Genomic DNA, 144,179 nt, shown 5'->3' on the forward strand with positions numbered 1-144,179 from the left:
ATGGTGATTCAAAAAATATAAGTGAAAATAAACAACAAATTATAAGTGCAGTGTCTACACACATGAATCATCTAATTAGAATAATATATATCACCCTACATCACAGCAGTGTATAGTGGTATATAAAGGAATAAGGTCCATACATAAAAAACTCTAGCGATAACGCTGTGCAAACTGTGGCACTGATGAGATCCCCGTAGTGATTGTTACATCTGGTGGGCAATCTTCCTGCATACAGATTTCATATAGAAATAGTAAGGTGGATGCGCTTACCAGAAGGGATGGACACTCTCACCGTACGGCGGGGTGTCATAAGGGCTTGTGGATCCAGATGATCCTATGGGTGTTCACTGGAAACTCGGTGAGGCGTGCCAATGGACAGTACCGGAAATTGCATACACAGCGACTTCAGAGACAAGGTAGACTGTAGGTCATCGGATGGATGGATGGATGGATTCACCTCTCCCAATACGCTGGTTGCCGAAAGGATGTAGCTCTCACAATGTCATCCACATAGGGAAAAAAAGGGAACCTCCACATGGTGCATGAAACGATAAAAGCAAGTTTATTTGAAATCATCAGCGGTACAGCAGACGTTTCACAAGCATCAGATAAAAAAGTTGAACAAGTGATCACAAGCTGAATAAAAATAGGATTGGAAATTAGCGTGGTAACAGAGTAACAGCAGTCAGCAACCCGACATGTTTCGGACAATTGTCCATCTAGAGGGGCATATAGCTGGATATCTGAAACCACGCTGTACATATAGCCATAATAATACATCTAATAGTAGTCAGCTGTGTGACTCTTGTCTCATGGCCGCTACTCGGCCAATCAGAGACAGGCAACCGTGTCTACCATAACACAGACCATCTGTGTAAAGCACTCCCCAAGCTTCCTCTCAGCCAATCAAAGACCGGCATCAGGTACCTGTCATCTCACAGGACACATGACCACCACGGGTCACGTGACACCTCCGACCAATCACCACTTCTCGGGCGATAGGCAATGTGCAATAGGACACAGTTGGCAAGAAAAAAAAAAAAATCTGACGGGTTCTGACCCTTCCTTACTCTATCCAAAATGAAAAAAAAAGGTTTTGCCTACTTTAAAGCTTTATGATTCAAGCTTGTTGTCTTCTAGGGCAGTTTAGAGTACCATGCCATTGTTTCTAATGGTAACAATAGCAGAGCAGCTATATGGCACAGCTGTTGTCTGTACTATTTAGTCAGATATCCAATCAGAATCCATTTGGTCCATCCCGGAAGTGCAGAGAGAGAAGAATGGGGATTTCAAATCCACAGACCCCTGGAGCGGCTGTGGGGGTGCTGATAGTTTGGCAACCCTAGAGGCAAGTACAGTGTTAGAAATTCTGTATACAGACCTACAGAACACACAGACAGTGCACAGTTCCCATGGGCTTTGCTGCTTACCTGTAGACAGGAAAAAGGACATTTTTATTCAGGAAAAGACATACAGGGATTGATTTACTAAAACTCGAGAGTGCAAAATCAGGTGCAGCTCTGCATAGAAACCAATCAGTTTCCAGGTATTTTGTCAAAGCTTCAGGCTCCATTCACACCTAGGTGATATGAATTGCGGGTGGAATCGCTGCGATTCTGCCCGCGATTGCAAATCGCGGAAAAATGCGGGACACGTTTGCGATGCCATTACTTCTTAATGGTACCCCAATCGCAGTGTGATTTTTACGCAATAAAAGCTTGTTGTTTAAAAAGGACCAGGAGGTTCTTTTGGGAGACAGCGTTGCGATGTGCTGCGATTGTAATTATATTAGCTGGGGAAAGCCAAGGGTCCCTGCTAGTCTACGGGTCACACTATGTTTAGATTTCCGGCCCTCACATGGGGATATTATAATACACTCATTCCAGCCATGACACTCACAATGGCTGACAAGTCTTTGTCCTGACTATAGGGAAGCTGTCTATGTGAGAGCTGATTGTATTATGAGAGGATACAGCAGTGTGGGATGTTATCCCCAGTGAATCTCCATCCATAAGAAATAACTGAGCTCATCACAAGGCAGCCCCCTCAGACCTGTCACCCTCCACACATGCTCCAAGAAGGAGTCATTTCCTGCTGGTCTGGCCGGCGGACACATTACAGTCACAGTACACCCTCCACACAGCTCTCTGGTGTCTGCACAACACATGGTCAGCACACAGACACTGCGCATGCGCCAGCTGGAATCCCCTTTAGTTGATGAACGGAGGAAAAGGAAAAGGGAGGGAGAGAGGGGGATCACTGATTGGCTGCCCCCTATCGAATCAGATGACGTATCCGGCGGGTTTCCGGAGATGGAGGTTACTGTCGGTCATTTACCTGAATAATCGGCACTGAGAGACTGGAGAGATCCGGAGTGTGAGCGCCGCTTTGTATCGGTGAGTGATGTCTTCTGTCCGGACACCTTCCCCTATGTGCCGGCCATGGGCTGCGCTCTGTGTACTATATAATAATATAGTGCGTCATGAGGAGGAACGGGTTGTTATGGTGTGATAGCCGGGAGAAGGATGCTGGGAGAGGCGCTCCTCCGATACTCTGCCTGCTCCAAGCACTGCCAACCGGGACAATGAAATCCGAGGACAGGGCGACGTGACCCGGCACTCTGCCCGCTCCAAGCACTGCCAACCGGGACAATGAAATCCGAGGACAGGGCGACGTGACCCGGCACTCTGCCCGCTCCAAGCACTGCCAACCGGGACAATGATATCCGAGGACAGGGCGACGTGACCCGGCACTGTGCTCAGGGGGTGTGAGATCTATATTGGGGGGTAGAGTGGTGTGAGATATGGGGGGGGGGGGGGGCTGTAATAGGGGGTGTGAGAGGGGTGGGGATAAATAGAAGAGCAGGAGAATGGGGGGTGGTGTGAGAAGTATATGGGGGGGTGAGATGTAGAGTGATGTGATATTGGGGGGGGGGGGGGTGACAAACTGTCACTTAATTTATGGGTGGATGAAATGATATCAGTTAAATACTCCAGGGACACGATGACCCTGAGATAGTGAAGATAGTGTTTGTCATACCGGTGCTGTGTAGTCTCACTCCTCTGGAGATTTTATATATATATATATATATATATATATATATATATATATATATATAATTTTAGTGTGATTAGAAATGAAGTGAGATCTATGAGCAGAAGGGGGGATTGTGTTGATCCAGGCAGAGAATTTTCCTCTGGAAGTCTGGATGGTTACAGTAAGCTGATGTCTGATTCAGTCTATGAGCCACTTTCCTGCATTGATGGGGGATGGGGGGGGGTAGACTGACCCTTTGTACTTGCATTTATGCCACTTGTAAGCTCCAAGTCCTCCTGATGATGTCACATGACCTATTGAAGAGAAGGAAGGTAATAACTCTGCGATCTGACCAATCAGACCTGACCTTTTGTAATGGATATCCTCATTGACAAAGCTTTACATTTTGAATTAAAAAACGAAATGGAAAACATTGAATAGTGAATTATCTGCTCTAAGATCTTAGGCTAGATGTAAGGTCTGTGTATCTACCACTGATGAATCACCATTCCACACAGTATGTAGAAGAGATGTGCACCTACTAACTAGTGCAGTACAGGGTATTGAAGGTTACATCACAGAAGATAACAGTTTCCAGCAAGAATGTTACATTTGGCCACTGTGCAGCACTTACTCAGCTTCCTATCAGCAGTCTTTAAGTAGTAAGTGACTCATTCATTTTAAACAGAGAAGACAAACGCCATCAATGAATGAGCTGTAGCTGGTAATTATCATCAGTCACACAAAGCCATTACTATTTGATGGAGTCTGTCTGTGATATCCCAGATGGTGGTTGTATCAGGTGATTCCTCCCAGGTGGAATGCACATAGGATGGAAGCTCTGATAGGTGATTGTAATAAAGTGGATGTAAACCCAATGTCATCCTTTCTAAACTACTGCCATAGAGGTTATCTATGAGGATATACATGCCTCCTGCATGTATCTTTACCTGTCAAATGTCTCCCCTCTGTCTGTTATTAGACCCGAAAAACTGCAGATTCTGTGGGTGGGTCTGTTGTCTGGAGCTCGGTGGGTGGAGTCGTGATGTCAGTAGACTCCCCGCCCACCTCTACACTCCCCTTGTCAATATGCATTTTCTCCTGTGTATTTCTAACACTGAACTTCTGCTATGATCTCTAACATCCAGTGAAAAGACAAGAAAGTAACCACATGACTTCAGCATGCCAAATCATGCTGAGGTGTGGAACAGCCAATCCCTGCAGAGCTGCTGAAGAAAGGAGTGGGGGTGGGAATTTAAAAATACTGCATGTCTCTTAGGCTAGTACACGAGATGTAAATTACCTGTCACTCACAGCAAGGGGGAGGATTTGACAAAGTTTTTCTCAGTTTGTCAAGAATTGTCTCACTGAACAATAAAAGAGGATTGTTCAGAGATGGATTAACTCTGTTTGGCAAGACTGGGCTCAAATGATAGCAAATCTTATACTCTACAGTATGATATAAAAAAACGGATGGTAAACAGATGTTCAGAGGCAGTTGGATGCTTTTTTCAGCGGCCCCTGATCTCATCCAATGTTCTTGTGTACATGTACGTAGGTTCCTTTTAATGTTGTTTAGAGGCCTTTCTTTGAAGACAAAAAAATGAATTCAGATGCTAAACACGGTACCGGCGTTTAGCTGCGTTTTTAAAGGTGCCCTTTTTTTTTTTTAACATTAGAAAACCTAAAAATGATAACCAATGATGAAAAACCACAAAATTTTTTTTTTTTTTTTTTAAACTTGTACAGTAATTGCTTGCAACGCTTCATAGACCATTTATATACCCCTAATGAGCCCATGATCCAATCCAATACACCACTAGCATTGCTGTTAGCCAAAGTAGAATTGGAATTTGACCTATATGTTGTTAGATTTGAACCAGATGATCCCACCATTGAGCTTGACCCCCGACTTGATCAAACATAGTTGCATGGAATTTAATATCTGGCTTTTTTAATTTCCTCACATATGCTCATTATGGTATCCATAGTAAAAGCATCGAAATTGAGGTAGATATAAGTACACTGCTGCTCTCTCAGCTGCTTACTACTCACTCTGGTCTCACAGAATAGCTGAAATAGTTAAAAAATACTGTTTTTAGTGCTTTGAGAGGGTCTTATGTTATCTCAAAGAAACAATCCTAGAGGCAAACGCAGCGAAACGGGTGACACCGCTTTCAAAAAAATTGTTCAGAAGAGGTTGCCTCAGCGTCCCATGTACATTAGGCCTAAATGTAAGAGGTGTGGGGTAAGTGACTATAGAAAAGATGTAGGCACAACTGGAATAGCTGTGAAAAGGGAAGCTGTTTTTGCAGATTGTTCTATGTATTAGAGTGATGTATTTAACTAAAGCATGTCATTGTAAATTACAATATTTTCTAATGTTTCAAAATCTATACAGAAATCGGCTGATAAAAGGGTGTATTTTAAAACACTTTTTTTCAGAAGCTCTTTAAGGTAAAAATTTTCACCTTGATAGCAGAACTCTAGTCAACAAAGCAATCACCCTCCATTCCCCCACTGCCTCTTTCCAATGTACATTCTTATTTTTTTATCATTGGAAATGTCTTTATATGAACATTTTTCTATTAAGGTAAAGTTATGGTTGTGACGTCCCCATCCCTACCCTTCTCTCTGTGGTCGAGTGGTGGGCATGGAGCAGAAGTGCTCAATGTCCTCATCTTGGTAAGGTGTGCACCTGCATAAGGACCGCATGTCCCTGTATATAGGGTGGAGCCCCAAAATGGAGCTAAAAGTGTGGATAGCAGAAGCACCCATGCTGGGGGGAAAAAAGTAAAACCCAAATGGTAGCTTTATAAAAATAGGTATTGATTGTAAAATGTGTCAATGCGTTTCATGGTTCTCTGGCCACTTCATTAGAAGATAGATGTACTGCACACTTGAAAGGCTAAGTTCACCTTAAAAATAAATAAATGCACATGTTTTTGCAGGTAAAAAAGTGTGGAGTTTTTTTTTTCCCTTGGGAGCCTGCAGAGCATTGCGCCCACGATCAGTGGATCATGGGTGCAACAGCAGGCTCCTGCACACTCTCCCTCCAGTTTTCTTTCCTGTACGTCTGTATGGGTTTTCTGTTAGAAAGCTGGAGGAAGAGTAATGAATTACAAGGACGCTCATTGGCGCCCTCAGGTCATTGAGGACTACAAGCTGTCTGTCACAGACAGGACTTGTATTTTATTAATTCACCAGATGCAGCTGTGCTGGCTGTACTGCTGCTGAGGGCATGAGTGCTGTATTTGAGCATTTCTAAAATCAAAACAAGTGCCGCGCTAAATACAAAGCATCCCGCTGAGATGTATAGTGCGTTCAATAAACAATATATAAATTGCCATATGCAAAGTGTGTTCTTGTATAAATCAAACAATATGATAAATATTAAAGTGCAATGTACAGATATTGTCCATATAGTGTCCTTGTAAAAATCAATTATTGTGCCAATCAATTATATATGTAGAAGTGCTGTGCACAGATGGGCAAAGTAAATAATATAGATAAAAACCAAGACAAAATCCAAAGAAAGTGACAAGGGTGTAGCCAGTGAAAGTCCGAATTACATTACAGAAAACAGTCCCAAACACAATGGGGGTTATTTAAGAAAGGCAAATCCACTTTGCACTACAAGTGCACTTGGACGTGCAGTCACTGTAGATCTGACGGGGACATGCAAGGAAAATAAAAAACAGCATTTTAGCTTGTACGTGATTGGATGATAAAAACAGCAGAGCTTCCCCTTATTTCAGATCTACAGCGTCTGCACTTACAAGTGCACTTGTAGTGAAAAGTGGATTTGCCTTTGGTAAATAACCCCCAATATTTCTTCAAAAGTGCTGATGTGCAATCAATGTTCCAAAGTGCTGTGGTGCTCAAATTTCACACAAGTGATTCGTGCTTCACACACCCCCCTAAGGCGGGACCTGAGAGGCTGACAATCGTGGAACCAGGAAGCACCATTTTGAGTGTAACAGACGCAAGGAACGCTGACGGCTGGGGCTGCAGAGTCAGTTAAGACGTGACGTATTAGTCTTAGCACTGGTGGTATAAGCATATTACACACAGGCTTGTTTTAAGTTTTTGAAATGTGAGTGCACATTTGTTATGACCTCTTTGAATATAATAACATTTTAAAAAGGATAAAGCACTATTGCCAGATCTGATTGCTTTGCATGTGGCCGATGTGATTGGCGTTCACAAGCAGCAGCAAGGAGTCTTAACTGTTTAATTGATCGATGTGACTGGAGTTTACGGGCAGCTTATAAGAAGGAATACTATGAGAAGTATTTCAAAGGATTAATCATTTCCAGAGGCACATTTAAAAAGCCTAGAAATCTTCAACGCATGGAAGATTCGTTTTTGAAGTGGCATCTCATCACTCTGCTCACCAACCTAAGCCTGATTGACCCACATGCTGTACTGCTAAGGGGTCAATTGGATCTGGTGAGTCTAACCACTTGGGGGGTGTGTGAAGCACGAATCACTTGTGTGAAATTTGAGCACCATAGCACTTTGGAGCATTGATTGCACATCAGCACTTTTGAAGAAATATTGTGTTTGGGACTGTTTTTGGTAATCTAATTTGGACTTTCACTGGCTACATGCTTGTCACATTTTTTTGGGATGGTGCTATGTTTTTTTTTTTTTTTTTTTTTTTTTTTTATCCGCTATTATTTACTTTGCCCATCTGTGCACAGCACTTGCACATATAATTGATTGCCACGATTTTTTTCACCATCCTTCCTTTTTATAAAAAAAAAAAAAGACACTTTATGGATAACATCTGCACATTGCACTTTAACATTTATCATATTGTTTGATTTATATAAGAACACATTTTGCATATTGCACTTTATAGATCGTTTATTGAATGGAATTCACTATATATCCCTCAGGGGATACTTTGTATTTAGCGCTGCACTTATTTTTATTTTAGTTTGATTATTCACATGTTTAGGAAGTGTGTTTAGTGCTGGCAGCTTTAATTAGATTAACACAGTAGCTCACAAGGTTTCACATATTTATTTTGTATTTTTTGAGCATGGTAGTCAGCTTCTTACCAAGAAGATCTAGGCAAACAAATACAGATGAAATGCATACAAAGGATTGGTATTTATGTCCATCTAGTGCTGAGTTTTCCACATCTTTGTCTAGGGAGGGGAACCTGATCATTCTCTGCTGCAGTTTCACTTTCACTTAAAGTGATTGTAAAGGCTCATTTAAAAAAAATAAAACATAACAAACATGTTATAACTTACCTCTGTACAGTTGGTTTTGCACAGAGCAGCCTGGATCCTCCTCTTCCGGGGCCCTCTTTGCTGCTCCTAGCCCCTCCCTCCTTTGAGTTCCCCTCAGCCAGCAGCTTGCTACAGGGGGCACCCAAGCCAAGTCAGAGCTCCGTGTATCCATTTAGACACGGAGCCCTGGCCCCACCCCCTCTCTCCCTTGTTTGGCTGGCTGGCTGGCTGACTGATTCTGACAGCCATGGGAGCCAGTGGTGCTGCTGCTCTGTCTCAGCCAATCAGGGGGAGTTTCCTGAATGGCTGAGGGGATCGTGGACATCGCTAGAGAGAGAGAATGGGCTCAGGTAGGTAATTAGGGGGTGCTGGGGCGACACACACACACACACACACACACACTTTATCTTAATGCATTAAGATAAAAAAAACCTTCTGCCTTTACAACTCCTTTTTAAGGCCTCCAGCCTGACTGCATAGATGAGCACACCTCTTTATCATTCTGCTCTTTCTTTCTATCATAGTGCTCCTTGCACTAGAGCACAATTGATTGGCTTCTTCTGGTAATCCACCGTCCCACTTTCTCAGTCTCTTGCAGTATACTGTACAGTCTATGCAGAGGAGCATGTATGCTGCTTGCATTGCAAAAAAAAGTATTTAATGATAATTGGATTAGTGACTACAGAGCTGCATTATAGTGATGGTAAAACCCTAAGCATTTTCTTTCTTCTCTTAAAGCATTCCCTGCATTACGGTAAATGTTTCAGGATGTGTATCGCCCCCTTAAACTTACCCGAGTCCTGTATTGATCGAGCACTGAGCCCATCTTCAGCATCTTTCTCCCCTTCTCCCTGCTCACAGGCCTTGCTGACGCAGTGGGAGCCATTGGCCCCGCTGTTATCAGTGAAGTCCTGTGACAAGGGAGCAGGGCTAAGCCACACTGCCTATAGACACAGTAAATTGTGTGGTCAGCGATCAATGCTAAAGTTAACAAAAATATGGCACCAACATCCCGTTTTTAGATAAAAGAAGGCACATAAAGAGGATATGGGACTTTCAAGGTGCAAAGATACACAAAACGACAATATGTAAAAAGAAAATATATACAATATATACAATTTTTTTTTAAACGAATTACATCAATAAAAACAGTACATTCAGTATACTCATAGCCAAGGATGAATGCTTACAAATTGGTTTCAGCACTAAGGGATCTCTCTCTCTCTCGAAGGTGTTCAGCATTTTAGTAAGATGCTGTTGCTCTCATTTCAGGAAAAAGTTTTAGGGAAAACGAAACATTTGAACCCACCAAGTCAAAGGAAATGCCCTTCATGCAAGAATCCTCTCAGAGACTCGTGGCAAAAGGCCATGTGCAGATCCTGCATTAAGGATCTTGTCGAAGAGGAAACATTTCAGCAATATAAAGACTTGTTTTCCTCAGTATGTGAACTCACAAATTCACTGAGTTCAGTCAAATCATTGCTGGTCCAGCCAGCAAGCCAAGTTGCAACCCAGCATCCACCACCTAGTCCTAGGGCATCTTCCTCTAGGCCTGTAGAGTTTGTAGACTCAGAGGTCGAGGGGGCAAGTACTCTTCCCTCCCTCAGGGATTCGGGTGAGGAAGATGACAGCCGAGGCTCTAGGTACAAATTTGTCTTTAGAGGGAGTGGACGACCTTTTGAAAGCGATTTTACACGACCCTCGACATTCAGGAGAAAGTACAATTGCCGGTTCACGATAGAATGTACCAGGGTCTGGATGACACCAAACGCAGGGTGTTCCCAGTCCACAGAATTCTATTGGATGCGGTCAAGAAGTAATGGAAGGACCCTGAAAGAGGCCCCTTCCTTTCCAAAACCCTCAAGAGACGGTTTCCCTTTGAAGACAAAGAGTCTGAAGTGTGGAATAAAAAAAATGCGGGTGGATGCCGCTTTTTCACAAGTGTCCCGTCGCACAGACCTAGCCTTTGAGGACATGGGGGTGCTGAAGGATGCGATGGATAAAAGGTCAAACTGCCTCTTGAAAAAGGCGTGGGATTCCACGTCGGCCAGCCTCAAACCAGCTATGGCTTCCACGGTGGTGGCAAGAAACCTAGAATGCTGGGTGGAAAAACTGAAGAGTCATGTAGAGGCGGGGACGCCACGAAAAGAGCTTTTGGAATCCTTTCCGTTAATTCTCAAAGCAGTAAAATACATGGCCGACGCATCTGTTGAATCAATAAAGATGGCATCAAGATCATCAGCTCTGGTGAATTCAGCCAGACGTGCTGTCTGGCTAAAAACTTGGTCGGGCGACACAGCTTCCAAGGTTAAATTGTGTGGCCTACCCTTCTCGGGGCATCTTCTTTTTGGTCCAGACCTGGAAACAATCTTGGACAGGACAACTGACAAGAAAAAAGCTTTCCCTGCCAAAAAGAAACAAACAGCTAAAAAGAATTTTCGTGCTGTTCAACAGCCCCGTAAGAGTAGAGAAGATAACAAGAACCGTTGGGCCCCCCAAAAGGGTAAGGGTAGAGGAGGAGTTCTCTTTTAGATCTCCCCTAGACAAGCCTCCCAAAAACAAGTGACAGTCTTGTCCCAGTATCGGGAAGATTGTCTGTCTGCCTTTCTCCTACAATGGAACAGAACATCTTCATTCCTGTTCATAAGGAATGTTATCTCTCAGGGGTACAGTCTGGAGTCTTCGGAGCCCCCCCAAAGCAGGCTTTACGTTACGGCTCTTCCAAAGGATCGGGACAAAGCTTCAGCAATGACTAACCTATTACAGGATCTGATCCAACAAGAAGTAATCGTCCAGGTCCCGAAACATCAGGAGGGCCGAGGCTTCTATTCCCACATCTTTCTGGTGAAAAAGCCTTCTGGGAAGTATCGATTGATCCTGAACCTAAAAATCTTAAACAGATCAATTAGTTACAAACATTTCCGGATGGACACAATCCATTCAATAACAACTGTTGACTCCAGACTGCTTCATGGCTTCCCTAGATTTGAGGGATGCTTACCTACAAGTCCCGATTGCTCAGGCTTCCCAACGTTTCCTCCGATTGGCCATCAACCTGGGGTCATTGGTTTGGCATCTTCAGTTCAAAGCTCTGCCTTTCGGACTCTCATCTTCCCCCAGGATTTACACAAAAATAATGGGGGAAGCCCTGGAGCCTCTGAAGTTAAGGGGAATTTCCGTCATTCCATACCTGGATGACCTGTTGTTCTTCGCGGACTCCCAGGGAACAAGTGGTGACAAATCTCCAGATATCACAGACACACCTCAGGGACCTAGGGTGGCTCCTCAAACTGGGAAAATCAAATCTAGAACTAAGTCAAGAAATTATGTTTCTGGGTTATACATTAAATTCGGTGCTCCAGAAAGTTTTCTTACCACAGGCGAAGTTGAAGATTTTTTTTTTTTTTTTTTCTGCAGTAAAACAATTTCAAATGAATATCTCAATCTCAGTCCGATCGGCCATGGCAGTATTAGGACTTCTCACGGCATCGATCCCAGCCGTACAGTGGGCCAGATTTAATTCCAGACCACTTCAGTTGAACATCTTACAGACATGGTCGCATCAGGTTTCACTGGAAAAGCAGATCAGACTTACTTCAAAGGTAAAATGAGCACGATTGTGGTGGAGGGACTTGGCCAACCTGACGAAAGGTCTTTTCTGGGTCTTTCCACTAGACAAGCATCTAACAGAGGCGAGTTCCTGGGGTTGGGCAGCCCACATGGGCGGCCTAACGTCTCAAGGGATTTGGTCCAAGACAGAAGCCCGAAGATCGTCAAACTGGCGGGAACTAAAAGCCATCTTTCTCAGTCTTCTTCAAAAAGCAATGAAGGGACATCACGTTCAGGTCCTTTCAGTCAATATGACCGCTGTAGCATAAGTGCTCAAGCAGGGAGGAACCAGGAGCAGAGGACTTATGGAACTAGCCAGTCAACTACTTTCCTGGGCAGAACAGAATGTCGCCTCTGTTGGCAATTCACCTAAAGGGTTCTCAGAATCTGCTAGCAGACCTACTCAGCAGGAGGAGGGTGATGGAAGCAGAGTGGTGTCTGAATCAAGAAGTCTTCTTGATGATCTCCAGAACATGGGGGCAACTCCAAGTAGACCTGTTCGCCGGCCAACAGAACTCAAAGGTTCAGAACTTCTTTTCTCTTCACCGAGAAGACCAAGCCATAGGCATAGATGCTCTCGCACATCCATGGCATTACCAACTGAGCTATGGCTCCCCCCCCCCCCCCCCCCCCTCCCTCTGATACCGATGGTCTTAAGGAAATTCAGAGAAGAGAGAACCAACATGATCCTGGTCACTCCCTTTTGGCCAAAAAGACCTTAGCTTTGCCACACTACTAAATTTGGGCACAGAGCCTCCGTGGAGGCTGCCGCTCAGGGAGGACCTTCTAACACAGGGCTCTGTGATTCATCCGGAAGCAGACTGGTTACATCTAACTGCTTGGCTTCTGAGGAAGATCTCCTAAAATCCAAGGGTTTATCCAATAAACTAGTAAAGACCCTACTTTCCAGGCAGAAAAGAGGTAACTCGGGCCATATACCTGAAGGTATGGAAGAAGTTTAATTCCTATTGTACCTCTAAAAGCCTTCAAGTAAAAAGTGTTGTATCAGTCCTTGAATTTCTCCATGATGGAATGGAAAAGGGACTGGCAGCACCCTAAAAACCCAGGTGGCGGCTCTTTCAGTTTATTTCGAAAAGACTCTATCCAGAGAAGTTTTAATTTTGAGATTCTTCAGGGCACTAGCACGAAATAGGCCGGTGGACCTCCAAAAATTTTCCCAGCTGGGAATTATCTATTGTTTTACAGGGTCTCACGGGGGCTCCGTTTGAACCCTTACAGGAAGCATCCTTAAAAAATGTAGTTCTGAAAACAATCTTCTTAGTGGCCATTACCTCGGCAAGAAGAGTCGGTGAGCTCCAGGCCCTGGCAGTCATGGAACCTTTTCTTAAAGTTTTTCCAGACGGAGTGGTTCTTCAGACAGACCCAGCTTTCCTGCCCAAAGTTTCTTCAAATTTTCATTGCTCACAGGAAATAGTTTTGCCCACTTTCTCATCAGCTCCTGCCAATACAAAAGAAGAAGCTTTCCACACTTTGGACCTAAGGAGATGCCTGCTTCACTTCTTATCAATATCTAAGGAATTCAGAAAAAATGCCCTCTTTGTGGTTTTCTCAGGCTCATGTAAAGGGGAGAAAGCTTCCAAGAGCACGCTGGGCAGATGGCTTAGATGGAGGCCTATGAAGCAAAGGAAAAATACCCCCCTCAGGTATTGCTGCTCATTCCACAAGATCAACAGCAGTTTCCTGGGCCGGTGCTACACGTGATCAAATTTGCAAGGCGGCTACTTGGTCCAACTACTCAACATCTCTCCAACATTATAGGTTGGACTTGCTGTCCGCCGCAGATCAAGCCTTCGGCAGGAAGGTACTGCAGGCAGTAGTCCCACCCTAGGGTAAGATTCTTGGTTTATCCTCTCCAAGGTTGTCCTGAAAGGCGCTTGGAGACAGGCCTAGTTAGACTTACCGGTGATGGTATTTCTAAGAGCCTTTCAGGACAACTGCTATTTCCCTCCCTTTATATCTTTAGAAGTGGTTTAAGTGTATCGTGGTTGTTTTCTGTGCTTTGTTTTCCAGTATGTCGGAGACCACAATAACTGAGGCCATGGTGGAAGAGGAGGGATTTAAAAGCTGCATGTGTTTCCTGGAAAATGGGCGGAGTTGCGCTCCTCTCCAAGGTTGTTCTGAAAGGCTCTTAGAAATACCGTCACCGGTAAGTCTAACTAGGTCTTTCATAATCCTGATTTTTTTTTTTCCCCAGTCTTGCATAAATCAAATTTCTTAATATGGTAAGCCAATGATGACACTCGAACACTTAAGACTCTCCAAAGTCACAAGCTACACTCTGACAGACCTGCTCACCCTTGTTTTTAATTAAAATCTTGCCTGGTATAAACATCTTCAACTCTTCTACTATTCCTTTTACCAGACCTCATACCGCCTCTTCTAACTCAAGGCTCTAAACCAGGGGTCTCCAAACTTTTTAGCCTTAGGGCCACAGTGTAAATTTTACAAATATTCGCGGGCCATTTTATTTATTTTTTTTTTCATTATAAGTATAATCTCACCAGAGCCTTTCCGAACATCTGTGTCCCCATCAGAGCCTTTGCACACCTCTGTGTCCCCATCAGTCTCCCCCATATCTGTGTCCATCATCAGTGTCCCCATCAGAGTGTCCTGTACATGTACATCTTCAGCACATTTGCCTCTTGCCTCAGTGCGAGCTGACTTCAGCTCTTCTGCACCTCCCGACTCCCGCCCGCTGACACACACACACACACACACACCTTTAATACAAACAGCGGGGCGGGTAGCCGCGAGGTGCCGCACTGATGACATCACTGGTTGGTAGGACATTGGCAGTCCCAGCAGCCAATCCTAAAGCACAGCGTGGTAGCATGGGAAGGTGTGGGGTGAGCGGCTTTGTTTGGGACCTGCCAGGCGTACTGCTAACAGCAGCTGCTGTTGGCAAAGTCTGGGTGAGCTGCAGGCCGGATAAGACACAAGCGGCCCGGGGTTTGGAGACCCCTGCTCTAAACCGACATATGTCCTTTTGCTCCACTAAAAGCTTATTTTTGAAACCCAGCAGGGCATAAATTGGGTTCGCCAAAATTCAGTATAAGGGCCATATCCTATATTTTACAGATAATCAAGGGCAGAATAAATGAGTCCGTTCCCCCCCCCCCCCCTTCCTTGCCTCACACACATACAGTGTGGCTGGGAGCCTGTAGAGCCCAGGAGCATGGCTGTAGAAGCAGGTCTGCATGGAGTAAATGCTGGGCCAAGCATGTGATTGGTTGTCAGAATGCAGAGGGTCCTAGCAACCAACTATGCTACACTACCAGGGAAACCTGCCTGGAGAGTGGAGGGGTTTGACCTAAAGACTTGTGTGAGAGGAAACTGACCTTGGTGTGGGCCAGATAAAATCTTGCAGCAGGCCAGTTTGGAAAATGGACCACAGTTTGGGGACATCTGTACTAGAAAATGGGAATACGAGCTACAGAAGTCTATAGATCCTTCGGGTTGGGACAGGGCCTTCACCTACCTTCTGCCATATCTCTAGTAGATTACAGGAGCATAATTATAAACTTATCTTGTGCTGGTATCGCTGTCTTTATATTTACCTCTGATCAGTTTCAGATAACCGCAGGTGATGCCTTAAAGACAGGGGAACTATAACCTTTGTCTGGCATGCATGCCACTTGATCAAACCTTTCTGGGAAAAGAGCTTGACTATTTACAAACCCATTACTGATTTTGACAATAATAACAAGAAATGGTAATAAGGAAAAAATGCAAACAAAACTTTTATTGGAGCGCAAATACTGAACAGGATGGATACCCCCAGACCAAGAATTCCTACTGTGTAATTAAAATAATGACAATGTTGCCAACCCCTTTTAAGGCTTGGTTCACACTGCCAAGACATGGGATCCGACTTGTGAGACCCCAAGTAACACGACATGTGAAATCCCATGTTAGTCAATGAGAGCTGTCTTAATTGGCACTATTGAAGTCGCTCCGACTTTAGAAAAGGTTCCTGTATTACTTCAAGGCGACTTCTATCAGACTTGTGCCTCAAAGTAGTACTCAAGTCGTCAATGAAGTCTCCTGGCAAAGTCTGCGTGACTTTCAGGTTGTGGCAGTGTGAGCCAAGCCTAAATGTCACAGATGAATCCAAATACATTTGTAGAAACAGAACAGCACACAATTAGGCTGGGTTCACACACATGTGAATTGGATGCTGGTTTCCCACTGACAGGAGAGTGTGATCGGCTCTCAATAGAGCCGGTTCACGCAGCTCCTGGGCGGCCGTGGTCCGCATTGAAGAAGGGTCTAGTGTATCTTCTGTTCCAATTAAAGTGCAAATTCGGACCGGATTTGCACCTGAACAGGTGAACGGGGACGCACCAGACTCCATGCTGTGAACTGCTGCCGCAACGTAAGTGAACGGAGTCTTGAACACTGTCATAGAATGGTATATTGACAAAGCATGTCATCATGAAACATCCTGAAAGATGTAGTAAATATAAACCATGTAAGCAGCTATGGATCAGAAGAGACTAGAACCAGCAGCTTAACGTCTGTATGTAAAGGCAAACTAAACTGATAGAGACGGCAAGTTGATACTATGTTGCTTCAATGCTGAATCAATACCAGTGCAGCCTGCAAGACTCACAGGTCACAAATGTATCCAATGCTGTGCAGTATCTGTCTTTACAAGCAACCTGTCAACAAAGTAGCTCACTTGGTTGTAGCTGTGCATGGTAGCCAATCCGCTTCTAACTTCAGCTTGTTCAATTAAGTTTTGACAAGAAAATGCCTGGAAGCTCATTGGTGTCTATGCAGAGCTGCACCAGACTGTGCACTCTACAGTTTTGATAAATCAACCCCTGTGTGTTATGCTGTTGCTTCTGCTGAATATGAAGGGCCGAATACCATGGTGGGGGTCTCTTAAACTGTGGAACGGAACCCTGCCAGGTTGTGGGACCCATGTGCACTCAGGAACACGAACACGCCTGTGATCTCTACAGACTTTGAAGATTAACGCAACCCCACCCTACTATGGCTAAATGGGTGTGTGAAGTTTATACCATCTGTCAGTATCCTGGAGGGAGGGCCATTGTAACCTCCACTACATAACACTTGCCCAATGGCCCAACTTCTAGAGCCATTACACCATTTTCACTGCTTCCCCCATCTAGTCTTCAACCCCCCCCCCCCCCCGTGATTGCCCCACCCCCACCTTAACCAGCTACCCCAGTTGGTAAACTTGCCCTTTCTACCTGGCTAATTTTTTATTTTTTTTTTGACCGGATAGAAATAGGTTCCCTCTCACAACACTATTGCCACGTCTACTGAATAAAGTTATAGTGACCTACAACTTCAACCCTTTCAAACTCTACTATGTCTATTGCCACATTCAGTATATAATTTATTGTTGTACTGACTGAAGAAGAACTTTGATGGGACCCATGTATTACTCTTAACTTTGTTTAATGTTTACCACTCTCAGTTTTTCTTGATAAAAATAAAACCTGATCATATTAAAAATGTATACTTTAAAACCTGCTGATCTGTGGTAGTGTATTATAATGGTTTTGATGGCAATTTCATGGATCATTTGTCCCAGCAGAATCTGTAGCTACTAATAACGTGAGTGTACATGGGTGTTCTGTTTTTGAGTTTGGGTGGAACCAAGAACAATAACAGTACTGCCCATATTCCTTGTATCGCCCATATACTCATAGGGCAGAGGTTTTAATGAGTGTGACAAAAGGCTTAAATATGGCCATAGGAGACCTTGTGATAACTGTAGGGTCTGACTGGCTACAAATTATATAGATTGCAGTAGTGTTTGGAAAATAGATTTGAATTAGATTTGTGTGTTGGAAAGGTGGGGCATTTTAATGGTTTTACTCTGGAAATCCATGGCTCATAGTTACAGTGGTACAGTGTTTATGGATCCACCTACTAGAAGTGTGATGCATGATTTCCACAGACAGCTGGGGTGGAGGATCATATGTCAGAACAGTTCTATCACTACAATAATAGAAACCAGTACCAAATTTATTAGATGAGTTACATACTTTTAAACATTGGACTTGCACTTTAAATTTCTGGGTTTTCACATTTTTCCTGGGCTTCAGTTTAAACTTTTAGTTCCTGTGAGAATGTTCCACGAAAATTGTTTACACTTCGCTAAGATCTTTTAGTTTCCTGTATGCATATACTTGGTACCTGTTTATTGGGTTCTTTGTAGATAATTTGTTTTTAAGGTTATATCTGCAAGTACAGATTGAGTCCTGACTATATTTTACTACATACTTTCTATTAACATCTGGTCTTTATTAAGTACAAATAGCAGAGCATCTTAAACAGTTGAAACCACCTGCTCTTCCCTAAGGCTCCATTCACACTTTAAGTTTGTCCTGCAACTTTGGACATCAAAGTCGCATGACAAGTCATTCCTCATGATTTTCAATGATAGCCATTCATATATGTGCGACTTAAAGTTGCAGCGATGTCAAAAGTAAGAATATATATATATATAATTCGCGCTGTCTTCTATAAATAAAATAGGTGAGCAGCTGACACAACAAGTGATCAAATCTTGCAAAGAACATAAAAATATAAAGAGGCGCAGCGCTAATAGACAATTAGATGGTCCATAGGACCGCTTGATGTGAATCTGCTGGTAATATCACAACCAGTGAACAAAGTCAGTGAACACAATCTGTGAAAAAAGTGATACCATATATAAAATACATATAGTGAAGTAAGTATGAGTATTAATCTTTCTTATAATAACTCAGTCCATATGGTGGTGACACCAAAAAATAAATAAAATTGTGAAGAAGTTGATAGAAGATCCACCACCACTCCTAGTAAAGGCTTACCAGAGAGATTGAACACAGATGGGCATTTACCCACTGGGTCAATCTAGCTTGTAAAGTGGGGATCCTTGGTAACGGCTACTGCAGAGGACACAATTCCTGGTGGCCCGGGTGCTTGCAATGGTGTGTTTGTTAAGGATAGGTCCAATCAGGCATCAATGGTATATGTTAAGGAAATATGAGAGCACATAGCGTGATACTGTATAAAACTCACAATATATTTATTGAGGGTAAAAACTCTCACATTTTTGACGATATAAAAAGCGCTTATAAATGTCAGCAGTGCCAGTGGGGGCCCAGATGACGTCTTAGAGGATGAAACGTGTCGGGATGGACTATTGATACCACTGGCACTGCCGACATTTTATTTACAAGCGCTTTTTATATCGTCAAAAATGTGAGTTTTTACCCTCCATAAATATATTGTGAGTTTTATACAGTATCACGCTATGTGCTCTCATATTTCCTTAACATATACCATTGATGCCTGATTGGACCTATCCTTAACAAACACACCATTGCAAGCACCCCGGCCACCAGGAATTGTGTCCTCTGCGGTAGCTGTTACCGAGGAGCCCCACTTTACAAGCTAGATTGACCCAGTGGGTATATGCCCATCTGTGTCCAAGCTCTCTGGTAAGCCTTTACTAGGAGTGGTGGCTGATCTTCTATCAACTTCTTCACAATTTTCACTTTTTATATTATTTATTTTTTGGTGTCACCACCAAATGGACTGACTTAATATAACGAAGATTAATACTCATGCTTATTTCACTATATGTATTTTATATATGGTATCCCTTTTTTCACAGATTGTGTTCACTGACTTTGTTCACTGGTTGTGATATTACCAGCAGATGTCAAAAGTAAGTTCATGCACTACTACTTTGGTCTGACTTTCATGCAACTTGAGGGCCATAGACTTCAATGTTAACCCTCAAAAATTGCATGAAAGTTATACAATGCAACAGTTGCCCATTATCACTGGTCAAAGCCAGTTGTATCCAAAGTTGGCGCAACTTTGGAGTCGTACAAGTGTGAAAGGAGCCTAACGATTAACCAGTTGCCGCCCGCCCACCGTCATATGACGCCGGGGCGGCTCTAGTCCTGGGCCGATATCAGCCCATTCAAACAGGGCATGTGCGTGCAGCCCTGCACAATCGGTGGCGTGTCCCTGAAACAGAGCGTGTCACCGTCAGGGGTGAACAGCCATTGGGCATGGCTGTTTAGCATGTGATCAGCCGTGATTACGATCGGGAGCACGATGTGCGGTCATGTCGGCGTGTTCCCAGGAACACTGCTCGTCACAGACAATGGTAAACAGCCAATGGCTGGCGGCTGTTTACCATGTGATTGGCTGTCATTCATTCACAGCCGATCACAAAATGTAAACCCAGACTGGTAACTAGTTGTTACCGGCTCTTCCCTCCTCGCACAATGTTTCCAGTGTGAGGAGAGAAAGGAGCAGTGAGTTACCGATCTGTGTAGTGTCAGTGACTTCACCAACACCCCCCCCCCCCCCCCCCCACCCCCATTGCAGCTGTCGCCCTACAGTCACCACATTGGTGCCCATAAAGACAGACTGCCATCAGCGGTGCACCTGTCACCCATTAGTGACCCTCACCTATCAGTCCCATAAAGTGCACTGGTCACCATCAGAGACTGCTATCAGTGACCGTTGCCTGTCTGCCATCAGTGACCATTGCCTGCCACCCGTTGCGCAGCCCATCAGAAAAATGTCCAAGAAAGTTTTTACCAGTGAGGAGGTGTTCCAGAGCCTCTCCATGACTGATGAGCAGCGGGGAGTTCTCATCAGCTTCAAATGCCAATTCTGAATCAAATTCAGCATTCAAATCGATCGATAGTAGTGGATCATCAAATGAATAGGAGGAAGAATGGATCCCTCCTAAAAGGTCACGGCGCTCTGGAAACCAAGCAGCTGCCAGCAATAGACCCCAAGATCAAATTCTCAGGCCCAGTACCAGCGCTGCCACCAGCGATGGACCCCATGAACAAATGCCCAAGTACCAGCACAAGAACTTCAAATCCCCCAACTACCAGCACTTGAGTGCCACATCCCCCAAGTGCCAGGGCTGCTACATATCTCCCAGATAGTCTTGCCAACCCAACATGGCTGCCTTCCGACTTGGGATCAGCAGGGGGAGGCATTTATGATGGAGACCCCTAGAGTCTCTCCAGTTATTAAAAAACGAAAAACCCTGTCTTTCAGCGAATTTGAGTTCAAGACAGCTTTGTCACCTTAACAAGCCTGAGAGGCATGTGTCTGCCCTTATTTGCCCACCTACTGTCTGAGCTGAACATTTTCTGTTGTGCTTATTCTACAAATATAATTGCCTGCAAGCATGCAGGGAAAAATTAAAGTGAAAACTGCACGCTTTGCTACGTAATTTGGGTTTATAGTGTAATTAGAGAGGTAAGGGAATTCAATGCTAAATAAATAAATAAATATAAATATATATATATATATATATATATATATATATATATATATATATATATATATATATATATATATATATATATATATATATTAATATATAAATAATTTTTTTTTTTTTTATTCTATTTATAATTATGCACATTGTGATGGACCTTGCTAAATTTTGCATATCGCATTCTCACCGCCATTCTTGCCGCTGGTGTGAACAAGCCCTTCCGAACTCATGTCTGATTTTTTTTTTTTTTTTTCCCACCATTTTTAAGAAATTTAATTCCAGGTGTTTACTAAATTTTATAATGCTGCTATTTCTCCACAGGTCCTTTTTTAAAGTCTACTTGACCTGAAATATTTTTATCGTAATAACTGTGGTGAATTGTAGGTACCTTGTCATGCCAGCAAGCCCCTTTGCTAGTTGATCCCTGTGGAGCCCATTTGTATATGGGCTTGTATGAGTGTTTCTACCAAGACGCCTGCACTGTTTACTTTACTTACTGGAAACCTTTTCAGCCAGGTCAGGCTTCCTTTAATATGCACTGCAATGGTGGTGTAATGATATCATCTTTCTCTATTTTACAATGAATACTTGCCCAAGGATGATCTGTGGCCTAGATGTGGCACTTTTTTCCCTGGGACCAGCAAGTGCAGTTTTCTTTTATGTGTCACAATGGGGTTGATTTACTAAAATGGGAGAGTGCAAACTTTGGTGCAGCTGTGCATGGTAGCCAATCGGCTTCTAACGTCTGCTTGTTCACTTAAGCTTTGACAAAAAAACATGGAAGCTGATAGGTTTCTATGCAGAGCTACACCAACTTTTGCACTGTCCAGTTTTAGTAAATTAACCCCAATATGTCCTCTGGCTGCAGGAGGGACATGGAGCACCATGTAGTCAATAAAAGCACAAAAGTCAAACATCACCATGGACTTGAATTTTTTTTTTTTTTTTTTTTTCATAGTCTGCAGCAGATTTACAACCACTTAGACAAAACAATTGAACCTGCTGTGCTCTCTGCCGAACACATCTGGGTTAGATAGTGTATATGGCAAAAATGAGAAGTAATAAACAAGAACGTATAGTATTAAATAAGTGTACAACTGTACAAGGTAGTACAGTACAAGGAACCGGAGACCAGGTCTCGCTTTGTGTCTAGGCAAAATATCTTCATTGTAAATGTATGGCTGCTTGAGAATTGGGCACCAATTGTTAAACCTAAAAAAATGGTTTCCTTGGCATTTATAAGTATATTGAAATCTGCAATCTGCACTCAGGCTTTCACACTCGGGCCGCATGGGAGGCAGTTTTCAGGGGCTTTACAGGCGCTATTTCTAGCGCTAAAACACCTGAAAATTGCCTCAGTGTGAAAAGGGTCTTAATGCCTGTGGAAGTTGAAAAGGGGATGGGGGTGTCCGACAACTTCTGGCAATAGTTTTATCTTAAATTATATGTAAACACAAAAATCTATTTAATATGTTTGGCATGCCTCCTTTATTTCCAGTTTCTTGGAGCAAATATTAATCTTTTGTGAATCTGTTGCAAAGTTTCTTACCTGAACATCCTGCCTGTAACAGCACTAAAGCGTGCTGATTCCAATTTTTTTTTTCTTTCCTTCCACCACAGGTGGAAGAAAGAGAAAATAAAATCGGTCGCTTCCCACATTGGGATTGGGGAATGCCTCTCACAACGGGGGGGTTTGAGTCTTCCTTGCCGACAGAACACGTTGGATTGACTTGGGTACAATCGGCCTGCCCATAGATGGATCGAATCTCGGCCGGTCCCTGCTGAACTGGCCAAATTTCAATCCATGTATGGCCAGCTTTAGTTGCTGGCTGACAACATTCATTGTCTGGCAATTACAATGAACAAACATACATAAGGGTAGTATAAAGGTGCTTTTTATTGTATTAAAGCAGGGATCCTCAAACTACGGCCCTCCAGCTGTTGCAGAACTACACGTCCCATGAGGCATTGTAAAACTCTGACATTCACAGACATGCCTAGGCATGATGGGAATTGTAGTTCCTGAACAACTGGAGGGCCGTAGTTTGAAGACCCCTGTATTAAAGGATAATAAAAATTAGCCACTCACAAATGGGAAGAAATATGGCCCATATTAAAGACCAGATGCTTTTTCATTGTACTGGGACCCAAGGCTACATTTCTTTTTATTTGTTCAGATGGAAGATTTTGTTCTAGTTCTCCTCTGTAGTGTTGGGATTCCCATAAAAGGCTTGGCGATGTCTGGTGATTCTAGGTCTGTCTTTTGATCTTCACACGCTGATTTGCTTTTCACTTTAATGAAAATAGGATTGTATAGGAAAGATTGCATCCGTCCTGTCTGCTTACTCTGAAGGGTTATTGCAGGTCATTTTTTATGTAATGTGCTGACAGGCTAAATTGAAATTAGTCATGTTAGACCAAATTTTCAGCAAAGTAAGATAACATACATATATCTAAGTGGTAAACTCTCTCTTGGATTAAGTCGTAGACACGGGTGAATGGTCATATGGTGACTTTTTCCATTATTGCAATTTATCACTGCATTGACTGTATGTTCTGACTGAGTTGGCAGGAAATGCGATTCTGCCACACATACAGGAACGTTTGTGAGAAGATCTCTCGACTGACCAGGATCATAGGTTGAGGAGGGTCCTTCTGTACCTCAACCAGAAACAAGTTTCAAAACCAAGCACAATCTTAGTTGGGAGTTGTTCCCTACAAGCAGCCCATCAGGTTCCAGCTTTTTATTTTTATTTTTTTTTTAAGACCGGATACAATATCAAATCTGACAAAATTATTTTATTATGTAAAACAGCATAGTACCAGATAAAGATTTGTGGCATTTTTATTAGTTTACATCCTAAAACCTGGCAGTGTTTTTTCCCTTCAAGAATCCCAGAGATGTAAAAAGCTGTTCTCCGCATTCTAGCTTTAAGACCCCTTTCACACTAGGGCATTTTTCAGGCTAAAAATAGCGCCTGAAAAACGCCTCCCCTGCAGCCCCAGTGTGAGAGCCCGAGTGCTTTCACACTGGAGCCATGCGCTGGCAGGAGGTTAGAAAAAGTCCTGCAAGCAGCATCTTTGGGGAGGTGGAGGAGCGGTGTATTCACCACTCCTCCACCACCCCTGCTCATTGAAATGAATGGTCAGCGCTGTTAAAGCGCTTCAGTAATGGCGCTTTTCTAGCGCATTCAACCCTTTGGCCGTTAGTGGGGGTGAAAAGCGCCGCTACAACTAGTGGCGATTTACCGCTAACGCACAGAGCGGCTCAGCATGAAAGGGTAGTAAATGAAATATTTTTGGGTGGTCTGATCTAAAGATTAAATAACTCAACTATTTGACCTCCCAGATAATATTTTTTTTTTTTTTTTTTGCTACCTTTGAAAAAAAAATTGGAAAACGTAGCCCGTCCTGTCTGGGGGAGAAGAGGAGAGAAAGCCACTGGGATTTCAAATCCCCAGACCAGTAAAGCGACTATACGATGTGTCACAGCGTGAGATCACAGGACTCAAGGTCAGCAGGACCGCGGGGGTTGGGGAGAGAGTCCAGTGAGATTTTCTGTAAAGGTGAACCTGTTGGCCAGTAAAGGGTATCATTTAAACTCCAAACTGTCTGCATGTACAGTGACTATAAAAAGTCTACACACCCCTGTTAAAATGTCGGGTTTCTGTGAAAAAAAAAAAAGACAAAGATAAATCATTTCAGAACTTTTTCCACCTTTTTAATGTGACCTATAAACTGTACAACTCAATTGAACAACAAATTAATTTTTTAGGTGGAGGGTAGTAAAAATAAAAAACTAAAATAATATGGTTGCATAAGTGTGCACACCCTTACTGCCGGTTCACACGGGCGGCACGACTTGCAGGTCAACTCACCGAGGCAACCTGCACACGACTTCAGCGGCGACTTGCAAAACGACTTCTGTATAGAAGTCAATGCAAGTCGCCCCAAAAATACTACAGGACAAGTGTATGAACCGGGGCTTAAACTAATACTTTGTTGAAACACCTTTTGATTTTTATTAGAGCACTCAGTCTTTTTGGGTTTGAGTCTTATCAGCATGGCACATCTTGACTAGGCAATATTGGAACACTCTTCTTTGCAAAAACACTCCAAATCTGCCCGTTGTGAGGGCATCTCCTGTGCACAGCCCTCTTTAGATCACCCCACAGATTTTCTAACGGATTCAGGTCTGGGCTCTGGCTGGGCCATTCCAAAACTTTAATCTTCTTTTGGGGAAGCCATTCCTTTGTTGATTTTGGATGTATGCTTTGGGTCGTTGCCATGCTGAAAGATGAAGTTCCTCTTCATGTTCAGCTTTCTAGCAGTAGCCTGAAGTTTTTGTGACAATATTGACTGGTATTTGGAACTGTTCATAATTCCCTCTACCTTGACTAAGGCCCCTGTTCCAGCTGTAGAAAAACAGCCTCAAAGCATGATGCTGTCACCACCATGCTTCACGGTGGGTATGGTGTTCTTTTGGTGTTTGGTAGTGTTTTTTGCGCCAAACATATCTTTTGGAATCATGGCCAAAAAGTTCAACAGTTGATTTCATCGGACCATAACACATTTTCCCACATGCTTTTGGGAGACTTCAGATGTGATTTTGCAAAATTTAGCCGGGCTTGGATGTTTTTCTTCGTAAGAAAAGGCTTCCATCTTGCCACTCTACCCCATAGCCCAGATATATGAAGAATATGTTAGATTGTTGTCACATGTACCACACAGCCAGTACGTGCCAGATATTCCTGCAGCTCTTTAATGTTGCTGTAGGCCTCTTGGCAGCCTCCCTGACCAGTTCTTGTCTTTTCATCAATCTTGAAAGGACGTCCAGTTCTTGGTAATGTCACTGCTGTACCATATTTTCTCCACTTGATGATTGTCTTCACTGTGTTCCATGGTATATCTAATGCCTTGGAGTTCTTTTGTACCCTTCTCTTGACTAATACCTTTTAACAGTGAGATCCCTCTGATGCTTTGGAAGCTCTCTGCAGACCATGGCTTTTGCTGTAGGACGCGACTAAGAAAATGTCAGGAAAGACCTACTAGAACAGCTGAATGTTATTTTGGGTTAATCGGAGGCACTTTAAATGATGGCAGGTGAGTACTGACTCCTATTTAACATGAGTTTGAATGTGATTGCTTAATTCTAAACACTGCTACATCCCCAGTTATAAGAGGGTGTGCACACTTATGCAACCACATTATTTTAGTTTTACCCCCCCCGTTTGTTTTTTCAATTGAGTTGTACAGTTTATAGGTCACATTAAAGGTGGAAAAAATTCTGAAATTATTTATCTTTGTCTCATATCTTTTTTTTTTTTTTTTTTTTTTAACATAACAGAAACCTCATATTTTTAACAGGGGTGTGTAGACTTTTTATATCCACTGCAAGTAATGGCTAACATGGTGCAATGCTCTACTACTTCTATTTACTTTTCAGAAAATATATTTTGACTCCATTAGACCATTGTACCAAGTAATTGTATGTTTTGTAGCTAAGCAATAAAAGTATTACCCGTTTTACAACTTTGTGAACTATGTTAACCTTTTTATTGACTAGAATTTGTTGAACTGTCTTGCCTTGACCTGTTGCCTCATTTCTTGTTCCCTCTGGCATATATGTATTTTCTGATTGTGAAATCTTATTGCTTAAAAGGTGACTCAGTGTCACCTTTAAGAAGAAACTAAGTGCATATTCAGTTATCCATTACCCTCTAAGTGACTGTTGGCTTATGACTTATTTATTAAGTGCATATATTTAAAAATATTACATTTCGAGATGTACCTGCAAAATACTGACCGTATGTTTTTACTCTACTGTTTCTTTGCTATACACTTGTATATAATGCACCGGGATGTTGTGATATTTTTCTTTCATCACAGTTTGGCTGACATTTTTCATTACCAAACTGTCTCAGTGACGCTATACTGATTTACGTTTTAAGCGATGCTCAATGTACTTCTTCCTGTTCTATTAGTTCACACATCCCTGCATATTTCTGTACTTTCCTAACACAGGTACACTGATTTATGCCCCAATGGTGAAATCCATTTAATTACAGGACAGGTCATAACAATAGTAAAAGTAAGCAGGGTTGGGGGCGTGGCCTGGACCGGCATGGCGTGAGGAACACTGACTGAGAGCTCCGCTTGCCGAAAATCCGCATCTGGCTATCCTGGGGGAAATAATCACTGCACAAACCAACTTCTTTGCCCTGTCAGCTGTGGGAAAGCACAAGGAGAATGTCTCCTATGAAAAAAGCCACAGATACGGCCGCTAAGCTCGCATAATATAAGATAAGACGGCCCCAGAGGAAAATGGTGCCGATCAACCCGCTCCGTCAGACTCAACAGCAGATGACACCGCCCGCGTCCTGGAAGCAATCTTGGACTGCAAGAGTACCCTCACATGTAAGATAGAAGAGGTGAAGGTGGACGTGTCGTTAATCCGACAAGATCTGCAGAAACTAAGAGAAAGGGTCACTGAGGCGGAGACGAGAATTAGTCAGGTGGAGGATGACATACCGCCCTTGCAGATAACAACCGAACGGCTACAGCACCAACTAAACACGGTACTTATGAAACAGGATGACATGGAAAACAGACTGAGGAGGTGCAACCTGAGGTTCGTGGGGTTACCGGAGGGTGCAGAAGGCACAGACCCCCCCTCCTTTCTGGAGAATCTGCTAATCTCCACCTTTGGCCGGGCCAAATTCTCCACCTCATTCGTGGTGGAAAAAGCACATAGATTGGCATCTAAGACTCCCCCCCAAGGTGCGCCTCCTAGAACATTTATTGCAAAATTGCTCAATTATCGCGATCGTGATGCTGTCCTCCGGCTCACCAGGCTGAAGGGCAACATTCCCTTCAAAAATGGAGAAGTGAAAGTCTTTCCAGACTTCTCGGCGGAAGTGCAAAAAAAGCGTGCGCAATTTACAGAGGCCAAACAACAACTGAGGATCCGCCATTACACCTACGCGATGCTCTTCCCGGCCAGGCTTCGTGTGGTCGGCGAGGATAGAGCCCACTTCTTCGATACACCAGACGCGGTGTTTGAGTGGATGGAAAACAGAGCGGCGCCGGACCGAGCACCGTCCTAGGCTTTCAGATGACTGCTAGCACCACGGATCACCCTTGATTCCTGAATGACTTGCCAACACTACCCTTTGTATTGAGACGCACCGTACCTTACTCCATTCAGGTACTGTAAAATGCGAGATCGTAAGGAGGCAGCCCTCATATCAGCAGTGAAATAACTTTTATCCTCTTTACTCTGTTACGTCTCCAGTAATATTTTTTATTAGGCCAAATAAGTACCACCTTCCGATGCATACCCATTTCCCCACTTATGATCATAATATCCCCCACGGATATATGACGAGACTGGCAAGCAAAGGCCCTCCATGACTCCCGGAGAGTACTCTCAAGTCTATACACCCGAATGCTTCCCTTCAAACTATCCTGGGAGCCATGTTTTGGGAGCCGAGTTCCTCACGGTTTTGTTCGCTCTACAGCGATTTGTTGTCCCCCTAGATACAGGATCCCTAACGGATTCTGTTTTCACAGGAACTACATATAATGTTCGCCACAAGGCGCAAGTTTTGTTTCCCTGGAATGTGCAGGTACAGCGTCTTCCTTCTGCGCTGTGCGGGGGGAGATGTCTGCCTGTACGGCCCAGTGTGTTAAGCTACAAAATGAAAAAGTTTTGTTGCTGTTGTGATATGCCATGGTCTTATAGAGATAAGAGGAGTTTTACATACAGATGCTTGGCTACTATACTAACATGTATGCGTTGTCTCATGCTTTATAATGGAAAATTGCAGACTCAATCCCAGCTACCGAATTTGCAGATCCGGGCCTTGCTGCCTCGGCCGAGCTGGGAGGCGGCACGCGACCCCCGATGCTGCGGGGGGGGGGGAGGGGGGGTGCCTCTCTTCGGCCTTGCCTCTTTTCGGCCGAGGCGTCAGGGCCACAGATAAACGGGATTAGGCATGGCTTCTAAGCTGAAATGTGTCACGTGGAACGTGCGGGGTGTTAGAGCTAAACCAAAGAGGAATGCGGCCCTATCTATCCTTAAAAATATGCAAGCCGAGATAATAGTCTTAACAGAGACTCATCTTACTGGGCAACTATTGTCAGCACTAAAAAAACCTTGGGTGGGCTGGTTATACCATGCCCCATACACCTCTAACTCTAGGGGAATTGCACTACTAGTGGCAAAAACAGTACAGTTTGTCTTGCTGACCCTCAAATCAGACCCACAGGGCAGATTCCTGTTTTTGCATGCAAAAATTAATGGGCTTGAGCTACTTATTTTGGCGGTATACATACCCCCCCATTCCACTATAATGTTATACATGAAGGTGTTGCTTTTATGTCACAGTTTCCCATTGTCCCAGTGATATGGTTACGAGATTTTAATAATGTACCAGACAAAGACTTAGATTGACCACACAGCCTTCTAGCAACTCCACCCCGCAATTCACTAGATTCGGCAGGCTCCTTAACGAGATGGCCCTGATGGATACGTGGAGACATTGTCATCCACAGGACAAGGCTTTTTCTTGCTTTTCAGCATCACACAACTCAATGTCTAGGATAGACCTTATTTTAATATCCCGCTCCCTTCTTCCTATGCTGGAGGACGCTGGTTTTAACCCTCGCAAACTGTCGGATCACGCTCCGTACTGGGCTGTACTTAAATTTGAATCCCCACCTAACACATACACATGGAAACTCAACCCCTTCTGGCTATCGGTAGTCCCGGGAATAGATGACATTGGGGTAGAATGGGATATATTTTTCCAGAATAACAGAAACTCGGCACCTTTTGAGATAGTTTGGGACGCTTTCAAATCCCACGCCCGAATGACACTTACCCAACGTATCAATAAAAATAGGAAAACGTCCTCTCATGTAATTTATCAAGCAGAACAAGCCCTGATGGACATAGAGGGAATTCACTTCTAACCCCACTTCCATTAATGCTGACCGACTAAAGCAACAAACCCGTATAGTGTCCAACCTACACTTCGAAAGAGCGGAGAGAAACATATTCTACACTAAACAGAGGTTGTATGAGTGTGGGGAGAGGGCGGTACGCCTTCTGGCATATTTGGCCCACTTGGACCTCAAACCGCCTACGGTGGTATCCCTCAGGAACACCAATGGAGAACTGATCACCGAACCTGACAGAGTAGCAGGAGAATTTAGATCTTACTTCCTATCACTGTACACCTCCACGGTTGATATCAATAACAATGATGCGGGGGCACTGCTTGCAAATGTAGAGCTGCCCACACTGTCCCAAACAAATGTTGAGATGCTGGAGGCCCCAATCTCTACAGATGACATTGTCGAAGCGATATCCCATCTTAAAGTTTCAAAAGCACTCGGATCTGACGGCCTCCCCCTAGAATTCTATAAAACATACCTAGACGATATCGTCCCTAGATTACATGAATTATTTTCCCACATGTTTAAATCAGGAACCGTCCCTCAATCTATGACCGAAGCATACATAGTGCTCATTTCCCAAACCTGGTAAAAATATAGAAATCCCGGAATCATACCGCCCCATATCACTTCTCCAACTAGATATAAAAATCTTGGCCAAGGTCCTGGCACTACGACTCAATAAAGTAATCCTGAACTTAATCCACCCGGATCAAACGGGGTTCATGCCCACAAAAAACACGGCTCATAATCTTCGTAGATTACATATGAACATACAAGCTCAGCATGATCAAATGAGATCCAGAGTCGTGGTGTCCCTAGATGCCGCTAAGGCATTCGACTCTGTTGAGTGGACATTCCTTTGGCAATGCCTAGCAAAATTTGGATTTGGACCAAAATTCATTAGGTGGATACAATTAATGTATCAAAACCCTAGTGCCAGGATCTTGGTCAACGGGAGGGTCTCGGACGCATTCCCCCTTACAAAGGGGACACGTCAAGGGTGTCCGCTATCTCCGCTACTATACGACCTCGCGGTGGAGCCGCTGGCGGCTTCACTGAGATCACACCCGGATATTATAGGCCTGAGTAGAGGTGGACTAGTGGAGACAATTAGTCTCTACGCAGATGACATGTTGCTATACTTATCAGACTCAGGCCCCTCATTAAAAACAACACTGGAGACCATACAAACCTTTGGTAAATATTCGGGTCTTAAAATAAACTGGGACAAATCCCAAATCCTCCCTTTTAGACATAGGTGCACCCACACAAATTCAAGCCTCCTCTCCCCTCACGATAGTTAGCAACATGAAATGCTTGGGGATTAACGTCACCCGTAATCCCGCAGACTACACCAAAACAAAATATTAAACCTTTGTTTGCAACTCTGAAAAATAAAACTCAGATCTGGTTTAAACTCCCTTTTGGGGGTTATGGGACGTGTGAACCTTATAAAAATGGTTTTGCTCCCTAAATTCCTGTATGCCTTTTGGCATGCCCCAATATACCTGCCACTTAAGAATTTTTTCTATTGTTTTAAAGATCCTAACTCATTTGTGTGGGGGAAGGCTCGCCACAAACTATCTTGGCAAGTATTAAAAAACCCCACGGAGTTGGGTGGCACAGCCCTGCCTGATTTCAATTTATACTACTTGGCAGCGCAATTATCACATTTTTATTACTTAGACAAATGCGACAGAGAACGGTACATGATTCTGCTTTGCTCCCAGTGCTCCCGCTTATGCACCCACCCATTTCAAATTATTTTTAAAGAACCTGTAGACTCCTGGACGTCGGGAAAATGTACAGGCTTAATATATACTCACTGTAAAATATGGGCAGTAGTAAGGCGTAAGTTAAACGCGCCACTTACACACTCACACACACCACTTTGGGATAACCCAGGCTTGAAGGAACTTACATCTCTGCCAGACCACGGACTGTGGATTGCTCATGGGGTGGTGTTTCTCTCAGATATTTACAGGGAAAATATGCTAAAATCATTTCAACAATTGAAGGATGAATTTACCATTCCCAATTCCATGCATTTCAGGTTCCTCCAGCTCCGCCACGCTCTTCAGGTCCAGTTTCGAAATAATTTTCCTAATCTAGACCAAATGGATATTCTCAATATTATTAGGGGTCAAGACCCCTCTAAACTCATTTCGACATTTTACGCATCTTTGCTTAGACCTGCGGCTGTGAAAATTGCCTATGGACTAAAGGACCGATGGGCTGGAGATGTGGGGGAGATGGAGGACGATGAGTGGGAGGATGCGCTAGATAACTGTAAGACCGTGTCCACCAGACTTTCAGATCGCCTTACCCAACTTTATATTCTTCATAGGTCATATTTAACTCCCGCACGAATGATCAGATTCAAGCCCAATCATAGCCCTCTCTGTCCCAGATGCGATAACCCTACTAGCTCATTTTTCCATCTCCTGTGGTCCTGTCCAGTCATACATGATTACTGGTCCCACATAGTGCGCTTTATACATGACGAAATGGGATCTCCCCTTAGACTGTGCGCCAAGCAATGTCTTCTGGGAATATTCCCAGACCCAGACTTAGACTTAGACAAATTTCACACCATATTTCTTAGAGAAACAGTGTTTATAGCAAGACTGCTCATAGCCAGAAAATGGCTGAGAATAGACCCGCCAACACTTCAGGAATGGATAGTTGCTGTTAACACTGTCTTACCATACAAAAAAGAAATACCGTATATGCTCACAGAGGTTGCCCAGCTAAATATGGGAAAATATGGGATTCTTGGTTAGATAATGCAAATACTTGTAATACACCAAATGAAGAAATATTAGCAAGTTAAATATGTAGTATACAGAATGTTACTGGGGTGCAACTCCTCTGTGTTATAATAGATGACCATATACCTAAGAATCACACATCATGGTCTGCATAAGTTTTATTTCTGTTGGCCATAAAGGCCGTAAATGTTACGAAGGGAAAATTGTATACTTTTATTTTCAATGTTAAGTATTTTTTGTACAAGCCAATGTGAGGCATACTCTGTAACTATGTACTCTTCTCAAGTAAATAAACAACAGCGTTTTTCTGTAAAAAAAAAAAAAAAAAAAAAAAAAAAAAAAAAAAGTAAGCAGGGTTGGAGTAGAGTTGGCTTTGCTCATCTGTAGGGTACTGGCCTTCTCCAGTGGTTGACTTAAAGTGGAAGTAAAGGCTAAACCTACTCCCACCCACAGTCTAAGCCTAATCTATCTAGCCCTGTAAAGAAAAGATCGCTATACTTGTCTATTCTGAAGCCGCTCCAGTACAGTCTCCAGTTGGGCCCTCTGTGTGCAGGAGAAAGCCAACAACGGCTTGGAAGTGAGGACACCCGTAGACTTACTATGGGGCTTTTTGTTGTCGGCTGCCTCTCTTACACGCTGGAGCGGCCGCTGACAATTCAGCCTGGGACCGGACCGGAGCAGCTACAGAATAGGTATGTTTTTTCCTTACAGTGTTAGATTAGGCTTAGAATGTGGCTGAGAGTAGGTTTAGAGCCCTTTCACACTGCCAGCGCTGGTTGCCGGCAGTAAAGCATATGGAATGCATTAAGATAAAAAACCTTCTGCCTTTACAACTCCTTTTTTAAGAATGTTTTATTGCATTAGGTTTGTTAGATTTTGTGTATGTGTGTGCATTTTGGATGTATATGCAGAGGAATTTGAGAATTAGTCCCTGAGGGGAACATTAATCAACTTTCTGTAAGTTTTTAAAGACATTACGTTGACCTTATTCTTCAAAATCGGTGCAAATTATCCATGTTGATAGACCTGTTCCTGCATGTTTTACTGTTTGTGTCTACCTATTTGCAGCGCCACCCTGTCCAAACTGACATTGTATTGTTTAACGCAGTACAGTAATAAAGCCTTTCGTCATCCCAGCATGCCCTGGTACTACAACATTGGCAACCCAGTATGAACTTTTGTATAAACAATAGGTTGGTTAGATAAAACACACAACAGATGCACACAGACAATACCAGTAATAGGTAACATGGCAATGTTTTTCATGCAAATTCACATCTCATTTTATCAGTGAAGGAAAACTTTGTCTGGAAGTTGGGTTGCACATTTTTCATATCGTGGGGGCATTGTCTGGTTTGTATACAGTAGATGTTGAATCATAATGCTAGTTTTTCCTCCACTCCAGGCTTCATGTGTGTCTGTTCCCTGTCTGTAATGTCCATAGCAAACCATTAGATTCTCCTAGTTTTTTAAAAAATGTTTATTTTATTATTTTTTTTTTTTTTTTGGTACATTTCTTTTCAATATATTTTTATTTTCAAAATGAGAAGAATACAGCTTAAGCATAGATACAATAGTGGTCTACACTCCTTTGGGAGACCAAAAGTTACATTAAAGATTAGGTGGTTCCAACAGAGTTAAATTAACGTTCCATATGTATGTTGAGTATAATGTGCAGTAGGGATTTGACCTGAAAAACAGAATACAAACATAGCTCTGTATGCATTTAGAGTTAACCTAGGATTAAGAGACTGGAGGAAGTTATGGAGGGGAGCGCTCCACCACCCCAATAGGGAACAGGCTGTGGCAGAGACTCCATCCTCCGCGACCCCCCCCCTCCGAGCACACAGAGGTTCTGCTTGCAGCTAATAAAAAGTCCAAAGAAATCCGGCCTAAAAACAAACAAAAAAAACTGCATCTTTACAAGAGAACTTATGGTTCACTAGAAATACCATAGGTTTAGTTAGGTTAAGCAATATCTAATACAACAATAATTGTTTGAACAAACGAGTTTAGGAACAAAAAGCTGGTCTATAAAGCCTTGAAGATGATGTATGAGGAACCAGCTTAAGGAGGGGCCCAAACACTGAGGGATGTTGGATCCCGGATCTGGTGAGAACCATTGGAGAGAAGAATAGTGTTCAAGGAGCATCTGTGAGGAAAAGGAACAGAGAGAGAAAAAAAGAGATGAAATAAGGGGAGGAAAAGAGAGAAAGTGAGTGGAAGTCGACTGGGGGGATCACAGCAACACCGCTATATACTAAGAGGATATCAAAGGAGAGTCACGCCCACAAAGGTTGCCCAAGGTTCCCATGTGAGTTGGAACTTGTCCGAGCAGTCCAGGATGACACTAGCCATCTTTTCCTGATTCATGATCCAGGATATCTTTCGTTTGGCCAGGAGGGTGGAAACGGAAGGTTGTTTCCAAGCCCTGGCCAGTGTGAGTTTTGCGCCCAGTAGAATGAAATAGATGAGGCGTTGGGAACTCTTGAGTGCCCCCTGTACCGGGAAGTTTAGAAGCGCAATGAGAGGCGACATTTGAATAGATAGTGTGGTAATTTTGTTGATCCAACTAAATATCTTTTGCCAAAACTGTCTTATTCTGGGGCAAGTCCACCAGGTATGGAGCATATCCCCTCGTATATCGCAGCCTCGAAAGCAAAGAGGAGACGTTGAGGGGAAAATCGCTGCCAGTTTGGAGGGGACTAAATACCATCTGGTTATAACTTTTACACTAGCTTCCATAATGTTGGAATTAAGAATACCTTTAAAGGAGCGAAAAAAATTTCGGTGCCAGGTGTCAAGTTTCCAGTGCTGCGTTAGATCCTCTTCCCAGTGAAGCATATATGATGTTTTAGCTCGTGCTGATGAGATTGCCTTATAAACCACCGAAATACCCCCCTCTGCTCACCGGCCTGGCCACACCATGATTCGTATGTAGTGATTAAGGGGCCATTCGGGAGTGTTTTACACTTTTTCTGTAAGAAGCTGGAGAGTTGAGTGAATCTAAAGAGTTCTGAGGCAGGCATTTCTAGATTACTTATGCAGTATGCTTTAGTGATAGGGCCCAGAGGTCTAAGGAAATGTCCGATCCTGTATAGGCCTTTGTCTAGCCACCATTTAAAGGATCTAATATCAAGACCCGGTGGGAATTCAGGGTTTTGAAAGATGTGTTTAAGAGGTTCTATGGGGGAGGAGAGCTGAGGGTTATTTCTTAAGTTATCCCAGAGAGCTAATGAATGTGAAAGCGTAGGGGCCATGATTGGAGGTCTCAGATTTTTGGGGCACCACATACGATAGTCTAAAGTATGGAGGGGGACTGCCTGTCTCAATATTTATCCAGTCCGGATGTTCCCAGTGCGAGTAAACTGCCGAGATCTGTGCTAGTTGGGCTGCTTGGAAGTACCAGAGTAGGTTGGGAAGGCCCAGACCCCCTTCCGTCCTAGATCTGAACAGGATTGATTTAGAGAATCTATGTCCTCCTTTACCCCAGATAAATTTAATGATTTTGGCTTGGAATTTTGTTAAACAGGCTTTGTCAATAGGGATTGGGAGGGCTCGAAAATAATATAATATGCGTGGTAAGAGGGTCATTTTAATTGAGTTAATTTTGCCAAGCCAGGAGAGAGAGAGCCCGGACAATCTTGTCAAGTCCTCCTCCAATTTTTTTGTATAGCTGAGAGTAATTCGCTTGGTAGAGGAGCTCTATCTTGGGGGTTAATTTAATCCCCAGGTAGGTAATATATGAGTCATTCCAAGTGAACCGAAAGCTCTCCCTGAGCCTGGCAAGGAGTGGATCAGGAATGTTAATAGCGTGTGACTTGTAGTTCACCTTTAGGCCTGTAATCATTCCAAAGTCGTCTAGGAGACGACAAATGTTGGGAAGTGAGGTTAGAGGGGACGAGATAAACAGTAGGATGTCAATAATGCACATTTGTGGTGACGGGGGCCACATTGAATGCCCTGGATATTTGGGTTGGATCTGATGGCTATTGCAAGTGATTCAATTGCTATGGCGAAGATCAGTGGGGAGAGAGGGCACCCCTGTCTCGTGCCTCTGGAAATGGGGAAAGACTCAGAGTAAAATCCTTGCATACACACCTGAGCCGAAGGGGAAGAATATAAAGCATGCATAACATTTAGGAACGAGACTCCAAAGCCCCAGCGTTGTAGGATATTGAATAAATACGTCCAGTGGACAGAATCAAAGGCCTTTTGGAGATCTAGAGATAACCGGCAACCTTGTATGGGAGAGCTCCTCTCCCAATTAGAGTTAAGGAGGGAAATTAAATCGATTGTGAGTCGTGTTTGATCAGGGCCTTGTCTCCCGGGGATAAAACCTACTTGGTCCTTATGAATGTATAGGCTAATAAAGGAGGCCAGGCGGTCTGCAAGGATTTTGGTCAGTATTTTTAGGTCGTTATTAATAAGGGAAATTGGCCTATAATTACTAACCAAGCTGGTGTCTTTATTGGGTTTGGGAAGGACTGTGATGTGGGCCATGTTGAGTGAGGAGTCTAACTGTCCCCCCTGTCTAAGGACGTTAAAGAAGCGGGGCCATATAGGGCGTTAACGTGCTAGAAAACGATTTATAATAGGGGACCGAAAAGCCATCAGGGCCAGGGGCCGAGTGTGATTTCAAATTCTTTGACCATGCAAACTTCTTCCGCAGATATAGGGGCATCTAGTTTTTGGCGGTGATTATCTTTTAATGTAGGTATTTGTATCTTGTTTAGAAAACTATCTATCGCCTGCTGAGATGGACTTTGGTCACTGCTATGTAAAGATTTGTAGAAATTTTGAAATTCTCCCATAATACAATGGGGATTTTGTGATAGGGTGCCACCTTGAATTCTAATTTTAGGGAGGGCCGGGGATCTAAAATTTGGGTAGAGCCTACCAGCTAACATTGAGCCTATTTTATCGCCTTGACAATAGAATCTATTTCTATTCCACCTGATCCATTTTTCGGCTCTAGTCGTGAGGGCCAGATTTAGTGCCATCCGGGCAGCGTCTAATTTAGCAACGGGAACTGATCTTGGATCCGTCTTATGTTTTTTAGCTAAAGCTGAAAACTTCTTATCAAGCTTTTCGATTTCCGCTTTGTTGGACTTGTTGATCTGGGAAGCTATTTGGATTAGGTGACCTCTGAGCACTGCCTTGTGAGCTGCCCATAAACAAGAGGGACCAACATCAGGTGTGTCGTTGGTAAGAAAATAGTTTTTGTATATGCCTTTCAATTTCCGTAACTCTGATTGGATCGCTCAGGATGGACTCATTGAGTCTCCATCGTCTATCTGGGTTCCTTCCCTCTGGGCGACGGAGCGTTAGGATTACCAAGGAGTGATCCGACCTGACCACGTCTTTTATAAGTGCCCTGATTGTTAAAGGAACAGAGGTCGAAGAAAGGAGAATATGATCTATCCTCGCGAACGATCCGTGGGGGTTGGAGAAGTGAGTGAAATCCTGAGCAGTAGGATTTACTTCCCTCCAAATATCGATTAGGCCGTGTTGAAAAAGCTGTTTGGCTATTCGGAGGCTTTGTTTGGTGGGTCTAGTTTGACGTTTCCCGGAGGTCTGGACTTGTCAAGCCCCTGGTCAAAAGCGGTATTGGAGTCCCCTCCAAGTATCACCGTACCTTCATGTGTTGAAAAAAGGCAAATTGACCCCTATTGGGGGCATAGTAAGATATAAATGTGTACAATAGTCCATCTAAGTCTCCTACTAGTAAGTACCTGCCTTCTGGGTCTTTATGTTCTGATTTTAAGGTGAATTTGCATCTCTTTGAAAAGAAGATGCCAACTCCCTTAGTTTTGTTTTCAGCATTCGCCAAAAAAAAGATGGGAAGTTGGGGTGTATGAAAGATGGGCGGTAACTTTTTGGGAAGTGAGTCTCCTGTAGTAGTAAAACGTCAACTTTTTGGGTGTGCATATATTGAAAAGACTTTGCGTCGTTTTAATTGGGGAATTTAGACCCTGCACATTGTGAGTCACTACCTTGAGGGGTGTTTTTACCGTAAGATTATCAGCCATTGAGCAGAGGAGGGTGGCGAACAGGAAATCCAGCAGCACTTACCATTGAGTTTCCACGATGACCAAGACAGATCAAATGCCAATGTGGGACTTCAGAGGGCTGCAGGTAGTATCGGCGGTCCTCCCCCCAATCGACTTCTGTAAAGAGACTATAGTAAATGCCTTGAAAAAGAGAAAGGCGATTAGAGGAGAAAAGAAAGACAAGGGAGTCCTCCGTAGGGTGGAGGTGACAGAAGCCTCCATCTAGGAGTAAAGTGAATTTTAGAGTCCCTCTGACAGGGACTAAACTTGTCTAGAGGATGGTATAGCCCGATCCACTAGTCAAGAGGGGGTGCATGAACACCACCCCAGCAGGAAGGCCGCTAAAACTATGCCAATCAAGTCATCAAAAAAACTTACGCCCATTATGGGCTCTGGGCTCGTTGGTACACAAAAGAAAAATGAGCCCCAGAACTAGAAACTAAAAACAAACAGTTCACATCAAGCAGCCTAAAAAATCAAATTATATAGGGTTAGAAGGTGAGAGTACACATAACCTATATAATTATTAAGGCAAGGCAGTGAACAATCTTGGAACAGAGATATAAAAAATAGAAAAACTGGATCCATAAGGGGAATTTAAACCCACTGGTGGGGGTTGAGGTATCTGGAATGTTTAATTCACTAGAAAAAGGGACGGCCCCAGTGTCAGGGGAAGTGTAGGGAGATGGGAGACCTTAAAATTAGGCCGCAGGAGTGGTACGTGGTCCACTCTCCACGCCCACCTCTCGCCCCACCACAATGGAGGGTGAGTGAGAGGGGGCGTGTGCGACCTCAATGCATGATGAGTGCATTGTCCTGAGGTATTCTCATACTCGGCTGTGGGCGCCCCTGAGGCCTCCTCATGAGAAGCGTAGTATGAAGCTAAAGGGGTTTTATCTAATGAGGAGTCGACATGTGGCATGATTTTCCCTAGCTTGTCACTGGGGAGAGACAATAAGTCCCGGAGGGAAAGTGAAAAAGTTAGAGTTGGTATAGTCAGAAGGATCATGGAGGAACTGCTTCCTTAGGTTTCTTGAATCTTGCCGATTCCCACACTGGAGTCAGAGGGCTGGTTGGGAGGTGTCTTTTAGCGGAGTTTGGAGGACATCCAGACGATTGAAGGTTTGAGTCCAAGCTGATGAGGCCTAGTTGAAGCAAAAGTTTCTCTCCCTCTTGAAGTGAGCCAAAGGTGAACGATTTACCTTTCCAAAGGAATTTGAGCTGGAACGGAAAGAGCCACCAGTATTTAATTTCTTTGTGCATCAGGATTTGGAGTAGTGGCTTTAAAGTTCTCCTCTTTTGGATGGTTGAGGGGGACAGGTCTGCGAAAATTTGCAGCTGACCTTGGAAAACGATCTTGGGTAGTGATCTAGATTTCCGCATCACCTCCTCTTTGACAGAGTAGAAATGTGGTGTGACCACGATGTCGCGGGGTAGGCCGTCCGCTCTAGGTGGTTTGAGAGCTCTATGGGCCCGGTCTAGCTCCAGTCTGTGTTGTGGGGTGTCAGGAAGTATGTCCTTAATGAAAGCTTTAACTGTTTCGGGGATGTCTTTGTAAGATTCGGGGGGCCCTCTTAGCCTGAAATTGTACCTGCGGTTTCTGTTCTCAAGGTCGTCGATCTTAGCGTGCGCTGTCTCCAGCTGATTCTGTAAAATCTGTATGCATGCAGTATTTTGATTAGTTCTGGATGTGGTGGCTTCCAGGTGGGATTCTATGATTTCCATATGAGTTCCAATGTTTTGAAGATCTGCTTTTATATCGTTCGTTATCTTGTTGGCTGTGTTAATTAGACCTCTGTCTAATAGCAACGCAAACTTATTAAACAAGTCTGCTACATCCACCGGCTGGAGAGGGCCCGAATCCCTGGACTGTAGTAGCTGGAGCATCTGGGGAGGGCCTGCTGCCATGGGGGAGAAGTCCAGGCCAGCTAGTGAGTGTCCTCTGAGGGACTCAGTGGATGCAGGCGATGCAGGGTCAATCATCTGGTTCTGAACAGCCATTTCTTGTGGCAGCAGAGAGGGGGAGGCCGCGTCCTGCATGTCTGAGACTTACTGTGGTAGCACAGTGAGGGGCCGTCGCCATCTTGGCCGTTCCGGGCCGGGTCTGTGGCGCTTCGAATTCGGGCCGAAGATTACGTCTCACGGCTCCGGAGTACATCGGGGGGGGGTCTCCGGGGGTTCTGCAGCTCTTGGGGAGGGGATCCAGGCGATCAGGACTGTTCGGTCTGTCCGAAATGCGGCCGATGCTGCTGGGGCGGTACAGAGCTCCCGGACTAAGCGTCCATGTTAGGTGCTGCTGCGCATGCGCCTGTTTTTTTGGTACATTTCTGTTAAGTTTACATATAAAATTACAAAACAGATTTAGGTTCTAGCTTGATATGAAAATATAAAGAGGAATGGCTGCTCTGGACAGCAAAACCTGACTTTTCCCCTACAGGAACTCTTTATATTGTCTGTATTTTGAACTGTAATAGTGGTGACAAAATTGTGTCTTGTGCTAGTGATCCAACACGTGTGTCTGCCAACAATGTCCTGACATTAGTAGAGCTACAGTGCCTTGAAAAAGTACTCATACCCCTTGAAATTTTCCACATTTTGTCATGTTACAACCAAACACGTAAATGTATTTTATGTGATAGACCAACACAAAGTGGCACATAGTTGTGAAGTGGAAGGAAAATAATAAATGGCTTTCCAAATTTTTTACAAATGTAGCAAGGTCTCCGGCCTCCTTCAGTCTGAGAACCTCCAGGGCCAGAGATAGCTGACATCATTCTGTATGTGGTGGGTTGCGAGGCATAGTGAGTTCAAGGTGGAAGTTGTTGAGCGCCAGACACTTCTTAAATGCAAAAGAGATGTTTATTTCTCTTGCAAACTTTTATGGGGAAAAGAGGGTTAGGGCCAGGACACCCCTGAGAAGTTGCAAGTTCAATTAGCAGACCCCGAGACTTCAATAGAAGGACAACAGGGAATGGCCCCAGTAAGGCGCTACATCTGCATGTGCAGAAATGCTGTCCCCTATGGCAACAGTCTTTAACACTTCCTAACACAAATGTAACCGTCCTTTCAGCTTCACTACAACTTCTCCTTGTAGTTCTTTAGCCCACTGCGCTCCCGGTCTCTCTCCAGACCCACTAATTCACTGCCACTGAATCCCTGTGGTATCTTCCTCAAGCGTAGTCGCTGTAGATCTAAGGGGTAGATCTGAAATGAGATCCCCCTCATTTCAGATCTACAGTGACTGTTTGCTTTCAGGGTTAAAGTAGTAGAAGATATGCATTAAGGTAAAAAAAACTTCTGCATGCAGTGCCCCCCTTTCCCCCAATCCTTTTCAATTACCTGAGCTTGATCTTAATCCAGAGATGTGCGTGAGTGCAGGGGCTCTGTCTGCCCTCTTCCTCCTTATTGGCTCAGACAGCAGCAGGTGCCAATGGCGGCCAGTTCTGAGTCCTTTTGTCTCTTTCAAAGGACTAATGCCCTGTACACACAGTCAGATTTTCCGACGGAAAATGTGTGATAGGACCTTGTTGTCGGAAATTCCGACCGTGTGTGGGCTCCATCACACATTTTTCATCAGAATTTCCGACACACAAAGTTTGAGAGCTTGCTATAAAATTTTCCGATAACAAAATCCGTTGTCGGAAATTCCGATTGTGTGTACACAAATCCGATGCACAAAGTGCCACGCATGCTCAGAATAAATTAAGAGACAAAAGCTATTGGCTACTGCCCAGTTTATAGTCCCAACGTGCGTGTTTTACGTCACCGCATTTAGAATGATCTGATTTTCCGACAACTTTGTGTGACAGTGTGTATGCAAGACAAGTTTGAGCCAACATCCGTCGGAAAATATCCATGGGTTTTTTTGTCGGAATGTCCGACCGTGTGTACAGGGCATTAGATGGAGAGGACTGGAAGTGAGCATGCACGGTGCCCTCATACCAAGTGGCTTGCTATGGGAGTGCTCGGTGGGGATGAGGAGCCGGGAGCATCGGCTAGGGACCTGAGAAGAAGAAGGATTTGGTATGCTCTAGGCAAAACTGTTGCACAGAGCAGGTAAGTATAACGTGTTTGTTATTTTAAAGAAAAAACAATTAACCTTTTTTGGAATACTTTTTTTTTTTTTTTTTTAAATACCACTTTAAAGCCCTGTGGGGGATTAACACAACGGTATCTGTACATAACAAAATGGACCCTTGAAGGCGCTCTCGATTACGCTGCTAGCCCTGAGAATTTGTGTCTTTTTTAGGGCTCATGTTCTGTGTGCCTGTTCACATAACAATACTGCATTAAAAGAAAAACTACTTGGACCATGTGATGCGTTGTAGTGAGGTCGCAGTGCTCCTCACTGCCCGTATATCAGCGTCTTTCGCGTGCACGGCCTCTGTCTTCACAACAAAGCAGAAATCATTTGTTCCTCCTGTGATGTACTCCAGGGAAAGTAAGTGGATCAAAGTTGATATTAGTCACAACCTATTATGAACTTTATCCCTTCTGATTCATGCAGACTGTCTAAACTTTATACACCTATTTGGATTTTAAAGGTATTGGGTGTGGGGTTTCTGGCTAACTATCTAATTAGCCTATTTGTTTTTATATATTATTTTTTTTTTTTCTTGCATATTCTCACTTTTTAGATTGTATATTCATTGATTGCCCAACAACCTGGAAATGTTTCCAAATAAGGCTCACTATTAAGAGTTCCTGTTCACCCCGTGGCTGTACAGATACGTTTTGTGACTGGCAATCCTTGCTCCACTGCACACTGACGTCACAGGAAAGAAAAAAAAAACACTTCTTAAAATCGTGTGAGCAAGTGAATCATTTCCCTGTACTTCTCTCTGCTATTGGCCTTTCACCTCATTGTGGTAATGTTGCTTTAAACATTTTTTCATACGTTCTTCAAAAGTGGGCAGGCCCCTTGCCTTATAAGTCTGTTCATTCCTCCGTCTGATTACTTTCAGGCTCAGACCTCGTAGTCTCATCTGGGTAAGTAGACTTTTTTTATTTACATTTTTTTGCACACTGCTTTCAGAAAACGAAAGGTTATTGTGGCGTTGTGATCACAACTAATTTTGGTTATCAGTAGTCGCACTTGGATGAGGATTTATAAAGCAAACCTTTCTCTCTTTGAGACTCAGGCAGGACCCTGTCTGAAATGTGTACACGTTGCTGGATGCAGTCTCATTTTTGAATGTTAAACATTTGAACAAATTCCTATCGGGAAGACTTGTGTATATATGACTGTAATCTATAGATTATTCTATGTTGCCTTGACTACAGATTGCAGAATTGCTAACCCTCAAAACAAATTCCTAGCTTTCAACACCAACAGGTTAATTTGTTCTCTGGACCCTCTGCCACTGGGATAGCTATCTCTGGTTACCAACCTGCTCTACTTTTTGCAAAGCTGTTCACTTCCTCTCTATGGAAAATGAAACCTCATTACATAACCAAGCTCTCTATTTTCTTTGTGCTTTTATCATTTTCTAAAGTTCACCATGCATTTTTGCGGAATATAAATACTTGTTTAGCAATTTTTATCCGGGATGGTCCAAAAGCTAATTGATTTTGTTGTAACAGTGAAGATTAGTAATAAAGTTTGTGTGTGTGTGAGAGTCTAGAATAAAACGTAATCTGGTTTATATGCATCAAACCTAGGTAGGCATGCTGACCTTTTGTAGTTCTGCAACAGCTGGTGAGCTGATGCATATTTCAGCCTGCTGCAGACTGCCGCTGTAGATGGGGTCTGGACTGAGGCCAAAAATGTACAGAATAAATAAGATTGTAAAGAAATATGTCTGGTAAATCTTCAAAATCTTTTTCTTTTTTATTTTAGTAATGCCTTAAACTGCAATAGCTTTAGAAAGAAAAGGAAATATAGGTAGACTACTGTGTTCTTTTTTTTTAAAATGCTGTCACTGTCTACAAATAAAATTTGTGAACAATAAAGGCCCTTTGAGCTGAGAACTTAGAATTTACAGAGAGCTCAGTTCTGATTTGGATGCCAATCTGCATCTTGGCTATACAAGTCAATTATGAAAAAAACTACATACATGTTGACTGCATTGGCAGCCAGGCTCACTGGCTACGGGACTTTTAGAATCTGTATCTTTATTTATTTCAGGTACTTATATAGCGCCGTCAATTTACGCAGCGCTTTACATATACATTGTACATTCACATCAGTCCCTACCCTCAAGGAGCTTACAATCTAAGGTCCCTAACTCACATTCATACATACTAGGGACAATTTAGACAGGATCCAATTAGCCTACCAGCATGTCTTTGGAGTGTGGGAGGAAACCGGAGTACCCGGAGGAAACCCACGCAGGCACAGGGAGAACATGCAAACTCCAAGCAGGTAGTGTCGTGGTTGGGATTCGAACCAGTGACCCTTCTTACTGCTAGGCGAGAGTGAAAAGTAGTAATAAATTCAGCGCTGACTAGTATATGGACACAACAAGATAAATGCAAGCAGGCACTAAGGTCAATTCAAAAAATACCTCAAAAGCATAAATAATATAAGAAGTGCTGCGCAAATAAAAAAGTCCTTAAATCAACATATGAAAAATGTAGTGACAGGATCAGAAGACCGGGACCACCAGTGACAATATGCACGCTGAGATCAATATCTGGATAGTGACTATTGTCCCTCCACCGGGCATGGATGGCCCCTCACCTCTGATATTCGACCTGAAACAGGTCACACCGCTTAGAAACATAGATGGATCAATCTGTATGGTTGGTGATTCCTCCTTCACTTCCCAGCACTCAGTACAGTAACGAATGGTACATATAAAATAAAGGGCAAAACATAGTGCTCTCCGTCGCTAATTTATTAAATAATAGAATGGTAAAAAAGCAAGTAGATAAAACACTCACAGAGACCGGCACTCCGATCCGAGTGCCGGCTGACAGGCTTGTGATCGTGTCTACCGAATGACCGCGGGTGACGTCGTGCGCTCCTTCCCCCGTACGCGTTACGTCCTATGGGCGGGACTTCATCGGCGTGGGGCCATCCACCGGCCATCCATGCCCGGTGGAGGGACAATAGTCACTATCCAGATATTGATCTCAGCGTGCATATTGTCACTGGTGGTCCCTGTCTTCTGATCCTGTCACTACATTTTTCATATGTTGATTTAAGGACTTTTTTATTTGCGCAGCACTTCTTATATTATTTATGCTAGGCGAGAGTGCCACCACTGTGCCGCCCATTGAAGTGTGTGTGTGTGTGTGTGTGTGTGTGTGTGTCTCTCTATCGAGTTTCTCTATTATGTTAAAGCCTTTATCTGGCTGCCATTGCCTTGAGCAAGATACACAGGTGCCCCTTGTGTCTACGCAAGCTTATCTTATTTACTTCCGTAAGCATAAGAAAAATTGCTTGTGTAGATGGAGTGTTCATGTTTCTATGTGTAGCTCTCCTGAAAGGCATTTTTAGATGCCGTATTAGTTTTATATACCATAAAATGCTATAGTAGTTTATCTTCAAACAGAAAAAAACTACCCTAACTAAATGAGGCGTATGAGTTATATTTTGGTTGATTTTTGTTTTTTCAGACATGAAATATCTTGAAAGTGTGTGAAATTGATGCTAGTAAATTTACCATTAGATTTTAACATTTAACTGAACCCTTAACCTATGTTTGACCTATTGGTAGTGGTACTCCCTGACCTATTCTTTAACATGAACCTAACATGTTACTCTGCTATTATGAAAAGCCAAAAATGTTTTATTACAGCAATTGTGAATACTTGCAAATTACCATTAACATTTTTAATGAATCAAAATCCATGATTCCCCAACATTTCATATGGCAAACCGAGAGAGAAAATTCTCCAAATTGGACCTTTTGAACTTTTTACCTGTGTTACAGACTGTCTTGTATCTGTGTATCAGACTTGAAAGCACAAAACAGTTCATTGGATTGTGCAGATAAAAACACCATTTAGTACATTTAAAGAATAAAACTGAACTTACAAAAAAATCTACTTAATCGGGGCATATTACCAGTAGGAAACCGGAAACCTTGTCACCCAAGTTATTTCTGAAGACACTCTCACTGGGAAGCCAGCATCAGGAGAGATATGAACAGGGATGTGTCATCTGGAGTGAGCGCAATAAGAAATATGGGGTAAGCATTGGATTTAGCAGTCCCCAGAGTATGGTGGGAGGGAACCAGGCTGGAACCCTTCGGAGGCATGACACTAATCTCTCTCCAGATGCTGACTTACCCCAGACTCGCATTGCACCTGTACCCCAGACTCTGGTTGGGCCCAATCCTCAAAGGTAGTCTGAGAACTATGGGAGCTTTTGTTGCAGTCCTATCATATTGTGCATGATGTTCCTCATCTGTGAACCACCAAATAGTGAAAGGATTAGGATGGCACCCCTTTTTGAGTGTATACCTTTTAAAAATACCTGCAAAATATGGCCGGTTCCTCTTGATCTCAGTTAAATTACTTGCTGCTTATTAAGGTATCTGCCCAGGTTCTTTTATCTTGAGCCAAAGAAAAATGATCATGGCAGACCTAGACAGCTTTTTTTTCTTTTTCCTTTTTTTTTTTTTTTTTTTTTTTTAATATGCATTTTCTATGTTTACGTCACCATATGATAACAACTGTCCCTTTTTCAGTGCTGTATTAAAAAACGCCATTTGCACTTTTGGAATGTTTTTAGAATTTGACTAAGGTCATAATGCCCAGGGTTAATTTCAAAGTCTGCTGCTTCAACAGAGGAAAACATAACAAGATGAAGCATAGAGAATGTTGGCTCACAGTTTAGATTTCTGTTTAGATTTCATTGAACAAGTCCTTGGTCCTTACCTAACCTTGGGGTATTCAGAGCTTTTTGGTTTCCTGCAAAATCTCTTCTGACCAGTGTCTTTTTCCAATACGCCCCTGTCAAAGTTAAACAGATCATACCAGTGCATTATTGATGCCCATAGACTTAAGATGATGTTTTTACAAAATGTGCAATGCCAAACATTGTGGAACGTTCGTATGACTGAAGGCCTTCCCCCAATCCCTTGCACTACTGAATTGTTGGTAAAATGTACAGTGCATGCATGCGTGCATGCATGCAGACATTCTAAAGACAGTAATTCTAAAGTTTATTTAAAAAAAAAAAGTTGTACTTGCTCTGTGCATTGGTTTTTCATAGAACAGCCCAGATCCTCCTCTTCTCAGGTCCCTCTCCCTGGTGCTCCTAGCCCCTCTATCCTGCCCCCACAGCAAGCGGCTTGCTATGGGGGCACCTGGGACAAGCCACTGCTCTGTGTGTCCATTTAGACACGAAGCCAAGGAGGAGAGAGAGAGAGAGTCCTGGGCAGCCAAGACTCTCATGCTGGACCGAGGTGGGCTCAGGTAAGTAATAGGGGACTGAGGGCTGCTGCACAGTTTTTTTTTTTTTTTTTTATCTTAATGCATAGACTTTAGAACCACTTTTAAGGTGTATGTCAAGTCAAAATAAATTTTTTTTACTGCTCTCCAGGGTTCTGTTTGAGCGATTTAGGCCAGCCGTAGATTCAAACCATGTATCGATCAACTTGGGTACAACCAGCCTGCCAGATTTTACATGAAATTATTGCTAGTAGCTGTTATGTATACTCCCACCCATATCTACAGCACTGAGAAAACGGGGAAAAAAGTGAAAACTAATTTAATACAACAAAACTAGACCATAAACAATGAAATGTTATCCAGTTAGGGTTTATGCAATTACACTAGACTAAATTTATCTGAAAATCTTTTTTTTTTTTTTTTCCCCCACCTATTAGAAGGTCATTATTATATGAAATGTAAGCAAATTTACTGTACATGGAAACATTGGTTTGCCATTATCTGGCACCTTTTTAGGATTTTTTTTTTTTTTACTAAATCATTACTGCTTATGTAATTGTTTTTTTCATATAAAATATCACTGACAAGTTTGGAAAGCACCGTTTTTATGTCCAAGTAGCCTAAAACTGGCCACAGACCTACAGTGATCAGATATTAAGTAACCATGTGTCCGTTGCCTCTGAACATGCTGTTTTTTTTATTTGCAATTTTAAAGTACCAGAATGCTAGCACTTAACCTCCCTCAGCCACCTTCTGCCATTGTTGGGGAAGGGGGCTTGCTTATTGCGCACATTTTACATTTGGAAGGGCAACCCTCCATTGCCTCTTATGCACATTTTACACATAGGTAGGCGGGTTGCTTATTGCCTGTCGTGTACACGTTACGTGTGAGGGGCAGCCCTGAAAATACCTCTTGTGCACATTTTACAAATGGGGCTGAGGGGATTCATTGCCTCTTGTGCACATATTCCAAATCGGAGGGTCTCCTTACAAATCGATGAAACATGATTATTACTTGGACCATTTTCTTCATTGGTGTGCTTTTACATTTTCACAAATTATTTAAAAGCTTTATATAGTTTTATTGGAATGCCTGTGTTTCTAAACCTTCCATAAACATTTTTCTGTGTTTAATGTGCCTGCACTGAGTTTTTCTTAGATATGCCTGGCTGAAATCTGCCCAGACTTGGCATGCCTACAGTCTGGCCCTCTTCATTGCAACCAAATGATTATACATTGTAATTATGGAGATCCTAAATATACACGCTAAAAATTTTTTACATTTAGGATTTGCAGGTTACTATAGCTTTGAATAAGCTCCTGGCAAATGGAGGTTGTGGCATTTCCCCTGACAAACTTGAATGTCCATTGGGAACCACATGGGCAAAAGAGAGAACGGTGTATGAGACCTTTCCCGCTGTCACACTGCTGCAATATAGAGGCCTATGCACTGCAGCCAGAGAGTTAAATATTACCTGATAGTGTTATTTACTTTTGATAGCAAGTATTTCTAAAGATAACATTGTCTGGACTGACTGACCTGACATTGTAAATACTAAATATTCATTCAATAAAGCAAATTTGTCACAAGCTATGTGTTTTAATGTATTATACTTTATATATAGATGCCTGTTATGTTTTCATACAGTTCTAATGTGTGTAGTTTTTTTTTTTCTTTAAACTACAGAATCTGTTGCAATCTGAAGATTTCGTACTGAAAGTTCAGTAGGTAAACTACTTTTCCATAATCGGTTTGAGCTATCATTTTTACAGCTTGATAATAGTACCACACGTGTGACTGTAGACATTGTGAAATGCACTGTTTCTATTTTCCGAATATCATATAGCAGCATGAGACTTTTTTTCCTCTAAATTTCCATTGGGCAGCCTTTCTCAACCATTGTTAGGAGTATCCTGGGGGTTCATCTAGTGGTTGTTTTAGGGGTTCCTTGAGAGAGAAGAGGCAAATTGATCTCCTACCTACACTGACCACCAATGTGTGGGGTTACTTCTGTGCTAACCACCAGTGTATGGGGCACTAAAATTTTCAATGTTTCTTATTATTATTAATAATAATAATAATATTATTCTACAACAAAATGGCGCCCATTCGAACACTACTACAGCATAAACGAAACTCCTTAGTTTAAAAAAAAAAAATCTATCATGTTTGCCCAGTAACTTACATGTCATGATTTATTACTGAATATAATTTTGTCATACAAACATTGGAGGGAGTAGATGCTTTTATTTCCGACGCTCTACAACCTACTGATCACACTAATGAACTGTAAGCTGTAGGTATAAATTTTTTTTTTTTGGGGGGGGGGGGGGTTCACTGAGACCTGAGGGCTGTTTCCAAGGATTCCACCATGGTAACCGGTTTGAGAAAGGCTGCTGTATTGCTTGTTTGTTTTGTCTTCTGTTTTTAAAGGATTTTGACATTGATCTATTTGCATATAAAGGCTAACAGTTGAAAACATAATGGGGGATTCACAGCACTGTTCATGAATAGCATTTTCTACTGCACATACTGTATCTTTGGAATGGTAATATTAGCGCACCATTTTTTTGATTTTGATAATGGGGGATCTTGCACTATAACAAGTTTTTCTTGCTGTGCTCTATAGAAGCGTGTTGCGAAATGGCCTTGTAATATAGGTATTTTTTTTACAAACTATTTGCAAAGTCCGGTAATCTATGGTAGCTGATCACTGATTTCTGTTACATTTTTGTGAAAGTTCTAAACTGCTGCTGGCTATGGGTCCCTGCACTTTGCACATCATTTTTCTTTGCCTTGCCTTTTGTTAGTAAAGCAAGTTGCCATTCCATACAGTGCTCTATGCAGCATAGGCATTTTATCCTTTTAAAAAACAAAACTTAAAAGGCCCTAAACTGAACAATGCACTTTGAAGGACTATCAATGCCAAAGTAAAGCCCCGTACACACAGGCCGTATGTCAGGCGGCACTGGCTGGTTCAATAGAAACCGGCCAACGTTCGGCCCGTGTGTACTGCAACCAGTCAGACAGAAGCTGGCTTCTGTTGAAGGGGCATAAACCAAAAAAGGTCTGCCAGTGGCTGAGCACGCTGACTGGAGTGTTCTGGTGGGGGGAGAGCTGCCCCCCTGTCAGAACACAGAAGATCAGTGGGGGAGATCGCTGTACTAACATTGCACTGTTAGTACAGCAGCTCCGACCTGAGCTGTCAGTTTTTTTTTCGTTCAGCCTGCTGGGTTGATCGAAAATAAACTAGCAGTGTACGAGGCTTAAAGGAAAACCCAACAAAATGAAACCTATTTCTGCCAGGATAATATGGAGCTGCAATTGCTGGCTTGTTATAGGAGATCCATATTCATCACTACATAATAACATTCATCCATATTCTTCACTACATAATTCATTAACCCCCTCCCGCCCAGCCTCGACACCCCTTTTTAGTAGGGTCTGTACGCCCAGGAGATGTGAAGGACTGGTGATAATGTGACCACTATGATTGAGAGCCGGTCCCTCTGGCTATTGATTATTAGTTGGGACCGCAGAGAGCTGTCTTTGACAGCTTGGTCTCCATGCTAGAGTCAACGCAGAAACATTGGTTACTCAGTAATGTGTGGGTGGTAAAGCCCCCACCCATTTGCTGCACCACATATGTTTATGCAGGCAACAGGTTAATAGCAAGCATGAAAGTTGAAATTCTAGATTTTACTGACTGCATTCTTGTTCCAGCGCAGGGTCTGTATGTAGCGGTGAAGTTGAGGTTTTTAATCCTAAAGCCTGCAGCTTCAATAATAAGTTGGCAACTCCACCCAAATCTAACTTATGACAGCCTTTAACATCTAGGGAGAGAAACCGCACAACTACTCCATAGTACAGTAATAAAACCATAAAAATGTAATGGCATGAAAGAATTGTCCTTACTAAAGCAACAGGCGGATGTACAGTATGTATAAGTATGGAACCAGCACAACGTGGTAATAGACTTCCAGTCTAGGTCACAGCCAAGGGATAGAGGATGGAAAATGGGCCAGCCTTTAACATCTATTTATTTGAAATCTAGAAAACAAATAATACATTCTATGGATGCTGGCAGGTTTACTTTTCAAATGATTTTTGGTCTCAAGACCTCCACTTGAATGGAGATATCACTGCTGAAGTCATCTAGAGACATTTAGTAGCAAGTAAATGATTAAAACCTCCTAATATCTGTCTTGGCATCAACCTTTTAATCCGTATTAAACCCAAATTCAAGAATGTATTATTGCAGCCTAACAATCCTTAGATGTGTTTCTTTTTTTGTTTTTTTTACCCCCCTCTGTTTTCTCCTGGTGATCTTGATGGTAACTCCTGTATTAAGGTACAACCCCTCTGGATGAAGGAGCACAGGGTGCACATTTGGACAGCAGCATTGTTAGTCCAGGGGGTGGGGAGTGTTAGATGTACTAGTACAGTGGTTCTCAACCTCAGTCCTCAAATACCCCCAACAGGCCATGTTTGCAGGATTTGCATTATCTTGCACAGGTGCTTTAAATCAGTGAATGGCTTGGTATTTTGGACAGCTATTTTATCTAAGTCTAATTCCCAAAACATGGCCTGTTGGGGGTAGTTGAGAACCACTGCACTACTAGATATACTAACAAATTGAAGCCAAACTCCAGCTCACACTGCAATTACAACAACAGTTCTTTTTCCCTTTTTTGGGAAGATTTGACATCAATTAAAGTTGATCATTGTAAGCAACCCTGTCAGTGGTAAATGGTTTGCCTCCGCCCTCTAACTGCTACATCTGCTAGAGAGTTTGTTCTTTTGAAACAGACTTACTGGTTGGATCACTAGATGAAAATAAAGGAAAGGGCCTAAAGAAAACAAATGTAGCCATCAAACCTAATAATTGTTAAGCTGTAATATAATGTTGGATTTTGGGTTTAATACTGCTTTTAATCTAAAATTTATAAATCTGTTTTGGGTGTGCTTGGCTTTTCATTCTAACTTGGTTTGAAATGGTCTTCTATTTACAAAAAATACTCAATTGTTTGCAGTTATTGTATTTAGCTGTATCCCATGTAGACAGTCATGCATTTGTAGTAATTTTGGGGCTGATTCGATGATTTGAAACCCCTCATGTAGTAGAACATTTTATATTCTGCAGATATAGGCTTAATTCAGATGTAATGCATGGTCACTACGGGTGTTGAGCTTCTTCTAATCCACTAACTATCCTTTGACTGGCCTCTGTACTAACTGGGTTGGATATGCTTATCTTCCGAACTTTCATGTGCTTTTTAAGGGTGGTGTGCTACGTTTTGTATGTGTTACTTACTAATGTTGTTGTTTTTAGGGTGGTGTGTGGTTATTTTATTTTTTTAAATATTAAATGTATTGGGATGACTAGCATAACCAGATATATATATATATATATATATATATATATATATATATATATATATATATATATATATATATATATATATATATATATATATTTGTTTTTTCTTGTTACAAAATATAATTGCTACCTACCAGGTGTGACTATCGCTTGAACAACTTTTTGCTTTTTTAAAAAACGTTGCTAAGATTGATTATATTTTATTTGGTGGTGGAGGGGAAATCTACTTTAACCAGTGTGGTGCAGACTCTGGGTTGTCCATTTTGTTCTTAAATGTAAGGCTGTATTATGTAGTTCTCCAGAAAACTTATATTCAAAAGACCTAGAAGAGGTGCATAGATGAATTTAAAAATGAACACATTGATATGTGTTTTCCCAAAGGTAAGAAAGCTGCATATGATCTAACTGACTTTGGGCTTTTTGGTCAGTCAAGTGATATACGATTCTGACTTCCATTGGTTCCGACTCAAAAAAAGTTGATCCAGTGGATTGATTATTTGGGCATATTCCATGTTTTTCATTGAGAATGCTGAAATGAATGACTGCAGTTTTCAGCTAATGAGGATCTTCTACATTGTTTGTGGATTTGATTTATAATATAAGCAAAAAATGAATTCTGAAAGTGTGGTCAATGCTCAGTGAACAGTGAAGTCCGTTTTTAGACCAGATGGCCTCACCTTGTTCCTTGCCCTTATTAGCTAAGCCTGCTTATGTATACATTTTAGAGAAAACTACAAGTGTATCACCACTCTCTGGTAAAGAGTACAGATGTGGGAGTGAATCACAAGTAAACATCTGCAAGGAAGAGAGAGGACATATTTACACACTGTGGGGAAAAACTCCATCTGCTATCCAGTGTGGGATTACTTCACATGCATGCACAGGAATGTCCTATTAACTCCCTCACTACAGGGGTTAGGCAGCTGTAAGGCAGACCTTACACTGGTTTGTTAATGTACCTGAAATATAAGGACTTCTTATAACTTCCATTGTATGCTACTACTTTAGCACTACCACATTCAGAAATCCTTGAATATGGTAGTGTATAAAATGCATGTTTAAAACTAACCTGAAATTTAACAATGTTTGATACATTTTCATAAGGTATAGATTTAAACTCCTGAGTGCAAAAACACTTTAAAGTGCTTGTAAATCCTGACATATACCCAATGAAGTCACTGGCCTCAGGCGATACAGAGATGAAACACATCCTCCTACATGAGTTTTAACAGTCTATCTGCAGCTGTTCAAAGTGCGGAATTTTAACACTTTTCTGCAAGTTCAAAAAAAGGGGGTGTAGAGCTGAAGTTAAACTCTGCAGAGCTCCATGAGGAGAGCTCTGACAGCTGATTGGAGGGAAGGGACACAACACCTCCACACAGCACATAGGAACAGAGCCGAGGCTTTTAATCAGCTGGAGATCCTTCCCATATCACCTTTTTACTCTTGTTGCTAGAAATCTGTCTGAAGTGATTCATGCTGAGATCAGAGAAACGAAGCAGCAAATAGAAATGACACTTAGTGCTCTTAATTGAAACAAGTACACACTATAGAGGAATAGGTTTTCTTCATATTTCATGTCTGAGGTTTACAACCACTTTAGCCTGCGTTCATACTCTTGCGATGCAGGAACCAGCGTGTTTCCATTGCAAGTTCCCGCATCGTATCTCTCCCGCAGGCAGTTCACACTGCACTCTACGAACTGCTGTAGATGTCAATACAAAGTTAATGACACCCCCAGATCAGTTCAGAGATCGCAGTGTGATCTGTGGATTCAGACAGGAATCAGATCACATGAGTGTGAACACCCATGCGATCCGATTCCAGTGCGGAGAAATAAAAGTCCCTGCACCTTTTTTGTGCGAATCCGCAAAACTGTATGGCTGAACTCACATTGCACAAACATCGCATGTGATCGGCACAGCAATGCGGGTGTGAATCACATGTGATGTCTGTGTTCGCATATGTTTTTACCCAGGCTTAAAGTGGATGTAAGCACCATTCATGAAATTAGAGCTGGGCACATATATGTGCAGTGTTTTCTTATCTCTCTTCAAAGTCCCATGGCTTTCTCCTGCTCCGTTCTTCTTCTGTTATCAGCATGATAACTTCTGACAAGATCTCCAACAACTGTGATAAAACCAGCTTGAATTTTGTGTCGGGGTGGATGCTAAAAAAATAGATTAGCAGAGAGCTTGTCTATTCACAGCACAGCCCTGCAAGTCTCTACATATGTGGAGTGGGGGTGTGTGCCTTTCCTCCAATCAGCTGTCTCACGGTGTATGGCAAGAATCCACACCCACAGGTGAATCAAGAAGAGAAAATTCTAACAGGATGTGCACTTTCTAAACCGTATATAAAGCTGAAGATGGCAGATATGCATGTAAAACTTATGTAGGGAGATTTGTTTCATTCCTGTGAAATCATCTGTGGCTGTTCAGTTCACTGGGTATATGTGAGGGTTTACAACCACTTTAAGGCATTTTTGTCAGGGTTATCTGCAGAGGAAGTTGTTTTTAAGCAGGCCATAGAATACTTGTGTGTTTTTGTGGGTTTTTTTGTTTTGTTTTTGTTTTTTTTTTTTATTCCATTCAACGAGCGAGTAGAACAAAAAATATGATTCCCCCATCCACCCATTCAACGTGTATGGGGGAATCTTCTCCACTGTGTCATTGTATCTTAACAGTGGGGAGACTTCCCGATAGGCTGGTTGTACAGGAGTAAATCTGTAGATCAATTCTATACAACCAGCCTGCCCATATAAGGTTTGAGATTTGGCCAGTTCCTTGCTGAACCTGCTGAATTTGGATCCATGTATGGATCGGCTTTCGATCTGATGGACAGATAATTGACCAGTAATTAGAGCATGACTTTTAAAACTTGATAGATATAGATGTATATGTATGTATATCTCATTACACGCAAGTGCTCAGTACATTCTGACTGCTTTACAATTGTCCCAAAGTAGTCTGAAATTTAATTTTGCCTTTCACATTTGATTTTGTAGTGAATGGACTTTCCTGAACAAAAACCACATTCACTGTTAGAATTTCTATCTTTCGAGACAAATTTTTCATCCTGCTACTTTGCATTTGCTAATCAATACGGTTGAAAATGAAAGCCAGTTTGAACCCACTAACAATTAGAAAATCTTTTTTTGTTCTTAAAACAAAAAAAGTTCTAATGAAATTCTACTAGTGTACCCAGCTTTAGGTCTACGTAGTTATAAAATATCTAGATTAGAGGCAAAGATTCTCTAGCCACCATGACCAAATCGAGACATAACTAATTTGTACATGAGTAACTTTAGGCACCACATTGGTTAAACTTTTTTTTTAATTTCTGCATTTGTTGGAATTTAGAATAAATATTTGGCAAATTTTTTGTCAATATTTGTCCCCTCTCTGAATGTGTGGTTACGTCCTTCTTCTTTTTTTTTTTTTTTTTTTTTTGTTACCTCCTCCGCCATTTTCAGGAGCTTATAAAGAAACAAATGGGAAGTGGGACAGCACCATCAAGTGTAAATATGGGCAAAGTGATGCTGCAGAGAGACAGCTGCTGCTAGTTTTAATGGAGCACATCCTGGTTATGTTGGCATCCCTCACCTCTTCTGTTATGTGTTTTTAATGGGCACTGAGGTCTCACTTGCCGGTGTACTAACGTCTTCCCTCTTCTTTTCTGCTTTCTGGCTGGCTGCACAGAGTCTCGCAATCCTTGGCTTCCAAAGGTTAACAGTAGTCTTGCTGTTCATGCTCAGCAATACGTAATGCTTTTGTTCTTGTACTGCTGCCTTGGGTAACAACTGCTGCCTCTGCTTTACACGGTTGCCTTAAGAGCCCAAAGAATATTCATTTTGAGACAAGCACAGCACCTGTACTTTAATACCCTCACCATGAAGCTTAAAGCAGAAGTGTACACCTTTGTCTTGCTGCCTGTCTACCTGTTAATGTTTGTGTACAGCACTCTTACATTTCTACCGTGGTATCTTTTCACCAACGCAAAGAAGAGGAAGGCTATGGCAAAAAGATTAAAAGCTAAACCTGTCTCAGATGTATCCGGAAGTCCTTATCGGGCTGTCAGCCATTTCGATTCACTGGCCACCATAGACATTCCTGGAGCAGACACTCTAGACAAACTCTTTCAACATGCTGTGGGCAAGTTTGGCACGAAAGACTGTCTGGGCACAAGAGAGCTGCTTTGTGAAGAAAACGAGAAGCAACCAAATGGCAAAGTCTTCAAGAAGGTAGTTCTTCCTTCCCTTTTTTTTTTTTTTTTTTTTTCTTCCTCTTAAATTTCTTAATTATGTGGTGGAACCCAAAAATCAACAGCACTAACTGCAACCTAAGAAAGTACTCTGGTATCCGTCTCTTGAAATTACAAGTGACAATTTACTTTATGTACAATTTATACATCTGGCACTTGCTTCTAAACCAGATTAGTAAGTGACTGACTTGTGCCACCTGTATGGGTATTCATTGCCTGCCAAAAGTTCTCTCCATCGACCAGGGCTTTTTTAGTGTTCTGTAAGGTCATGCTTTTGTATTGGGTTTAGGCTTACACAATCGTACCATAACATTTTCATTTTGCCCAGTACCACTTTGTCACAATGCTGTAATGATTTTTGTATTTAGAGCTGAAAGGTGATGGAATACACATATATTGGTGCCTTTTTAATATGATACATTTTATGAGAAGCTGTACAATTTCTAATTGTAATTTCTAATTTCTTAATGTTCTCTTACAGCTAATTTTGGGGGAGTATAAATGGTTAAGTTATGAAGAAGTGAATACCCGAGTCAACCATTTTGGAAGTGGGTTGGCTGCACTGGACCTAAAGCCACGGAGCACGGTTGCCATTTTCTGTGAAACTAAAGCCGAATGGATGATTACAGCTCAAGCATGCTTTAGATACAATTTCCCATGTAAGTAGTACACTGCACATGATTTATGCAACAAAAACAAAGGTTGTATACAAGCAATTCTCTGTTAAAGGAAAGGACACTATACAGAGTTCAGTAACACAGTTTGTTAGCAGAAATTCTTGATGGTGGAGGATAATATACCAGTGGATGCAGCTTACTGTAGACATAAGAGTTTAGAGACACTATTTCCTGATTTAGTTAGTTACATGGATGCCTGAATATTCTGCATATAAGCCCAAGGAGATTTGATCAATATAAATTCAAAGCTGAACCCCGGCCTTACATTTTACTCTTGCACAGTTGTATAGGCTCCTTTTTCTAGTACTAAAATAGCTTTCTCTGGTTTCACTGCACACTGAGCCTCTCAGTGTGCTTTAGAAGTCGCTGCAAGTCTGATAGAACCTGCTACTTTTCCTGGCAGGAAGACCTCAAGCAACTAGCCCATTCCTCCCCTGGTTGAATGTCCTTAACCCCACATCTTTTGATCATTTTGACTTCAGTTCTTTCTGGTTCAATCATCGTTCATTTATAACAAAATAACAAGGAGAAGCACCTAATCAGCCCATGCAGGAGCTAGAACTGGTAACATGAGTACAGTCCAGCTTACATGGTGCTAAAGAAAAAGGAGGAATAACATCCATAATCTTAATAGACGTGACTACAAGATGCGGGAGGTCCAGTGAAGATCCCCTTAGCTGATAGTGCAAACCTGGGCATACTAAATTCCAGACAAGCTATGTTGCGGGCATTACCTAAGTCAGTTTGACTAGAAACATCACTGGGTCTATAAGGTATATAATGCAGATGAAAAGGCTTTATTTACATGTCTTTAGCACACTGGGGGGGGGGGGGGGGGTGCGCAAAATAAAAGCAGGATTAACCTCAGCTTTAAAGGTTTGTCAAAGTGCTGTCAAAGGCCCCGATACTGGCCCCATGGCCACAGATCTCTGTAGACAAAGGTTCCTTCTGCCTTTGTATGAAAGTAGTGTGTTTATTGATGTGTAGTGAAGTACTATTTCAGTCTCTTAGTTAATAGGAAAAAAGCAGTACAAATCACATCACAATCTCAGTTCTGTTAAGGAATCTACTGAATCTAATGAAGCCTTGAGTTGCAGACAAAGCACAGCCTACCTCCTTGGTACTTCAGTGTCTAACACTCTAGTCTGGATTTGGGAGCACCTCTGCAGGCTCCCTTCACATCAAAAGGAAATAGCTTTATTGATTAGTTGCACAGGAAGTCTGATCTTTTAACTGCCCGAGTGAGACATTTTTGGCAATTCGGGTGCAGTGGATTACAGAGAACTTACACTGAAGACAACCTGAATAAATGTCCTGGTTTTAGCACATTTGCAGTGTTAACCTCGATAGCATTACTAGCTCTGATTGCTTTCTCCTATTGCCTGGAATTGCGCTTAAATTATTTTGTGGAGAGTGTAATGAAGCTAGTTCTTGAAATGTCCATCTGCTGCAAAGCAGGCTTTCCACAGTGTCGCCTGGCAACAAAAGGCTTACTGACCCTCCTGACCCTTCTGATTTTTAGAGAATGTCCTCTGATAGCAGGATGCATTGAACAATACTGAATAATTTGCTAAAGAATCTGTATTCATTGCTAGTGGTTTAGCTGACTTCTTGTATTTGCTTTCAGAGGAACTGTCATTTCCACAAAGTTCCTCATTCTTTTGAAGTGAAGATATTGGTTTAGACAAAAGCAAATGTTTTGTCTTAATTATTTTCCCTTTATTAAGCTGGGCTTTATTAAATTTTGCAAGTAGCAGATAAGACCTTTGTTCCAAGTGTACCCATTCTATAGTTGTGAATCAAAAAAGCACACCACAGGGCACAATCTAAGTGCAGTAAAATAGAACCTTTGTTGGTAAAAAGACTAAAAAAGCACTCGCATATAGTAGAAATACGAAGTGCCAGAGGTTTGGCAAAAAAGGCATTAACGCCTCAAAATGCGTTGCCATGCCAACCTCACTCCCACTGGCATCTGACATCACAGGGTCTGTTCCCATGCAGTCAGGCCAACTCTCTGTTGCTTGTTTGTATCTCTGAGCTGGAGGATACACCCAACCTTTGGATTGGACTGCTGCACCCTCTGGCGCACACCTGACTGCCGCTTTGCAGTTCTACTACATATGAGTGTTTTCGTTTTCTTTTGTCTTTTTTACCAATAAAGGGTATATTATACTGCACTTCGTATCCTTTTGTGTTACTACAGATGTTCCTTCTATCTGCTGAGGAGTTGCACAGAGTCAGTTTGAAGCCAGCTGTTTTAACCCCTGCTATATCTGATGTGGATGTGTTGATTTGTTCAGCTGGGACTTTATGTATTTAAGAACCCTTTTTTACTTTTTGTGCTATAACGGACTGTTTATGGTTGTGAATCAGACTAATTAATGGTAAAACCAGAAGTCCTTAAAAGATGGTCATAGTTTATTTAAAACTGACCATAAATTGATCAAAATTCATCTAGTTCAGCAGGGACTGGCCCTATTTCAATCCATCATTGGCTGTGCCCATTCAAGAAGAGTCGACCTAGTGATCAACTCCTCTTGAACTGTTAGCAAATTTGTGTTCGATCGGCTACAGCACTGATTGGTGTATTCTGACAGAGAAGCCCTGCTGTCAAAATACAATAGCTCAGTGAGGAGGATTCCTTCATCCACCTTGAATGTGTAGATGAGGAATCCATTTGTTCTTTTTTGATCTGCCAGCTAGCTCACTGCAGACATTTAACAAAAAGATTGCTGCTTGCAACGTCGCACACCACAATTGCTTGTGTGAAATGACTATAGCACAGCAAATATGTTTAAATATAAGAATCTTAAAAAAGATGTGATGGATTTTTCATGCGATACATTGCCTGTGGCTAAAGCCTCTAGCAATAATAGCTGTTCTACTGGCTGGGTCAGCTCGTCCCAAACTCCCCAACCCTTCCCTCTTCCCCTTTCCCCCCTGGGGAATGGGGACGGGGAAAATCAGTCCTATTTTCTTTCCTACAATCTGTGGTTTCAGGCATGAAAATTCATGTAGTTTATGACTGGCTTAAAGCTAGCTATACACTAGTAAAATTTATTTGGAAATGGTATTTGTTGTAAGAATGTTTGTTCCATTTTCTGATCATTAATAATGGGATTTTTCTCAAACAAGTCTCCCACAGTAAGGCCTCTTTCACACGGATGATCCGTATGTCCGTTTTTCATCCATCCGTTTTCGGATGAAAAACGGACATACAGTCATCCCTATGGAGCGTCGGATGTCAGCGGTGACATGTCCGCTGACATCCGACCCGCTCCGATCCGAAAAGTGTAACGGAGGAAAAACCTACTTTTCCATCCGTTTTCGGATCGGATCGGATGACGACGGACACTACGGACCGTCATCATCCGATCCCCCCATAGGGGAGAGCGGCGCTCTGACAGGTCCGTCGCTGCACAGTGTGCAGCGATGCACCTGTCATCTTCCTGCTCAGCGGGGATCGGCGGAGCTATCCCCGCTGAGCAAGCGGATGTTCACGGGGCGGATCATGACTGATCTGCCCCGTGTGAAAGAGGCCTAAATGTTTTTGTTCGGGAAATGACATTAATTCTAAAATCAAACGTTAAATGTAAATAAAACTTTGAAGTACTTTTCAAACTGCATTTGTCCAGTCATCGTTTAGCCTTTTTACACTCTTCTCAGGTGTGCACGTAGGCTAAATTTTGGTTTTGGTTTGGTAGATTGCAAAAAAATGTTCAATCTGACCTTGTTTACGTTTCCATTTTAGTGGTTACATTGTATGCTACACTTGGTGAAGATGCAGTGACGTTTGGCCTCAATGAATCGGGAGCCACACATCTCATTACTAGTGCTGAGCTGCTGGAGACAAAGCTCAAGGTGTGTATTAATGTACTGTATGATGTTATGTTTGTGCCCTAATCACCTTGCCATTCTCACCAATTTTTTTTTTCTGTTCTGTTGCCAGTGTGTGCTCTCACAAATCAGCAACATTCAACACATAATCTATGTGGGCAAGAAAACCATAGAACTATCAGAATATCCAACAGGCCTGCAGATCCATAATATGGAGGCAGTAGAAGACCTGGGTGCCAAACCTGAGAATTGTGAGTTTGTTTATATTTGGTAGTTTACAGCAGCAGAATGCAGCCCACTAGCTTAAATATGTACTTTTCTACAGTGATTCACAGCCTTTCCAGCAAATACATCTGCTTAGTTTGTATGCATGCATGCCATTGCCCCATTCATTCCTGTGGTTAAGTTCTATTCTTTTGGACCGCTAGAAGATGAGTACAGCTTAGCTGTTGTAATAAGGTTGTGGCAAGCATGCACACTAAAAGGAAGAGGCAGCTGGCCAACGGATGGTCGTCTCAGCTATTTGACCTCAGTAGAGGCACGAGACAGGGCTGCCCCTTGTCCCCACTGTTGTATGCCCTGGCGGCGGAACCCCTGGCGATGTCCATCCGAGCAAATCCAGAGATCAGAGGACTTAAAATGGGCTCTCTGACAGAAAAAATTAGCATGTATGCAGATGACACGCTGTTATACCTGGCAGACTCGGGCCCATCATTGTGCAATGCACTCCACACGATAGAACAATTTGGAATATTTTCAGGGCTGAAAATTAACTGGGATAAATCCCAAATCCTACCAATTGATAGTTTCCCATCCCCAGAATCCCAAACCAGGCTCCCACTTCAGAGAGTAGATGTCATTAAATATCTAGGGATCCATATTACCAGATCCCCTGCAGACTATATATCCCTAAATATAGATCCTCTCATTTCCGTAGTTAAAAATAAAATACGGATCTGGTCTAAATTACCACTAGGAGTATGGGGTCATATAAATTTAATCAAAATGATCCTACTGCCCAAAATACTTTATGTCCTATGGCACACTCCCGTTTACTTACCTTTGAAACACTTTAAATCGCTAGAGTCTCTCCTAAAGTCATTCGTGTGGGGTAATAACAGGCATAAATTGGCGTGGCAAGTTCTCAAAAATCCAACTGATCTAGGTGGCACTGCTCTACCCGATTTTAATCTATACTACATCGCTGCACAGCTGTCTCAGCTTTTTCATTTAGACAAAACTGACAGGGAGAGATTTCTCATGCTCCTATGTCCGAAGTGGGCGCAGTACACCAAAGACTCGATATACGCAATAGCAGCGGACTCGGGCGGGATAGAACTAGGCGAAAGAAGGCACACCATGCTATACCACTATAGGAAAATATGGAACTTAGCAGTTTCTAGGCTCGACATACCACAGTTTAATGACTACACGCCGCTGTGGCATAATAGAAATCTTCAGGAGTTTACCAAAATACATGACACATTCATATGGTCCATACAGGGAGTATTTTACCTACACCACATATTAAAAGATGGTCAGCTAAAAACCTTCGACCTACTCAAAGAAGAATTCACAATCCAGGATCAGATGTTTTTCAGATTCTTACAAATCCGTCATGCGCTACAATCACAATTCCCCGGCCCCTGCCCAGGCCCTGCATCTAATGTTCTTATAGCCATAATTAAGGGCACAGACTCTCAAAAATTGATTTCAGCATTCTATAACTTACTATTAACCCCTGTAGCTACTAAAATAGCATATGACTTTAAGCCAAGATGGGAGAGAGAGGTGGGACAGATGGAGGACGAGGAGTGGGGAAAAGTACTGGAGGCCTGCAAAACTGTGTCTCCTAAACTCTCAGATTGACACAGCTCTATATTCTTCACAGGACATATCTAACACCCCTCAGAGTGGCAAGATATAAGTCCACACAAACCATCACATGTCAGATGTGTAAAGAAGAAACAGGCACTTTCTTTCATCTATTATGGACATGCCCTAAGATAAAAGGCTTCTGGGAACAAATTGTGGCTTTTTTACACGACATAATGGGTTCGCCTCTAGCTTTAGACCCTAAACAGTGTCTCCTGGGTATAGCTCCAGACACAACTGACAAATACACCAAAATTTTTTTACACGAAACACTCTTTGCTGCAAGAAAGACTATAGCTAGAAAATGGATGAGGCAGGAACCTCCTAAAATAGTGGAATGGAAGGTGGAGATAAACAATACATTACCATATAAGAAATGCATATATATTAACAGAAGTTGCCCTGTCAAATACAACAAGATCTGGGACAGATGGCTTCAAGAATCTTCTACCTGTGTCTAATGTAACCATAGGATTACAGAGTGATTTAATAGATATAAATATGGATGGGTGACCCATTCAAACCAAATATGTATACCTTGAACAATATTTTACGCCAGACATGTTTGTACTTAATGTCATCTTTATTCAGGTTATGACAATTGTTATATTGTTACTATGACAACATACTAACGTAACCATTTTATGTATGCACCAATTATCATTTAATAAAACCTTGTCTGATTAAAAAAAAAAAAAAAAGGAAGAGGCAGCGGTAAAATTTGCACTGGAACAGGCTGGGCCATACTGCACAGAGCGGTCAAACCATTTGAGGGGGGTGCTTTCTGTAGCATAAACTGTGTATATAGTTTGGGCCTTGACCATTTGCCAAAAGTTGTTTCATGTTCCAAATGATAAACATAATATATCTTAGAAGCATGTGCATTTCTTTAAGTCTCAAAGATGATAGCCTTACCAATTATTGTGATCACCTCTAGAATTAAAAAGCACATATGTAGTAAAAACATCTAAATAGTAGATTGCACTATTAAGACCCTAAGCATTCTTCCACCAATTTAATATACAGTAATAGCATATAGTCTTCCTAGCAGTTGATTGACATTTTCTGATCCACAGTGAACAACCCTCCAAGCAGACCTCTTCCTACAGACCTTGCTGTTGTCATGTATACAAGTGGCTCTACTGGCAAACCCAAAGGAGTAATGATGATCCACAGCAATCTAATAGCTGGCATGGCTGGGCAGTGTGAACGGATACCTGGCCTTGGGTAAATAACCACCTCTGACAGTGCAGTTTGTTTTAATCCTTAGACCTTGTGTGTGTGTGTGTGTGTGTGTGTGTGTGTGTGTGTGTGTGTGTTTGTTTTTTTTCTTTCCTTCTTTTCTTTTGCATTAGAGCATCGTGCACAGTAGAGCTGCACAATTAATCGTTAAAAAATCGTGATCTCGATTCACCTCCCCTGACGATCTCTCCTGCTGAGTTTGACCATTCTTTCATATAAACAAGTGGAGAGATTATCTGCTCACTCAGCTGTCAAAAGAAAACATCCAGGCATTCTGCCAAGTTTAGAACTTGAAACATTGTATCTAACTTCCTTCTTAGATCAAAGGGATAGAACTTCTCTGTGTAAACAAATAACCTGGGCAATCTGCCAAGCTTTAAACAACGTGTAAATGCAGGAAGTTTAACCACTTAAAGTCTAAATCTTTTTCTGACACTTCTTTCTTAAGTTAAAATCAATATTTTTTGCTAAAAAAAATTACTTGGAACCCCCAAACATTAGAGAGAAAATATATATATATATATATATATATATATATATATATATATATATATATATATATATATTATAATATTTTATAATATGGAATAAAATGGCAATTGCTGCAATATTTTATGTCGCACTGTATTTGCCCAGCAGTCTTTCAAATGCAATTTTTTGGGAAAAAATACACTTCAATAAATAAAAAAAAAAGAAACAGTAAAGTTAGCGCAATTTTTTTTGTTTTAATGTGAAAGATGATGTTACGCCGCGAGAATCGTGAGAGAATCGTGATCTATCCTCTAAGCAAAAAAATCGTGATTCTCATTTTAGCCAGAATCGTGCAGCTCTAGTGCACAGCAAAGCTTTCAGCAAGCTTCAGGCAGCTTTCTTAAAGCCTTTAAATAACCCTGTTTAGATTAAACATGGATAATTAGAGTGCTGGTTATCACTTTAAGCAAGCTGCTAGTAGGCTTTCAACAAGTTTCAAGTAGAGCTTAGACTTATTGCCTGCTCATTCTATTACCAAATGTTTGCTTTCTGTTTAGGCTTTCTCCATAATACTGTAATTTTGGGACATGTGCAGTGTGCTTAAAGTGGATGTAAACCCTCACATCTACCCAGTGAATTGAATCGCTTCAGATGATAGAGATGAAACCCGTCTCCCTACATAAGTTTTACATGTATATCTGCTGTCTTCACCTTTTTTATATACTGTGTTTTTTTGTTTTTTTTTTTATGCGATTCCAATGCAAGTTCAGCCATAGAAACTGTATGGCTGAACTCGCATTGCACAGACATCACATGTGATCAGCACAGCAGTGCAGGTGCGAATCACATGCGATGTCTGTGTTCGCTACAGTGTGAACCCAGGCTAAAAGGAGAAAAAATAGATCTTCATAACAAACACTCATGGTGTGTGTGTTGTGTTTTATTTATTTATTTTTTTTATATTCCTTAGGCCAAAAGACACCTACATCGGATACTTACCCTTAGCACATGTTCTGGAGATGACTGCAGAGATATCCTGCGTAACTTATGGATGCAGGATTGGCTATTCCTCTCCACTAACGCTGTCAGACCAGGTAAGAATGCACTGCTACTAAGGTATCTGTTCTGGTTAATAACAGAAATGACACACAGGACCAATAACCATAAAATGAATATACACTTTCTGAAAGTGTTAGTAATATTCAGGTTTATAAAATGTGGAAGAACTCCTTCCTGTATGAGATATTTAAACGTTATGTAATGCTATGCAGCCTTTCCTATTAGCTACTTCAAATTAAAGGTGGATGAAAGGGGAAAATGATCATTTATTCTTATGGAAATACTAGATGTGCTGAAAATTTTTTTACCATTTAGCAGTAAGGCTTTTGTGAAACTTTGATTTGTCAGTGCTAACTGCAAATCTGCAATGGTTGCTCTTTTATGTCTGGCTGTTCAGGTTCATGTTTAATTTCTTGTCTTGAGTTGTGGATCTTCTAGCTATGTGTAATTGTTATACAGTCCGGTCCATAAATATTGGCACATCGACACAATTCTAATCTTTTTTTTTTTTTTTTTTTGGCTCTATACACCACCACAATGGATTTGAAACGAACAAGATGTGCTTTAACTGATGACTTTCAGCATTAATTTGAGGGTATTTACATCCAAATCAGGTGAACGGTGTAGGAATTACAACAGTTTGTATATGTGCCTCCCACTTTTTAAGGGACCAAAAGTAATGGGACAATTGGCTGCTCAGCTGTTCCATGGCCAGGTGTGTGTTATTCCCTCATTATCCCATTTACAAGGAGCAGATTAAAGGTCCAGAGTTCATTTCAAGTGTGCTATTTGCATTTGGAGTCTGTTGCTGTCAACTCTCAATATGAGATCCAAAGAGCTGTCACTATCAGTGAAGCAAGCCATCATTAGGCTGAAAAACAAAACAAACCCACCAGAGAGATAGCAAAAACATTAGGTGTGGCCAAATCAAATGTTTGGAAAATCCTTAAAAAAAGAACGCACTGGTGAGCTCAGCAACACCAAAAGACCAGGAAGACCACGGAAAACAACTGTGGTGGATGACCGAAGAATTCTTTCCCTGGTGAAGAAAAAACCCTTCACAACAGTTGGCCAGATCAAGAACACTGTCCAGGAGGTAGGTGTATGTGTGTCAAACTCAACAATCAAGAGAAGACTTCACCAGAGTGAATACAGAGGGTTCACCACAAGATGTAAACCACTGGTGAGCCTCAAAAACAGGAAGGCCAGATTAGAGTTTGCCAAACAACATCTAAAAAAGCCTTCACAGTTCTGGAACAACATCTTATGGACAGATGAGACCAAGATCAACTTGTACCAGAGTGATGAGAAGAGAAGAGTATGGAGAAGGAAAGGAACTCCTCATGATCCAAAGCATACCACCTCATCAGTGAAGCATGGTGGTGGTAGTGTCATGGCGTGGGCATGTATGGCTGCCAATGGAACTGGTTCTCTTGTATTTATTAATGATGTGACTGCTGACAAAAGCAGCAGGATGAATTCTGAAGTGTTTCGGGCAATATTATCTGCAAAATTATATTCAGCAAAATGCTTCAGAACTCATTGGACGGCGCTTCACAGTGCAGATGGACAATGACCCAAAGCATACTGCGAAAGCAACCAAAGAGTTTTTTAAGGGAAAGAAGTGGAATGTTATGCAATGGCCAAGTCAATCACCTCACCTGAATCCGATTGAGCATGCATTTCACTTGCTGAAGACAAAACTAAAGGGAAAATACCCCATGAACAAGCAGGAACTGCAGACAGTTGCAGTAGAGTCCTGGCAGAGCATCACCAGGGATGAAACCCAGCGTCTGGTGATGTCTATGCGTTCCAGACTTCAGGCTGTAATTGACTGCAAAGGATTTGCAACCAAGTATTTAAAAAGTGAAAGTTTGATGGATGATTGTTAATCTGTCCCATTTACTTACCTTAAAAAGTGGGAGGCACATATACAAACTGTTGTAATTCCTACACAGTTCACCTGATTTGGATGTAAATACCCTCAAATTAAAGCTGAAAGTCCACAGTTAAAGCACATCTTGTTTGTTTTATGTCAAAGCCATTGTGGTGGTGCATAGAGCCAAAAAGATTAGAATTGTGTTGATGTCCCAATATTTATGGACCTGACTATATATACTTGGATTGTGAGTCTAGTTCAAAATGTACTTGTTCTTAGACACATGAAAGGATGAGTTCATCAAAATGTGATATTTTACTACCTAGTGGAGCCTAGCCCCTGGCCTTTTTGTAGGTCTTTGATAGTACAATGACCACCTCTTCTTCTTCTTCTTTTTTGTAATTTTGAGTTTGTTCCTGTCCATCTGGGGGTTTTGGCTGCTCTTCCCTTCTATTCCTGCTCTGACACTACCAATTGTATTCTCCATGATCTAAAATAAAAATCCAAAAGGAAGGTTTAATATATTAAAGTGGAAGTAAACCCTCCTATCGTGTTTAGTCAAGGAAGCTGCCATCTTGGCCTCGCAACTGCCATGATGCTGCACATGTGATCAGTTATAACACCAGCCATTGGATGGTTTGACAGGTTGAGAGCACAACCAATGGGAGTGTTACATTTCTGTGTCAGAAAGGTAACTGTTTTTTGAAACTGGTAAATGGATGGGTTTACTTCCGCTTTAACCGGTTTCCGACAGGTGCACGCCGGCAGAATGGCACGGCTGGGCAAATAAGCGTACCCGTACGTCCCTTTGAATTTACTGCCGTGCCATTGCGTGCGCGCCAGCCGGGAGCTCCGTGAGTCGGGTCACGGGTCCCGCGGACTCTATCACCGCGGGGATACCTGCGATCGCCTCACGGAGAGGACGAACGGGGAGATGATAATGTAAACAAGCATCTCCCTGTTCTGCCTAGTGACAGTGTCATTGATCTCTGCTCCCTGTGATCAGGAGCAGAGATTAGTGACGTGTCACATGTAGCCACGCCCCCCCACAGTTGGTAACACTCCCCAGGACATACTTAACCCCTCCCTAGCCCCCTAGTGGTTAACCCCTTCACTGCCAGTGTCCTTTACACAGGAATCAGTGCATTTGTATAGCACTGATTGCTGTATAAATGACAATAGTCCCAAAAATGTGTCAAATGTCCGACAGAGTTCAGTGATGAAAAGGTAGGGTTGTCCCGATACCACTTTTTTAGGACCGAGTACAAGTACCGATACTTTTTTTCAAGTACTCGCCGATACCGATTACCGATACTTTTTTTTAATGTCACGTGACAGTGTTTTTTTCTTCATTTTTTTTTTTTTTTTTTTAACAGTGCTTGCTTTTTTTGGGGGGGGGGGGAGGGGGTGAACGTTGTATGTGTGTGTTATTTTTTTTTTTTTACAATTTTTATTTTTTACAATAATATTTCTTTTATTCTTTGTTTTTTTTTTTTTTTTTTTTAATCAGCCCTTTTGGGGGGCTTTGGTGAGATATCAGGGGTCTTAACAGACCTCTGATATCTCCCCCTTGAGACAGAGAAAGAGACAGAGGATAGAGAATCCCCAGTCCCTTTCTCTGCAGCGTCAGCTGCACTGACAATGAATGGAGAGAAGACCGCAGCTTCTCTCCATTCATAAACTGACACATCGTAATCACAGAAGATTACAATGTTTCAGTTATGTGAATGGACAGAGTCAGCTGACTCTATCCATACACAAAGGAAGGAGGGGGAGGACGGAGGAACTGAAGGGGAGAACGGAGGGGACAGATAAGAGCAGAACGGAGGGGACAGATAAGAGCAGAACGAGGGGACAGCGGAGAGGGACAGATAAGGACAGATAAGAGCAGAACGGAGGGGACAGCTGAGAAGGACAGAGGAAAGGAGGGGGCACGGAGGAGGATGCAGTGACAGTCAGCTGTGAGCGATCACCGCTGTCTGTCACTAAAGCTGGTGAAAGCCGCTGGGGGAGAATCTTGTAACTCCCCCACGCGCCGATCACAGCTGACAGTCTAGGTATCGGGGGAGGCATCGGGAGCATTTGCCCGAGTACAAGTACTTGGGCAAATGCTCGGTATCGGTGCCGATACTGATACTAGTATCGGTATCGGGACAACCCTATGAAAAGGTATGATCCAGTTCATTGTGTATGTGAAAAAAACATAAAAAAGGTGATGGAGTCCAAACAGTGAGATGGATGACAAATCCAATGAGACTGAGGAAATCCTCCAACATTCGATTCGTCTAATAATAGCTCTTGAAGTAAAGAAGGTGAAAATACTCTTACCGGAGCAGGTGGATTTGAATGCCAATGACACCGAATCAAACAGGCTTAGGGATCCAGATGAGCGGTTCTCCCAGGTAATGATAGGGGTCTTAAGTCTCCAAAGGTGTCTCCTCTATACTGGAACAGCTGTGATGATGTCCACCGAACCGAGGAAAACACCACATCTGGGAGCGTCCCGATCAGGTATTCTCTCCTTTGCCTAAGGAGTGAATACCTGATCGTTTACCACAGGCCATAAACGATCGTGTGCACGAGAGCAGGAGCAGGGATTTGTGTGTGTAAACACACAAATCCCTGTTCTGTCAGGAGAGAAGAGCCATTTGTTTGTTTCTACTAAGTAGGAAAAACAATATATGTCTCTTCCTCTAGTCAGTCCTATCCCCATATAGTTAGAACACACCCAGGGAACATGCATTCAACCCCTTGATCGCCCCCTATCGTAACCTTGGTATTTGATCACCTCTGCGTTTTTGTTTTGTTTTTTGTTTTTTTGCCCTATAAACAAAAAACGAGCGACAATTTGGTTAAAAAAAAATATATATTTTTTACTTTTTTGCTATAATAAATATCTCCAAAAATGTTTTTAAAAAACAAATTTCTTCCTTAGTTTAGGCTAATATATATTCTACATATTTTTGGTAAAAAAAAAATCGCAATAGGAGCATATTGATTGGTTTGCGCAAAAGTTATAGCGTCTATAAACTATGGGAAAGATTTATGACTTTTTTTTTTTTTCTTTTTTTTTTTTACTAGTAATGGTGATCTGCGATTTTTAGCAGTACTTGACATTGCGGCTGACAGATCGGACACTTTTGACACATTTTTGGGACCATTGACATTTATACAGCGATCAGCGCTATAAAAATGCATCGATTACTGTGTAATTGTCACTTGCAGGGAAGGGGTTAACGATAGGGGGCGATCAAGGGGTTGAATGCATGTTCCCTGGGTGTGTTCTAACTATATGGGGATAGGACTGACTAGAGGAAGAGACATATATTGTTTTTCCTACTTAGTAGAAACAAACGATATGTCTCTTATCTCCTGACAGAACAGGGATTTGTGTGTTTACACACACAAATCCCTGCTCCTGCTCTCGTGCACACGATTGTTTATGGCCGGTGGTAAACGCGCGTGCCTGCTATCGCCTTTACAGGTACAAACGTAACCATACGGCGATTCGAGGGAACGAACCACTTGCCGTCGTATATATCGCGTAAGCCGGTCGGCAAGTGGTTAATACTTAAAGCAAATTCACCCATCTGGCTCATGTCTCCAGGCTTTATTTTGTTAAAAATTAAATTACTTTGAAAAACATTCCCTAGCATTTCTTCCCATGGCCATCTTGAGTGGCGGATGATGCATGTAGCATTTACTTTCTGGAATCCATCTGCCCTTAGCTCAGGCATGCAAGCAGGAGAGGGTGTGCTTAGCTGAGAAAACCTCTCTTCCCCTACCGCAGATTCCTGGGCTATATGACATAATTTGCCTAGGCCTGGAAACCAGGACGTAACAAGAAATGTAAAAAAAAAAAATAAAAAAAAAAGTTTCATACAAGCAAATATGATGATATACTTTCCATCTATTTACTAATGCTAACAAAATAAGGATTACAAATAGTCCATGCTGATTGAGAGTGAAGTTGTGCTTGAACCTCAGTGTTCCTATTAGCAGAGCAGATGTAGGGAGAGCCTCTATCAATCACTTTCCGGGACAGGTTTAGTCTTGTTTTGTTTTTTTGTTTTAAACAGTGATTTTCATAATTGGTTTATATGTTATTGCTCCACCTTGGTCTTCTTTGAAGTAGAACACTAGGGGAAAGGCAGGTTGGGCGGATCATGCAATCACTAGAGAATTTTGCTGTAATGCTGCTCTGTGGGCAGGACGGTGTTCCTTTAACTAGTCCACGTGTTCTGATTTGGGAAGGGTGTTTGTTGATCTCTTATGAATGATTTGTCTCTGCTTCCTGTCAAGCAGGAGAAGAGTCTGTCACCTCACGGTCATTTCTATTCCATTTAAATCACAGCCTGGGTAAAGCGCAAGAGATATTGTAATGAAAAGAGCAAATATTTTAGAAAATGTACTAGGTGAGTTTTCAACCATTGAATGTTTTATAACAGACCAACTTATCAGGTGTCAAAATGTAGAGGACATAGCTACCATAGGCACTGAAGTCATTGTACCACCAGATGCTGCCTCTTGTTAATGTAGTGCATTTCTGTGTGTTAAGGTGTCCTGCATTAACGTGGTATTAAACCTCAGACATGAAGAATGAACAAAGCATATAGTGTGTACTTGTCTCAATTAAGAAAACAAAGTGTCACTTTTATCTGCTGCCTCATTCTTCTGCTATCAGAGAAAAATATTGACAGGGGAGGGACCTCCAACTGATTGACAGTCTCAGCTCTGTTCCTGTGTGGAGGGGGTGTATTCCTTCCCTCCACTTCAGCTCTATCCCCCCTTTTTTTGAACTCAGACAAGCTTTTTAATTCAGGACTTTGAACAGATGAAGAGAAGACTGCAGATAGATGAGTACAACTTGTGTAGGAGGGTTTGTTTCATCTGTCCATTACCTGAGGCCAGTCACTTCACTGGGTATATGTGAGGGTTTACAAGCACATAATAAATGCAAAGTGTAACAGGGTGCCCATTCAAAAGGATGCATGCATTTCACCTTGCAGTGCCTTAAAGTGGTGTTTCGGCCAAAATGGACTTTTTAAATAAAAATACCCCTATAGTACACAAGCTTAATGTATTCTAGTAAAGTTAGTCTGTAAACTAAGGTCTGTTTTGTTAGTTTATAGCAGTAGTTTGTTATTTTATAAACTTACAGCAGGCTGTGGCCATCTTAATTGTGGGCATCAGAAGCCAGACTGTATTTCTTCCTGGATCTCATCCTTGCAGATCTCGCACATGCTCAGTGCAGCACAAGCAGTGTAATAGGTTTCAGGTCAGGTTTCCATAACAACGGCAGTGTCAGAGGAAGTTGCTGCCCCTTCCCAGAAGGCATTGCAAACAGGAAATGATGCGATGGGCCACGGCCAGGGAGGAGGAAGTGAAAAATGAATACAGCAGATATACAGTAGGTGCTGAGAAAAAAAAATTAAAAATATCCAATTCATTTACAGTGCACAGTTTAGTGAGGGATGCTGAAGAGTTGTAAAAGTGGGTGGAACTCCACTTTAATACACCAATCTGAGTAGGCCTCTTATTTTATATCATTACAAGCATCTGTGTGGATGCAGAAAGCAGGTTGTTTGCAGACTGCCGTGATTTTATTTGATGATTAATGTCTGAGCTGCTGTGATTTTCTTATGTACACATCTGAAGGTTTATAATACATTATTTCTCTAGTGCTTTGTGGGAAAAGGTTGGCTAAACTTTTTTGAACTCTTACAATGTGCAGTTTGTCCTAAAGTAGATAATTGTTCTCCTACAGTGACCCAGACTTTTGCATGTCTCTGTGAATCAAGGCACAAAGCCAGATTTACCCAGCAGAAACTGTTCGCTTGACTAGCCTTCTGGATATTGAGTCTCCACTGTGATGCAGATAATTCTAGTGGACCACACACAGCCCTAAGCTAGACATAGAATAACTGAATGCCCTGACACTTTGGGAGGAGGAGACCAACCCTTAAATAGTCTTGTACCACAACATTATGTATCAAAGTGGTAATCAAACAAGAATACAAAGGAAGACTAGATGCCTGTTCGCATTGCCTGCCACGCTAAACTGCAGCAATTTAGCGTGCAGGCAGTTCTTTGTTCTGGTTACAGTGAGCTGCTGGTAAGGGGTGCATCACACTTCCCCCCATTTTTTATTTATTTTTCTCTTTCAGCATCTGAGAGAGAGGCTCCTCCTCCCTAAAACAGGAAACGCATTAGTCCACCATTATAAATTTCACAGTCTTACCTGCGTGCCTCAGTTGTTTGTGTTTCCTCCGGACTCACAGGAGATGCAAAGAAATGTTTATTTTACCTCGTCTTTGTGCTAGTTGCAGGGGACCCCCTGCCAGCATCCCATTCAGCCCAGCGGGCCTTGGGAGGGCGAGCAGGAGCAGCAAATTTGAGCAAAATACTTGCTCTGCCTGCTCACCCCTACAGAGGGGTCTGCAATCCTCCCCCCAATCTGAAACAAATGCACTGGCATTTTTCCCCACACTGCATGCTAGAGGGACCTGCTGCTGCTTCAACCTGACATGGCTGGTGATCTGTTTTGCCCCTGACCTCAGGCCGCAGTGGATCCCACAGATGACCCCACGCGGGTAGGTGTCAGTTTTTTTACTCTGTTTACCTACTGTCTGCCCGTCCGCTTGCCTCCACCGTGATACCGCCACCATCGGCGTTCCACCGCATCCAACAGAGCCAGCTCCTGTCCTCATGGAGGCTCTGCGGGGTGTTACAAGATGGCGCAGACACCGGAAAAACATCACTTCCGGTCAGCGGCCATTTTCCCGGAGTGTGGAGACTTCTGGGGGGGAGAGATACACAGCGGGCACTTCCTGTGACATCACTTCCCGGGAGGCGGGAATTAAAAAAAAAAAAATATATATATATATATATATATATATATATATATATATATATTAATTATACATTTTTCACTCTTTGTTATATTTCAGCCATTTGCTAAAAATCATTTAAGTTCTTTTTTTTTTTTTCCCTCATTAATGTACACAAAGCACCCCATATTGACAGAAAAACACAGAATTGTTGACGTTTTTGCAGAATGAACTTAAATGATTTTAGCAAATGGCTGCAATATAACAAAGAATGAAAAATGTAAGGGTCTGAATACTTTCCGTCCCCACTGTGTGTATGTATATGTGTATATATGTGTGTGTGTATGTATGTGTGTGTATATATATATATATATATATATATATATATATATATATATATATATATATATATATATATATATATATATATATATATATATACACACATACATACATATTATATATAATTATATATATATATATATATATATATATATATATATATATATATATATATATATATACATACACATATATATATATATATATATATATATATATATATATATATATATATATATACACACACATATTATTTATATATATATGTATATATGCGTGTGTGTGTATATATATATATATATATATATGTGTGTATGTATGTGTGTGTGTATATATATATATATATATATATATATATATATATATATATATATATATATATATATAATATGTGTGTATATATCTCTCTAGCAGCATCCCCCTCCCTAATAAAATCTCAGGAAGGAGGACACCAGCAATAGCGGCATGTGCAGGTACATCCACCAACCTGCATGGGGTCAGCTGGGGGCGGGGCCAGAGCTTAAGCAGGGAGCAGTTAAAAAGGCTCCTCTAAGCAGAGGATCTTGGTGGCTGACCATGTCTGACGCTTTTCCACCCTGCCCTGCAGATCCTGCAAGCCAGGACAGCTCCAAGGTAAGCCAGAATACTCAAGGGTCACCTCACTGAAAAAAACTTCCCATTTACTGGCAGTCTTTAACCACCTTCATCACGGGGACCTTTTTGTGCTTGATTTCAGGCAAAGACCCCAGAGGAAAGGAAAACGAAAAGCAACAAAACATGTGCTTCGTGCAGCCACCGGTTTTCACCTGAATGGAAAAAACCCCTATGCCAAAAATGCATAGACAAAATGGTGGCCAAAGAGTCTCAAGGTTACCTGAGAGATCTGCTCAGCTCTTTAAAAAAGAGATAAAGAGCACCATGGCACCGCTACGCTCAGCAATTGAGAAGTTAGAAATGCCAACAAATGCCAGTCAGGCTTGTACCCCATCTACCAGCGGGACATGCGTTCCTTCAGGGAACAGGTAGAACGTCAGGCAACTTATTTCTCTCAGAAGACACTGATAACCTTCTCAAAGCTGTAGCAGACACGCTAGGTATTAAAGAGGAAAAAAAAATGCAGAGTTCCTACTACATGACAAGATGTATAAAGGGCTACAACCCAGGAAACCTAGAACATTTCCTGTACACCAAACTCCTAAAGATATCAAAAAAGAGTGGGAAGACCCAGAGAGAAAACTCTTCATACCAGCTGCGGTCAAGCGCAGATATCCATTTGCAGAGACAGACGCAAAAACCTGGACTAAATGCCCCAAAGTGGATGCCTCTCTGGCAAAAGTCACAAATAAATCTGACTTATTATTATTATTATTATTATTATTATACAGGATTTATATAGCGCCGACAGTTTACGCAGCGCTTTACAACAACATTAGGGCAGACAGTACAAGTACAATACAATTCAATACAGGAGGAATCAGAGGGCCCTGCTCGTTAGAGCTTACAATCTAGGAGGGAGGGTCAAGTTATACAAAAGGGTAATAGCTGTGGGGGATGAGCTAATGGAGAAAATAATGCAGTTGTTAGATGGAGGCAGGATAGGCTTCTCTGAAGAGGAAAGTCTTCAGGGATCGCCTAAAAGTGGATAAATTTGGAGACAGTCTGACAGATTGGGGTAGGGAATTCCGGGTAGGGACTTAGCCTTTGACGACACGGGTACCTTAAGCGATCCCCATGGACAAGAAAATAGAAGCCCTTTTAAAGAGGGCCTGGGAAGCAGGGGCTGCGAATCTGAATCCGGCAATAGCTTCCACCTGCATAGCCCGCACCTTGCTAATCTGGTTAACCCAGCTTCAGGAACTACTGGAAAGTGACACACCTAGGGAAGAATTAATAAAAAACCATCCCTACACTAACCAGAGCGGCAACTTTTCTAGCAGATACCTCAGCTGAAACCGTCAGAATATCTTCAAGGGCCACAACGCTACTCAACTCAGCCCGAAGAGCCCTGTGGCTGAAATCTTGAGGAGGTGATATTCCTTCTAAGAACAGGCTGTGTGGAATTCCATTCACTGTAGATCTACTGTTTGGGCCTGAACTAGGAACGGTACTAGACAGGACCGCAGCAAAGAACAAGGGTTTTCCCCAAACCAAAAAGAAACAAGGGAAGGCGCCCTTTTGGCAATTCAAAAAATTCAACAAGCTGGGAGCAAAGAAGCGCTGGGGACAACAATACAAAAAAGGCAAGGGTGAATTCATCCTCAAGCCTCCTAACACAAAGAACAATGACTGTCATCAGGTGGGGGGCAGACTCGCAGCTTTTTTCCACCAATGGATGGACGCAACAAAAAACAAATTCATAATATGCACCATAACAAATGGCTATGCAATAGAATTTTCCACCCGCCCCCCAACCAAGTACCTAGTAACCATGCTACCAAAGGACGAAGATCGAGCAAAGGCCTTTTTAGAGTCCCTGGAGAATCTACTGGATCAAAGTGATTCGCCATGTACCTCAAGAAGAGGAACAAAGGGGGTTTTATTCCCATATCTTTGCAAAGAAAAAAAACGTCAGGCAAGCTAAGGCTCATACTGAACCTCAAGCTACTCAACAGAGGAATAAAATACCAAAAAATTCAGAATGGAGTCTATTTACTCGATCAGAAACATCCTACCACAGGAGACATTTATGGCAACGATAGACTTACAGGATGCCTACCTACATGTCCCCATAAAGGAGGATCATCAAAAATTCCTGAGGTTCGCAATACAAGGGCCAGCAACCACTCTGCGCCTGCAATATACAGCTCTCCCTTTCGCCATTTCTTCGGCACCCGGAATCTTCTCAAAGATAATGGCAGAAGCGCTAAAAGGTCTAAGACAACAAGGCATAATACCATACCTAGACGATCTACTGTTCTTTGCAGATTCAGCAGAGACCCTAGAGAACAACCTGCGCACAAGTATGTCCTATCTGCAAAACCTGGGATGGATAGTGAATGCAGAAAAATCAGATGACCCAGAGCCAGAGAGCAGTATATTTGGGCTATGTACTGGACTCCAGACTAACCAAAACCTTCCTAACGGAAGAAAAGAATGAAAAAAATCACGCAGGCAGTAACCTCTCTAAGAGGGGCCAACGCCATTTACAATCAGACAAGGGATGGCAGTGCTAGGACTGATGACCTCATCAATCCCAGTCATCACCAGGGCGCAGATTCACATGAGACCTCTACAGAATTACATTCTGTCCCAGTGGGATGGCAGCTGCTTATCTCTAGACAAGTCCATTCTTGTTCTGACCACAGTCAAACAAACACTCCAATGGTGGCTCAATTCGCTTCGATACATCGAAGGGTGCAAATGGGCTCAATCCGACCCAGTCAGGTTCACCACCAATGCCAGTGCCCTTGGCTGGGGGGCACACATGGAGGGCCTCTGCACACAGGGAAAATGGCGTTCCAAATGGTCCTAAGCCTCCTCAAACATGAGAGAGCTAAAAGCGGTGGGGGAAGCATTAAAAGCATTCAAACCAGCAATATAGGGGAGAGACGTAAAATCGGACCGCCACGATTGCCAACATTCTTCTCACTAGATACCATAGATGGCAACAGCTGAGTAGATGCCATCAGCCAAAGCTGGGGATGGCGACTGTGTTATGCATTCCCTCCAACTGCCATAATACCAAGAGTGATCCAAAAAATAAAGGCAGAGCGAGCAATGGTAATACTAATAGCACCGCACTGGCCCCAAAGAGCATGGTTCAGCATGGTTCACTTGAAGAACCTCAGCATCCAACCTCAACTGACACTGACAGACTGGCCAGATCTCTTATCACAGGGCCCGGTTAACCACCCAAAGAATCCTGAAGCTTTTGCTGCCATAACAACGATATTCTTCAAAGTACCAACATAAAACGACGGTGGGCAGTCCGGAAGTGGTTAACTTACACCTACAGCAACTGTTTTGTTTACACTTCAGATGTCAGCAATGGTACAAAGCATTGAAAAGTTATTTACAAATGAAATTTATTTTTTATTTTGCTGTGACTGACCGAAGCTGATTAGTGTGAACCAGGAAGTGCCAGTAAACGGCTTTCCTCGGTTCATGCTGACAGGGAGAGCCGATCACTAAAGACGCCCCCGCGCTGATAATCAGCACATTGATTATCGGCACAGCCCCCATGAGAGGTGCAGATCAGCTGCCAGTGTCCCATCATTAACGCCTGTCAGTGCCCTTCAGATGCCAATCAGTAATGCCTGTCAGTACCACCTCATCAGTGCTGCCTATCCAGTGCCATCTATCAGTGTCACCTATCGGTGCCCATCAGTGCCGCCTATTGGTATAGCCTCATCAGTAGTGCCTGTCGGTGAAGGAGAAAACACAATTTTATAACAAACGAAGATTTTTTTTTTTTTTTTTTTATTTCTTTTTTCTAGTTTGGCAACAAATAAACCCAGTGGTGATCAAATACCACCAAAAGAAAGCTATATTTGTGGGAAGAAAATGATAAAAATTTTGTTTGGGTACAGTGTTGTATGACAGTGCAATTGTCGTTCAAAGTGTGACAGCACTGGAAGCTGAAAATTTGTCCTGGGCAGGAAGGGGGGAAAGTGCCTGGTATTAAAGTGGTTAAAGACTAAACCTTTTCCTTTTTTTCAGGTATTTTTTTTTTCTATAAAATGACTTGGAGCCCCCAAACATTCTATCTATCTATCTATCTATCTATCTATCTATCTATCTATCTATCTATATAAATATATCCCCTTTCACACCGGTACGGGCGTTAGCAGTAAAGCGCTGGCTGTTCGTTTTAGTGGTGCTTTACTGCTGTTATAGGGGCGCTTTTAACACCCGCTAGAGGCCAAGGAAAGGGTTAATAGCACCTGTTTTGCGGAGCTGTCGAAGTCTTATCTTTGTAATGTACATAGAGGGAATGTTTTTTTTCTCAACAAAAGTGGTCATGGGAGTTATTTTTCATTATTTGTTTTAAATTTTTTTCATTTGCTTTTTTTAAATTTGGTGATTAAAAGCAAATGTACCGTATTTATCGGCGTATAACACGTGCCGGCGTATAACACGCACCCCAAGTTTAGGAGGGAAGTTTAAGGAAAAAAAACTTACATTAAAATGCCCATCAATGCAGCGTTATCTGTCCATCTGCAGCCTTTTCAGTGTCAGTGTAGCCTTGCCCCAGTGTCCATTGCAGCCTTGTCAGTGCAGCTTTGTGCACTCGCTGCCGACATACACAGCCGTGTGTAGATTCAAATATGGCGCCGAGACTGCAGAGATTTGTCGGAGCCGAGATACACATACCCGAGTGTTCTCGGCTTTTTTTCTACGCCGCTCACAGTCACGCCCAGTCCTGCCCTATGATGGACATAACACAGGTCCAAGGGCAGGACTGGGCGTGACGGCGGCGCCGAAAAAAGCCGAGAACACTCAGGTATGTGTATCTCGGCTCCGACGAATCCCTGCAGTCTCGGCGCCATATTTGAATCTACACACGGCTGTGTATGTCGGCGGCAATTGCCGCGATCACTCCAATCACACAAAATCGACGGGGATCGGCCTATAACACGCACCCACGATTTCCCCCTGATTTTCAGGGTAAAAAGGTGCGTGTTATATGCCGATAAATACGGTACTTTTTTCCCCACAATGCAGCGCGTTACAGGAAGGGAAAAGCCTTTTAAGCCAGCATACACATTCCAGTCCTATGTACTGTTTGGGTTTCATATCTCTTCTATAAAAAGTACGTAAGAGCAGCTAGTGTTTCAGCTAGGGACAGTTTGCCAGAATTTTATCTGCTTGTGCTACTTGTTTTGTAATCAGGTGATTAAACACTTGTAAAATGTCAAAAGATCACTAACAAATGTCAACACAAAGGCCATTCATACTTAATGCGGTACTTGTAAAACAGACTGGTCTTCTCTTCCCTAAACCCATCCCGTGCTGTTCTTGTGTGCTTTTTGAACATGCAGAGTCTTACCTGATTCATTCCAGACAGTTTGGAGAGTCATAGCACCTCCCAGATTCCTCACTTTATCACAAGATAATTAGGGTTAAAAGTACTAGATCTGCTGCATATGATTAAAATATATTTAACTTGCACACATTTTCTTTTAGACAAAATGCCTGACGTAGGGCTGTTAGTATAGTACCAGTTCTTTATACCATTTTTAATGTCTTTAGGGTTTTTTTAAAGTCTTTGAAGACTAATCTAGTTCCTGGCAGAAGGTGAGCGAGCCAATTTTTTTTTTTTTTCGAGATTAGCAGTGCATTTATGGTTTAGTGCGCAAAAAGCGGCAGCCAGCTGGACTGTACTGAAGTCAGTTAAGTGCAAGATTTCCACATAGCTGCATTGGTTTACTAGAATTAGTAAAGTTTCCTCTTTTTATACTTGGATATTAAAGTCTGTTGTGAAGTCTCCCCAACATCCTCTTCTGACACCCTCTCGCAATGCTATTGATACTGCTGTATGTGACAACTCTGACCTACCTCCTATGACTTTGAAAGGGGAGCAGAAAGGGAATGAGACCACCGAATCAATACAAGAGGGTTGCTTTATAGAACTCTGTAAAGTTTTCCCGCTATGTGAATAATTTTAGCGTTCAGTTGTATGATTAAATCTGAGGTGAGCATAGTTCCTACACAAAGGGTCTCATAACAAGGGGAAAAGGCTAGCAGAATCTTTCTGGGGCCAACAAAATTAAACTGGTGTAAATACAGCATGGTGTTGAAATTCTTCCCAGATAATGAAATATTATGAAATACACATATCAAGCACATGGTGATTTAAATGGAATTTCCTCACTATATGAGCCAAAGTGAATGGTATAGCTGCTCAGAAGTAGCTTGAAGAGCAACTCCATGAAAAGGAAATCAAAGCAACTCAGATGTGAGGCAAAATATCTCAGAAGCACCTCCAAAGCATGCTGCACTCATTCTAAATCCCATTTACACAAGTGGCTTGCACATGCGCAGTGGAAGTCAGCTGTGGAGTCACAGTTGCCTTCCCTTGGTGAACATGCCGGGACCCGAAGACTGACAAAGAAATGACCCAGGGACCACGCTGGATCCCTGGACAGGAGAGTGTCTGTTTATTAAAAGTCATCAGCTATAGTTTAATCTGCTGACTTAACATTTTCGCAGAACTGACTGAAGCTCCTCTTTTGGTTAATGGCTGTCAATTTGGATTAATTCAGATGAAAGTTTCACACTGACTTGTATTTTCTTCTGTGTTTCAATAAAACTATTCACTTATTTGTTTTAAATCCTTTTTTTTTTTTTTTTACAGTCTAGTAAAATAAAAAAAGGAAGCAAAGGTGATTGTACAGTGCTGAAGCCCACACTGATGGCTGCTGTGCCTGTAAGTACACCTGAGTGTTTTCTATTGATATCCAAGTACTGTCTGTGATATTTATTTTTGTATTTTTTATTTGCACTAACATCCAAATATTTAGAACCGCTTTTGGGGTCTTCAAAGTCCATGCAATACTAATACACAAAGTTTCGGCAGAATATTAAGTAAGACCATCTCTAAGGGAAAAAGAACAAACACACACTAAACTTGGATAGTAAGATAAGGCAGGTAGAGAGCTATAGACTGGGAGGTGGCGTACAGTCCCAGAGGTGGAGGGGGGGTTGTAAAACTGTTGGGATTAGAAAACCGAGGGCCACATTTTTATACATTATCTTTTGTGTCAAATGGAATCTTGGATCAGAAATTTTCTGGGTAGTTTCAAAGTTCCGTTTTAAGAAGTAAAACATTAATGTCTTCCATAGTGTGGTCTGGTTGTGAGGAATGATGTCTCACAGATGTGCAGAAATCATCTTCTTTATGTTCCTTAACCACTTAAGGACCGCCTCACGCCGATTTACGTCGGCAAGGCGGCACGGGCAGGCAAAATCACGTACATGTACGTGATTTGCCTCCCGCGGGTGGGGGGTCCAATCGGACCCCCCCCCCCCGCCGCCCGAGGCGGTCCCGTTTGGTCCCCCGGGGATCGGAGATGAGGGGGAGGCCATCCGTTCGTGGCCCCCCCCCTCGCGATCGCCGCCGGCCAATCAGATCACTTCCTTTGCTGCTGTATGCTAAACAGCAGCAAAGGAAATAATGATGTCATCTCTCCTCGGCTCGGTATTCCGTTGCAGCGCCGAGGAGAGAAGACATCACTGTGAGTGCACCAACACTACACACACAGTAGAACATGCCAGGCATACAAAACACCCCGATCCCCCCCCCCGATCCCCCCCCAATCACCCCCCCCCTCCCTGTCACAAACTGACACCAGCAGTTTTTTGTTTTTTTTGTTTTTTTTTTCTGATTACTGCATTGGTGTCAGTTTGTGACAGTTACAGTGTTGGAACAGTGAGTATTACCCCCCTTTAGGTCTAGGATACCCCCCTAATAAAGTTTTAACCCCTTGATCACCCCCTGTCACCAGTGTTGCTAAGCGATCATTTTTCTGATCGCTGTATTAGTGTCGCTGGTGACGCTAGTTAGTGAGGTAAATATTTAGGTTCGCCGTCAGCATTTTATAGCGACAGGGACCCCCATATACTATCTAATAAATGTTTTAACCCCTTGATTGCCCCCTAGTTAACCCTTTCACCACTGATCACCGTATAACCGTTACGGGTGACGCTGGCTAGTTCGTTTATTTTTTATAGTGTCAGGGAACCCGCCGTTTATTACCGAATAAAGGTTTAGCCCCCCGATCGCCCGGCGGTGATATGCGTCGCCCCAGGCAGCGTCAGATTAGCGCCAGTACCGCTAACACCCACGCACGCAGCATGCGCCTCCCTTAGTGGTATAGTATCTGAACGGATCAATATCTGATCCGATCAGATCTATACTAGCGTCCCCAGCAGTTTAGGGTTCCCAAAAACGCAGTGTTAGCGGGATCAGCCCAGATACCTGCTAGCACCTGCGTTTTGCCCCTCCGCCCAGCCCACCCAAGTGCAGTATCGATCGATCACTGTCACTTACAAGGCACTAAACGCATAACTGCAGCGTTCGCAGAGTCAGGCCTGATCCCTGCGATCGCTAACAGTTTTTTTGGTAGCATTTTGGTGAACTGGCAAGCACCAGCCCCAGGCAGCGTCAGGTTAGCGCCAGTACCGCTAACACCCACGCACGCACCGTACACCTCCCTTAGTGGTATAGTATCTGAACGGATCAATATCTGATCCGATCAGATCTATACTGGCGTCCCCAGCAGTTTAGAGTTCCCAAAAACGCAGTGTTAGCGGGATCAGCCCAGATACCTGCTAGCACCTGCGTTTTGCCCCTCCGCCCGGCCCGGCCCAGCCCACCCAAGTGCAGTATCGATCGATCACTGTCACTTACAAAACACTAAATGCATAACTGCAGCGTTCGCAGAGTCAGGCCTGATCCCTGCGATCGCTAACAGTTTTTTTGGTAGCGTTTTGGTGAACTAGCAAGCACCAGCCCCAGGCAGCGTCAGGTTAGCGCCAGTACCGCTAACACCCACGCACACACCATACACCTCCCTTAGTGGTATAGTATCTGATCGGATCAATATCTGATCCGATCAGATCTATACTAGCGTCTCCAGCAGTTTAGGGTTCCCAAAAACGCAGTGTTAGCGGGATCAGCCCAGATACCTGCTAGCACCTGCGTTTTGCCCCTCCGCCCAGCCCACCCAAGTGCAGTATCGATCGATCACTGTCACTTACAAAACACTAAACGCATAACTGCAGCGTTCGCAGAGTCAGGCCTGATCCCTGCGATCGCTAACAGTTTTTTTGGTAGCGTTTTGGTGAACTGGCAAGCACCAGCGGCCTAGTACACCCCGGTCGTAGTCAAACCAGCACTGCAGTAACACTTGGTGACGTGGCGAGTCCCATAAGTGCAGTTCAAGCTGGTGAGGTGGCAAGCACAAGTAGTGTCCCACTGCCACCAAGAAGACAAACACAGGCCCGTCGTGCCCATAGTGCCCTTCCTGCTGCATTCGCCAATCCTAATTGGGAACCCACCGCTTCTGCAGCGCCCGTACTTCCCCCATTCACATCCCCAACCAAATGCAGTCGGCTGCATGAGAGGCATTTTCTTTATGTCCTCCCGAGTACCCCTACCCAACGAGCCCCCCCAAAAAAGATGTCGTGTCTGCAGCAAGCACGGATATAGGTGTGACACCCGCTATCATTGTCCCTCCTGTCCTGACAATCCTGGTCTTTGCATTGGTGAATGTTTTGAACGCTACCATTCACTAGTTGAGTATTAGCGTAGGGTACAGCATTGCACAGACTAGGCACTCTTTCACAGGGTCTCCCAAGATGCCATCGCATTTTGAGAGACCCGAACCTGGAACCGGTTACCGTTATAAAAGTTAGTTACAAAAAAAGTGTAAAAAAAAAATATATATATATAAAATAAAAAAAAAATTGTTGTTGTTTTATTGTTCTCTCTCTCTATTCTCTCTCTCTATTGTTCTGCTCTTTTTTACTGTATTCTATTCTGCAATGTTTTATTGTTATTATGTTTTATCATGTTTGTTTTTCAGGTATGTAATTATTTATACTTTACCGTTTACTGTGCTTTATTGTTAACCATTTTTTTGTCTTCAGGTACGCCATTCACGACTTTGAGTGGTTATACCAGTATGATGCCTGCAGGTTTAGGTATCATCTTGGTATCATTCTTTTCAGCCAGCGGTCGGCTTTCATGTAAAAGCAATCCTAGCGGCTAATTAGCCTCTAGACTGCCTTTACAAGCCGTGGGAGGGAATGCCCCCCCCCCACCGTCTTCCGTGTTTTTCTCTGGCTCTCCTGTCTCAACAGGGAACCTGAGAATGCAGCCGGTGATTCAGCCAGCTGACCATAGAGCTGATCAGAGACCAGAGTGGCTCCAAACATCTCTATGGCCTAAGAAACCGGAAGCTACGAGCATTTTATGACTTAGATTTCGCCGGATGTAAATAGCGCCATTGGGAAATTGGGGAAGCATTTTATCACACCGATCTTGGTGTGGTCAGATGCTTTGAGGGCAGAGGAGAGATCTAGGGTCTAATAGACCCCAATTTTTTCAAAAAAGAGTACCTGTCACTACCTATTGCTATCATAGGGGATATTTACATTCCCCGAGATAACAATAAAAATGATAAAAAAAAAAAAAAATGAAAGGAACAGTTTAAAAATAAGATAAAAAAGCAAAAAAATAATAAAGAAGAAAAAAAAAAAAAAAGCACCCCTGTCGCCCCCTGCTCTTGCGCTAAGGCGAACGCAAGCGGCGGTCTGTCGTCAAACGTAAACAGCAATTGCACCATGCATGTGAGGTATCACCGCGAAGGTCAGATCAAGGGCAGTAATTTTAGCAGTAGACCTCCTCTGTAAATCTAAAGTGGTAACCTGTAAAGGCTTTTAAAGGCTTTTAAAAATGTATTTATTTTGTTGCCACTGCACGTTTGTGCGCAATTGTAAAGCATGTCATGTTTGGTATGCATGTACTCGGCCTAAGATCATCTTTTTTATTTCATGAAACATTTGGGCAATATAGTGTGTTTTAGTGCATTAAAATTTTAAAAAGTGTGTTTTTTCCCCAAAAAATGCGTTTGAAAAATCGCTGCGCAAATACTGTGCGAAAAAAAAAAAATGAAACACCCACCATTTTAATCTGTAGGGCATTTGCTTTAAAAAAATATATAATGTTTGGGGGTTCAAAGTTATTTTCTTGCAAAAAAAAATAACTTTTTCATGTAAACAATAAGTGTCAGAAAGGGCTTTGTCTTCAAGTGGTTAGAAGAGTGGGTGATGTGTGACATACGCTTCTAAATGTTGTGCATAAAATGCCAGGACAGTTCAAAACCCCCCCAAATGACCCCATTTTGGAAAGTAGACACCCCAAGCTATTTGCTGAGAGGCATGTCGAGTCCATGGAATATTTTATATTGCGACACAAGTTGCGGAAAAGAGACAAATTTTTTTTTTTTTTTTTTTTTTTTTTTTTTTTTGCACAAAGTTGTCACTAAATGATATATTGCTCAAACATGCCATGGGAATATGTGAAATTACACCCCAAAATACATTCTGCTGCTTCTCCTGAGTACGGGGATACCACATGTGTGAGACTTTTTGCGAGCCTAGCCGCGTACGGGACCCCGAAAAGCAAGCACCGCCTTCAGGCTTTCTAAGGGCGTGAATTTTTGATTTCACTCTTCACTGCCTATCACAGTTTCGGAGGCCATGGAAAGCCCAGGTGGCACAAAACCCCCCCAAATGACCCCATTTTGGAAAGTAGACACCCAAAGCTATTTGCTGAGAGGTATAGTGAGTATTTTGCAGACCTCACTTTTTGTCACAAAGTTTTGAAATTTGAAAAAAGAAAAAAAAAAAAATGTTTTTTCTTGTCTTTCTTCATTTTCAAAAACAAATGAGAGCTGCAAAATACTCACCATGCCTCTCAGCAAATAGCTTGGGGTGTCTACTTTCCAAAATGGGGTCATTTGGGGGGGTTTTGTGCCACCTGGGCATTCCATGGCCTCCGAAACGGTGATAGGCAGTGAAGAGTAAAATCAAAAATTCACGCCCTTAGAAATCCTGAAGGCGGTGATTGGTTTTCGGGGCCCCGTACGCGGCTAGGCTCCCAAAAAGTCCCACACATGTGATATCCCCATACTCAGGAGAAGCAGCTAAATGTATTTTGGGGTGCAATTCCACATATGCCCATGGCCTGTGTGAGCAATATATCATTTAGTGACAACTTTGTGCAAAAAAAAAAAAAAAAAAGTGTCACTTTCCCGCAACTTGTGTCAAAATATAAAATATTCCATGGACTCAATATGCCTCTCAGCAAATAGCTTGGGGTGTCTACTTTCCAAAATGGGGTCATTTGGGGGGGGGTTTGTGCCACCTGGGCATTTTATGGCCTCCGAAACTGTGATAGGCAGTGAAGAGTGAAATCAAAAATTTACACCCTTAGAAATCCTGAAGGCGGTGATTGGTTTTCGGGGTCCCGTACGCACCTAGGCTCCCAAAAAGTCCCACACATGTGGTATCCCCGTACTCAGGAGAAGCAGTTGAATGTATTTTGGGGTGCAATTCCACATAGGCCCATGGCCTGTGTGAGCAATATATCATTTAGTGACAACTTTTTGTAAATATTTTTTTCTTTTTTTGTCATTATTCAATCACTTGGGACAAAAAAAATAAATATTCAATGGGTTCAACATGCCTATCAGCAATTTCCTTGGGGTGTCTACTTTCCAAAATGGGGTCATTTGTGGGGGTTTTGTACTGCCCTGCCATTTTAGCACCTCAAGAAATGACATAGGCAGTCATAAACTAAAAGCTGTGTAAATTCCAGAAAATGTACCCTAGTTTGTAGACGCTATAACTTTTGCGCAAACCAATAAATATACGCTTATTGACATTTTTTTTACCAAAGACATGTGGCCGAATACATTTTGGCCTAAATGTATGACTAAAATTGAGTTTATTGGATTTTTTTTATAACAAAAAGTAGAAAATATCATTTTTTTTTCAAAATTTTCGGTCTTTTTCCGTTTGTAGCGCAAAAAATAAAAACTGCAGAGGTGATCAAATACCATCAAAAGAAAGCTCTATTTGTGGGAAGAAAAGGACGCAAATTTCGTTTGGGTACAGCATTGCATGATCGCGCAATTAAAAGTTAAAGCGACGCAGTGCCAAATTGGAAAAAGACCTCTGGTCCTTAGGCAGCATAATGGTCCGGGGCTCAAGTGGTTAATGGTGTCTATGTACATTCATCCCTGTTTTCAATTTGTCATGTTTCACTGTTCACCAATGTAGGATCCTTTGCTGCATAGGTTGCATCGGATAAGGTACACAACATATGACTACAATAACCTTATGTCTGTTGATATTTGTAATCTCACGGTAAAAAAGACAATGTGCATAGCAGTACACATAACAAATGCTGCAAATGTACATAAAATAACTAGAACCTGTTTTATGCTTTTCTTCAACACTTGGCAACACCTCTTAAAACGCTCTACTGTTGTCCATTTAAACTTCAGGCTAAATATGATCTTTTAGGAGAAACAAATGCTTTGTCTGTGCATGTTGTATCACTTCAAGGCTTGTTGCAGCTCGATAGGCCCTATTTGTGTAGAGTAGTGTAGAAAAAGTGGTGATGATGTCCTTAGCAATCAACCTTGTTCCAGCTGTAATTTTTATGGCGCAAAATAGACCATCTAAACAGCTGCTCTCCTTTTCTCCTGTTTGTTACAGTGGAGTTCCCATGAACTAATTTTCCACACTAAGGATCAGGAATACATTTACAGCAACTAAGACTCTTAGGAAAGTGTAGGTTTCCTGACCTGAGAGTTAAAGGGGTTGTGAAGGTTCCTGTTTTTTCACCTTAATGCATCCTAAGCGTTAAGTTGAAAAAACATCTGACGATTACCGCCCCCCCGTTTTACTTACCTGAGCCCTGGAAAGTCCCACGTCGCAAACCCGCTGGATCTTTGCCCAGGGTTCTTGGCTATTTATTGGATAGATTGATAGCAGCGCAGCCATTGGCTCGAGCTGCTGTCAGTCAAATCCAATGATGCGGGGTCGAGTCCTGCACTCAGCGGCTATGGACGCTGAATGCAGGACTCGGGAGCGTGCCTGCAAGGTAACCCCCCCCGAAAAGCTCTTCTCCCAGGGGGTTATCTGAGACGGGGAGGAGCTAGGAGAGCCACAGGGGGACCCCAGAAAACGCCATTCGGAGCCAACTCTGTGCAAAACAAGCTGCACAGTGGAGGCAAGTATGACATGTTTGTTATTTTTAAAAAATAAAAATCGAACTTTTTACATATACTTTGTTTAAAAAGTGACACCAAACCCTCACCTTGTAAAATAACCCATTCAACTTAAAATAGAAATTAAAGGCAAAACATTTGTGTTTACCCATCAAAAAAAAGATGGGGGGGGGGGGGGTATTTCTAATGTTTTTTTATCTCTTTAAGTGATCACATATCCCCTGTTTTCAGCTGGGGGAGGAGAAACTGCACACTGGAATGGCTGTCCTTGGGGGAGGGGGGGTGCTGCTGTCAGCAGTAGTCTGATCATTGGAGCAGAGCAGGCTGAGTTCTACACCCAGCCAGAAAACTGACCATGCTGTGCTCTCCTGCCTAGTGTGCTCAGTTTTTAATAGGAAAGCAGAGGGACTGGCAGGAACATCAGGGATTTCGCATACAAAGAAAACCAGATCCCCCTTCCCTTTTTTTTTTTTTTTTTTTTTTTTTTTTTATATAAATTGTAAACAAGTACATGTTACAGCAGCCACATATCAGGAATATGAAATGTTGGATATTCTTGAAAAATTAAACAGCATGCGAGTCCTATGCTCCTACTTTGCTTTTTTTAAATCCCTGACTTCAGCCACTCTCTGCTCTCCATATATATATATATATTTAAAATATTTTTTTTTTCCACTACCAGGTTAGTGAGTCTATTGTAGGTTGTTTTTTTAGTGTTTGTGTGTGTGTATATATTGAACACTGTTAATGTATTCCCAGTTCTTCGTGTAATATGTTACTGTTTTCTCATAGGAAATTATGGATCGTATTTACAAAAATGTCATGAGCAAAGTGCAAGAAATGAATGTTTTCCAGAGAACATTGTTCAAGCTGGGTTATGATTACAAGCTGGAGCAGATCAAGAAGGGATACGATGCTCCGTTGTGTAATGTGTATGTAAAAGTCATTAATGTATAACTAGCCAGTAGTGCGGTCAGTCACACATACAGTTGTCTCATTCAGTACAATTAATTCTTGCATTAATTTCATCTGGTGCTATGACAGAAAGGGATGTATGTGGCTGTTTCTGTCCTGTCCTATGCCATTGACAGAGCTAGGTACTAGGTTCTCTTTTATCTCAAGTCTTAACTATGGCTTCTGCACTGTGAAAACTGCAGCAGGTTGTATAGGGAGATGATGAAAATAACCTCCCCTTTGGCTTGATAATCCTGTAGAAGTAGATTCTTGAGTAGACCATCACTGACTGCTTGGAGTATGCAAGTAGTCGGTGCACAAAGTATTCTTAAACAAGGAATAGAACCTAGTAAGCTTGGTACTGATGGAGCTGCTTTTAAAGGTTCACAAGGGGTGTATATCGGTAGGAGGTTACATATGGGTTTATTTACTAAAGCTGGAGGGTGCAAAATCAGTCTCACTTCTGCATAGACACCAATCAGCTTCCAGGTTTTATTGCCAAAACTTAACTGAAGCTGGGGTTAGAAGCTGGTTTCTATGCAGAAGTGAGCTTGATTTTGCCACTCTCCAGCTTTAGTAAAAAAATAAACATAGTGATGACAGTATAGGATGCCCAAGGTATGAATTTTATTTATTTATGGAGTTCTACCACTGTACCATTCAGTTTTTTTTTTGTTTTTTTTTTAATATATAGGCACATGCTGCTGTTTTCACGAATTGTATAAAGGGAAAAAAGGTTTCAACCTGTCAGTTTTGTATATTTCATACAGTTGGGTGTTAAGCAGTCTAGTTAAAGAAATGTATAAACTAGCTCTGATTTATTTAAAAAGTAAAGCTTTGTTTTTAAAATGAGGCTGTATTGAAATTTTGAAGCTTTAAACAATTAACACTTTACCTGCTTTCATCACAATAGAGGAATATATCATTTACAGTCACCTACTACCTGATAACATACCATACTTTTACTGCCTCAAATACAACACAATGCTTAAACATTCAAATTAATCAGAGCAAAATAATGTAGAGTGGAATTCCATCATGGGAGCTAAGCAATTTTCTGCTAGTATATAACTAGCCGGCTATGTCATTAGGAGTGGCCACACAAACATTCAATATTCTCTACACAGGCCATGATAAATGAATAGGGACACTGTGAAAAATAAATGTGTTTCATAGAAAGGGATGTAGGATTAGGAGTGTTTCTTGGTACTAACATAATTTGTTCCCTTTCAGGATACTGTTCAAAAAAGTAAAGGCATTATTAGGAGGGAATGTCCGCATGATGCTGTGTGGTGGTGCTCCTTTGTCCCCCCAGACTCAGAGGTTTATGAATATTTGTTTCTGTTGTCCAGTTGGTCAAGGTTATGGATTGACTGAAACATGTGGAGCTGGTACCATCACTGAAGGTAAATATGAAAACGGTCTGACTGCTCTATTGTATTGAGTCATTAATTCTAATCTAAATTTAGTTGTTGGTGGGGAAAACACAACTCTTCCTGTCTTCTAAGAATGTACACATGCTGCAAGCTGTACCTTATCTTTATGTATAATATGTAAATGAAGGTAATAGCCACTGAACGTTGTCCTTTGTGTGAATTCCAAATCCAGCCAAAAATTTTTTTTTTCCCTTTCTGTGGTCAATGTGTAGAACATGCATTGAAAGGAAGAGATGAGTGAATCAAGTTACGGTGGTGAGACCTGGACAAGCTGAGGCTCCTGAAATCTTGGGCACCCCAGCCTAGCGCTTACGTAGCCTGTTTACAAATGCATAGGTGTTCATACGTGTCTATAGATCTACTGCAGTATTTCACTGTAATCCTTTATTTTGCTCTGCCTAACAGTTTTGAGAGATCTGCTACAAGGAGTGCATTGTTTCCAGTAGGTCGGCAGACTTTAAGGCCAAGATTCGAACCGTGTTGGTCATGGCAGTATAAGAAAAAAACGTATGAGTGGCACACATCCTACATAGGCATGATTTAATAATCAGTAATTAGATGGTATCTCACATAGTCCAAATAGTCCACTAAAGTGACGTATAGTCACTAGGAAAGGACTGAGTCTTTATCCACAAATAGTCCTATTGCCTCTCGTATAGATCAGTTCAAAGTCTAGCTTGAATAGTCCAAGTAAACCAGTGGAAAAGCATATAGGTCCTGGTGGAGAACTGTGTAGCGCAGTTCTGCTGCTCCTTCCAACTTGTACAAATACCAAAAAAGCACGCTACCATCTCTGCTACCATAGATGCCGCTCTCTGGAGAGCTTAGTGGCTGTAGTGTGCTGCTGCTAGCTTCTGTCATCTCATTTTAGCTCCCACACTCTGTACAGTGTTATCAGTGAACTCCTCAGTGTAAGTGGATATTGCTTGGTTTTTAAGTTAAATGTTTAGTTATTTTACCCTCATCTTGCGTCATGATCTTCCTCAGTTTTTTTTTGAGTTATAGCAGTTTATGAAGTATTACAGCTGGACTCTGTGTACAAGTTACCTGAAGGGAACTGATCGTGGACGTATTTGTAACATAAATATGTGAAACTTGGTGTTCTGTGTAGTCTCTTGAAGTTGCACAACTTTTATTCCAATATATTTACTCAGCCATATGCTAGTTCCTGAGCTGTGAACCTGAACATATTCAACTTCACAAGCATGTAACATTATCAGTCACATGCCCCATAATCAAGTTGAGTGTTGGAAGTGCTTGTGCTCTGCATTTCCTGGAAGAAGGCAGTGCTGGAATTGGGCCGGGGCTTTTTGTGTTAGCAGGTGTTTTATTTATTTTATTGAGACTTTAATGATTAACTTGTTGTTTGCAGTATCCGACTATAGCACTGGAAGGGTGGGAGCTCCACTTACCTGCTGTGAAATTAAACTACGAGACTGGGTAGAAGGTGAGTTCTCAAAGTGTAAATACATTTTTTGTCATTTTTGGACAGCATAAGATAGGGTTATAACCCCTATCAGTTTTTTTTTAATTTTTTTTACCTCTGTATCCCATAGGAGAGATTTCCCTTCGCTTCCTGTCAAAAGCCAAAACAGGAAATGAATGGCAATCTTGGCTTGTCACTAGAACCAATGTCCCCTTTGGAAGATTTTCCCTCTCACTGTTCTGATGTAAACCCAAAATTTTAGAAACTGCAATAAAAACTGACGGGTGTTCTAATCCATCCCCAAAGTTTTTTTTTTCTTTTAGTTAAATTTTAACATATATGTATATATGTGTGTGTGTGTATATATATATTTATATACAATGTGTATATATTTATGTGTGTGTGTGTGTGTGTGATATAGATATATATAATATATTTTTTTTTATTATTATTTTTATTATATAGTGGAACCTTGGATTACAAGCATAATCTGTCGCAGGAGAATGCTTGTAATCCAAAGCACTCGCATATCAAAGCGAGTTTCACCATAGAAGTCAATGGAAACTAACATAATTTGTTCTGCATTGACTTCTATTACTTGCAATACCGCATGTGGCCAGAGGTGGGGGGCGCCGGAGAGCCTCGGAAACACTCGAACTGAGTATTTCCGAACGGCTCCGGACCGTTCTGAGTGTCCCCGACGCCCCCGCACCTCTGGCCAAATGCGGTACTGTACCGCCCATTAGCTTGAATTCTGCTCGTTTTGCGAGACAACACTCGCAAACCGAGTCAGAATTAAAAAAAAAAAAAAAAAAAAAAAGTTGCTCGTCTTTCAAAACGCTTGTTAACCGCGTTACTCGTAAACCATAGGTTCCTAAAACACAGCTGTTTAAAATGATTAGATGACACCAATGATTATACTACCACTACAGTAGATGAAGAAAAGATGGCAATACTGTTGAATTTGTTTGTAAACGTTCTTCAGGTTGGCTGTAAATGGGTTTGATAGCATGACCAGTGCTTTCCTTTTGGATGTTACAATGTATGGGTAATGCTGTATATATTTTTTCTGAGGCTATGCAGTGGTGTTCTGTTTGAGTAATACAGTATAAGGAACTGTACCCTACCTACCACCCCCATCAAATCATCCCCCGCAGCTATTACCTTTTGTACCACCTCCCCCCTCCCTTTTAGAATGTAAGCTCCATGAGCAGGGCCCTCCTGTTCCTCTGACTGTATTGTAACTGTACTGTCCACCCTCTACATTGTAAAGCATTGCGCAAACTGTTGGCGCTATATAAATCGTGTATAATATTTAATAATAATAATTTTCTTACTCTTGGATTCTGAACCTTCAAACAAAACGAAAATATAGACTTCCCAAAGTAAGCTAGGCAGGTAGTGTAAAGCTGTTCAAATCTTAGAATTTCTGATCATTTTTTCCTTTTAAGAATGTTCCTTCAATTTTAAAATTGCCAGTGGGGTCAAATCAACATTTGTTTTTGACTGCAGTGACCGGAAAATTTGAAGGAGCAAGATGGAAATTTTTACTCAAACAAATGAATTTCTAAATATGAATTTGGTTTGAGAATTTTCATATGCGTGTTCTTTGGAAAATTTACTAGTGTATGGCCCAGCTTTAGTCATCTAAAACTACTTCTTTTTTTTTTTTTTTTCTTGCAGGAGGCTATAGGAATCAAGATAAGCCACATCCACGAGGAGAAATTGTAATTGGAGGGCCAAACGTTTCTATGGGTTACTTTAAAAATGAGGAACGAAACCTAGAGGACTTCTACGTGGATGAGAATGGACAGAGGTGGTTCTGTACCGGAGACATCGGAGAGTTTCACTCCGATGGCTGCCTGCAGATAATTGGTAGGTCACCCAGCTTTATCCATACTGACTATAATTTTCAGTATCTTGCCTATTGATGACTAGGGATCTATGGTTTTTTTTTTTTTTTTTTTTTTTTTTTTTTTTTTTACAGACCGTAAAAAGGATTTGGTAAAGCTGCAAGCAGGAGAATATGTGTCTCTGGGCAAAGTAGAAGCTGCCTTGAAGAACTGTCCATTCATTGACAACATCTGTGCCTATGCCAACAGGTAAACTTTTTAAATTTGAGATACACTGATTTCTTATATTTTTCTTATATATCTGTATAGAAGCACCTGTTGCTGCATTGCTTTTTGAACTAAAAATAGTGATCACTAGTGGATATACCGTACTTACTGTAAAAGATAAATCTACGTTTTAGTTAATGAAAATAGTTAAGTATGCAACCAAACTTCTACCAGCTTTGAAGTATAAATGTACCTTTTTATAACCATGAGCCTGGCCAAACGGATGCAAGTGTGTGTTCTCTAGATTTCTTGAAACTGACCCATGGCAGGCAGTCTACGCCAGAGAGAGAGAATTTTAATATTCTATATATAAAGTTATAATAAAAGTCAGGCTGGCCATTACTCACTATGAGGCAGCCTGACCAAGACCTACACAGCTGTCTTCTTCTGGCATACGCTGTCTCCACCTGTCACTATCAGGAGACCCTGAGGATGTCTGCACAGTGACAACCATTTACTGACCCGCAAGCTTTCTGCTGAGAAAAGGCCCTTTTTATCTTTACGGTTGGGCAACACAACAGCTGCCCAATGTGTGAAATTATTATGTACATGGTTTGCTCCGAACTACAGTACATACAGACCTTTATTTAAAGGAATTACATAATTATCCAGACACTGTTAGTTGGTTTAAAGCGTAAAGGGATTTAAAAAAATAAGCACATTAGTGTTGCATGAAGGCGGTTTATGTACTTAGATCACTGAAAACCGTTTGTCCAAAAATGTATATCTAGAGCGTATGTAACAGTTACATTTGGCTTTCAGTTTCTAACCTGATCTGACCTAGAATGGCTAAATTTCAGCTTCTGTGAGAATTGCCTCCACCCCATAGTACTTTGCTGTATTCTCTTTTTAAATTTGTCTGAACGGATCTCGGCTTGCAGAGTTTGCTTATAGCAATTAGTACTTGAATTCTTTACATTATAGTGTTCATTCTTTGGCACCCTTGTGTTTATATTTATACAGATAATTAAATGTTTGGTATTTTTATAAATTAAGGTTCCAAAGAAAAAACATTTCTAAACCTTAAGCCTGGGTTCACGCTGATACGGTGCAAAATGAATCAATTTTGCTGTGCGATTTTCAAAGAACAGCTCCAGTGCAAGTTGATGCAGTTCAGATGGGATTCTAATGCCTGCGATTTGGGTACTGCTACAATCTCTCTCTCTCCCTGGGATGGGAGATGAGGAACAAAGCAAAGACTTGAAGACTGTACAGGAATAGTGCAACTTTTACAACAAACGCAATCTGCATGCAGTTTCCATTCAAGTCTATGGAGATACAACCAGTGGCGTCTCCAGCTTTCATATTTGCGGGGGGGGGGGGGGCACATGGGGGGACAGGGACAAAAGTAGGGGGGCAACTATAAAATGCAATTATATATATATAAATTATATCATTTATATACAGTAGCAAGGGAGCTCACTGCAGAACATGTGAAAGGGCCGTTGTGGGATCGTAGTAAAGGGCCCCAGGATATACTGTATTTATTGGCGTATAACACTCACTTTTTCACCATGAAAATCGGGTGCAAATAGCGTGTGTGTGTTATACGCCAATACTTCAATTTTAGCTGCCTCTGAGGGGACAGGGAGGGTGGCAGGATGAGCGCCGTCCGATTAAATACAATGAGAATCTCCTGTTTACTTGGAGGCCTCTGTAATAGAAAGTCCCGTCTCCTGGGCCGCCATTGGACCACTGTTCTGTCTATCATAGGAGATTCTCACTGTATAATCTGTCGGCGCTTGACCTGCCCCCCTCCCTGTCCCCTCTAGGCTGCAGATGGGCATCGATCAGGCTGCACTGATGGCAGTGGTGAGGCTGCTGCATTGATGGCAGTGGTGAGGCTGCTGCATTGATGGCAATGGCAAGGCTGCTACATTGATGGCAATGGTGAGGCTGCATTTATGTGGACTAATGAGGCTGCATTGATGGCACTTGTGAGGCTGCAGATGAGCATTGATCAGGCTGCATTGATGGCAATGGTGAGGCTGCAGATTGGCACTGACCCTTATTTTGCTTCAAAGTTCCTTATTAAAAATTTTAGTTTTTTTCCTGAAACTTCCCTCTTAAAATAAATGTGCGTGTTATACGCCGATAAATACGGTATATATTATAATACATATCCTGGGGCCCTTTACTATATATATATATATATATATATATATATATATATATATATATCCTGGGGCCCTTTACTACGATCCCACAACGGCCCTTTCACATGTTCTGCAGTGAGCTCCCTTGCTACTGTATTGGGGCCCCCCAGGGTGGCAGAAAACAAGAGATACATGTCACCAGCATACCAAGAAAATATAAGAGTCCAAAGCAGTGGGAGAACTATCAGGGTTGCAAAAAATGTCTTGCCACCGGGCCCTGGTGTTCTGCCACTGTGGGGTTCCCCAGCCTCCTCTTGCTGTCCTTCCCCTGCTATTGACACCGCTGGTCTGGCATCTCTTGGAATTTACAGGCTGGTTCTCCTGTCCTAAGGACGGGAGAATCAGTCTGTTTTTTCAGTAACTGAGAGTCCTGGTGGAGTCCTTCCTGCAACTTGCTCTTCTCCCTGCCAATGAGGATGCAGGGGAAGGAGTAGATCGGGCGGCCGTGGTTGTGTGAGCGTTCGCATTATGCAGTATCAGCGAGCAGAGGGATGGGGGAGGAATCAACCACAGGAGCTGACTGGGGACGCTCTCTCTCATTGCCTTTTTGTAAAAAAAAAAAAAAAAAATTTTTTGGGGGGGGGGGTCAGGCCCCCTCTGCCCCCCCCCCAGGCCATTGGCTACAACTCACACTGCAACACTCTAAACTCACACAGGACCCTTTTTTAAAATCACATATATGCAGTGTGAATCCGATGTGAACAGCCTCCATAGAAACTCATATTATTCCACTTGTCATATGATTCCATGTGTTCTGGAACACATCAGAAATTGCATCAGTGTGAACCAGGGCTAAGAGAAATGCTTTCATTGCATGTATGTGCCCTTGGTTGATACTAATCTTCCTTGTATCCTGTTACAGTTACCAGTCTTACGTGATCAGCTTTGTCGTTCCTAATCAGAAGAAGCTGACTAGTTTAGCACAACAGAAGGGGATCGAAGGCACTTGGGAGGAAATCTGTAACAATCCCACAATGGAAGCAGAAGTATTAAAAGAGATTAAAGAGGTAGCATGTTCAAGTAAGTCACATCCTGTTTTTTCCATCCTATGTGAATTCACCTGTTGCATCCATCAGCTAGACATCATATTTTTCTTTTGGTTCTGCTTCGTATGAAAACGGCTACTCAATATATCCATGCGAAGGCTGGTGAAAGTTCGACTTCATGTTTTGGCTGCTATTCTACCCAGTTAGAAGATGCTTATACCTTTTGATATAAGGAAGCTGAGTAAAGGGTTAAAACAGGAAAGGGAAAAAAAACACAATAACCATATATTATTAAATTTGTGGTAGGGCCAGTTCACACCATAGAAACGCAGTCCGGATGCGTTCTAGGTGCTTTTCTGCATGCGCGGTTTTGATGCGTTGCAGTGCGATTTTGATGCAGTTCAGTGCTTCCCCCCTCCCCTCTTTTTTTCTTAACCTTAAATAAGGACAAGTGTGTTGCAGCGCATTTTTGGTGCATTTAGGTGCATTTTTGATGTGTTTTACAGCGTTCCAGTACAGTCCAGTGCAGAAAAAATGCAGCACGTTCTACTTTTTTTTTTTTTTTTTTTCTGGAACAGCAAGCACTGGTGTGAACTATGCCATTGAAAACCATATAAACTCCTTTCCATGCGTTTTTGATGCAGAAAAAAACGCACTGGACTGCATGTGGTGTGAACTGGCCCTTACTGGAAAGATTTGGTAAGCAAGGTTATGAAACAAAAAGGCCATCATTGTTTGTTTATAAACTATATAAAGGCAATCTTTTAATTGTCTAAGGTTATGGCTCACATTGTCCATTATAGCGTGAGCTGTTCCACTTGTGTGTGGCGGATCTTTTCCAACCTCCATGACTAGTCTAGACAATCGCATAACTCCATTTTCAGATGTTTATTAAGATGTGCTTACATGTGCCATCTTGTTCTAAATGACAACAATGTGTAATCTCATTGCAAAGCTGATGACCAGGCTTTGTTTTTTAGCAGAATAGATTTTATGAAAATACATCATTGCTATTATAAGTTCCAATCTACTTTATATTAAAGAAACCTGTCAAACTTCTTAAAAGAAACCACTCTATTAGGATATACAGTATATTTACCTTGTTCAGTTCAAATGAATAATTGCATTATCACAGTCCTGAAACAAACTGGTATAATGACTCTACTGTCACCTATTGACCACATGTTCTATGTTCTATGTTCTATGTTCTTCACCTTCTACCTTTTTCCTTTGTTTGGGTAAAATATACCTTGACACATATAACAAAGTACTGGCTATCTCCAGAGTAATAATAAACATACAAGCCAACCCAGTAATATCTTAATCATATAGGACATAGGCTGCATTTTCATAGATCCTGGGTTTAAGGCTGGTACCTTAGATGATTGGACACTGGCAATGCTTTGCTGAGCATACCCTTATAACCCTGTCCCAATCCATGGGACCTCCAGGAGTGCAGTTATCCACAGAAAATGGCTGGGACTGGCGTCTCACAGGAACATTCAGATGGGCCAGTTAGGCGCAGGCAGAGACATGGTCAGCAAACAGGCAAAGGTTGGTCCTGGCAAAAATTGCACTATTAGGGCTCGTTCACACCTGAGTTTGGGGGTGGTATCCCAATGGGCAATGGGCGGGTGTGTCCACATGCTGTGGCTACAATGCTTTGCTTCGTAGCTGTGGCAAGAATTATACTCTGTATGCCGAAAAATCGTGACCCATTCAAGTGAATGAGGTTGCTTGTGCAAGGGTCCAAGGGGTTAAAGCTGGTGGTGAGGCAATACAGTGCCTCCTCATTGCCTGTTAGATGTTCTCTAAAGAGCGATCTGAACATGGATGGCTCTTCAGAGAGCATTGCACATGGGAACAAGTCCTTATGATGACACAGTGACTGCTGTGGTGGTGATCAGCAACACTGAGACTGCTGTGGCGGTGATTGGGGAAACTGCAATGGTGATTAGGGACACTGACTGGTGATAGTATGTTTAAAAAAAAGTGGCAATTGTATTTTTTTTTTTTTTTTTACAGTTATTTTTTTACTTTGTACATTGTGCAATTACACTGAGCAAGAAGGGGGGAGAAAAAAAACAAACAAAAAAAGGTGGAGAATAAAGAGGGGAGAGATAAGAGGGGGGCTGGAGACAGGAAATCGAGGGGGGGGGGGCAACATCAGATTTATGGGGAATAGAGGGATGGGAAGGGCGGAGAACTCCACTCCATCTGCACCCATCCTCGAGGGGGGGGGCGCAACAGAAAGTCACAGCGCACCGTCAGGCATTGGGGTTCTATTGATCTAAGCTAAGAGACCATTGGTATACTGAGACATGCAAGTAAAGGCCGTCCATGGCAACCAGGTATCTGTAAACTGATCCTCTCTTCCACAGAGAGACACTGACAGGCTTTCCATTGTCCTGATTTACTCTATCCTGGTGAACCAATGTTAAGGTCGGCGGGGTAGCGAGCTTTCAAAGGTCAGGGATACATACCCTGGCAGCATTCAGCAAATGCAATGTCAAAGACTTTTTGTAACAGCGTAGGGACATCAAGTTTAGATGTAGAAGATATCCCAAGGGGTCCATGCCAAGGTCAACAGATGGCAGTTGTTTGAGCAGGTTCCTCACCTCCGTCTAGAACTGGGTAAACAGGGGGCACATCTTGTTACAGCACCAGCAGAGCTGGAACTCTATACCACCTAGGTAGGAGCTTGTAGCCCTGTTCCTGAAAATGGTTGGCAATGGATGATTTGTATCAAAAATGATGATCCTGTTGATTTGCTGTTTTGAAAAGGAGATTTGTAAATCCAACTTCCTTTGGCGACTGTATGGAGGGATATAACCCTTCGGAGGCGCAATAAGCTGTTTATAGAACTGACTGATCACAAATGTGACATATAGTTGCCATCCGTGCAGAGCAAAAGCGGTCAACAGCTATAATTTTAACAGTCCTGAGTGGCTTTACTATTGTGATGCTGTGATTGGCCACAGTTACCACATGGTACAGGGCTGCTGTGATTGGCATCACACTAGTAAATGAATCATAAATGAGAGCCATTTATAACCACTTAATTGTAAATATGTGATTGGCCACAGCGATCACATGGTGCCTGGGCCAGTCACAGCAGCCTGGTACAAATTGTTCTGTTTTGCTTTGTTGGTGCAGTGATAGCAGATCGCACCGCTGTGTGCAAGTGGGAATAGGTTGTAAAATGTCGACCCAGGATAAGAGAACACCCGCCCCGCCATATTACAGTAGGCCAGGAGGGAAGTGGTTAGAGTTTCCCATCGCTCTTCTCAGATTTCATTTTCAAAGTCAAAACTCAGAACTTCCTTTCAACTCAAGACTTGAAACACATTCTGAGTGAACCTTAATTCTCTTCTCAATTAAGGGACACCTTTAATCCTAAGAGTGACGGGACATCTGTTTGTCTTTTTCTGTGTCACAGGCGTCCCAGACCTATGGGTTCAATCTGTGGTTTCAAAGAGGTACAAACCGAAACCAAAAATTCAAGATGCACTTGGCTAAAACTGAAATTGACGTTAAAAAAAAAAAAAAAAAAAAATCTATATATTCTTTTATAAATGATTGTATTCTATTCAACTTTTTTAATCGTGAATTTAAATGAATGTGAATTTATTGTTGGTCATTATCGGCACCTTTTGAAGCGGTGTTAAAAATCCTTCTTGGCGCATATTTGGCAAACTGCACCAAAATTGCATCTCCCCCTTGAAATGCATTGAAAATGCAGCAAGAAAGCATCAAAAATGCACCTGTGTTGTGTTGTGTTTTTGATGCATTTTTTGAGTCCCGTGACCTATGAAAAACACACCACAAGCAAGGTAAAATCGTGGACGTTTTTTCGGCAGTCATTATTGCCCCCTTTTTTTTTTTTTTTTTTTTTTTTTTTTTCGGCACAACAAAATTTCTAATCTTAGTCTGTCTTCTGTTGCAGTGAAATTGGAACGCTTTGAAATCCCAATCAAGGTACGACTAAGCCCGGACCCTTGGACACCAGAAACGGGCCTTGTTACAGATGCTTTTAAACTGAAGAGGAAAGAACTAAAAAATCATTATTTAACTGATATTGAGCGGATGTATGGAGGGAAATAAAGCAACAAAATGGACATAAAGCTGCAGAGGGCTTGGGGGGTGTGTTTGTTTTGTTTTTGTTTTTGTTTTGTTTTTTTTATATAATATATATTTTTTTTGTTTGTTTGTTTTTTTTCTCTTCAAGAACCAAGGGAGATTTTTTTTTTTTTTTTTACGGACTGGATAAAGTGTTTGTTTGGGAAAGGTTGTGACTATGCATGTTTATGCAGTTAAAACTGAAGAAATGTGTATTTATTTTGCCTGAGTTGCACTTAAATGTAAAACCGCTGACGCACACGTAAATTCGGAAGAATGAACTACTCAAAGCTTATTTATTTGAACAAACCGCTTATGCACCTACCCAGCACCCCTGTTTTGGATTATACAATCAATACCAAAACAAAACTGCATAAAGTAGAACATTTTATAATATTTAAGGGTACATACACATAAGCTTTTTTTCTTCTTTATCCGATGTATTGCATCTGCTTTCAAAACTGTGATATTCATTCAACTGTCAAATTTACACTTGGGCATTAACAGGTTCTTCCATGTTGTAGTCTGTTACATTCCTGTGAACAATCTGCATTTTTAAAAGATTTGGGCTTATTTGGTGTGAAGACAGTGCTGGTTTTCAGCAGTGTAGTCAAAATCTGGTTCTAGATTGTTATGATATTGGACATTGTTTCTCGCAAGTATTTGTCTGCCCATGTCTTTTAAATACCTTACACATATGATCCCTGGACAGTATGTTTAGTATATCGTTGTGTATGTACCCTTAAATGTGACGTTTTTTTCTTTTCCACAGTACTGACACTTGGTTTTGGCACAAGACCAGAGCTGTATTTTTAACTTTTTCATCCCTTAGCTTATTTTATGAGCAAGTCTTACACCAATTCTAGTTTCTACATTCTGCTCTTTCTTGCCATAAAAAAATAAAAACTGCTTTACTTATCCAGTTACACCAATATAGGTAAACCGCATTTTTGTGCAATATCTGGGGCACCGTGTATATATATATATATATATATATATATATATATATATATATATATATATATATATATATATATATATATTTTATTTTTTAGGAAATCTGCTTTTATGTGCAGATTATTATAGAACGTGCTGTATAATTCATGACTGTATTCTTCTGCACATTTTTATATTGCTATTAAAAAATGTGGTGCACCACCGCTGTATCTTTTTAAAGTGTACCTTTACTCAAATTTGAACATAACATATGGAAATAGACTGTCTGGCATAGATCAATAAAGAGTAATGAGGCAAAATTCTTACCTTTCCTAGAGAAAAGGCTTCTTCAGTGGTCTACCTCCAGTGCTGGCAACATTCCTGAAGGCCTTGGCGCTTTGCTGTGTGATGTTTGCTGCACAGAGACATAGAAATTACGGTTTAAATGAAGATCACTAGCCCAGTTGTCCAGGCCTTTACACATGTAGACAGCACTGACGAGAACCTAGATCTGCAGGGAGTAGGTAAGTGCTTCAGCCCATTTTTGTTTATCTTTATCCCTAAAAGTCTATTAAGAAATTAACATTTGAGTGAAGGTCCACTTTAAAAACACCTGGTTATTGAAACGAATGGCATTAGAGCAGTTATGGGTAACATGCGGCTTTTTTTTTGGCTGTTGAATTACTAATCCCTGGCCTGCAAGCCCTGAGCATGCTGGACCCCTTTTGATAGCCAAGGCATTTAAGGCTGTAGTCCTGTTTTATACTAATCTGGTTTAGTTGGCAATGCCAAAGAACATAATATTTTCAAAGATGAAAGAAATGATCTTGGAATTGAAATCAAATGACATTTTGTTATAAATTTAAGTCATACAGTTTTTGTATATTTATATGTACTTTGCTATATGCCATGCTCTTACACTTCAGGACTGTCCTTATGAGATGTATTCAGTTCTGTCTAAGATGAGATCGTTACTACTAAACCAAAAGTTTCCAAAGACTGCCACAGGTGTCATGAAGAGCTGAATCCACTACAAATGGTTAATCTTTGTATATAGACTGGAAATTCTGTGTATTGAACATGAAGATCACTTTTAGTCAATGTGGACTGCTGCAGTGCTGGCTATAGGCCATCGGTTATCTTATCAATGGATGTAACATTTCCTAATGTTCTCTATATTTAGTTCCAGTGGCCTGTCTCCATTATCATTTATATTTGGTGGTTTACATGTGACATATATAAATACTGTAAACAGGGATACTCTAGCTGCAGCTCCCTAACTGCTGTCAATCTAAAACTCCCATCATGCCTTGCGTGGCTCAGCAGCAGTTCAATGGAGCCACAGTTAGTCTTCCTTTGTTGTAAAAAAGTAATGACTCTATTCAGATATGCTTTGCACTTTCCTAAAGAGAACTGCTAATTGTGTTGAACTGCTTTGTACATTTTGTTCAGCAGGCCGCAGAACGTGTTCCTTTTTAAGATCTTAAACTATTTATTAGGAAGAGTCTATTTTGAAGCTTATTTAAAATCATGTGTATATTGGAGATGTACAAACAAGTCTTGTATTGTCACTGTTTGAAACTGAGTTCTAACAACTTTTTTGTACTTTAAATGGGACATATATTCTAGGTTGTGTTAATAGGCTGGAATACGGAGGCTGCATTTCAGTAAAATGTTTTTTGTTCTGGAACAGGTTAAAAGCCAACTGTGGCTTTAGTCATATGTATCGGTCCCCTGAATCTTGTTGGTTGAGTTTGCCTGTTTGCTAATCAGCACAGGCTGCCTATCCTTATCCCAAGGACTACCAACTGGTAAGGTGTCAATACCTCAGCTGATCATTACTGCATATTACACACAATACCTAATCTGTCACATTGCTTCTGTGACTACTGGAATGTCTACAAAGGTGTTTTGGTCACTTGATAAACATTTGTCATTATATAGTTCCCTTGTAACCGTTTGTTGTCCACTATATTTATTTATTCTGGACACTGGATTTAGCACCAGACAAATCTGACCTTTGTAAGATCTGGTCAAGTGTGTAAGTTTGGTGATGTATAGGCACCTTTTTAGTATTGCATAAACACCCTGGGGCCTTAATTCCTCAGATTGAATATTTTTAATACTCTAGGTAGAATTATTGCTTGGTTACATTAGCAGCAGTGGGCCTGATGTATTGAAGTGGCAGTACTGAGAGCCAAAAGAATCTCCCTACATCTGTTAGTCAAACAAAGTTTAAATATGTGTGTGTGGGGGGGGGGGGGGGACTATGGTTCTTAATATTGATGCTTTAGTACTTCAGTCTCCACATTGCAGCTACAATAATGCAGAAACAATCTTCATATTGCTGCTTTAGCTTCAGATAGCTCAAGATAAGATGAAAGTACAGACTTATAATGAGCTTTGTATTCGCACTTGTCTCTTCTGTTTACTGGAGCTCTTTTAAGAAAGGTTCTCACGGTACCTTGTTGACATCTGTTAGCATGAGACTGTACAATCATTTGTAAGCTTTTCTACTGTTAGTGGGCAGAAATCATCCTTTGCAGTAATTTTGTTGCATCAAAGCCGGTAAGTCCTTAAAGTGCACCTGTTGTCTGCACACCATAATGCAGTCATACTGTTCAAAGAACTTGTTTGTATGAATGTATCTAATGTACCAGCAGACACATTAAGCCTCTTTTAATATTTTTGGACTGCCACTGCCATGTGTAGCCACAGGTGCTCTTTACTCTGCACAAAAAAGCAGCCGAGCCAATATTCATTAACTGAGGGATCTGCTTATAGGTTTACCACTGCCACTGAAGGGACCACTTTAACTTTTAGGGGGAAAAGGGTTTTATGGATGTGTATTTTTTTTTTCCCGTTTGTTTTTGAACATATCACATTATTTGAGTATTTTGCTATCTGTTAATTTATTGTAATTTTTCAGATGTAAATGGTTCAGATAGAACAGCTTTGAGCCTGTCATAGACAAATGCATTTATAATGTATTGAATTGTTATGGAGTTTCACTTTTTTGACAGTTTTTGTTATGAACTTTAAAAAAGCTGCCTTTTGTGTGTCTTTCTTGTATAGCTTGTATTTCTCAGGATAATTACCTCCATTGAGAATGGGGTATGGATATGTGGATCCAGGCAAGGAGAAATAAAGTGGTTACATTTCAATGCAAAGGCTTGTGTGTTTATTTGAAAAAGTGAAGTAAGGGGGTGCTGTGATCTTTGGCTAGTATATAATGTATACCAACCAATGTGGAATTGTCTAAAGGATGCAGTAACAAATATATATCGTATATAAACAAATTGTCCATCAGGGCATGAATCACTTGAGTCCAACCATAGTGACCGAAAACCATAAATAATAAATCGGTGAAAGATCTTCACAAGCAATAGATCATATTCTTCCCAAATGTGATGTTATCTTCTGACATATAATAAGTGGTCCTTCACCAGATAAAAAAACAAATCGACACCCAATGTGAATGGATAAGTGATCTGCTTACCAGATCTATTTGACCTCTTTCCTAGGAAAGATAGTCAAACAGCGCTTGTGCAGGATTGTGCCTGCTCACATAGGATTGTCCGGAAATTATCAGAACTTTCCTCCTCAAGGGTTTAGACAGGATATATAGAGGGAGCAAACAAACACCATAGCATAATACCGTTTATTTTACAATTGGAATAAAAAACATAGCCAAATGGCTCCTTACATTTAAAAATGCCTGACCCGGCACTGGAGCTGCTGGCTTCTCATGGAGATTGGTGTGTGAAGTCGCCTCCTCGTCCACCTCCGTGAACGGCGTGCGTTCCAGCGGACCGCACCGACAACCAGCTGCACCGGATGTAGTTTATTCATGAATGTAATAATCGATTCAAACCATTTACAACCTCAAGTACTCCCAACAGGCCATGTTTTTGGAATTTCTCTTAGATAAAATAGCTGATCAAAATTCCAAGCCATTGACTCTGATTTTAAAGCACCTGTGCAAGATAAAGGAAAACCTGCAAACATGGCCTGTTGGGGGTACTTGAGGACTGCGGTTGAGAATCACTGGATTATATGAGGCTACCTTTCAGGTGATCGGACACTGGCAAAAGTATTTGCTAGGGAACCCTTGGCATTGTGCAACTTGACTCTGCTCCAACTCACATTAACCTGATAGAATGGACAGTCTGATGATTGGGTCACTCCTGAAAGAATTTTCATTCTCCCCAAAATCCTAAACCTCTACTAAACTCTATCCAGTGAGAGAAAGGTTTGCAAAAAAGTGGGCTTTTCTGTAGTTGATACTGGTGTTTGTCCTAAACAAATCTTACTGTTTCTATGGAAGCATATTCCTTCTTTCAGATTCTGCAGATAAAAAATTTGAGATGCTCCTAAAGTCTGTAATTGCTCCCGCTGCAATTTCAGTTTTTCAAACTACAGCTAACTGGACTAGGACAATGAATAACCAACATGACCCTGTATTTTAGGATTGTGCTGTTTCACAGGAATTACAGAAATTGCCTTCTGCTCTGCTTTTCTGTATGGATGTTCTAGAGCAGGGGTATGCAACCTCAGCACTCTAGCTGTGGTGAAACTACAAATCCCATCATGCCTCTGCCTCTAGGAGTCATGCCTGTGATTGTCAGGGTCTTGCAATGTCTCATGGGACTTGTAGTTTCAAAACAGCTGGAGGGCCGAGGTTGCCTACCCCGTTCTAGAACATGTCATGCAACAAATTTCCAGAATGGATCTGATCATCATTCACATACACGAATCTTATGGCTAAAAGCTTGGACAACTGAAGCTGCCTGCAAAAGAGGCACTTAAACAATTCATCAAAGAGCATACCAGTTTGAAGGTTTTACTTCACAGCAAAAGGTCCAAAAACCACCCTCCTCAGGAGCCCTTAGCTCCTCTAAACACAGAGCACCTGTCCACCCTACCCAGATTTCAACTTCAAACCCAGAGTTCAGACTCGTGGTTGGCCCATCAAGGCTTTCACAAAGGAGGTACTCCCTCACTCCTGAAAATGTGGGGGGGGGGGGGGGGGTCTGTTTGCTTCTTTCTGGGTCATAGATGTCCCTAACCTGTGGGTTCAATCAGTAGTTTCAAAGGGGTACAAAATAGAGTTTTTAAAATTGTACCACCTCACCTACTTTCTTCTTTCAAGTCAACCAAAAACTGCCCAAGGACAGTTATTTATAAAATACCTGCAAGAAGTGCAAGTAACACCACAAGAGCTGTTCAAAATATTCTACGCAAACCTGTTCATGGTACCAAAGCCCAAAGATATGGGGGGGGGGGGGTATTCATTCTATTCTGAATTTAAAATCCCTCAAAGAAATCCAAATTTTGCATTGAATCCCCAAAATCAGTAAAAGCCTCTCTGAAATGAGAGGAGCACATGGCATCCGTAGACAGTCACCCTAGATGCTTATATGTATGTTCCCATTTACCCACCTCATCAGCACTTTTGCTCTTTGCAGTGGTAGGCAACTACTTCCAGTTTGTCTCACTACCCTTTGGCCCATCCTCTGCTCCCACTGTTCTCAAAGGTCTTGGTGCCTCTACTTGACCTTCTTAGAACTCTGAGTATCCAAGTCATGGGCTATCTAGATGACCTTGCAGCTGTCAGAAAATGTGCACTAGACAATTCAGATGCCATAGGCTTTTGGCTGGGCAGTAAATTTCAAAAAGATTGATCACTGATCACCTAAAAATGCACAGCTTGCTGGACCAAAGCAGCATGGCTTTACTGAGGGCAGATCATGTCAGTCTAATCCGACTGAACTATCACCAACGTTTTGGACCAGTGATGTGCTGTCGACATAGCATATCTTGATTTCAGCAAGGCATTTGATACAGTTCCACATAATGATCCAGTACAAAAGTTGTATACGCTTGGACTTAACCCTTGGGTGGTTCAGTGGATATGCAGTAGGCTAAAGGATAGATACCACAGTGTGTGGTTGTAAATGGGGTTCATGCAGAACAAAGAGCAGTCACCAGTCCTGTTCTATTTAATCTCCTATGTAAGTGATATAACTAAAGGTTTGTTGGGCAAAGTATGTTTTTTTGCTGATGACGCAAAGAGGTGTGTAATAGGGTTGATATCCTTGGAGGTGTCTGTAACCTGATTTAGCATTGCTAGAAGATTGGCCAAAGCAATGGAGACTGCAGTTCAATATTTCTAAGTGTAAAATAATGCATCAAGGGAAAAAGAATCCCCTGAGAGAGTACAAAATTGAGGGTACAGTGTTAGCCAGCACTACAGAAGAAAAATATTTGGGGAACTTATTTCAGATTGCAAAATGAGCGAACAGTGTGACAGGGCAGTGGGAAAAGCAAATAAACTTCTACAGGGCATTTTTTCTCAGAAAATAGGTGCAGGAACTCAACCAGGACCCCCTAAACCTCCCCCCCCCCCCCCCACACACACACCCCTCTACAGACTGCATCAAATACTGGGTGTGGTCAAATTTCACCAGGAGGGTCTTAAAGGGGCATTAAATAACAGGAGTGAATTACGTATGGCATGCAGAGTTTGGGGGCTTGCATTGAGAAATTCAGGAGTGTGCTACGTACATACAGTAGTGCAGAGTTCAGGAGTGTGCTATGTGCAGAGTTCAGGAGTGTGCTATGTACAGAGTTCAGGAGTGTGCTACGTACATAGTGCAGAGTTTAGCCTTCTTCCACAGCTGCTTACCTCTGCGTGCCCCATTCACATCTCACCCCTCTTCAGCTCTGACCTCTGCATGCCATCCCCCCCTCCACTGCCTCCACCCCCCCCCCCCCCTTAAAAGCTCCACCATATTCCACATATCTTATTTTTGTTGCTGTATTAACCTGAAGCACCCATCCGGCTCCAGTACCTACTTGCACACTGTAGGTGGCTTCACCTCTCTCACTTGCAGGAATATCATCCAGTGTGGGTGTGGGACAAGGGGCACCTGCAACTCCCTTGTCCCCATCCTGCACTCATTGAGAGCCTCTCGGGAGATCAGATCTGTGGGAGCCGTTGGGAGACAAGCTGTCACTTGTAAACACAAAAGCCGGATTTCTGTGTTTACAAATGATAGTGTTGAGCAGGGAGCAGAGGGCCTGAGCCAAAGGTAGTGGAACTGAGTTCCACCAAGTTCCAGCTGAAAAAAAGCCCTGGACTTCTTCTAGGATGCATCACTAGAGGGCTCCTCAGCAAGAAGGAGGTTCTGCTTCCCGTATATAGATCTTTCAGTGAGCCCTCATTTTATAATATTGTGTCCCGATCTGGAGACTTCACTTACAAAAACTTATTGATAAGATAGAATGAGTCTAGAGACAGATAACAAAAATAGTAAAAGGTTTGGGGGATAAAACACATTGAGAGCGACTTCAGGAACCTAAAGTGATTGTAAAGTTTTGTGTGTGTGTGTGTGTGTTTTTTTTTTTTTGTTTTTTTTTTTTAAATGCCAAACATGGTATACTTACCTGTGCAGTGGGGTCCCTCTTTGCTGCTCCTGGCCCATCCCTACTGTCGAGTGCCCCCACAGCAAGCAGCTTGCTATGGGGCACCCGAGCTGCAGCTTTGTGTGTTCATTCAGACACGGAGCTGCAGTTCTGCCCCGACCCCTCTCTCCTGATTGGCTAACTGACAGCAGCTGGAGCCAATGGCGCCGCTTCTGTGTCTCAGCCAACCAGGAGGGGGAGTCCCAGATGGCCGAAGGGACTTGTGGATAGAGATGGCGCTCAGCTAAGGATTAGGGGGCTGCTGCACACAGAAGGCTTTTTATTTTAATGCATAGAATGCATTAAGATAAAAAGAAACCACCTGCCTTTATGTACAGTCTGGTGGAAAGAAGGGAAAGCGAAGACATGACTGAAACCTTTAAATACATCAAGGGGGTAAATAAGGTTCAGGAAGGCAGTTCTCTTGGGTTTTATATAATAATAATAATAAAAAAAATCAAGAGCACAGGGACATGACCTCAAACTAACTGGAGGGAAGTTCAAAACAAATCTTAAAGTATTATTTTACTGAAAGGGTAGTTGATGCTTGGAATAAATTAACAGCAGAGGTAGTGAGACAGTCTACAGTAAATGGCTTCAAACATGCTTGGGATAATTTGTTGTCTGACCTCTATAGTCAGACAACAAATTAACGAAACCCCCCACCCCCCCCCCAAAAAAAAAAAATGTTTTTAAAAATGGGCAGAATCGATGGACTGCTCTGTCTTTTTCTGGCAACCTTTTTCTATGTTTCAAATCTGCTCTCCAACCTGCCCTTCTCCTGGAATACTTGGTTCTGATCCTGGACACATCCCAAGCAAAAGCCTTTCTCCAAAAGCACATACTTGAGAACTGAGGTCAAAAAAACATTATACATTGAGATTCTTCATAAGAGTTCTAGGCCTAATGGTAGCCTCCTTCACCGCAGTACCACTCATTTAATTCCATTCAAGAACTCTCCAACAAAACATCTTGATCTGGGGAAAAAAGCAGACTGCTTCTCTCAATTTACCCATGCTCCTGTCCAGCCAAGCAATGAATTCCCTATCTTGATGGATCATCACCAAAGCTCTAAAAGTGGGGAAGTTCTTCCTTCCCTATCACTGGAAAGTTATCAACAGATACCAAGCCCTCACAGGCTGGGGAGAAGTTTTCCAATTTCCGAACAGTCCAAGGGACATAGCGTGGGAAGACTTGCTTCCCATCAACATGTTGGTGTTCAGAGCTGCAAGGTTGACACTGCAGCACTGGACCTCCCTTCTGAAGAGGGGCCCTATCGGGGTGCAGCCAGACACTGCCCTGGAAGTGGTCTACATCAACCATCAAGGGGGTACCAAGAGTCTGGCTGCCTTGAAGGAAGCAAATCAAGTCATTTCTTGGAGTAAAACTAATTGTAGAGCGGTCTCTGTGGTCCACATCCCAGGACTGGACAGCAGATTATCTCGGCCTTGGACTTTTTAGGCACAACAATACGCAAATTAATAAAATATAATATCTTTATATAAATCTGTTTGCTACATGATTGTCTGTCCAGAGGTTACAACTGCTGCCTTATCATGCTCTATTCCCATATTTCCATGCTTTTTAATTTATACCATGTAGTTCTAATCAGTTATCACTGTGAACTTACAGGTTTCTTTCATACTAGACTTTTTGAATGGTCATATATACTATAATGAATATTGTTACAATATTTTTGTTATGTCACGATACTATAATATATGTTTTGCTGTTTTATACACATTGCTTTTGTTTGGTCTCCAAATGGTCATTCTGGTTTGTTGCCCTGTGCCTGGTGGTCTGTGGCATAATCCCTTCACTATGTGGCCGCCCAGCGCCACACTTTGTATTTCCATCTTAGGTGTGACAGGCTGTGGCACTTGTTAGGATCTGACAGAGGGCGCTCTTTCTTCTATTTTGATCCTTTTGGACCCAGCGTTGTGCACCGCACCGTGTGTATACATGGCTACAGCGCATGCACGGGTCCACGATCCCCTGGCAGGTATGTTTGGATGTTGTTTAACCATGGTTGGCTGCATACCAAGACTCATTTTTTTTCCGTGACAATGCCTTTCTTTTGTTTCTTATATCCCCAGATATTCCAGTGTTTTACCAGTATGTTGAGAACATCTTGCTAGTACCTTATGCTCTGTTGCCTGTCACTGCATACAATATGTGAAGGCTATAGAATGGATTCCTTTGATTACTATGTAGATACACTGTGATTCTGATCACTTTTTTTCTATAGATACTATACACTGCCAAATTATGTAACTTGTATCTGTCTGACGTGTATAGAGTGCCCTAGTTATTATTACCAATATATATCATCTCCCCTCCTCTGTTGTTTATTCTCTTATTTCTAGATATATCTTGAATTTTTTTTTTTTTTTTTTAGATTTTTAAATCACCACATAGGTGTCGGTACAGTTATTGTATTCATTTTAGGTTTGCCCCCCCTCCTTTTTAGGTTTCTTACTGGTCAGGTACTTTTGTGTTAATAGGGATATTCTATTATTATTTAGTGACTGTTTACATTTATACACATATTACTCTAATAGTATTATGTTATATATACGCCCCCATAGTTATTTGTTTGCCTATGCCATCATTACTCAGTACTTACTATGTGACCATTTTGGAGTTGGTTAACTGGAATGTTAATATATGTTATGTTCTATTCTATTTATTTATATGTCTAAGATTGATAATATTTGCATGTTTCTTTTTTCACGCATAATAGTTTGCCTAAGCTCCTGAAGAAGCGTTTGTGCTTAACATGTAGAGCACGTTTTGACATCATTCTATATAATAACCAGTACTTCGGAATATATTACACTATAGATATATTTATCTTCATTCTGTGCAGAGCAGTAGGTAGATGCTAAAGATGTCTACACTATGTACAAACCATTAGTCTGAATTTTTTTGTTGGAAAATTTTTGTTTATTGACTTTTTTTTACAACACATACAGTACAACATGTACCAAATTCCCCCGTCCACTTCCCTCTCCCTCCCCCTTCCCCTCCCTGTCCCTTGTGCAGCTTTTCAACAGTTCAGAATCACATTCTATGCTCATAACTTTCCAAAAAAAGAACATTTTGTACTCAAGGAGTCTGTGGTGCACCCAAACATCCCGTAGTCATATAATTATCTAGGTCAGTTTACATGGTCCTTTCATCCATGTACGGAGAGTGCTTTGTTGAAGCGCGCCCCCCCTTCGTAGCAGGTCAAATCAAGGTATCCTTGGCATCAAGTCAGCATTGCCATACCTTCTCAAATTTTTGGCGGTAACCCCTACTAAGGTATATTTTTTTTATATAAAGGTAGCGCTTTATTGATTATGTCCTTCCAGTATGACACTGTGGGCGGTTCAGGTTTTTTCCAGCACAACAAGATAGCTTTACGTGCATAAAAAAGGGAGAGAGAAATCCTGGTCCTTTGTGCCCTTTGTGGCACCAACTCCTCCACCAGGCCCAGCAAACAAACAGCCCGTTATAGGGATTGGCACCGAAAGCAGTTTCTGTATAGTGCGTGTCACCCCCGTCCAGAACTCCCGTATCGACTGGCATCGCCAAAATATATGATCAAAATCAGCATGGATGTTTGTGTAGCGCCAGCACTCTGCTGCACCGGTACCATAGACACCAGCTATCCTCGCCGGGGTATAATAAACTCTGTGTAGTATTTTAAACTGAATGAGCCTATCCCTGGCCAATACCAGAGTCTGGAACGAGTGATCCCACATATCATCACAATCTTCCCCCCGCAAAATCTGTTACCAGTGCACTCCATGCATCCTTGCATTTGTTGAGCATTTTCAGCCTTTCCACAAATAATTCTTTGTAAACTGCTGATAACGGTTTTTGTAATTCCTCAGCGCCCAGCATGTTTTCTAATGGGGATGCACTCAGCTCCAGCGTGTCTGAACTGAACTGTGTCAGGAAAGCGTGTCTTAACAGAATATATCTGAAAAAATACCAGTTGGGAAGATTATATTGATCTTTCAGTTGGTTAAACGTGAACAATTTGTACTACTATGTCTTTCAGTTGTTTAATGCCAACCCTGGCCCATATTATTGGGTCAGGGATTGCACCAAAGTGGGGTAGTCTAGGGTTGAACCAGAGGGGAGTGTCTTGTGACCAACTCCGATCTGCAGATTTCATTAACTTCTGTGCCCTGTCCCACGCGCGTACAGTGACACACATCGAGGCAGTCAAAGACGGAGAGGCCTGGGGTCCCCTATATACTAGGTAAAACAGACTCTCATATGAGCCTACAAGGGCTGCCTCTAGCACTGTTGCTGAATCCCCGTCGTCCCTTGTCAACCAGCGTCTAGCAATCGCCATTTGTCCATCTATAAAGTATTTGAACAGGTCAGGTAGCGCTAATCCACCCTGACCTCAGGGCTCCTGCAGTGTACGGAGGCTAATCCTAGGATGTGCAGTGGACCAAAGGAAGGAGCTAAATAAGCTGTTCACCCTCCTAAAAAAAGAACAGGGGATCCAAATTGGTGTGTTCCCGTAGGAAATACAAGAAAACTGGGAGAATCTTCATTTTAAGTAGGTTAACCCTTCCAATCAGGGATAATGGCAGATGTCTGAAATGGGAACCTTTGTGGTTGCCAGAGCCTGGGCGTTGGTGTCAATGGCCATCACATTGGACTTTTCCCAGTTTACTTACAGTCCAGAGAACGTGGCAAATTCATCTAAAATTTTGAACACTGCCTCTAGTGATGACCCTGCATCTTGTAGAAAAAGGAGCATGTCATCTGCATAGAGTGCAATGCATTCTCGTATACCATCTACCTCCAGTGCTCTCACCTCAGCTGACCTCCGTAGAGCCACTGCCAGAGGCTCTATCGCTAGGGCAAATAGGAATAGCGAATGCGGGCACCCCTGACATGTGCCTCTACCCACTGGAAACTGAGGGGAACCGAGGTGCCCAACTTTATGGCCGCTTGGGGTTTACTGTATAATAGTGAGATCCATGTCATTAAAACTTCCCCAAACCCCATGTGGCATAGTACCGCTAACATATAATTCCAGTCAACAGAATCAAAGACTTTGGCCATGTCGAGGGACACTACCACCCTAGTCCCCGCATTGTTGTGGTCGATCTGCAAATGAGCAAACAGTCTGCGTAGGTTAGTGTCCGTGGATATGTCCACTAAGGTAGTGATAATTTGTGAAAGTCTTGTGGCTAGTATCTTAGTCAGAATTTTAAGGTCCTGATTTAAGAGTGCTATAGGTCTATACGAGGAGCAGGTTAATGGATCCTTGCCCGGTATCGGCAAGAGAATCACCTGGGCCTCTAACAAGGTGTCCGGGAGGTGTTTATGTTTGAGACAATAGTGGAACAAAGCTCTTAATCTGGGAACCAAGTCCTCCATATGTAGCCTATACCACTCTATACAGAAATCGTCTGGGCCAGGTGATTTGTGGGGGGGGGGAACCCTGATAGCTGTTTCGATTTCTTTTTCTGTTATCTCAGCCTCCAGAATGTCCCTGTCTGACTCAGACAAGACTGGGACATTCAAAGATGACAACAGCGTATCTAAGTTATGATTATCATAAGCTGGAATAGGAGCATACAAAGCCTTGTAGTACTCCACAAACGTGTCCATAACATCAGTTGGGTTTGTGAGAATGTCCCCCTGAACGTTTTTAATACATGGTATATTTGTCTGTAATCTCTGTTCTGCCACTAGCATAGCCAGCAGCTTGCCATTCTTATCCCCCTTCTCAAAAATGGATTCAGCACTTTTTGCCCTAGATGTATGTATTCAGTGAAGTGTAGTGCCGGCGTGCCTCTAGTAATTGTTTATATGTTGTATCAGACTGATTGTTTGCGTGAGCAAGTTCACACGTCCTTTCCTGTTCTTGTAATTCTTGTTCCTTCCTATTGTAAGCCCTACGCGCCTGCTTAATAGCTGTAATGTAGTGTCCACGCATACAAGCCTTGAACGCATCCCAAACTATAGTGGGGTCAGCTAAGCCAACGTTGTCCCTCCCAGTAGCCAGTAAAATGTGGCGCTACCTGGGAGGACATCTCCTCTACTTCCAACCAGCCAGGGTTCAACCTCCACGCCCCCCCCCCCCCCCCCCGAGAGCTGAGGGGATATCAATATGTACCGATGGTGGTGTATGGTCTGAAATGCCACCAGCTAAATAATTAGCTCCTCCCACTAACTGTAACATTGGCGCATTGGCAAACGCCAAATCTATCCTCGAGGAGGACCTGTGCGTTTTGGATAAGTGCAAAAAGCTTTTGGTGGTGGGGTTTTTCCATCGCCACAGTTCTGTCAGGGAGGCCGCAGCTGCCCAGGCAGAAAGATCGGCAGATGCCACCCTGGATACATTTGATGAGTCCTGAGCGGGAGACAATATGGCATTAAAGTCCCCTGCTATAATAAGGGGAAGATGTATGCACGGGGCCAATTTACCAAGGAGGTCATATAGGACCTGGACCTGGAAGGGAGGTGGTATAGAGACATTCACCAAGACCATTTTGCATGTAATGATGTCAGCAATAACAATTAGGAAACGGCCACCAGGATCTGAGATGACATGATGTATGGTACAGGGTACCGCCTTGCTAATCAGGATTGACACTGCCCTAGCATTGGTGGAGTATGTTGCGTGAAGTGCCCTCTGTATCCAGGGTCTACGCAAGGCTAGCACCCTGCTTCCATCCAGATGTGTATTAGTGTGAATTTTTAAAACGTTATTGTCATCATTGTGTTTTTTTTATATATTAAAGATGATATATTTTATTACCGTATTTATCAGCATATAACATGCACTTTTTCCCCCTGAAAATAGGGGGCAAATCACGTGTGCGTGTTATACGCCGATAGTGTACCTCGGAGGGGACCGAGCACCGCCGGAATTCACTGAACCGCCATCTCCTGTATAATCGGCTCTCACTCGGCTATGACGTCACACACACAGTCCCGCCTCCACCACTGGCATGGGACCAGTGTTCTGTCAATCGCAGGAGCTGGTCCAATGCTGATGGCGAAGGCGGGACTGTGTATGTGACTGCCAACTGAGAGCCGAGTAAACAGGAGAATGACGGCTCAGTGATTTCCTGCATGAGAGATTGTGAGATGGGCGCAGATCAGGCTGCAGATGGGTGCATATTAGGTTGCATTGAGGCTGCAGATGGGCACAGATCAGGCTGCATTGAGGCTGCAGATGGGCACAGATCAGGCTGCATTGAGGCTGCAGATGGGCACAGATCATGCTGCATTGAGGCTGCAGATGGACACAGATCAGGCTGCATTGAGACTGCAGATGGGCACAGATCAGGCTGCTTTGAGGCTGCAGATGGGCACTAATCAGGCTGCATTGATGGGCACTGACCATTATTATACTTCAAAGTGGTTTATTTGGAAAAATTTAAAAAAATAAGTGTTTTTTCCTGAAACTTCCCTCTTAAATTGAAGGTGCGTGTTATACGCCGATAAGTACGGTAATTTGCGTATTGTTGTGCCTAAAAACTCCAAAGCTCCATTCTTCTTGTATATTCTCTATTAATCGGGACCTGGTACTTTTAATATTTCCAATATCCACAGTACCACTCTGTGGTGATACATGGTTTAATTAGTTGTCAGATTATCTCAGCCACCATCACCTGGATCAAGGTGCCCTTGATCCAGATCTCTTCGAGATGAAATGCCAAAAATGTGGGGTATTCCAGATGTAGACATCTTGCCTTCAGATTTACCAACAAATTAGCTTTGTTGCCAGAACCAGGGATACTACAGCTTTAGCCTCAGATACCTTGATAAGCCCTTGTCTCAGTCCAGGCTAATGTTACACCTTCCCTCCAGTGAGAATAGAGTGAAAACAGTGGTTCTAATTGCACCCAACTGGCCCAGAAGAACCTGGTACAGATATACTGGAGGAGGCCAGGGGTTATCTGCTAGAAATCCAACAGGCCAGATCTTCAAGCTCAAGGCAATCTATTTTGTCTTGCTTCTCAGTCTTTGGCTTTAACAGCATGGCTGTTGAAACCCAGGTATTAAAAAAAATAAATAAAAATGAAGGGGTTCCTGAAGACTAGTACACACAATGAAAAAATCAAAGCGATCGAAATCTGATCGTTGGTACACAGCTTTCGAGAAGCTATTACGACAGTTCATGCAAAATTATCCAAAGGGACAAATGCAAACATTTTTTCTTGTACGATACCAGAACTAACTATTTTTGTTTAACCACTTCAATACCAGGCACTTAGACACCTTCCCGCCCAGACCAATTTTCAGCTTTCAGCGCTGTTGCAATTTGAATGACAATTGCACGGTCATGCTACACTGTACCCAAACAAATTTTTTATTATTTTGTTCCCACAAATAGAGCTTTCTTTTGGTGGTATTTGATCACCTCTGCGGTTTTTATTTTTTGCGCAACAAATAAAAAAAGACCGAAATTTTTTTTAAAAAACAAGTTTTTCTTTGTTTCTGTAAAAATTTTTTGTAAATAAGTACGTTTTCTTCTTCAATGACGGGCACTTATATGGCTGTACTGACAGGCACTGATACGGTGGCACTGATGGGCACCGATGAGGTGGCACTGATGGGCACTGATAGGTGGCACTGATGGGCACTGATAGGTGGCACTGGTATGCGGCACTTATGGGCACTCATAGGTGGCACCGATGGGCACTCATAGGCGGCACTGATGGGCACTCGTAGGTGGCATTGATTGGTACATATGGGTGGCACTGATGGCTACTTATGGTTGGCACTGATAGGTGCCACTGATGGGCACTGATAGGTGGGCACTGATGGGCACAGGTGGGCACTGACAGGTGGCACCAATGGGCAATGACATTGGTGGCATTGCTGGGCATAACTAAAACATAATGGTGCCAATCAGTGCCCATTTGTGGGCACTGATTGGCACAGATTGGGCACATTGGGCACATGTGGATGGCCATGGGGCACATACCTGGCCATCCACATGTTGCCCCTTCCCTGGTGGTCCTAGTGGCGATCCCTGGTGGTCCAGTGTGGTGATCTGAGGGGGGGCTGCGCTGATAATCAGCGCAGACCCCCCCTGTCAGGAGAGACACCGATCGGCTCTCCTCTACTTGCATCTGTCAGACGCGAGTGAGGAAAAGCCGATCAACGGCTCTTCCTATTGACATCGTGATCAGCCGTGATTGGACACGGCTGATCACGTGGTAAAGAGCCTCCGCCGGAGGCTCTTTACCAAGATCGGTGTAGCGGTGTGTCAGGCTGACACACCGCTCTACCGATCGCCGCGATGTGTGCCCCCGCGGGCGCGCGGCGGCATGTTATCCTACTGGACGTCATATGACGCCCAGTCAGGATAACGGAACCACTTCCCGGACGTCAATCCGCTATAGGGCGGGCGGGAAGTGGTTAATCAGCACAGTATTCATCCAATAAAAAAATCGGAAGATCAAGACCACGCATGCTCGGGTATGAGAGAATACAATACAATACATTACATCATTTCCAAAATTACATTGTGTCATACGAGACCAGAAATGAATCTTAAGTACTCTTAAAAGTCAGATCTATGGTCAAACATTCCCATACACACACTCCTAAAGTTTGTGGACAGCCGTCCTAGAAGAGTTGAAGCTGTTATAGCTGCAAACTTAATATTGAACTCTATGGACTAAGACGCCATTAAAGTTCTTGTGCGTGTAAAGGCAGGAGTCCCAATACTTTTGACAATATAGTGTAGTTCCTTCCATGACCGCATGTATTGGGGTTTAGATGAGCGCAAGAGTTTATGTACATAAGGTCCTTTCCCAAATGAAATTTTTATCACCTCTAGGTCCAATCTCATTTTTAAAAGGGTAAAAAAGAATTTCTATCCCTACTCCTCAGTTTTTACCTTTCAATCTGCCAGCTTTAGGCCAAAAAGGGAAATTTGATGACCAAGTCCAAGGAGTGGTTGTACCAGTTCCTTTAGTAGAACGGTTTCTATTCAAACCTATTCACAGGGCCAAAACCATATGCATCCACCCAATACTGGACTTAAATTTCCTAAAGATTTATATACCAAAATTCCAGATGTAATCTATGAGATTGGTCATTGCTTTTCACAAGGGGGAATATCTTACATCAATAGACATTTAAGATGCCTATCTCCATACTCCCATTTTCACATCACACAAATCTTACATTTTTCTGTGAGAGGCCAGAACTTCCAATTTCTTGAGCTACTGTTCTGGATCTCCTCTGCACCCCAAGTGGTCACAAAAGTGCTTGTCCAGTTTATGTCTCCTTTATAAACCCAGGGCATTTGTGTCACAGGTTTCCCTGGATGACATCCCGGTTGTGGAGGGAGAATGGGTACCGAAGTTTTAGAGGTACCTGCTCCCCACTTCCGCTTTGACCACCTACAAGGTCCCTTTCCTTTCCTGTTCCCTTGGATGGAAAAAACAAAGGTGTTTAGATATATCTACAAAATGGATTTTGCTGGATTATTTCCAATTAATTGAAACCATAAAAATTAGAGTAGCATTTGTGGATTTGACCTTCAATCAGACAAGTTAGAAACCTATCTCATATGCTATAGTTTCTTTCTTGGCCATGCTCTTCCTCACTACTTTCCTTTGTATTGACTTGAACATGAATGGCAGTCCAGCAAAGTGTTTTTGTCAAGGAGCATAATGTCTAAGGACACTACCCAAAAATGGTCAGCTTGTTCATGCAAGTCTCACTGTCCTTGATTATTTATGTGCATTTTAACAAGTAATGAGACCCAGAAAGGTACTTAGGTCAACCCTGCACCAGACCAAATAAAATCATTAAATCAACGGTTCCACGCTCCAATGCCAAATACTGACTTGGAAGGGAGTCCTTAAAGTTTAGTTTTGTACAGAGTGGAGATGGATTAGAACCCTTAGGGCTCTTTCACACTAACGATCCGTATGTCCGTTTTTCATCCTTCCGTTTTCGGATGAAAAACGGACATACATTCATCCCTATGGAGCGTCGGATGTCAGCGGTGACATGTCCGCTGACATCTGACCCGCTCCGATCCGAAAAGTGTAACGGAGGAAAAACCTACTTTTCCATCTGTTTTCGGATCGGATCGGGTGACGACGGACACTACGGTCCGTCATCATCCGATCCCCCACAGGGGAGAGCGGAGCTCTGACAGGTCCGTCGCTGCACAGTGTGCAGCGATGCACCTGTCATCTTCCTGCTCAGCGGGGATCGGCGGAGTGATCCCCGCTGAGCAAGCGGATATTCACGGGGCGGATCATCACTGATCCGCCTCGTGAGAAAGAGCCCTAACTGCTACCTCTGCCCCGGTTGGGGAGATTCACCCTCCCTATTTGCCCTGTTTACTGCTACCAACAAAAGTGAAAGTAAAAGACCCAACTTTTGGGTTGTCCCCAGAACAATAATAGAGGGGAAATTGTGGACATGTGTTCTGGTGACCCCAATGGATTCCCTTAATTTGCTGGGATTTCCTCTGGTTATAACCCTCCCTTACTCTGCCCAAAATGAAAAAAAAAATATTGCCCTTTAGTTCTACTTTAACAATGTGTTCCTTTCTGTGCTGCTTATCTGCATATTATTGTATAATAAAAAATACTGAGAAAGGACTTCCTGGTACTCCTGCAGTACCAAGCAATCAAAAACCTTCCAGTTAGAACAAACTGAGCACATAAAAGTACGGCACAAATAAAACTTTAATTCTCTGTAACGTGAAGTGCAGCAATATGAGGTGTAGCCTGTTTAGACGTAAACCTCAGTCAGCATTTTCTCCTGACACAGCACTCTTTTTGGATCCTCTGTTCTGCAGTCTTAGGCTCTAATCATTGCATTGTGGCAAATTACTCATACTACATACATACTACAGAAAGCATATGATTCTGTATCCTTAATTCAATACCATGCACATGTTTTACAGGCATTCTGGGAATCCTAATGTTTATGTGAAATTTCTATTTTAGGCATGGGTGAAGAATAGTGGTGAGCTAAATCACTATTAGTGGCAAGATGACCCCCAGCGTTCATAGTGACACTGCTACATTCATTGCCATACAAAGAGGCAGCTTTCTTCTAATGTTTCTCCAGGCCTAAAGCACGTTTGCCAGTGTTGTCTGTCATTGCTGACCTCCAAAAGGAAAAAGTTGTGTGTCAATACACATCCATCGATCAACTTCAGTACAACAGTTTGTTTCTATTGTTTTAATGTTTGCATATAAAAATAAAAAGAATCTGATTAAAGAAAAAAACTTCAGTACAACCAGCTTGTTGGATTTTTTTTGCATGTTATCGATGCCGTCAGCTATAGCCGCCAGCAGTGACCATTGTATTCTGCCTGCAGAACACAACAACTCTGGGGGAATTGAGCAATTTTCTTTCCTTCCACCAATGGTGGAAGGAAAGAAAATTGCAAAATCTATGGGCTGCTTAAATTGTGAATGTAAGCATTTATAAAGACACACAAATTTACTGAATTAGTACTGTATTGAGGATATCATTCATAAGGCAAACTGCCTAGTGAGTGTGTTCTGTTTTGCATCAGATATAACTTCCACATATGGTGGATCCCTCTGAATTGGACCTTCCTTTTATTTCATGGAGATAGAGCCGCTGGTTATGCTACAACGCAACATACATAAGTAATAAGCAGATTATCACAGTACAAAAGCCTGTCAAAATCGAATGGAAACAGTTGCAGTATGTGATGAACACATCTGTTTAATGGGCCTAGGATGTTCATTGCAGGCACCAAATTGCTGGAGCTGTTAAATTCCCTTGAACAGCCATTCACAAATGTCAAATGACAGATTTCAGCCAGTTTACATAGAAGACAATCTCATGTCTATAATGGCACCAGATGCCTACCACCAAAATGCTCTTGGAGGGAACAATCTATCAGATAAGTTACATAATTTGTTCTGTTTCCTACTGTTATTACTTTAGAACCATTAGCCCTTTATTAAGGCTTGCTTTGAATTTAACACATTAACTGCTTGCCTACTGGGCATTTTGTACCCCTTTCCTGCCCAGGTCAATTTTCAGCTTTCAGCGATGTCGCACTTTAAATGACAATTGCGCGGTCAGGCAACTCTGTACCCAAATGAAATTTTTATCATTATTTTCACACATAAGCTTTTGGTGATATTTAATCACCACTGTTTTTTTTTTTACTTTTTGCTAAATAAACAAAGACCAAACATTGGAAAAAAAAAAACTTTTTCATAGTTTGTTAAAAAATTTTGGAAACCGGCAATTTTTCTCCTTCACTGATATGTGCTGATGAGGCTGCACTGATGGGCACTGGTAGAAGGCACTGATTGGAGTGCGCTGATTATAAGTGTACATGTCCTTTTTAGAGGATCGAAATTTGGCCGATCCCTGCTGAACCAGACGAATTTCAATCCCTTTATAGCCACCTTAAATTTAAAAATGTTTTTAAAAAAATAAAAACAATCCTACCTTAAATACACTAACTCTGACCTTTCTCTCTTACCATGACCTTTAACCCTAATCAAACCCTGATCTTTTTTTTTTTTTTTTTTTTTGCACACACTTCTTTCTTTACATTTAAGCATGGAGAAAAAGATACAATATCCCAATAACTGCACATATGCTACAGGAGATGTCAAAAACTGTGAGCATGGTATAGTAGTCCCATATTTGTGCTTCCTATTGCCCACTTAAAGTAACTGTAAGGACTTTAAAAAAAAAAAAAAGTATGGTATACTTACTTGCTCTGTGCAGTGGGCCAGATAATTTAATTTTAGTCTCATCTGACCACCTTAAATGCACCTTGAAGATTCTGACACCACATGGAAAAGGTGTTATGGTCAGATGAGACTAAAATTAAATTATTTGGTCTCAACACCAAAGGATATGTCTGATGGAAATCCAATACAGCTCACCATTCAAATAACAACATTCCTACAGTAAAGCATTGAGGTGGTAATATCCTGTTATGGGGGTGTTCCTCTAGATAGAAGGAAAAATGGATGGGGCAAAAAAACATCAAATTCTCAATGAAAATCAGCTGCTCTCTGCCAGAAAATTGTCAATGGGAAGAAGGTTTAGAAGAAGGCAGATGGGAGCCGAGATGCAGCGAGAGAAGAGTCGGGGGGGGGGGCTTCTCCTCCAGGGGGAACAAGAAGTGGCGGGGGCTTCTCCTCTCAGCCGAACAGGAAGTGGGTCCTGACACTCCCTGGCCAATCAGGTCTCAAGAGCTGCTTCCTGATTGGCCGGGAGGAAAATCAGTGTGACAATAGTTAATATTCATTCGCTATTGTCACACAACTGGGTGCGCCCCAAGCCCACCCTCTGGCTCTAATCACGTGCTTCAAAAAAAAAAAACATATTGAAATCCATGCGTCCGGCGCCCTGCATGTAGATTAGGGGGTCAGACGCATGGATGGGGGGCAGCGCCTGTATGCCCCTATGGACAGGCTGCCACTAAACCCCATTGAAAATCTGTGGAATGACTTGAAGACTGCAGTCCAAAAACAGTCACTATCAAATTAACTAAACTTGAGTAGTTCTGCGAAGAGTGGGAAAATATTGCAAAGTCTCAATGTGCAACGTTACTAGAGACATATCCCAACAGACTAAAGGCTATAATTAAAGCAAAAGATAGTCCAATAAAACACTGACATAAGGGGGGTGATCCTTTTTCCAACGCAGTGATTCTTTTTTTTATTGTATTATTTTCTGACATATTGATGTTATATCTTTCACTTGGATGTAATAAGTTGCATTAATAAATACAGCTGGATAAAACAAAAACTGTGTCTGGCTTAATTTCAGACTGCAATGCAACAAAATATGATTATTTTAAGGTGGGGGGGGATTCTTTTCTATACCCACTGTATATGCAGTAAAGCGTGCTTTTTATACTCACTGTGGAACCTAAGGGGTTAATCCTCCTCATTGTGTAATAAGGCTGTTTGATCCTGTCTTCTCTGATCCACCCTTTTTTTCTGTCCCCAATCCATCTGCTGATAGAATAGAGCCATTGGAGTCACTCTGCACATGCCCAGTTTGGTGTGTATTGCTAGAGAGTTTGTATTTTTGGGATGGTGGATGTGTTCAGCACAGGGCCAATAGGCAGTGTCCAGACAGAGGGTCAGGAGTCCTGCAGCCTCATAGGACAGTCAGAATAAAATGAAAACTCCTCCTACAAGCTTTCTCCAGACATAAGAATTCATAAGAATGCTATATACTGCTGATGAGGAAAGGTATTTCCATGATGTACACTGTGGGAGATCAGATATACTGAATGCAGGGTCCTGGGTTTAGTAACACATTTAATGCAGAGAATGCATTGAGGTAAAAGACCTAAAGCCTTTAGAACCACTGTAAATTTACTTATGCCACAGCAAGTCCTATTATAATATACACTATGTTGTCAAAAGTATTGGGACACTTGCCTTTATACGCGCATGAACTTTAATGGCATCCCTATCTTAGTCCATAGGGTTCAATATTGAGTTGGCCCACCTTTTGCAGCTATAACAGCATCAACTCTTCTGGGAAGGCTGTTCCCAAGGTTTAGGAGTGTGTCTATGGGAATGTTGGACCATTCTTCCAGAAGCGCATTTGTGAGGTAAGGCACTGATGTTGGACGAGAAGGCCTGGCTCGCAATCTCCATTCTAATTCATCCCAAAGGTGTTCTATCGGGTTGAGGTCCAGACTCTATACAAGCTACTCAAGTCCCTCCACCCCAAACTCACTCACCACACTATATTGCCAAAACGCATTTAGGCGCCTCAAGCACTCAGGCGTTAATGCATTTAATTGGCCTTAATAATAATTTATTCTGGCCACTAAAATGACTTAATGCCCAAGCGCTAAATGCGCCTAGAGGTAACTCTTGTTTATACACGTCAAGTGTTTTTTCTGCCAAAACACTACTGCTCCTGGACATGCTGGCAGTAGGTTTTCTCTGCCTCCAAATGCCCGTGTGTTTAGAGGCAGAGGTGGCTCCCTAATTAGGCAAATTAGGTGATGGCCTAAGGCCTTGTCCTTTCCGGGGCCTCGCCGCCGCCTAGTTTGCATAAAGAGCCGCCTTTGCTATCCTCCTGCATCAATCCTAGTACAGTCAGCGCAGCGGAGCTTCGTGCCCACCTCGTTCAGTTTACAAACGGTCCTCCTCCTCTCTGCTCTGTTACACCACGCCCCATCAGATCACTGCCCAGTCTCAACTCCTGTCAATAATACTCCATTGGAACAGCCGGCAGAGACACACACAGAGACCGACAACTGCCCCGCCCCTCACCGCCCCACCAGCAAATGCTGTCCGTCCCTTGAGTCGATATCTTGTGCAAGGACCGGGCACAGCTAGCACCTGAGCAAGATCGCGAGTCCACCCTCCCTCCAGGGCGGGGCTTCTGTGGTGGAGGCGGAGACAATTCCAGTTCACTCGCTGTAGCCTGTCTGTGTGCAGTCGACTGACTGCTGAGCTGAGGATGCGCTGACTGAGCTGTGAGGGGACAGAGCCTCTATGTGTGAGGCACATGTGACTGGGGGGGTGTGTGTGCATGTGACTAGGGGGTGTGTGCATGTGACTGGGGGGGTGTGCATGTGACTGGGGGGGTGTACATGTGACTAGGGGGTTTGCATGTGACTGGGGGGGTGTGCATGTGACTGGGGGTGTGTGTGCATGTGGCTAGGGAGATGTGCATGCGATGGGGGGTGCGTATGTGACTGGGGGGTACATGCGGTTGGGGGTGTGTGCATGTGACTGGGTGTGTGTGTGTGCATGTAACGGGGGTGTGTGCATGTGACTGGGGGGGGTGAGCATGCAACAGGGGGTGCAAATGTGACTGGGGGGTGTGTGCATGTGATTAGGGGGTGCGAATGTGACTGGGGAGGTACATGCGACTGGGGGAGTGTGCATGTGACTGGGGTTTACAGTCAGATCTGCTCAGTCCTCTGCCAGTGTCCCAGTGTGCCTGCCTGTGATTGACAACCCGGGTCCCCCTGACCTGACTCCACCCAACTCTCATCCCCAGCCACCCAGGGCTCCACTGCGGTGGTCGGGAGGTCCCAGCTCAGTCCAGTGCTGATCCTCAGCTATGGTGGGCAAGGCACTCTTCATTCTGCGCTGGCACTGCTCATGATCGGCTTCTTTGCGGCTATCTCCCACCAGGAGCTCTTCCACTATGAGGAGTCCGAGGGGACCTACTGCTGCCCAACAGGGATGATGAGACCTCTGAGGTGGTGAAATTTCGCACAGCCCCTTCTCTTCTATGAGGCTGAGTTCAAGAAGCTCTATGTGAGTACAGCAGAGAGAGAGACAGAGCACTGACACCAGCACCGAGACAGACAGAGCACTGACACCAGCACTAACAGAGTGTACACTGACGCCAGCACTGAGAGAGAGAGGTTATTGACATCAGCGCTGAGATAGAGCACACTGCACTGAGATGGAGTGCCCCGACACCAGTACTGAGAGCACACTGACACCAGTACTGAGAGCATGCCAGCACTGACACCAGCTTTGAAATAGAGGACACTGACACCACCAGTACTTGTAATCAGGGTCGGCGCTACCACTAGGCAAACTAGGCGGCCGCCTAGGGTGTCGGGCCACTGGTTTTCCTACTCTCTTCTCTCTGCAGCAAGCAACTAAATCTCAGCATCAGCAGGCAGCCTCCGCTCCATTCGCACATAGTGTCAGAGGCGCAACAGTGGTGGAGGACTGTGTCTGTGTCCCGACTCCCGCAGCAAGCAAACATTCATTGATGGGCACTGGTAGGCTGCATTTGATGGGTGCTGGTGAGGCTGCATTTGATGGGCGCTGGTGAGGCTACATTTGATGGGCGCTGGTGAGGTTACATTTGATGGGGGCTGGTGAGCCTGCATTTGATGGGCGCTGGTGAGGCTGCATTTGATGGGCACTTTATTAAAAAGGTGGGATTTACATGGGCAGGGAAAAGGGGGCAGAGTCAGCTGGGGGGGCAAAATGAGGTTTCGCCTAGTGTGTCAAAAATCCTTGCACCACCCCTGCTCTTAATATATGCAATTCAATTTTATTGTTTGAATTATTTTTTTCCTTATGGACGTGAGTGGGGCCTCATGTCTAAGTTATACCTAAGGCCTCACAAAGCCTAGAGCCGCTTCTGATTAGAGGCATAAAGAAAAACGCCTAACAGCAGCATTAAAAAGTATACCAATTGTCCTCACTTCGGCAGGACATATACTAAAATTGGAACGATACAGAGAAGATTAACATGGCCCCTGCGCAAGGATGACACGCAAATTCGTGAAGCGTTCCATATTTTTTAAAAAAATTAAAAAGGGGGGGCGTGTCCAAGATGGCGACCGGAGCAGACGTGCAGTGAGAGAGCTCCGCTCGATCCTCGGCCTAAACTCCTGTTTCCCTGCAGAATCGCTGCTCTACACGGCCCTGACAGGCTGCATCAATAGCGGAGGAAGGTATGACAAAGGGGAAGGGTTCTCTCTCAGCCCGCAAGTCCCAAAAAGGTGCCCCGAGTACCGCTACACGGACCCCTCGTCCCGCCAACGGCTCCAATATGGCGACTAAGCCTGAGGACACGGAGCAGACCCCTCCAAAACAGGAGCAATCCAACTTTGAGGCCCTCATGCAGGCGATCACCAATTGCCAATCAACCCTTACAGGGAAAATTGAGCAGATGCAGCTTGATATTAGTCTGATACGGCGAGACATGGACACCTTCAGGTCCCGCCTCACTGAGGCCGAACGCCGCGTGGGGGATTCGGAGGACGTACTGCGAGACCATACAGTCTCACTCCGCATGCTGCAAACAAAAATTAAGACCCTAGAAACTCGCGCAGAAGACGCAGAAAATAGAAATAGGAGGAATAACCTCCGCGTGGTGGGCCTCTCGGAGGGGGCCGAGGGGGCTGATCCAACGACCTTCACCGAACACCTCCTACGTGACCTGCTACCTCAGGCGAATTTTTTTGTGGTGGAGAGGGCACATAGAATGCCTGCTGCCCGGGGGCCCCCGGGAGCTCCTCCGCGCACATTTATCCTGAAATTATTGAACTTCAGAGACTGAGACCTAGTCCTCCGTGAATCAAGGAAAGTTGAGCAGCTGAGATATGAGGGGGCTAAATTAATTATATTTCCGGACTTCTCGGTGGATACCCAAAAGCAAAGACGCTCCTTTGACCAAGTGAAACTTAACCTACGCAACAAGAAGATAAAATATAGCATGTTATTCCCGGCGAGGCTGCGAGTCCAGGACGGGGAGACGGTCCGATTTTTTACATCCCCTGAAGAGGCGTCGCATTGGCTGGAAACTATCCAGAGACACTGATGTTTCCCTGGATGCACAAGGTTTGATTGCATTACCCTGGTTATATGACTGCACTTGTTCCCAGAGCCCTGGTAGACACTGACACTGGATTTGTTTAAGCCACTGTCTCATTTGCCCCCATGGGGGATAGTTGGGAGGGCGATGGCCGTGTCCTCATGGTCCTTGTGATCGTGAAGGTGCAAGTGGACGTGTACCTCAAACAGGGACTCACAAATAACAGATGTGCAATCAGAGAAGTTGAGAAGCGGGACACCTCTAGTTTTTTTTGTTTTTTTGGAAGAACTCCTTCTTCTTATATCTTCTCCAGGTTTATACCGGTTCAAGTTATGTGCCCCCGGAGAGATGTGTTTATTTCTCCGGGTGATATCAGTTCTATATTCTGCAGGGAACGTTGATCCTTTACATTAGTGGGGGGACTTACTGTATGTACTGTAATACTCAGGTCTCTTCTTGTTCATCTCCCCAATTGGCAATTGCCATGACAGTTTTTGGGAAAGAAGCACACCGAAGTTTGGGGGGTGGTGCAGGGTGGGGTGGGGGGGGGGGTGGAACTGGAGCACAAGTTTTTGCACCGAGTTGGAACTTTTGCTATTTTTACGTTTTATTTTCTTTTTTTGTTGCTGCATATGTGTAAAATGTTGTGCTGATGTATACTGTATGGGGGTTCCGGGCTGTCTTGATCTCTCTCCAATAGATGGCATGAGTGGTCTACTTGCTAGTACTCAGGGATGGATGTATATGTTGGTTCTTTTTTTTTTTTTTTTCTCTGCTTATACTTAATATGACCCTGATAGGGGCCGATTGTCACCCTGACCCAATTTATATAGAGCATCGATGCCTCCCCTGACAGTGTTATCATGGAATGTTAGGGGGTTAAATTCTAAAATTAAGAGGTCTCTGGTTTTTAATTTCCTGAAAAAATATAACCCGCATATTTGTGTGTTTCAGGAGACTCATTTGGTGGGGAGCAGGACGCTGGCACTTCGGAAACTGTGGGTTGGTGCATATTATCATTCTACATATTCCTCGTACTCCCGGGGTGTCAGCGTCCTGGTCCATAAGTCAGTGGGGTTTACTCTATTGGATCTTCATTTAGATCCAGATGGGAGATTTGTGGCCATACATGCAATTTGTGACAGACTAGAATTACTGATAGTAGGCATATATATCCCTCCCCCAGCCACGATAGAGATCCTTAGAAAACTCACCCCAATTATAGCTCAGTATCCCTCGGCCGGAATACTCCTGACCGGTGATTTCAATATGACCCCAAATCCAGATCTGGACAGGCTTGGAGGGGGACCCTTTGGTATGACCCCCTTAGCACAGTGGGCAGAAAACTATGGATTCACTGATATATGGAGACTGAGGCATCCGGGGGAGAGACAATACACCTGTCACTCGGCCACGCATGCGTCCTTCTCTAGAATTGACCTGGTATACACGTCTGACTCTCTGCTTTCCCGAATACAAGAGGTGAAAATATTACCGCGAGGTATTGTCACCCTGACCCAATTTATATAGAGCATTGTCACCCTGACCCAATTTATATAGAGCATCGATGCCTCCCCTGACAGTGTTATCATGGAATGTTGGGGGGTTAAATTCTAAAATTAAGAGGTCTCTGGTTTTTAATTTCCTGAAAAAATATAACCCGCATATTTGTGTGTTTCAGGAGACTCATTTGGTGGGGAGCAGGACGCTGGCACTTCGGAAACTGTGGGTTGGTGCATATTATCATTCTACATATTCCTCGTACTCCCGGGGTGTCAGCGTCCTGGTCCATAAGTCAGTGGGGTTTACTCTATTGGATCTTCATTTAGATCCAGATGGGAGATTTGTGGCCATACATGCAATTTGTGACAGACTAGAATTACTGATAGTAGGCATATATATCCCTCCCCCAGCCACGATAGAGATCCTTAGAAAACTCACCCCAATTATAGCTCAGTATCCCTCGGCCGGAATACTCCTGACCGGTGATTTCAATATGACCCCAAATCCAGATCTGGACAGGCTTGGAGGGGGACCCTTTGGTATGACCCCCTTAGCACAGTGGGCAGAAAACTATGGATTCACTGATATATGGAGACTGAGGCATCCGGGGGAGAGACAATACACCTGTCACTCGGCCACGCATGCGTCCTTCTCTAGAATTGACCTGGTATACACGTCTGACTCTCTGCTTTCCCGAATACAAGAGGTGAAAATATTACCGCGAGGTATTGTCACCCTGACCCAATTTATATAGAGCATTGTCACCCTGACCCAATTTATATAGAGCATCGATGCCTCCCCTGACAGTGTTATCATGGAATGTTGGGGGGTTAAATTCTAAAATTAAGAGGTCTCTGGTTTTTAATTTCCTGAAAAAATATAACCCGCATATTTGTGTGTTTCAGGAGACTCATTTGGTGGGGAGCAGGACGCTGGCACTTCGGAAACTGTGGGTTGGTGCATATTATCATTCTACATATTCCTCGTACTCCCGGGGTGTCAGCGTCCTGGTCCATAAGTCAGTGGGGTTTACTCTATTGGATCTTCATTTAGATCCAGATGGGAGATTTGTGGCCATACATGCAATTTGTGACAGACTAGAATTACTGATAGTAGGCATATATATCCCTCCCCCAGCCACGATAGAGATCCTTAGAAAACTCACCCCAATTATAGCTCAGTATCCCTCGGCCGGAATACTCCTGACCGGTGATTTCAATATGACCCCTAATCCAGATCTGGACAGGCTTGGAGGGGGACCCTTTGGTATGACCCCCTTAGCACAGTGGGCAGAAAACTATGGATTCACTGATATATGGAGACTGAGGCATCCGGGGGAGAGACAATACACCTGTCACTCGGCCACGCATGCGTCCTTCTCTAGAATTGACCTGGTATACACGTCTGACTCTCTGCTTTCCCGAATACAAGAGGTGAAAATATTACCGCGAGGTATTTCGGATCACGCACCCCTCCTACTTATAATGCAAACGGACTCTCCTATGGGCACTGCTCTTTGGCAGCTCTCGGGGTTTTGGATTCCTTGGTGGAGGGCGAGTTGGGGGTCTATTGCGCGCTTAATGAGGGCACGGTCCCCCCCCCTACACTCTGGGATGCCTTTAAAGCATATACTAGGGGACAATACCAGACGGCAATTGGGAGGGTCAGGAAGGATACGAGGATGGCATTAGAGGAAGCAGAAAGAAAGGTTCTCCTTTTAGAAAACAACTATGTGCACACTAGAGACGTATTAATATATGATGCTATGCAATCTCTCCATAGAGAAATTTCTCTCCTGCGGATTGAGACCACTAAGAAACAGTTACTGGCTCAATCGCAGAGAATGTTTGAGCAGGGGGAAAAGACAGGTAGAATGCTAGCCTGGCTGGCCAAGGAGCGATCCTCCTCACTACACATTGCCCATATAGAGGATGACACGGGGGTGATCCACTCAGACCCCGCTGCTATAAATGGGCAATTTGCACAATATTATGAACAGCTATATACCTCTAAGGCCACCCTTACCAAGGAATCTATGTGCGCCTTTCTAGACCAGATTGACTTCCCACAATTATCTATGGAGGCTAGAACTACTCTAGATGCACCAATTACCCTTAAAGAGGTCCAGACAGCAGTAGCAACACTTCAGCCAGCAAAAACTCCAGGCCCTGACGGCCTACCGGCAGAATTTTATAAGACAAACAATGAGCTTCTCCTCCCTAAATTTCACAGTCTGCTCCTCACAATGCTAAAAGAAGGTTATCTCCCTCCCTCTATGTCAGAGGCTGTCATTGTAGTTATAGCTAAACCCAACAAAGACCCCACATCATGTGCTTCATATCGCCCTATATCACTTCTAAATGTAGATGCCAAAATAACTACCAAAATTCTTGCAAATAGGCTCAATTCGGTTATCCTTTCTATAATTAATGGCGATCAGACTGGCTTTATGCTGGGCAAAGGAACCGACATTCATTTACGAAGACTTTACACTAATATATCTCACGCTGGAAGGTCGCAATCCCCGGGTGTGATGACCTCTCTGGACGCCGAGAAGGCCTTCGACTCGGTGGAGTGGGGGTTCTTGTGGCAGGTGCATGAACGCTTTAACTTTGGTCCCCAGTTTTTCTCCTGGATTAAGCTCCTTTACAGCAACCCCACAGCAAGAGTCCGAACGAATGGACTGCTCTCTCCCCCATTTTCTTTGGGAAGAGGAACCAGACAGGGGTGCCCTCTGTCCCCGGGCTTATTTGCCCTGGCCATCGGACCTCTGGCTATTCTGCTCAGGGCATCCCCAAGGGCTGGGGGAATAAAGGTTGGACCGCTGACTGAGAGGCTTTCATTATATGCTGATGATGCATTGCTCTACCTTCCAGATGCATCGGCCTTGTTGTCCGCAGCTCTGAAAATTATCAATCACTATGGATCCTTCTCAGGCATCCGGATCAACTGGACTAAATCCATTATATTTTCTTTGTCCCCGACCGCACCTGCTATGGATCCCTCAAATCCACTAGTCTTGGTTTCTAGGTTCAAATATTTGGGGATTTAAATCCAGAGAGAGCCACATATGTATTTGATAGACAATGTATATCCAATCTTGCACCAACTTACTACCCGCTGTCAGGCCTGGAAATCCCTTCCCCTTTCATCGGTCGGTAGGATTAATCTTCTAAAGATGACGTTCCTCCCCAAATTCTTATACGTTTTAATACTCCTGTGCCCATCCCCAAACCCTTCTTTGATAAGTTAGATCAAGTCGTTAATACGTTTGTATGGGGGGTGCTGCTCCTAGAGTAGCCCGAACCACCCTCCAGCTCCCTCTATCACTGGGAGGTTTGGCGCTCCCATGTTTTAAGAAATATTTTTGGGCTGCAGTTGTAGTCACTGTCCGTTGGTGGTTCTCCCAACCGAAATCTAATCCCTCGCTTAATCTTGAAGCTGCAATATTGGGTTCATACTTGGCTCTGAGTAATCTGGTCTTTAGAGGGTCTAAGGCACATATGGACATGACAATTTTGATGCGAACGACGGTGGGGGTCTGGGAACAGATGTCGAAGAAGCTTACTGGTCCTGATACTATTTCCCCGTACACACCGCTATGGGGTAACCCCAAACTAAAACATCTCCAAACAGTCCCAGACCCGGCCCTGTGGGCGAGGTATGGAATTAAAATAATACAACAAATATGGTCCGGAGGCAGAATCATCCCCTATGACACTTTAAAAAATGATTTCCAACTCCCCCCAAAAATGTTCTTCCGTTATTTGCAACTGCGGCACGCAATACAGGCCCAATATCCAGGAGGTGTCACTTTGCAGTCACATGGGGTTGAGAGGCTTCTAATTTCAAAAAATGTAGATCGAATCTTATCCTCTCTATATACTCAGATACTGACTGATGAGCAGACTGGAGAAACGGGATTGTATGATAAATGGAAGGTGGATGTTCCAGACCTTGCTCCCGATGATTGGGAGGAGGGTTTGCAACAGTATATCCCCCTTATGATTTCAACAAGGGATAGATATATTCAGCTTAAATTTATTCACAGAACATACTACACGCCGCAGAGACTGTCTAGAATATACCTGACACAAACGGACAGATGTCCGAAATGCACTAGGGAACTGGGTACCTTTATTCATGTGGTCTGGTCGTGCCCGGTTATACAAAAGTTTTGGTCAGATGTGGTCGAGGTTATTAATTCAGTGGGCAATCTGAATGTACATAAGAACCCGATTGTTTTACTGCTCGGTGTGTGTGATAATCTTATACCTAGTGTGCACAAAAGATTGTTTGTTTTTTATACTTCTTTCTAGATCGCCCCAATATAGTTTAGGCACCTCTTAAACTATATTGGGGCGATGTATCTCCTTAGCAATTTCAGCTTTCAACCTACCCTTGTCCTGGGGGTTGTTCTTTCCTAACAGAAGATAGGTTTGGGCTCTGTTAGACTTATTGGGCGGTGTTAGTCCACGCAGATGGATGTGACCTATTTGGGTGGGTGGCACTTGAGGCATGGACACGTGGATACATATAGAGGGATTTAGGAGAGATGAGCCTTTGTCCATTCAGGCTCTGATGAAAAGGGGGCGCCCTTGAAATGCGTCAGCCATTTGGGATATTGTCTGATCCCTTCAACATCTGGTCCGGTTTGCCGGTGCTTAGAGCTCTTTTCCCTAATTATTCATTGGCAGAATGAACTCTGCCAATCAAGGGAAGACTGTAAGAGGAGAAAGGAACTGTGGGATATGAAGTCCCAGCACAGAGCAGCCTGACTGACTTTTAAGGTGAAAGGACTGCAAATTTCAGGCTGCACTGCAGAGAGTCAAGAATTGTGGGAGAGACTATAAAAGTACAGGGCGGACTAAGCCCAAGGCTCTTTGTTTTTCCAGGATCCCCTCATGTGGATACCATCCCGACGCTATGAGAGGGGGATTGTGGCCTACTACGTGGTGTACCATGTTCCAACCTGGATGAGAGGGGCCTGGCTCTGTTTGCTGTTCATCTGACATCCATCCAGCATCAGTCCAGTTGCCTGCCAACCTGTGCACTGAGCTTCACATTGGGAGATCGATACGGCGGATCCGCTGCACGAGTGTTGTTACAGGATCTACTGTCCGGGAGGCGTTAAATCGGCCTGGTCATTGGTGAGAGGGCGATAGCCCACCTTTGCAAATCCTTTTTCACGGTTTCACTGGGACACTTTGCACAGACATCTCTACCTTAGGAATACTTTGCTGAACCTACTTTGAACACTGTGCAGAGACACCTTTAGCGTTCCTCATTTCAAGAAACCTATCGCTACCATCAGATCTGCAACAGGGACATTACTGTCATTGCTGCTATAAGGGCCCTTATACCATTGCCTTTAAGTCAGACCTCTCATTAGAGTGAACAGTTAATAGTTTGGCCTGGGGTTCCCCTTTAGTATGTGTAATAACTACTAGGGGTGCAATGGATCAAAAAACTCACGGTTCGGATCATACCTCGGATCAGAGTCACGGATCGGATCATTTTTCGGATCAGCAAAAAAAAAAAAAAGACAAGACAAATAAATATAACCCCCACTGTAATATCCACAATCTCCCCCATTGTAATATCCACAATCTCCGTCCCCACTGTAATATCCACATCATCTCCCCCACTGTAATATCCAGGCCATCTCCCCCTCTGTAATATCCACGTCATCTCCCCCACTGTAATGGACATCTCCCCCACTGTAATATCCACATCTCCCCCACTGTAATATTCACATCTCCCCCACTGCAATATCCACATCTCCCCACATCTCCCCCACTGTAATATCCACATCTCTCCCCACTGTAATATCCACATATCCCCCACTGTAATATCCACATCTCCCCACATCTCCCCCACTGTAATATCCACATCTCCCCACATCTCCCCCACTAATAGCCACATCTCCCCCACTAATATCCACATCTCCCCACATCTCCCCCACTAATATCCACGTCTCCCCACATCTCCCCCCACTGTAATATCCACATCTCCCCCCACTGTAATATCCACATCTCCCCACATCTCCCCTACGATTGTCTGCTTGCTTGCATTTGAGGCGGGTGATGATGACGTCAGCGCGCCGCTCACCTAGGCCGCCGCCGGGTGTACCAAGAAGGCCGCTGCTCCGGAGCTAGGCCTAAGGCGAGGCAGTGGAGCGCTCCGCAGATTGCGTGTGTGCCGATCTGAACAGCTGGACCCGTTCGGATCACGGATCGGTGACGATCCGTTGCACCCCTAATAACTACAAATACTTAATAGTTTTGAAGAAGGTATTTACGGATTATCTCTCACTGACTGTATTGATGCTGTCTATATGCATATTTGTTTGAGTACTATAAAAATAATTTCAATCAAATCCTGGTTGTTTGTCCGGGATCTGGCTGACCAATACCATTTTGAGTTCTTGTTGCCTGAGTAAATTGAAAAAAAAACATTAATACTTGAACTGTGTCAGTGTGTCATTACTGTGGAATTTTATTAATCACATTGCCAGGTGTGCCAGAGGGGCAGAGGCCATTCCTGGGGGTGAGAGGCAGAGTAACAGACTGAACAAATTTAAGCAGCTCCTTCGGGGGTATCACTACACGTGGTTGTTTGTATCCAGGATTTTCCGCTACTCTGCAATCAACTCCCCTACACGCACCAGGGTGGACATATTTTGGGGCAGGATACCGGAAGCTGAGGATCTTCTCGGGAAAGCAGCCCTTGCCCATGGGAGAGGAAGAGTATGAAGTCTGGATAGAACAGGCCATGCAGGCCCTAGAAGAGTGGAACTTGTCAGAGGCCCAAAAGAAGCAATGCATCAGTGAGAGTTTGCAAGGAGCCGTTGCTGAGGCTATCAGGAACTTGAGATTTACTAACACGACCTGTACAGTTTATAATTACCTGGCCATGTTACAGGAGGAGTTTTGGTGGACAGAGAAAGCAGCTGACCTGATCTATCAATTTGAACATGCCCTTCAACACCAAGGTGAACGCCTGTCTGAATACATCAGATGGCTGAACAAGATCCTATACCAGATTGTGTTAAAAAAAGGAATGATGACTTCAGCCATAGACCAGGCCAGAATACAGCAAATCTTAAAGGGGGTCCTGCGCTCTGCACTTCAGCTGAAGACCTCTGTGAGTGTTATATCCCTAAAATACCCTGAACTCATCAAAGTAGTGAGAGAAGAAGAGGCCATGTTCGATGACAAGCGAGTAGCTGTTCGTCCAGCCTCTTTACCTCTGGCTGAAGTCGGGTCTGTGGGGGCAGTAGAGCACAACTCTGAAATAGCCACCCTGAAGTCTCAGATGGCACAGGTAATGGAGATGATGACCTTGTTGGCGGCAAAAATTACCAAGACAACCAATGAGAGTGTCACAGAGACAAGTGTGCCTCCGACTCCATCTACTGCCTCTGGTAAGAGGCCGAGAAATAATAAAGTATGCTTCAACTGTGGAGAAGTGGGACATTATCGACGGGTGTGTCCAAGCCCAGTGAAGCCTGAAGTACAGCGCCAGAAGCCGGCGGGAAACTTCAGAGGGCCCCTGTGAAGGATCCAACCGGGTGTCCATTTACAGTAGCTAGCTCCAAAGCCAAAGACGCGAAGAGACAGCAGCAGGAGTTCAAATCCTTTCAGAGGGCCCCCATTGTTGCCTCTGAACGACCTAGTGTCCCGTCCCTTTTAACACGGACTGCCCGGCGTCGGAGAGTTAATACACACCAGACTCCCAGAACTCAGCAAAGACCTAAATTGGATCAAAATCTCCGCAAGAGAGGAGTGCGGATACAAGCCACTAAACAGGTCAAGGCCACCACTTTCTCTAAGCTCCCTGACAAGCTGGTGGGCCCTTCTCCTGTTGTCCCCACCGAAGTAGAGGGAGTCTACACCAAGGCCCTTCTGGATACTGGAGCTCAAGTGATCCTCCTCTACAGAGACTTCTATGACAGGCACCTCAAGCACCTGCCATTGCAGAAGTTGGAAGAGCTAGAGGTATGGGGCATTGGGACTCAGAACTTCCCCTATGATGGTTATCCACCGGTGAATCTGACCTTCGATCCCTCCGTAGCTGAGAAAGCTGAGACCTTTGACACTTTGGCAGTGGTCTGTCCTCTCCCACCAGGGGCCAGTAAGAGTTCTCTCATCATCAGGACTAATACTGATCTTGTCAGAAGACTGTTGACACCTCTGGTCCAAGATGTATGTTGCTTGTGGGGGGCCTTTGTTTGCGGCCCGGCTGGCGGCTCTGCGTCCTCAGCCTGTTTTGGCCTGGCACATTGTCTGCGGCCATGGGCCGCTGTTTGCATCGGTGGGCGGTGTCTGTGGGGCGCCGTATTCACAGGGTCGTCCCCTTGGGGGCGTGTTGTGTGTGGGGGGCGCCCCTGTAGACATCGCCCAGGTTCCATACAATGGTAATTTGTGGTGCACCTAGAAGCTGGAACGGGCCCCCTGCCTTGGTTACATGCCTTCAGGCGTGGGCTTGGGCAAGGTTCCTGTCTCAGCCCCCCTTCTTCTTTATTGTTCATGATTGGCTCCTTTGTTTATTGGTTGCTTTAGCAACCGTCATGCACAGTCATTTGGCACCTCTCCGCGCGCCTGCGCTGTTAGATTTTTTTAGACTCTACTCGTAGTTTGGGTCTGTTGCGATGGTGACGCGATGCATGTGACGTCATTGCGCTGGCGTCTGGCACCTTTCCGTGCACCTGCGCTGTTAGATCATTTAGACTCTGCCCTAAGTTGGGCGGCATTGCGTCCTGTTATGGTGGCGGCGCGATGCGTGTGGCGTCATCGCGTTCTCGGTCCTGGCTGGCTTTGCGCTCGTTGCCTTGGCGACGGGATGTGCGCTGACATCATCGCGCCGCACCTGCCACCCTATATAAAGGAGGCGTCAGCTGTGCATGCCCTGCCACTGCTATTGATGGCGGGAACATGCATCTGACGCCACACGGTTCGCACAGTGCGATTCATTTTGTGCCTCTTACAATTCCCCAAGGTATGTTGTTGACTCTAGTCAGTGCTTGTTTGAGCCCATTTTTTTCTTTTTCCTTTTCTTATTCTGTCAGCATTCCCCATGTCTGTAGAGGACGATCCCTCTGACGTGATCCTGCATTCAGTAATGCTTGGGTACTTTGAGATGTTTTTTCTTCCTATTTTTTATAGATCCATATCCATATTGGAGGATGTATATAGGTGTCATTTGTCTCTGACCACTGCGGCTCCTCTGCCTCATTCCCATTTTTTGGATTGCACTGAGGTATGATTACTCTAAATACAAACCTTTTTCGGATGTGGCCAAAAAACTCCCCATATATATAAATAATATCTGTTTTTATTTTTTTCTTGTCAGGCTGTGCATTCTGGAGCGTTTTTCTCTACAAATACCTTTATTTATGTGTGCGCCGCTTCTTGCTGCCCCATTGTGGGATTTGTGTGGACAATTGGCAGCCTATGAATTACATCTGAGTCCTCGTGACAGTGTGGTGTAGGTCTGTGATGCCCTTTGCCCCCGATCCAGCAGTGTAACTACATGATGACCATTCAGGGTATGCCCTTATGCCAATTTCATGCTGTATGTCTTATGATGCAAACAATCTTTTGTTATTTTTGTTCCTTATCTATGTATTTGTATTTTTATACAGTGTAATTCATTCTTGACTTTTTCCCCCTGATGAAGGGACGTTTGTGTCCTGAAACGCGTTGGACTGTCTGGACTCCATGGGAATTCATCATATTGTGTCATCTACTTTTTAGTGGTTTGATTTTCTGTATATATGTATAATTATTCAATAAATTTATATTTTTGTATATTTGTTGACGTTAAAGTCCCATTTCCTTTTGGGGGGTACAGAGAGAAGACGTGGGAGTGGAGATGATTCCCAAAGTGGTTTCAACCAAAGCCTTGCAGAGAAGTCACGGGAGGATCTCGGTCAGTGTCCGCAACATAACGACTTCGCCAGTGAATATGCCGGCTTGGATGTTGCTGGGACAAGTAAATCTGGCTACCCCAGTCCCACCATCTGATTTGGTGGAGGGGAGAAAAGTATGAGATCCCTGTGGAGGAGTTCTATCCGAAGAACACTTCTCTCTCACCCGAATAGAAAGAAAGAGCCAAGACTCAGCTCCGGAGATGGCAGGCTGCATTCTCGAACAGTGAATTTGATATGGGATGTGCAAAGAGTGCCAACCACCGGATCCGTCTACAAGAAGATAAGCCGTTCAGAGAAAGAGTCAGACGGATTCCTTTAGGGGACTTGGAAGACCTGCGTGAAGAACTGGGCGAATTGAAGAGAGCAGGTATCATCCGAGAGTCCCGAAGTCCATACGCTTCTTCAATAGTGGTGGTACGGAAGAACAATGGGTCACTGAGGCTTTGTATTGGCTACAGAACCCTGAACAGGAGGACCATTCCCGACCAGTATACCACCCCACGGATAGAAGATGCCTTGCAGAGCCTGTAAGAGGCAAAATGGTTTAGTGTGCTGGACCTATAGAGCAGGTACTATCAAATCCCCATGTATCCTGAGGATCGGGAGAAGACTGCCTTTATTACCCTGGTGGTGTTTTTTGAACTTAACCGCATGCCTCAGGGCTTGTCCGGCGCCCCAGCCACTTTCCAAAGACTCATGGAGAAGACGGTGGGTGACATGAACCTGATAATAAAAAGAAAAGCACATGTCGATCACTGATTAATATGTGATTCCTTCTGCAAGGTAACAATCAGCTTATCCCTGCTATGGTTCTGCTTTGTATACATTTGCCGTGGTCCTCTGTCTCAACATAAACAGTGTTTTTCTTTTTATTATATGTTTATTGTAATCTGTGTGTTTTTATCCTTAGATAGTGAG

General features: G+C 42.8%; 2 protein-coding genes and 1 non-coding gene across 6 annotated transcripts; all 3 read left to right on the plus strand.

Annotated features, from left to right (window-relative positions):
* Positions 1–2,283: 2,283 nt before the first annotated feature.
* On the plus strand, positions 2,284–108,240 carry ACSL4 (acyl-CoA synthetase long chain family member 4). Of its 4 annotated transcripts, none has more exons than XM_073599367.1 (16): positions 2,284–2,399; positions 50,022–50,063; positions 57,417–57,958; positions 58,460–58,637; positions 62,407–62,516; positions 62,605–62,743; positions 65,444–65,594; positions 67,051–67,174; positions 83,488–83,559; positions 91,730–91,869; positions 93,125–93,297; positions 94,700–94,774; positions 96,437–96,628; positions 96,741–96,855; positions 99,892–100,049; positions 103,962–108,240. In XM_073599367.1, exons 3-16 carry the CDS (start codon positions 57,608–57,610, stop codon positions 104,117–104,119), a joined length of 2,136 nt encoding a protein of 711 aa, XP_073455468.1. In that variant the 5' UTR covers positions 2,284–2,399; positions 50,022–50,063; positions 57,417–57,607; the 3' UTR covers positions 104,120–108,240. The 4 variants fall into 4 exon arrangements, with proteins under 4 accessions (XP_073455468.1, XP_073455470.1, XP_073455472.1 ...); XM_073599369.1 differs by having other exon boundaries at positions 2,288–2,399; positions 57,719–57,958; XM_073599371.1 differs by having other exon boundaries at positions 2,308–2,399; positions 50,022–50,059; positions 57,719–57,958.
* A 22,461-nt stretch (positions 108,241–130,701) lies between these two features.
* Positions 130,702–130,808, plus strand: LOC141109121 (U6 spliceosomal RNA). Its single transcript, XR_012236137.1, has one exon. It is a non-coding gene; the product is annotated as a U6 spliceosomal RNA (small nuclear RNA).
* Positions 130,809–140,062: 9,254 nt separating this feature from the next.
* Positions 140,063–140,887, plus strand: LOC141108989 (paraneoplastic antigen Ma1 homolog). The gene has a single exon (XM_073600946.1). The coding sequence runs from the start codon at positions 140,063–140,065 to the stop codon at positions 140,885–140,887; it is 825 nt and encodes a 274-aa protein (XP_073457047.1).
* The last annotated feature ends 3,292 nt before the right edge of the window (positions 140,888–144,179 follow it).

This window comes from Aquarana catesbeiana, linkage group LG09 (genome assembly GCF_042186555.1).
Source record: "Aquarana catesbeiana isolate 2022-GZ linkage group LG09, ASM4218655v1, whole genome shotgun sequence".
Classification (NCBI taxonomy): Eukaryota; Metazoa; Chordata; class Amphibia; order Anura; family Ranidae; genus Aquarana; species Aquarana catesbeiana.

Excerpts from the sequence above, each read along its gene's own strand:
- LOC141108989 (XM_073600946.1), top strand. The coding sequence starts at position 140,063 with ATGGGAGAGGAAGAGTATGAAGTCTGGATAGAACAGGCCATGCAGGCC.
- ACSL4 (XM_073599367.1), top strand. The coding sequence starts at position 57,608 with ATGAAGCTTAAAGCAGAAGTGTACACCTTTGTCTTGCTGCCTGTCTAC. Across the intron at positions 57,959-58,459 it reads ATGGCAAAGTCTTCAAGAAG|CTAATTTTGGGGGAGTATAA; the intron begins GTAGTTCTTCCT and ends GTTCTCTTACAG. Across the intron at positions 65,595-67,050 it reads GAACGGATACCTGGCCTTGG|GCCAAAAGACACCTACATCG; the intron begins GTAAATAACCAC and ends TATATTCCTTAG.